At 42.0% G+C, this 144,179-nt stretch overlaps 1 protein-coding gene across 3 annotated transcripts; it reads right to left on the reverse strand.

The window, feature by feature from the left end:
* Positions 1-731: 731 nt before the first annotated feature.
* On the reverse strand, positions 732-85,784 carry VEGFC (vascular endothelial growth factor C). 3 transcript variants are annotated; one of them, XM_054202480.1, is made up of 7 exons: positions 85,763-85,784; positions 26,805-27,018; positions 24,703-24,893; positions 14,075-14,226; positions 9,073-9,182; positions 8,489-8,819; positions 732-3,950 (listed from the first exon to the last, which is right to left on the reverse strand). In XM_054202480.1, the coding sequence occupies exons 2-7, from the start codon at positions 26,956-26,958 to the stop codon at positions 3,836-3,838; spliced, it is 1,053 nt and encodes a 350-aa protein (XP_054058455.1). In that variant the 5' UTR covers positions 26,959-27,018; positions 85,763-85,784; the 3' UTR covers positions 732-3,835. The 3 variants fall into 3 exon arrangements, with proteins under 3 accessions (XP_054058455.1, XP_054058453.1, XP_054058452.1); XM_054202478.1 differs by lacking the exon at positions 85,763-85,784 and adding an exon at positions 83,444-83,545; XM_054202477.1 differs by lacking the exon at positions 85,763-85,784 and adding an exon at positions 85,392-85,628 and having other exon boundaries at positions 2,366-3,950.
* Positions 85,785-144,179: the final 58,395 nt, after the last annotated feature.

Below are 144,179 nucleotides of genomic sequence, written 5' to 3' on the forward strand. Positions count from 1 at the left end.
CAAAAGTTCTGAAAATTCTGAGTTGATCGCATTTAAACTTTTGTACTTGGGGGCAAGCTTTTGTGCCTCCAAATAGTGCAAAATTAAATAATATTTAGTGAATTAAATAGTCATTAAAGAACATAGTCTAAAATTAAATAATATTTAAAAGGGTATATTCTCTTCCTCAGGATAATCTGTTGGTGAGCTTACTGGCTGCATAAATTATTCCATTCCTAGGTTTTGGCATGAGCGCGATAGACAGCTGTAATTCCAGAAAATCAGAGAGACAGAGAGATGCCGAAATTCCAGGACATCTGGAGTAGTCAATGAGATCTGAAGACCGAAAATGAGAATGTTGAAAGCGATCCTAACACTAAGCCTTTCAAGATGACACGGTACACATGTGAGATGTCGTGCTGGTCTTTCAAATAGAACAGAGAAAATTGATTTACTCTCGTGTTCGACATGAATTAAAGAAACGCGCCAGCAGAGTAACAACACTCGTGCTGTACATAGCGTGTCCTTCCGCTACCACAGGTAGAGAGGGGGTGCTCTGCGTAATTTATAGTCTCCGTACAGGAAAATACCGAAAGAATACAGAAACTGTTGTAAATTCCTGATGAAACGCGAGTGTAAGTCTGTTTACTATTAAATGTGATTTACTGCGGTTACACTCTCTCTCCCCCCGCCCCCTGTATTTTTTGTAGAAGGTACAGGGGTTTTACACAAAGAACAATGTAAGCTTCTTATTCTGAGTTAGCGCAGAATAACTTCTATATAGAATTAGCACCTATATTTTTTAGATCTTCTTTTAAGCCGTATAGCCTCTCTTTTATGTATTTTACGAATACCAAGTTACGATTTGAAATGAAGATCAAAATTGCAAGGAGACTGCAATCAAATAACACTTCAAAACTGAAAATGGTGTAAATCTATTGGCTACTTCATGTAACGGATGCAAGGAAGACCCGCTGTGCAGATTATGTCACCATTCTATATTTCTCCACAGATAAACTCTTGCTTAAATACAGGCAATTTTGTGACAGTACTGAGATAAACAGACACAGATTTTATCGTCAGAATGGGAAATCTGTAGCCTATACTAATGACAATAATTGAGATGCTTATCGTGTTCTTTTATATAATGCATTTTTTTGAAAAAAAAAAAGCTATTTCCATGTAAAGCAGAATTGGAGAGCCTGATTTACCAGAAAACACTATCAACGGCTTGCGCGTATGATTCTCCTCGTCTGCACACCGTTGAGAACATTCGCCCAGTCTCTTTGCTCCGACAGAAACCAATTTGTGGCAACTTTTAGAAGTGAACGCTTCGCTTCCTTCAAATCTTAGCTTTACTTAGCGATATATTAATTCATGTCCCAAAGTCTCCATATGGGGAAAGTTAAGAAATGGGAAAAAAATTCATTTGAGAAAGTCAGTCTTATTGAATGCCGATGTTTGTGATAAAGGCGGAGCTTCCCTGCCCTGATGGGTTTTACAGTTTTGGAGTGTAGCAAACTCAGCAGAAATCCAAATATCTGCTTAGCCAGAATGGTTTTATTAGCTCTGCTTTCGTGAACGCCTTTCAGGTAGTTTAGAGATGTAAAGTGAGCATTGCTCAGTTTAGTAGTTTTTTTTATTTTTTATTTGCACAGGATTGTAACACGCACTTTTTTATAATCTACATAGAATGACTTGCTGGAATGCAGTTTTGCTGTGTCTTCACTTGTGCCCTCCTCCTTTTTAACCACAAGTACATATTTTATCTGTTAGATACCGGCTTACTTAGCCTCTGTTCCTGGTTTCGGATTTGTTTTGTCCTTCCCCCGCCGCCTCCTTTCTGTATTGGGCTTGGAGAGAAATTAAAAAGCTTATTTTGGGAGCTTCACCTACAGCTTGTTTTCTCAAGTCTGCATTAAAGTTTGCTCTTTAATTGATTTCTTAACCTATTTTATGCTTCCTTCAAGCAGCCGCCATACAGAAGCGGATGCCTCAATCTTTAGTAATACCGACTGTTTCGACTATTAACCTCTTGACATGAGATTGATGTTGCCAGTTTAGACGCTGTTGATTTGCATAACTACTAATCCAGCCGATGGGAATTGTGTAAAGCTGTACTTCAATGTAAAACTCTCGTCCAGATTTCTACCTGCATTCGACTGCTGAGGCAGGATAGTAATAAAGACATTCCTCAGTATTTCTATGCCTAAACTTCCCCCTGTTATCCCGTTTGGATGATGCACGGCTGGCCTCTTCGGAAGAACGCGGAGGACACTAAATGTAGACTGGGAAGTGTGAACTCTCAGACTGCCTCTCGTCCTGCCTATACTTGTTAGACTCTCTCAACCCACGATGGGCACCCAGTAATTAGAAGTAGCTTTCACTCAGTTTTAGGGACTCTGATACCTAAATACGCAAGAATCTAGAAAAAACAACCCCCCTCCCCCCCTGACTTTCTAGGAAACAATGGGAAATAATACCAGTTCATTAATATCTCTTCTAAGAACAGCTGCGTAGAACCAGCACTTGAGACTAATGACATCTAAAATTATTTCTGCGGATCTGCCCACTCCTGTTACAAAAATCTTGCTTTGCAGCTTTGCTTGTTCCACTTCTGCACCCCGTAAAGCTTCTGTAATTTAACAACTTCCTTCCAGCTTCTGAAATGTTTTAATTTTGAGTAGATGGTTCTATGCACATTGCTCTTCCCATGCAAGTTAAAAATCTTACCTCTTTTTACAGTTGGCAGATGGTTGATTTCACATTCTCTTTTATTAAAGAGAAGTCCTGACAATTTTTTATGTCAATCCGTACCAGACTGGTGGAAGTCCTTCCGTGTCCCCCTTGGAATAGAAATTGTATTTTTTTCCTTCAAAGTATTTTTTTTGCACACGCAGGCATTGTTGATCAAGTTTCCTGACTGACTATATGAAAGCGTAGAGTGCGTCAAAGCATTCGGAATTATTTAGTTGTAAATTTTACGGTATAGCCTGAAATACTACATAAAAAGCACAGTTGGCATTTCCACTTTCATACTCATAACCTCCAACAGACAGTATTTTATATTATTCTTTAGCAATCCTAGCAAGAAATAAAATAAAAGGTGAACATGTTGGAACGTGAGCGGTTGCTGCAGTCCTTTAAACGTAGTCCTTATCCTTGGGCAATGTGCAGCATCTCCAATGTTTTTATTAGTTATTAATTGTATTTGCTTTGCTAATTCCATTCTAGAGACAGAAATACCAGTGGTCAGGAAACACCAAGTATAACTCTTTCTATTTCAAATATATAACAGGGAAGAGAAAATATCTCTAGCCTTCTTTTCATCAAAGTGCTTTCTTTAACGTCTTTCCCCCCTTTTAAGACCTCCAGGAATAAAGTTGACTTGTAGTTCCTTTCTACAGGCAGATGATTAAACGTTCTCACCATTATATAATACAATTTCCATTTTATTTTAAACATACTTTGCATGATATAAAAATATTGATCACAGTGAGCTTTAACAAATTGTTACTGCTATAAACAGAAATGCTGCACAATGGTTTTAGTGGAAATAAATTATATAGTCATTATCTCTTTTTTTAAAAAAAAAAAAAAATCACGAGAAGAAGAACCTAGGCTGTTTGGTCATTGGCAGAAAATAAGTCCTTATTGAGTCCTTTACAAAACATGAACCCCAGTTGTTTTCTACATTTGCTTTCCACATCTTGAGAAAAGCACAATGCGTCTGTCTCTGAAAGCCCCACAGGGTCTCTGGTGAACATTTAATTCCAAATATTAGCAAAGTTTCTGTTGTTCTTTTGTTCTAATGGAAAAAAAATGTACACCAAAATAGCGAGTAGTGCTCTCTTCACTAATTCATAAGTGGTCTTTTCCAATATGTGGGTACACAGCGGCACACTTCTTCGCTGAAATAAAATCCAGCGTCACAGCGTTTCGTTCGGACTGTACACGGCGGTCTGTAACAACTAAAGAAACAAAAAAAAAGTGGGCGTTAATGAAACGTGGTCATTCATACAAAGCTGGAGTAGAAAGCTGTGTACATTTAGACTGCCATTTCTTGACAGGATATTTAATTCCTACAAATACATATCTTTTAACTTCTGTTTATGTTCTCGCATAAGAAGGTCTTGAATTGGACCATTCTTCACAAAAGACAATGAAAGAATAATGAATGCTATTGAAGAGAAGCATTTCTATTGCCACTGAGACTCATGAATATTTTTAACGTATTGCCTGGTTGTAGTCTCATTCTAATCCTCAGTAGTACTTTTTAAAATTTAACTTTGAAAATACAGTGATACTTTTCTCTTCTTAAAACAGCTTGTTATGACCTGCGGCGTGCTGCCAGTTGGAGGTGGCAATCCAGAATCGGGTGATGATCAAATTGACCATCTTCTTACGCAGGACTGTTTCTCACCTTATTCCCGACTGCAATAAAGCCCGGCAGAGATTTCTCTCTCTGCGTTACACCGTGACTACGATCTGGAAAACCAGAACACACTTCTTTCAAGCTGCAAACTGCTAGAGCCATTCCCTGAGGCCAGTGGGGGTGTATCGACACCTCACATTGCATCTCTCTATGCAATACATCACAGCCTGCACGTTTACGATAAATCTTAAAGGCAGAAGAACAGAAGTAGTCCCTACTTGACTAAAATAAGCGTACTACAAACAGAGCATTAAACCACAAGTCACCTCTACCTAAAACACAGCAGAATTTCTCTTCACAGATTCCTTGACTGAAAAATAGAAGTTATACAAAGATAACATCTGTGGGTGTCCCTGAACTCTTCCTTTTCCTATTTTATTTTTCTATTAAAACAAGAACTTGACCTAAAATAACCTTACAATAACAATGCTAAATACTTTCTGGTGTATAATGGAGACAAAGTACAAGTCTGGGGTGGTTTTTTTTTCAGAAGCTGGCAACGAGCCAAAAGACAAAAGTATAGGTTTTGAATTTCAACACAGTATTTAAATAACGTGCGCCTGTTTGTGAAACACTGATATTATGATCTGTTACTATAATTCATTCTTACTTCAGTTCGAAGACTCTACAGTACGCTATATTAAGGCAATGTCACTGTCCTCTTCCAGAGGCAACTCTTGTTTCGGGCTTGTGGCTACTCTTATTATTGTTGCAGCTAAGTTGATGTGTTGTCCGCTTGTTTTGGATATCAACTTACCACTTTGCAATAATTTGTTTATGATATGAGCTCTGGATTAGAGTTACATTAATTCAAGCCAACCAGTTCAACCAATGAACCTGGCTATGAGGAAAACAATAAGGAATGAGGAAGACTGCAAACATGACATTTATTAACTAGTCACATCTTGTTCAGTGTTTGCCATGTCATTAATCACAGATTATTTCACCAGTGTGGTCTCTGTAATTAAGGGAGTAACATTATTTTGTGCCACTCAATACAGATATTTGAGATGAGTGTAGCAGCTCACGGGAATCTCTCAAAGCCCTACTGATCTTTTGCCCGATGAAGTTTGGAAACGGCGGTGAAAGGCAATAAAAATCACGACGACACTTGAAAAAGAAAGCAAGCGAACTTTGCTGTCTCGCTTTTTCACCAAAGGATCTCGTACTCCGAGCAAATGGGCAGCCAGCAGTAGGTTGTTCTGCGAAAAAGGTACTCCACAGAAACGCGGTGGATGAAACACCGACCCCACTTGCCTTTTCGCCTGTGCCTGACGTGAAAGTTAGACTATTTCATGTACCGAATGACCATAAAACAGAAATAAGAGAAAGATATCTAAAAAACCAAAATTTTATTTTTGGAGCTCAACTCCTCCACACACCTATGACATATGGTACAAAATGAAAAGCAGCCAGGTAATCGTTAAATATGGGGAGTTCTTTTGTGCCTCCTCGTGAACTGCGAACTGAATTTACAGTTGAGCGTGCCATAAAGCATCCCTCCCATGTGAGTTTGCGTCTAGCTGCGGTCAAGGTCAGGCTACTGCAATTTTATCCTTATCTGGAACACTTCAACGGAGCAAGAAAGCCCCTCTCCTCCTCTAAAATGCTTTGCAGCTGAGGTGCCTGGTTATCTGGCCCGGCCAAAACTGACCAAAATACATTTGTGAGGTGATAGCACTGGATGAATAGTAGCAGAGTCATTGTAACTATATAAACGTGGTTTCCTTAGGAAACTCTGCTGAACAATAGCCCAGGTCTTTCAAAAGATTAAGGCTGAATGTTGTTTATGGAGTGCTTCCATGGGACAGATGCCTGTGTTGACGAGGCCAATCTGAGCACGCTGGAGCAAAGGTGGGTATGAAGCCAATACATATAGTACTGGGTGAGTCAGTGGCAACTTTATTTTATGTCAGCAATCGTGATTTTTGCTACCAAATGCTCAGGTTCGATATTCTGGGCAGTCTAACATCTGCACAAATGAAACTGAAGTAGGAATGCTGCTCTTAGTGGTGGTAACAGCATGATCACCTTAAAAGCCAGTACACTCTATGGTGTTTTGTTGAGGTTTTTTTTCCTCTTCTTTTTTTCCTCCTGTCCTGTTCTTTTTATTCCTGTCCTCTAGAGCTGGCTCTAACATTAGAGGCTGAGGTGTTTTTAGATAGAGTGCAAAAAAATGCAGGCCCTTGAAAACCAGAACCTACAAGGACTGTCTGTCTGCACAGGGAGGCGCCTGGGACACGGCTACGGGCTCTGCTGCTGTCGTGGTCTGAGGCGCCGTACAGCGTTACGGAGTGGTATCTCCATTCACGTGGCCTCGTAGCAGCAAGGGACCTTTCTTTCAGAAGACAGACAGGATGTTGCAGGGGTTTCCTTCCTTTCGCAGAAAGCTTGAGGACACGCCATATATGCGAGAAACCCGTGCTGAGTGCTTCCTTAAGAAGGAGGAGAGATTGCATCCTCTATCGTCCTCGACAGTGCTACTATCTACTGGGGTACTGGTCGTAGAGCCGTAGAGTAACACCATACCCAAATCTTTCTCTCTCTCCACCCAAAGACAAACGGCTTAGAAAAGAGAAACGGCTAACAGCATCCTATATCACACTGTCCTTGCAAGTGAGAAAGGGGTTCGAACTCTTTATCGTATCCAACCACAACACTCCCTCAACTCCCTCAACCACAACTCAATTTCCTCCTTCAAATACTTCAATCTTTAAATCAATCGAGGTGGCATCGGATATCTATTATGGCATTTCTTAGCTTTTTAAACACCTGACTATTCCAGTTGTGAACGTTCTTTTAAAATACACATGGTTTATACGTGTAGCACTGCTGGAAGTGCACACTCGAGTAGTGTTGAGGCTTTGTAACGTGCTAAAGCTCATGTAATCAGGCCGGGTTTTTTTCTTCTGCAAACATAAAATTGAAATAAAAACTGAATAACAAAGAAATTATTTCTTATGTTTCTAACAACTCTTCTATTCCACTCAAAGGGCCAAACAGGAAAACACATAATGTCAGTTACTATTAATCTTTTCCTCTATTTTAGAGACTTCAACACGGGTCTCATTCCTAATATTAGACATTTATTCTTTATTCAAGATGAACTAATGTATATACGTCTGGCAATATATTTATTACTAATTACATGTTATAGTAAAAAAAAATATATATGATTTACTTTTGATAAGCAAGACATTTAAATGTCCCAGTTTTCTATTTTCCATTTCCAGTGCCTGAACATTTCTGGAATTGTTATTTGCCATTAATATAATAGCAAGATTCTCCTATATTAGGAAATAAGTGATCTTTCTGCTCCAAATGGCATTGCTTCTGTTTTAGCAAATTCACTTTACAGGAAAACTTTCCTCACAAAATATACAAAGCAAAACCAATATTGTTTGTTTCTAAGAACCTGAAGTCATTCACATTTTTATATATAGACTGCTATGGGTGTAGCAGTCGTGGAAGAAAAAGCTCCCGTGATATATAAAGAAATTGCAGAGTTTTCTTCCTGACCAAATCCCATTTTAAATGATGAATGTGGGCGGTCTGTTTTATAGTTATATATGTCCACTTTTCACAGAAACCACCCAGAGCCGTAAGACTTCTTCTGCACTCACAAATCTTTAGTATCAGTTGAGTGAAATGAAGGATAGGCAAAAATTTAGGAAGAGTGAAAATGAATGATGGTACCTCCAGACCTCAGCCCTGAAATCTAATTAGGAATATTTGAGTTAGTTCAATTACAATACTCTGTTCTTGGGAAAAATAGAGTGTGATTTTAAGCAGCATAAAAAAATGGGGAGCTTGAATTTACAGCTCATTTTCATCAAAAAAAAAAAAATAATCCCATGAGGTAGTAGCAAGCAGTACAAGAAACTAAGCATGCTTTAAAATACTACTTCTGCTTCGTAGTTTCCTCTTAGAGATGATAAAAGCCATAGAAGATAAAACTGAAGAGAGTTTTACCGTTTACTTAAGGCTACAAAGCAATCCAACGAGGCAGATAATGACACAACCCAACATTTTATACCTTCAACACAATGAAAGGGCTAAAGATTGAGCTTTTACCTGCATGTCTGGTGGTGGAACCTTTTTCCTTTTAAGAAGCATTTATTGGGAGATTCTATACATTCACAGATGCACTTTGCAGGATTTAGCGGCTGATGTTTAGGACAGGTCTTTTTACATACACACTGGCATTTATCTTCATCGAATTCCTTGTTGGGCCCACAGGAAGCGGGGAGAAGTTTGTTTTTGCACATGCACTGACATGATGATCTGTCTAATTCCTTGTGAGGTCCACAGCTCGAGGGCCGCACGCCTCCTTTGCAGACACACTGGCAGGTCTCTTCATCCAGCTCTTTGTTTGGTCCACAAATATGGAATCCGTCAGACGTGTCTAGAGACACAGCAGAGAAATTGCACAATTATCAGAATTTTGCCTCTACCCATCCCATATTTTTAAGTGAAGAAACAGTATCGAATTCGTACCTTTTAAGGTGTTTTAAGAACAAACATATGTCAAAAGACAGGCAACAACCAGTAATAATATCGATAAAAGGTTCAACTATCTACTTTTCATGTTTTTAATATCTCTTCTAGCTAAATCAAAACATGGAACTACATTTAATCGTTTAAGGAAAACTGCTTACCAGAATCTCCAAGGTGAGAAGAGAAACCAAAATCATGCTGTGACAAACATCTGCAAATTTGATTATTCCAGATATGGTTTTTTGGACAGGTCTTGTTTGCCACATGACACCTGTGGAATGAATTACATTGTTGATTTACTATCATAAGAACTCAAGAAAAAAACCATCGATTTTAGGTGTTAATTGCTTTTGTTTCCCTCCATTACAAAACGCTTTCGAAAAACTTCAGCTTTTCATAATTTCATATATTCATAATCTTTTTAACTCCTATCAAATCTGTTACTAATTAAGGTTCTCCCCACTACAGGAATCTTCAACCATTTGTTGATGATACCTTCTCACATTTCAAATTTTAGCTCTAACTGCTGGAAACTGATATTTGTACTTTCCTAAGGTTCTCTGGAAACAGATCTAACCCTTGAATGTCAGCGCCACATAGAAAAAAAAAAATAATATATATATGTATAAAAAATATTTGCATGCCAAGTATTATCACATAGGTGATAATTTTCTACACAGGCAAAATGTGTAGAAAATTGATTTTTGCAGTACGAAAATGTTTTCACACATACAGACATTGAAAGAAAACTGATAATAGTTTTCAAATGAATGCTGTATACCAAACTCTGATTTCTGAAACAAAACCAGATCATCAGATTCCTTTCCCCTTTACGTGAAAATTAGGTGACATTAACTGACTCTTTCTCATCAGCCACTCAAATCGTGGACAGCTTGCTTGAATCTAAAGATTTGGACTCCCGCAGCGATGCCTCTTTACTTTAGAAATGAAAGACAATAAACAATTTAACAGTTTAATGCTCTTTACCTGCTGGAGTTTTCTAGCCAAGGTAGTGATACCAAAGAAACAAAAAAATCCTAACAGCGGTCGGTCTCTTGTTAAAGGATGCCTGAACTGAACTAGTAGGTACACCACAGACACAATAGTTGTGTATTGTTTCATCTTCCATGCATCGGTACATGTTAGGGGTTGACCTGCTGGAGAGCAGCTCTGCAGAGAGACCTGGGAGTCCTGGTGGACAACAAGTTGACCATGAGCCAGCAACGTGCCCCTGTGGCCAAGAAGGCCAATGGTCTCCTGGGGGGCATTAAAAAGAGCGTGGCCAGCAGGTCAAGGGTGGTCATCCTCCCCCCCTGCTTGACCCTGGTGAGGCCACATTCTGGGGCACTGTGTCCAGTTCTGGGCTCCCCAGTTCAAGAAAGACAAGGAACTACTGGAGAGAGTCCAGAAGAGGCTACAAAGATGATCAAGGGACTGGAGCATCTCTCTGCTGAGGAAACGCTGAGAGCCCTGGGGCTGTTTAGCCTGTAGAAGAGAAGACTGAGAGGGGATCTCATCAATGATCGTTGATATCTAAAGGGCAGGTGGCAAGAGGATGGGGCCAGACTCTTCTCAGTGTTGCCCAGAAACAGGACAAGAGGCAACAGGCACAAGCTGGAACATGGGAAATTCAAAGAACCATAGAATGGTTCTGGTTAGAAAGGACCCTAAAGATCATCTACTTCCACCCCACCTGCCCTGGGCAGGGACACTTCCCAGTAGACCAGGTTGCTCAAAGCCCCATCCAGCCTGGTCTTGAACACCTCCAGGGATGGCGCATTCCATCTCAACATGAGGAAAAACTTCTTTGCTGTGAGGGTGGCAGAGCCCTGGCACAGGCTGCCCAGAGAGGTGGTGGAGTCTCCGTCTCTGGAGACATTCCAAACCCGCCTGGACGCGTTCCTGTGCCACCTGCTCTGGGTGACCCTGCTCTGGCAGGGGGTTGGACTGGGTGATCTCCAGAGGTCCCTTCCAACCCCACCATTCTGGATTCTGTAATTCTTTGCTTACCATTTCTTTATCACCACAGGTGACAACTTCTAACAAGTCATGCATCCAGGCTGTGTCATTTATTCATTGTTCCTCTAGGATTTCTAAACCCCTCCTCTGTTAAGGCAGCGCATCCATTACACAATTTAAGCACTTTTCATTCCCCTGAGCACCATTACTCATGCACTCAAAAATGCAGGTGCTGGGACACCTCCTGCGCTCATCACTCAAACACACCACTCCCCTCCAGCACACGCAGTGACTCCCCGCTTGTGGAAACTGCTGCGGTGTAACATCACCCTCCATCGCCTCCTGTTCTCTCAAACTGGTGTCTCCTGACTTCATCCCACTAACGATCTCCCTCCTGCTCCCTCACCTGGGACACGGGTCCTTTTGCCCGATTCTGCTTGAGAAATGGTATGGATCATTTATTGTGTTCTGTTTAAAAAAACACCAACAACTCACAGCTGGAGCAGCCTGGCTCTAGCCGGGAGTGTTTAAAACTACACTACAGATGGAAGCAAGGGTGACAGTATGAAGAAATCACCAAGCGCACATGAACCCAAGAGAAGACAATGTTGATACAAAACCCAAGTCATCAAAGAACTTGAAGACAACGATACATATTTCAGCATCAGAGTTGGAGACGCCCAGCAAAAGGAACCGGAACTGCTTGTTTGTAAATTCTACTCTGGTTGACAGTACAGGCAATTCTGGGGTGGGTATGGCTGAAATTTTAAAATGACTTATTGTAACATTTTAGGAAAGTTCAGGAAGGCTAGGGAAAAAAATCAGAGGCAAAACACTTTGCAAAAAATTTCACTACCTCTTTTTAAATCATTGTCAACTCAACTAAGAAAAAAAAAAATATTATTCAGTGTCAGGACTGATAATGCACAAGACGAGGAAACGCTTAATGTATACAACAGACCTCCAAACCACATCTAAAATATGCTTATCGATCAGCTCTGTAAGCGCCTACCTACAAACCATGGGCCAAAGAGCTCATCATAGAGACTTGGATCTGAATCGCGTGTGTTGAAGGCCCTTCTGCTCCCGCCGCCCCAAACAGCTAAACTTCTAAAACACAGAGCGACAATTTTCTACCTCAGTTGCACACCTTGATGAAATTCTATATGAACAGAGAAGAGAACAACTTAAGATACCATTAATCCAGGAGGTATTCTGAAACACTGGTTAGCATGAACTGACATGCCTCAGCTCCGCAAGTACGTAGAGGTAGCTACTACTTTTTAGAAGGAAAAGAAGGAAAAAAGTGTGAGAACAGGCAAAGACCGAGACCTTAATTCTCAGGATAAAGTTTTTAAAAAAATATATTTTATATAAAAAAAATCAACTATTTGTACTTTATCTTGCATTTCTCTCTTCTTTCTAACTCATGCCTGTGCATTGTGGCATAATCCAGCCTTGAATTCTTACTAGATCCCAAGTGTCACTCCCCTAAAACCAGAGGTTATGCTCCGAGGCTTTTTCTTGCAGTAATACGTAAGAAAGTCATGGCTATATTTCCGTTAAAATGAGCATGTACATAAATCCATGCACACACGTAGATCTGCCACTGTCACAAGAAAGTACATTTCCAAGTTTGGGCTTTACAACAACAGTTTCTCTAGCATTCAAACCTCGAAATAAAAATGTGAAGGGAAAATAAGAAGCTGAAAAGAAATTGAGAACATTAGTACAAATTAAAAACAAACAAAAACCCCAGTGGGATTCTGAAAAGCACCCAGGCACCCACCAGGAACATGTAAATATCTTTATTTTCCTTTCTAGAACCTAGAAGCACTCAGCTTGGATTGTTTTGGGTTCTTTTTTTTTGCTATTTTCTTGTAAAAAAGCATAGATTTTCCACTTTAAGACAGTACCTAACAGTAGAGAAGGCCTGTATGTGCTCTGATCTTGCGCTCCTCTGTCGTACCTTTGTCGAAGCGTGATCCCTTACGGGGAGTGCTGGTCAAACGCCGGTAGCTGAAAACTCACTTCCCTCTAACTACTGTTTCCTGGCGAGAATAAACTCTTGCAACCGTCATTACAACCGCTCTTCTTCTGGAAGCACGAGAAGCTGCCAGCAGTCAGCGTAATTTGACTTTATTATTGACTGTTGGGTTTTCATTTTCTAAAACCTGCTAATCGCGCAATTGATTAAACGATTAATATATTTACTTCCTAATATTTTTCTAGTCCACTGTTTGTGATCTGCGTCTGGATGAACAAATTCAACAATTTGGATTCAAATAGAATCTAATCTGGGTTTAGCTGGAAGATGTCAGAAAACATCCAGACTTTAACTGAATGAAAACGCAGAGGAGACGACCCAGCTTCCCTCTCTGGGCATTTTGCACTATTCACTTACCTTATAAAAAGTGTCTACAGTTAATCACAGTTCAGCTTCTAGTCATTGGCGTTCCGTAAAGCTACTGTTAGTCTCTAACGTATTTTTGTCCTACTAAATATTTATACATCATGAAATCATCACTCAGTTCTCCAGAACAAAGGGAAGGAGTTCTTCAGGTGTTTTAACAACAACTGCTTTGGTGCCAGATTTCCCCTGTGACTTTTTCATTCAAAATCACCAAAGAAATGAATTTGCTAATTCTGCAGACTGACAAATAACCCTTTATTTCCCCTTCCCATTCTGTTTTATTTTCACTCCTGGCATACGAAAAGGTCCAAAAAGATTTGCAGTCAAAGACTGCCTAAAAGCAGGCCTTTTTTTCAGAGTTTCAAATAGGAAAATATAGTTTTAGAGAGAAAGGTTGTCTACTCCTTCTTTGAAAAACTAAATACTTTTGGATAGCTTTTATGATTACTTTTGTTTTGAAAATAGTTGATTATAGTGATGTTTCCTTTAAGCCTCAATTGCACTGTAGCTCTTTCCGTGAAACAAATCCCACAAACAACATTATTCTTTGTTTTTCAATGACTTAAATCCTGTTTATCCACTGGGTAAAAAGGTAACGTTACTTTAGTTAACATTTTCTCCATGTGAAACAATACTAGCTCTTTTGTAAAATGCGTTCTGCTACTGCTAATGTGTGTAAGTTCACCTATCGTAATTGTAAAAGCTTCCAGCAATATTTAAAAAAAAAAAAAAAAATATTTTGAAGATAGGCTTGCTCATAATGCGAGGGGAAAGACAAGTCTCCTACTTACTGAGTTTGTGTTGCTGGCAAGGAACGCCTGATGATGGAATGAACTTGTCTGTAGACATCCAGCTTGGACATGCAGCGGCAGGACGTGTGATTGGCAAAGCTGACGGTTACGGGCTTGGGGCCGTGAGAGAGAGGCACCGTGATCTCAAACAGCTGCGGAAGGCAAGAGAAGGGTTTTTAAACATTCGGGAACAGGACAACTAAAAATAACGTACGGGCATACCAAGAAAGCTATAAGGAGCTGGAGGTTTTCTTCTCTGCCACCCTTCAGTGCCATATTCAACCATACCGCTAAATAATCACTGTGTGCAAAACGAACACAATAGTTCTGTTATGGCAATTAACATGTTTAGCGTTAAACTCTGTTACGTGCCTGTTTGCATACTATGACATTTAAACTAACATTGTTAAAAGAGGAAAATGTACAAAGAACTCATTTGTCCAGAGGAAATGACTTTAAATTGGCAGCCTTATGAAAAAATGTAAAGCGTAACGTTTGGAAAGTGCTTCAAAAAGTTGGAAAACAGGAATAATTTAAAAAGGGGCTCAATTACAACCTAATACATCAGTTGCACAACTACAAGAGCTTGTGTAAAACAGCGATACGTTGGACTGAGATCAAAACATTTTTGGATGAACAAGTTTTGAATTGCGGCATACTGTAGTTTTGACTTTCCAGCATTTATATCGACGCAAAATATATGGTTACCCTAACAGAATGCATCCTCAACAATTCATTTTTTTTCCAAGGTATTATGAAATAATCACTATTAATAAAATAATCATGTATATGAATGAATAAAATCCTAATTTTAGTGGGAAATAGAGTTCATCTGGTGGAAGAGGACAGCTTCAGCGAGACCGTGTGGGAAAACTGAACGCGTGATAACAGGCAAAGAGGGAGAGTCATTTCAGTACTCTATTCAGGATATGTATTTTAGCAAATTAAGATTTCACTGTGAGACTCAAATCTCAGCAGTCTCCTGAAAAGTGAGGGCAAATACTTTAGGTTAAAGTCTTAAAAACTATTTTTTGGAAGTATTTTTAATTGGATAATAGTGTACTGTTGCCTTTTAGGCATTTAGTGACTTTTCCAAATATATTTAAGAATATTTCTGCGTCTTCTAGGGACTTACTACCTTTAAGAACATGGCTATCGGTTATTATTCCAGTTTCGGTTGAGGAGACTGTATAACAAGACTTTAATTCTTAGTTGAAATCTACTCGCAATGCATTTTTATAATCAACAACTTGTTAGCATGGCACATAGGCAGCATGTCCATGTAATGAAAATGCTGGTAAATTTTCATGATTCCAAATGCGAAGTACAGCTACAGGATCTCCTGAAAACCTGACCTTGCACCCAAGTTGGCAAGCGAGGCCGGGTGCCAGCGAGCCCGCAGGGGCGGCAGGGTGGGATGTATCAACCCACTGCCCGCGAGGTAACAGGGCACTTGTGCAGCCGACAATAAAGCTCGTGCTACCGACATACCCAAATTACACAACTTAAAACTAAACTGTATAACGCGCTGTCGACTGTTATACATATTACCTATTTTTAAAAACAAATTTTGACATTATTTAGTAACCAGATCTTTAAAAAAGTATAGCGTTGGAAGTGTCATCATACAAGAATGGAAATGGCAAAAGTATTATATTTGCATTTTTTTCCTATTACAGAAGATTACAATGCTATTATTCTTGCTGCAAAAAGCACCACATCCCTTATTTTAGTTTTAAATTTTAAAATTTATTTTTTTTTACCCACTAGAATCTAAAAATGCAAACTGGCATATTGCCTTTTTAGAGAGAAAATCAAAAAAGAAAACATTTTCCTGCACCTTCCAAATATTGATGAAATAAACTATCCGTCTAGGCAGCTACCACGGAAAGAGTTTCTCTCATTAGAGAGACTCCTAGCCAAAGCATATTAATGTTTGGATTCTTGCTCCAGCTGCAAAATAAATAACACTTCTTAAAATTTTGGTCTTGAGTCATTAATAAGATAAGGGCACGAGTCCACGTCTGGTTTAAAGTTTGGTATCAATAAAGTGAATGCCTAAATCTGTCTCTGCTTCTCTCAAATGCAATTATCACCAGGCACACCTCCAGGGTTTGCACTACGTTCAACACAGACTTCTGGAAACAGACTTTATAATCAACTTTTTATTATAGTTATTATCCGTCTTGGCTTCCAAACCGATGTTGGCTCCTTTACCCTTATCTATTATAAAAGTTCCTTTAAATTAATCACAAAAGGCATTCTTACCAACATGCCTCATCCAAAAAGAGCAGAAATCGTAACAAAGAGCTACAATTTTCGTAATAACATTTTATATGAAAATAGCTTTATTCATGTCTTTTGAAAATATCCACCTGTTTGAAGGTTTTGTTGTAATGCACAATCTAACTAGGAAACTGGAGAGGAGGAAGGTGGTGGTGTAGATAAGGAGGCAGAAAGGACCATGTTTGTGAAACGTAGCTCTCATTTCTGCATTCAGTACACAATTGAGAAAATATATGCTGAGTTCTTTGGGTATTTGGTCAGTATTTTTAAATACTGACCTTTAATCAGATGACAGAACTCACCTACATACGCAAGACTCGTGTCTTTTCTTAAGCAAGTTGTGCTTTCAGAAGGACAGCCCAACTGTCAAGACCTCTGAAAGTCTGGACAGCTAAGGATCTACACATGCGAAAGCCTTTACTATATTAAATATATTGTAAGAAAATGGATTCTTAAAAGATATATATGAATTGTGGGACAGAAAAAAAGAGTACGGACTTAGTTACACGTGTAAAGAGAACCTTGTTTTTCTTTTATGGCAGCATGAACTTGCTTTTCCGAAGCTGAAGTAAAAACTCACTATGGGGAGAACTGATGGAACTCAGAAACTGAGAAGTGTGATTCTTTGCATGGACCAAACTGCAGCCAACTAGAAAAAAGGGCTTGTTCTCTTCTTCCTCTGGTGCCGGCGTAGATGAGTTTGACAGGCAGCCAAGTGCAGCAGACTCTGACTGCTGGAGATGGCAGTGTAGGACTATTGCTGTGATTCCAAACCCCCTGGAAGAGGTCCCCATCAGCCCAACTGTTCCCATCAACACTTCAGTGGTGCAATGCAAAAAAAGCCGTGTTAAACAATGGTAGACCAGCTCCCTTGACCTCATCGAAGTACCTTCAGTTTGTTCAACTAAATTCTCTTAATAGCAATGTATTTTACATCGCCCACTAGTAGCTACTCTTTATACATAAAATAAAAAACCCAAAGCCAACTATTTATGTTATAGATTATATCATGTTATGTTATATTAAGTATTACATTTCTAGCCCTCACTTTTGGAAAGTGCTTGAAACAATACATGAACTTAGCATTTTGAAAAAGAATATAAACCAGAGCTATTTTCCTTAATGTAAATGATGGAAGTGAAATATTGGGGTTGGAATTATTGATTTATACTTCCTACAATTTTTATTTGTCTGCACATGCTATTAGGATACCATCTTCTGATGCACACTGAAAAAGGAGGTATTTATTCTTCTCTGATGGGAATGAAAATACATCAAGAAGAGATTTCGCAAGAAATAAATTCTTGAAAAATAGTCTGTTACAGAAAATGTATTTAATAGTCAGAATAATCCTGTTTAAATAATCTCTGGCATTTTGAAATAAGATCCGTTCTAAAGAAAATCTACATTCTGCTCTCAGCTGCGATAGCAGCATCTCTAAATCCAATGAAGTTATCAAAGTGTAAGTGAATAAACCCTCGATATACATAAGCTGGGTTTGAATTACCATCTTAATAAATCATTTCAAATTAGGTAAGATCTGACCTTCTGGAATCCTTTCTGGTTTTGTTAGCATCTCTAATTTATTTCTTGCTCATCTTCTTCATCCAGCAGAACAATAAACTCAACATCTGTTGTCACTACAGGGCTCGTTTGGCAACACGTAACGGCAAAATGTCAACATCTAGAGAGGATATTTCTATGCGAAATGAAGCTTAACATCTGTGTATGCGGCTGGGTCTTGACTCCCTTCTTTTCTGGCACCACTGCTGGTTGTGGGTACCACTGCTGGTACCCACATTACCCATACAGGTACCATCAGATGGCTTCTATTTCTGTCCGATCCCTCCTTCATTAAAGGATTGGTTTTACTGTGTTCCTAGGGGCCCAAATCTTCTCTCCCTTCCCAGCTTCAAATCATAGTAAAAATTGGACTAACTCATGCTACAGGCAATAGGGAAAAGACGTTTCCTTCAGGTCTATTCACGGGCCAAGGCCTAAAGACAGACAGTCAGGACCAAAGACTGCAAAGAACAAGCTTCAGTTCCCAGAAGAACCCGAGACCCCACAGTAGTAGGGATTCGGGCAGTTTTTTCAGTGGAGAGCTTTTATTGCTCACAGTTTTGAGGAAAATGTTAGTAATTATAGTACCTTAAACTGCAAATTAAAGTACATTGCTAGAGTTAGACTCAACTTGTCCATGCTGTCCTATACTTTGTGCTCCCAACACTGCATTGAGGTCAGGAAAACAGTGGAAAACAACAAACAAAGCAATATTGACAGCATAACAAGGGAGTATTATATATAAAAAAACAGAACAACAGAAAACACCCCACAAAATTACAGCCAAAGCTCTGTCCTAACCTCTTCTACATCATAAACACAAGTCAGCAACATACTACTAATGGTGTGTAACACATATTAACGAAAGCTCTATGCAACTGAAGAACAGCTGACAAACATACATAGTTAATGCTTTTCACATGAACTTAATGCATCCCGTTCAGCCAGTCTAAGGCTGTTTTGGCACAGAAACCCAGCTTGCAGGTCTTCCATTTCTCACCGGTTCTAATAATTCTTTTCAAAGCCCTGTGTTCAGCCCTTTTCTCCTTAGGTCTTCACCCAATATGACAATTCTCCATGCCAACCTCCCCTCATTTCAGCCAAAGCTTCCCTTTCAGCCAGCCAGCCCACGATGCTTGATTTCCCTTCCCTCTTTTTGGGCTCCTTAGCATGATTTTTGGCATTCTGGCACACGCACATCTTGTCCTAGCTACTTTTGGATCACCCAGGTTCCTTCCTTCTCAACATGATAAAGGTGGGTGGATCAACCGACAGGCTCTCCCTAGAAGATGGGATTTGGGTGCCTAGATCTGAAACTGCATCAGATTTTTGTTAAGCTCCAAATTATAAAGAATTCTAGTGACAAATATATCCAAGTCTCCCAACAATTCCATGTGCTGCCTTGATTTCTTTTTTAACACTTAAAAGTATGCAGACTGTCTGAAAGATAACAAAACACACATTCCTAACACCAACAAGTGTCACATCCTTTACCTAAAATAATGGAACGTGAATCTTTTTTCAGAGATAAAAAAAACCAGACAATTTTTGTTTTATAAACCGATAAAGCCATATACACTTCTCTCTCACCCCAGTCTAACAAAACGTGGAACCACCACTTTCGCTGAAGTTTTAAAACAAAAAGCTAAAAAGTAAAAGTAACATGTCAAGCTGAGTCGGGTATCTGGCAGCAAAAATTTTAACCCTTATTGTTAAAGAACAGCAAAGCTAGGCTGAGAAAGACAACAGAGTTTATAATGGAGTATATTGGATAATCTTAATATTCGGCTGCTTTAACTGGAGTTGCTTACCTTGAACAAGACTATGCGTGACTATAAATGCTTTTCCCCCATTTTTCTGTGTCTTGAAAAAATTCAAGAGCTTTGTATAGTAAATGACTAAAATAGAAATTTAGTGCTAAAGCCATGGCAGTCATTAATGCTATATGGATTTTTTTTCTAAAAATTTTGATTGCAGGAATTTTTTTTAAACTATTTTTTAAGAATATGTATTTTATGTAGTTCCCACTGGCCATTATCAAGAGGACATTAGATCTGTCTCTCAACCTAGACAAACCTGAAATATTCATCTTCAGTAATGAAGGAAGGTGATTTTTCTTCATACATTTGGATTACGCAATCTGTAATAAAGTGTATTTTAGGCTTAATGCTTAACCTTCGTTCCACTGCACCAGCCAAAATTAAAAGGCAGCATATCGTACAGACCTGAACGTCAGCTTCTTATGCTTGTATTTTCTGCCTCCCAGTACAGGCAGGTATATAATTAAAGAACTTTTCAGACTAATACAAAAGTAAGGGAATAATTAGATCCCTTTCACAATGATGTGTGCAACTACAAACAATCTTTTTACCCTGGATTTTCATTCTTTTACAGGCAATTTTTTTTTAAATCCTTGAAGATCAGCGCATATGCTCAGGTGAGAAGCACAGCAAGGGGACACCGGGCAAAGGTGTCTCTGAATTGCTCTACCCAACCAGCCTTGGCCCTTGGCACTCCACAACCTGCAATTACTGCGATGCCAAGGGCACCAGTCCCCCTTCTTCCCAACCTTCCAAAAGCGCTATCAGAATCCCTGTAAAAAAAATATTCCCGTATATTCCTCCTCACTGATCCTTAGGAAGGCACGTATTTTTGATTCACTGCATTGATAACTCCTTCTTTAGACTGGAAGGACTTCATGCCGTACTTTCCAGAAAAAACCTGTTGATTTCTGTACGAAGTATTTCTTTGCTTCAGTGGCTAAGTTTATTTATTCAGCACTATCATCACATGTGCCAATATCCATTGTATCAGCACAAATGCAATTATTATTATGACCACTGACATTTGAAATATAAAATAATCAAAACTCTTATTTTCCTATCAGGATGAGGGAAGCTTATCATTCTAGACACTTTTCAAACTCAGGATTGATGTATGATTTCTTTCCCAGATTACATTAACTACGTGACGTTCTTCTGATGGACTGTGGCTTATTTTAGGAAGTTTCCCTTAAATTGATTGACTCTCAGTTTCCATCACTTGTGATCTTTGCACTTCCTAAAGTGCCAGCAAGGCTGGCCAAATATAACCACTGCAACAGAGCACTATGTGTCTGGAGAGATTTTTTGAGCTAAGGATATAAGACTGTTTGATTTAAAAACTCCAAACGTTTCTATACTGGAAAGAATGAAAATAAGCTATTTGAAAAATGGTACATCATCGTTATTTGTTTTAGTATCTTTTTTGAAAAAAAGAGTATTTTAAGGCTCATTTGTGATACAACAACAGGTAACTTATCTGTTATAATACATCTCATATCGGTTTAATATGCTTGGGCTCCTTATTCTATCTTTTTATATTTTAATCCCTTTTTTCCCCAGAAATTTTAACCAAAACCACTTGGAATTTATACTGATATATCTCCCACTATTAATAGTACCTACTATATCATAGAATCATGGAATGGCTTGGGTTGGAAGGGACCTTAAAGATCATCTAGTTCCATCCCCCTATCCTATATCATTATAATCATCACTCTAACACAGAAAAATGCATGGGAAAAGGCATAAATGGTAAAGTTCGAAACGACTGAAAATTCTTGTGACATATGCATCTTCAAATTGTGTAAAGGAACACCATGTACATCTCAAATATGGGAAACAATTTCAAGCTGTTAGCGTGTTTCCTGTGAGAACAGCTCCTCTAAATCTAATTTCAAACTGCTTAGAAAGATGTTTTCCCTTGAGGGACTATTACTGTAACCATGAAACAAGAAGATTTAGGACCTTCACATCAAATGATCTGAAAGAAGCCAAAAAACTGTCCATTCTGCCAGCCAAGAGGAAGAATGGAATGAGATGGCTCTCTGACATCTGCTCACTGCGTCTTTTCAACCTACAAGCAAGTACCCACAGGTGGGGCATAAAAATGTACAGCTGAGGGACAGGCTGTTGCTCCACAAGGTAGCTCCAATCTTTGTAACTGCTGTTGAATTCCTCGTGCCATGGAAACAGAGAACAGCCGTTTGATTAACAACGAATTAGAGAAAAAAACAACACAACCGCAGCACAAAGCCAATATCCAACCAACCACCCTTCCCATAGACCTTCACCAGAGAAGCCACCACTTACAAAGCTGGGCTATTGCAGTGTCACGGACCAAGAAGAAGGAAAAGATCCACTGCATTTTATGAATTAGCCTAGGGTGTCCTCAAATGTTTGTATAGACGTTGCACCACATCTTAATTAAGAAATTGTCTCACATCCCAGTCATGATTTTATAAACACCCCTCAGGAACTACAGAAACAGTCTTTGTGGAAAAATTGGTATCAAAAGCAAAACAGAGTGTTTTTCTATTTTTCTCTTAATAAAGTTAAGTAGCTAGAAAGGAGGAGCACAGCCCGAACTAGAGAACTATTGACCTCTCTCCGGCCCACCACAGTGTTCCACAAGCCAATCTGGGAACATCTGACCTAGTCCATTCTCCTGCCATTTGCTCCCCATAAAAATAACTTCTATGATTTACTTTTTTTTTTTTTAATTAATTTTCATGAAAGCTGATATCAACTTTCATTAGATTTGCATGTCTGGAACCAATGCTAGTGCTTGCCGTCACAGTAAGACCTCCAGCTGAAAAGTTAATTTCCCATCGAGGACTTTGTCTGCAGACCGAACAGTATGAAGTTATCTCACAGAGTTTATGCACCAAAAATAAAGCTACAAAAATGGTGATTTATGAAAAAAAAATAAATAAATGCTTGGTTACTAACCATTTGTTCTCATTTCATTCAGGAAATAAAAGGAAAACAGTAGTGAAAATAGGTGTGTAGGGTACCCGAATTCCACAGAAGGGTCTTGAATCCAATACTTTTTTCTTCCTAATTCTCATATGATACAGGGTAAGCTGTGGCCATGTAACTTTAAAAAGATTTGAGATGATGACAGATGAAGAGATATAGCTATAGCTCTCTTCCTTTATAAGGTTTTTTTTAAAAAAAGCTGCATTCTGTCAAAGAACCAGATAAAACTGGAAAGCAGAAGCAAGATAGAAAACTCAGAGATTAAATTGCTTGCTTTTACAGAATAGGTAAGAAAACAAAACAATGCTATTGCCCCTTCCGTCTTTCTGATAAACCCTTGAACATTCTCCTTTCCGGAGTCTCTCAAATCTTTAACTGCTCCTGTATCGTATCGTCACCAATGACATCAGGAACTTAAAAAAGCAGTTCAGTACTCAGTCTGAACATTTTCTACTAGGCAAAAAAATAATTACTTCACTCAATAGATTCGAACAGAAAGATGAATACAAAGGGATTATTTACCCCAGACTGACATGGTGCTCAAAGACCAGGAAATCTGTGCTGAATGCAATAACTCTCTCTGTAACTAGATCATCCTTTATCCAAGTCAGATAAACTTTATAAATACATGCTGGGGAAAAAAAAAAAGAAAAGAAAGCTCATATTTCTTGGTTTATAACATGAAAATTATATTTGCATCTTTCAAGCAACTGGAATTAGGACAGTTGTTTGTGGGAATAACTATGGGCTTGAACAAGTGTTGTAGTTTTCCTTGTTTAAGCTATTTAAGTTACATTGTTCTTGATCGATTTGTATAATTTTTGTGGCTGTCTGCTGCTATCTTAAATTTAGGACTGAAAATTCTTGCTAGAACATACCATTTCAGACAGAGAGATTTGGGGAGAAATGAGGACAGAAAATGTATTAAAATAAAAGACTTGGTTTTTTTTCTGTTTTCTTTACATCTCCCTTTCCTACTCCCCTCTCAAGATGGCGCAGAGCACAAAGAAGTTTCATGGTAAAGGAACAACATGTCCATGGGCCACGATTTTATAGTTGGCCACGCAGCTGTGCGTCTTCCCTACAAACATGCACTGCATCTTCAGCTAGATGAATCTACTTGAAAAAGGAAGCAGGGTGTACACTAAAATTAGTTTCCTTCAACGTATTGGAAAGATGAGGTAAAAAGCGAAAAAGCCAACAACCACCAAAAAAACCCTACCAAACGCTGTAACAAAAGCAAAATACCCTAGCAAACATTTTGAAGTACGGCTATTTTTACACGATTTTTGAGGGAAACGTTGAAAGATAATCGCGATAAATGTTACAGCTACTTAAAACAGGATAATGCGTGTATGCTTTTCCCTTAAAGGCAGCTCACGGGCTCAATGCATCACCTCTGCACACTCCTACCGGATCACCAGCCCTGACCTTGAGGAATAAAAACTGCACATACACCTGAGGAAGATGCATGAAAACAATATGTGTATATATATACACACACACTAATATCCCCTAATACAGTAAAAGTTGAGTTCCTAAAAGGCTTTATTTGCAACGTGTATCCTGTCTGGATGTCCTAAAATTGTCTTCAGTTGAAATTACAACTAATCCCAACTAATGAAATTACAAGCTAGTTTTCCAGAGGGCTTGCCTCATACAGCAGGCAAATAATAGCAGATGCAAAAAAAAACCGGATAGAATTAAGTTTCATGGATAATCTCAAACCTGAGAATGGGACATCATAATTATTTTTTTTTTCCCCCTTAAAAAAAAAAAAGAAAAAAAAAAAGAATACGTTTTGGGGAATAGTGTTAAACATTTTCTTCCGGGCAGTAATCTCTTCATCTGTTTTTCCTGTGTATTCTGGAATTATTTTTTTCCTCCCCCCTAGTAGCAATACGGTGGTTTAAAATACGCGTGATCTTAAATGGATTTGCACGGAGCACTTGGACTGTAATAAGAGTGAGAACTTACTGTCTTGCTGATGTAATTTGTGCTGATATTCATACACTGGAGTCCTTCGCTATTGCAGCAACCTCCACATCTGTAGATGGATACACATGGGGGTTTAAAGAAGGTGTTTGTAGTTGCTCCAAACTCTTTTCCCACATCCACACACACTTCACGTGGCATGCACTGAGTTTTTCTCCATTCAGTATCAATACCTGCCAAGTTATAGGGAATTTGATTTGTTATAAAGTAACTGTTTCAAAGCAATACTCTCCTGCAGGATGTTAGTAGGATTTTTTTTTTTTTAAGTTTAGAACCAGAACATGCATTGCTAGAGTCACACCCTTTATTCAGTGAAGTACACCTCGCTCTGTGTCAACTTCTAGCTAATTTTTCTTCTTCGTAGGGATGTGACATATTGTCACGGAGCAGAAGAAAAGTCACAGCAGCACTAAGAGGGCACCTAACAAGGTTGGGCAGGCCTTACAACACAGGATCATAGAATGGTTTGGGCTGGAAGGGACCTTAAAGCTCACCCAGTGCCACCCCCTGCCCTGGGCAGGGACACCTCCCACCAGCCCAGGTTGCTCCAAGCCCCGTCCAACCTGGCCTTGAACCCCTCCAGGGATGGGGCAGCCACAGCTTCTCTGGGCACCCTGGGCCAGGGGCTCACCGCCCTCACAGCCAAGAATTTCTGCCTCACATCTCATCTCAGTCTCCCCTCTGTCAGTGTAAAACCCTTCCCCCTCATCCCATGGCTCCCCTCCCTGCTCCAGAGTCCCTCCCCAGCTTTCCTGGAGCCCCTTCAGGGACTGGAAGGGGCTGGAAGGTCTCCCCGGAGCCTTCTCTTCTCCAGGCTGAACCCCCCCAGCTCTCTCAGCCTGTCCTCCCAGCAGAGGGGCTCCAGCCCTCCCAGCATCTCCGGGGCCTCCTCTGGCCCCGCTCCAACAGCTCCGTGTCCTTCTGCTGTTGGTGCCCCAGGGCTGGAGGCAGCACTGCAGGGGGGTCTCACAGAGCGGAGCAGAGGGGCAGAATCCCCCCCTCGCCCTGCTGGCTAAAGCTGTACCATGTTCTTTCTCCTATGCCTGGGCTGAGTCTCACCTTGACTGAAGCCTAAAGAAGTGCTGCACATCTCCACAAAGTAATTTGACCTGGTCCCACACAATGCTTTGCTTGGATACTATATATTAAAAAAATTAAATTTGATGCCTACACACTTAATGTGAAATTAATTTGAATATATGTTTACTTTGTTAACCATAAGAGTATAATTTAAAGCAAAAGGTTATTATTTAGCAATTATATACACCATATGATTTAATCCGGAAAGTGATATTTTTGCCCAGATTATCCACCCAAATCTGGGCAAACGTTTCTCATCGTGGCATAGTGCCTTTCGCCAAATATAACCTTGCACTGAACAGCCGTGAAACTTGCAGCTGTACGGGCCCATGCATTCTCTTTTGGTGGCAGTTTTTGGTAGGCTATTCAACAAAAATGGAAATTTCACCTAAGGTGTACAAGATTTCTCCATAAAGATACATGATTCCCAATATCGTGTCAAAGACTACACCTCCTGCCATTAATCCTGTGTTGCTCTGTCAATATTCACCTGTTCGAAAGCTGGTTTTGGCTGGTTTGAGCATAACATCATGACAACTGCCTTCTTGTAACAGGGAAAAGCTACAAGTGGATTGATTACTTGGCGTTCGAAAGCAATAACGTGTAAGAGAAGAAAGCTTTACCAGCCGTGATGTAATTGCAGAAAATGAGCAGAAACAGTTGAATGAATCCAACCGTTAGTGCCCTCTTCGCTTTCTGCAAAATCGTTACAGCCTCTACAAGGCAGGATTCCTTATACCTGCAGACAAACACACAACTTCCTATATTTACCCAGCTGAGAAAGCAGTTTGCACCTTTCTTACAACGGAGGTACCAAAAATACGCCCGTGGAGCAATTTATTTCATTATGGAAGGTTGACTGTCAATGGTTTTGTATTACAGACGTGACCTCAAATCAAACTGCTGAGGTTGGTTTCCTGCCGATGCTTAGCTTTGAAAATATTGAGAAGCCTTCGGATTTTAATTTATCGTGTGTTAGAAGGTGTTTCGTGTCCTGTACTTACTTTTCAGGATCTCTGCATTATAGTGTGCTGCGGCAAATTTCAGGGAATCATCTGATCTCGTGTCAAAGGTGGAGTGTTCCCTGTTGTGTTGCCAACCTCCTTTCCTCAATTGACATTTGAACATTTTCCAGTATTCTGGGTAAAGTACTGTCATGAGTTCATCCACACTGGACACAGACCGCAACTGCTCTTCCAGGTCTTTGCTTGCATGAGCCTGTCAAAGTAACATGCAAGATTAATTACTTTCTCTATTACACAAGGTTTGCTGGAAACCAGCCTGAAAAACAACTCAAACATTGTAAAATAAAGCTGTGCTCAAAGGGGCCCTCGTCACAAAAAACGCTTTTGTCAGTCAATGCCAACACTACCATCTTGACAACTGCTGAAATGTTTTGCTTCTGCCACTATTTCTTTATCATACTTGTTCAAAACATCGGTGTGAGAAAGGAGTTATAGAATTAAGCCTATACAAGTACCATTTGCAGATTGAAAGAAAAAACAAAAACGCATTCTTATGCTGGAAATAAAAGTTTTCACGATAAAATTTTGAAAGCTTAAACCCCAAAATACTTAAATGATATTCATATTATTTTATATCACATACTTTTAAACTAACACCAAATTTTTGCCCATTTTCCCTTAGTCCAAGAAAACCAAAACACCCAGAAACACAAAAACCGTGCAATTAGAAAAAACAAGAAAATAATTTGTGTTATTTTGTACCTTTTAAGGCAATATCTTAATAAGCAAATTCTATTATAAAACACTAATCCTTAAATCAGTAGGAGTCGAGGACTTTGGTACCTTTAAGAATCTGAACTGCCCACTCTCTCTCCCTGCTAAGCGTTTCAAGAGAAACTCTTCGGGACTCTAAGCACCACACTCTTTAACTTCTTGTTTCAAGAGTCGCCTCAAAGCCTGGACTTGCACTTTCTTATTTGCTGGCTTTTACACAAACTCACTGCAATTCCATTTCCCTGAAAAAGACTCAGATTTACCCTCTAATTTCTCACTTATCTGGAGGATTCCTCTATCCTCTTAGATGAAACAACAGATTGCATCAAAGAAACGCTGTTACTCCCTGCCCACCCTCTCTCGTCCATCAGTCGCTGACTTCCCAAAGGGCAGGTCAGTGAGGAGAAGGAAAAGTAGTGAAGAACCTCTCGCCACCTTCTCAGCCTAGGTGGCCCTTAGATGGCAGTATGAGACATGAAATATAGAGGTACACTTCGTAAAAAAGAGCCTAGCGACTGGCTGCAGGCTCCACCAGAGAACTGCTGCCCTGGGCCAAGAAACACCAGGCTGTAACAGCGTGAAACTCTGCCTAGAGCCAGAAATATGAAACTATAGCAATTGACATTTAAGGTTTCGTATCAAACTCCACTATTAAAAAAAAAAGGAATCCTTTCAATTAAGTTAATTTGAACACTACGCAAGTAAAACGGCTGGTTCTGAACTATCTGACCTGAACCAAGACGGCTCCTTGTCTCACAAACAACTCGCAGGGCATAAAACGGCACAAGCTCTTGCATCCTCACCAGGTACCAAACCCAGGAGAAACACCGTGGTAAGACAGAGTCACAGACCTCATTTCTGCAACTACAGAACCCAAAGCTAATACAGATTTCAATGTCATTCTATACGGCCAAGTGCTATGGAGTAAAAAAAAAAAAAAAAATGTTTTCACTAAAGCCTCACTAACTAACTGCAGTGTCACGATGGACTGCTTTGTTCTGGGAGATTTCAACTACCAAGCTATCAGTCTCAGAAACATGCTCATTCGGGACTTCAACTCTTTCTTTGCCTCCGTAGGATGGGCCTACTCTGCCCCAAGCCACCCAGCAAGCAGTATCTCGGGACCTTGCCTTCAAATTTGTTGGCAATGCAGAGCACCTGGCTCCCCACCAGCCCCACTCGCCTCGCAGGACGCCACACAGGTTCTCAATCAGCAGGTCACGGACAAAAATCCAAGAGGAACAAACAACTCATTGCCCACCACATGACGAGAATATGCTTAGTACAGGAGGGCACGGCATGGAGGCGGCGCGTAGATCCTGTCCCAAGGCTGGATGGCAGTCCATTACGTAAAAGGCACAGGAATGGAAGCTCCGTTTAGTCACCCATTAGCCAATTCTGGAAGGTCCCAGCAGATCATGGGGGTGACAAGAGAAGAGAATCCAACCAAAGGTTCACCAACCTTTGATGAACCCCTTAAAAGCCTGTGCAGCCCACTGTGGACAAGATGTTAGGTGTTGCTATTTCAGATATTCAAGGCACAGGCCTAGATCATCAGAAAAATAAGTACCGAAACTCAAAATTACATCGTTTGTAAGAAGCCAGGGTATGGAGAGGGAAAGAGGATATATTTGTTAGAAATAATGTGTGTTGATGAAATCCTCTTTGATCAGGAAATCAAGTCGCGTCTTTCCAGCTGGACAGAAAATTTGGTATAAGTATATAAATATTTATGAATATAAGTAAAAACATGAATAAATGAGTAGCTTTCATAAAGTATTGTATCAAATTTAATAAAGTATTGTTTTCAGATGCATTTCTTTCTGGATATTCCATGGGCCAGCATGCCCTGTGAAGGATAGAGAATGCGCCTACAACATGAAGTGCTCACTTAATACGAACAAAAGTAAAACAATTTCTGGAGCAGATATATAAAATTACTTTTTTAAAAGAAATGAATCACCGTTATTGTATCCGAATTATTTTCTGCTTTGTTTAATAAAGCCATTTGCTTGTAAAGATTGCTTCAATTCAAACTTACAAATACACCGTGGAAAACCAACTCGATCGCTAGAGAGCTTTTGTTCCCTCCCCTCTTCTCATTTAGCAAGAAAAGGAGGAAGAATTCCATACATGTATGCCAAATACAGTACCTGCAGTGCCCAGAGTTAGGGAAGAAAAAATAAAATAGAAAATAGATGTTGATTTTTCAATATGTTTCCAATATTACCTTGATACAGAAATCAATGATTCTTCCTGGTACATCCACGGTAAGGCTATGAGAGGCGGGTATTTTTGAACTCCAGCAAATTACTCTCATCTGCGTCAGTGTTTAAAGGAACACAGGTGTGAGGAGCTCGTGGAGGGATTTAATTTCGTACAACGGTCAAACTTTACTGTTGACATGAACATCAAACTAAATCTTAGCTTCTGGTTGATTAGAAAAGTGCGTCCAGCAGACAGTAAAAGCATCAGATCATTAAGGACTGTTAAAAAGAGTTTCTAAATTTTTAAGTGAGGAAAGGAACTGCTTCTGTTAATACGATAGCTGTCTGGCAACATTTTTTGGTTTGTACAAATTTTAGTTAATTTCACAAAAACATACTGGCTTGGTCCCTATCTTCAAATATTCCAAATTCTTTGTTTTTTCTTAATTGTGCATTGGCTTTTAGTGTAGGACACTGAAAAAAAAAATATAATTAAAACCTCAAAATGGTTTTGCAATGGAAATCCAGATTCGGCACTTATTTAGAATTTATGACAAGACACAAAGTGATATCAACAGAAATGTACTACAAATCAGAGGAGCTCTGATTTTTCATGAATCTAATGCAAGCCCAGATTAGAGAAGTTTGGAAAGAAATAGTGTTTGTAGATGCAATTACTGTCACCAAGCTAGTTATTCCCAAATGTAATCTTAAATTTGGAAAAAAAAAAAGAAAAAAAAAGAAAAGAATAGAACATAATTGATCTATTGTCTGAAAGTAATATGGCATTAAAAATCTTTTGATATGAGAAATTCTGCAACTTTTAGGACTAAAGTAAGCTTTTTGATAATTGTAAACAGTTCATTGATTTTTGTATGAATGGGTCGCAGCGCGCTCCACATGGAACCCTGGGCCGACTGCTTAATGCTTTACTGGAAACGCATTCCGGGATCTGTGTTCTACACGGAGAAGGAAGCAGGGAATCAGCGCCATCGCTGCCTGAAGAGGAAGGAGGTTTCTCTCTCTCATGTTTTCTATTTTCTTTGCTTTTTTAAGCCAGTTAAGGGCTTGGGTTTTGTGCTCTTTTATTTATTTATTTATTTTTAAACACCACCACTCACTTCATAAGGATTTATTGCCGTCCTTTCTTTGGCCATTCTACTGTTTTTGACAATTTTACGTATTATCAATGCTGTCCTGTATGATCACTGAAGAATGCTAGAAACTATGCTTTGGAGAAAGACGTTGACTAAACCTTTGACTAGCCCATCTCTACAAGAGGACAGATGACACTGAACAAAATAAAAACTTAAAATACAGGAACGAATGGAGAATACAGTCAAGACAAGCTGGCTTCAGTTCGCTGCTTCTGCCTTATTTCCTGAGGAACAGGAGAGATGGCAAATACACATATAAATAAAGTAGTAAAGCTTGATGACAAGTTCTCTCTCCCTGTTATTTATTTAACTTAGGAACCTTTTATTCTGTCAAAGTGTGTTTTTCACAATGTGGGTTCCCACTACATGCTATGTCCAGTTTTATAGCTTGCAAGAGGAGAGGCAGGACACCAAATACCATTAACAAAATGAAATCTATAATAGATTTTCCATGCATTACACTATTTGTCTTCCACGTGTCCCCAGTGCCTGCCTCTATTATTAATAACAAAGGTCAGAGCACTTAATATTTGGCAGCATGCTTGACACATAATTGATGGCGCAATGCGCTATAACGGTACTTTACGCATCTGCTCCAATTATAGTTGTCAGCTCGTTTCGTTTTCAAGGATCTTGTTGACAATTCCTAATAGGAAAATGCTGTCTATAAATTCTTCCATTCTGCCGTGTTTGTATACTGTGTTTATTGACAGACTGAAATGTATTAAAAATCAAGTAGTTAAATTCTAATGTGGAAACAAACTGTGTGCGAGCAAATGGAAATATTGCAAAAGAAAATGATGTATAAACACTTCACTTGCATAATATTTTATTGCAATTTTCATGTATTCCAGCACTAGTTTTTTTTGAAAGCCGATGCCAGTAAAAAAAGAAATTATCCTGATTAAATATCTTAGCCGTAGTTAATAAATTCAACTTTTTCATCTACCTAAACAATCTTGCCAGAATAGCGCTCGTTTTTATCTCATATGCACTAGTTTGTCACTAGTAAAACTGAATGACTCTCCGCAGTTATAAACTTTTAAGTTACTATTAAATATTGCAACAAAACAGTGCCTTACACAAGTGAAATGGTAACAGCGGGCATAGTTTTTCATTTCACGTTACTTTAAATAAGTAGTAAGACCACTGCAGTTAATTTGTACTGAATCAAAACATCATGAGAACAGCCGAGATTAGAATCAGTCTCTGTTCCAAAGAGCTTACAAAGGACGTCAGGCAAATAAAACAAGAATGAAAGTATAAAATAAATAAAACGGTCTGAACTACATTATGCTTTAAGCGATCTCGAATCATTCTGGCGTTTTAAATACCAGGCAAAGAAAACAAATAAATGGTGGGTGGGGGGAAGAATGTACAAAGTGGACCTGGAAGGGGAAAAAAAACCTGAGTTTGAGGAGCGATTTGAAAGAGAATTTGTTAAAAAGGAAGAAAATTACATTGGCTCTGAGGATAAGCTTAAGACCACGGAAGTTTTACTTCTGCATTTTGCAACGTATTTTTTTCTTTTGTCTGGAACGCTTTTAGTGAGGAAGATGCATAAACTGCTAGAAAACCATCCTAGGCTTACAGTATTTAATATTGCTCTCCTGCGTATGCCTACGAGTATTTAGGCTGAGGTAGGGAGTGTAAAATTTCCATTTTAAAAGGAAATCCAATTTTTATGCAAATCAGCATTTTTCAGGTAATAGCTTATTTAGCTATTCTTAGAAAATGCTGAAAAACATATCTAAGATTATAAATTTGCACAAAGGCACTTATCTTTGGTCCTTCAGTCAAACATTTAGCAGCTGCCGAGGGTCTGAAACACACTTCTTGGCTGGTGCTTATTCCTCAAGTACCTGCATTCCTGAATGGTTCTCAACGTTCCCTAATAAAATGCCAGCACTTTCATACACTCAGTGGGAATTACTTATGAAAATACCCTTTTTTGACCAGAGTCTGATTTCCCCGAGAGGCAGGGAGAGAGAGAGAGAGAGAAAAATCATTCCTCCGTTTCTAGAGCAACTCCCTGCTCTGTTGCCTGGCTTCTTTAGAAGCGTGTTGTCAGTGCCCAGTTCTCCCAGGTATCTATGAGCCTGGGCAATTAAGACATTGATGTAGGTGACATGGTACCTGACACGATCAGAGATGGTGCTGTAAGAGAAATCCATATCACCTAGACACGCATACGTAGAATCACAGAATGGTTTGGGTTGGAAGGGACCTTGAAGACCATCTAGTTTCCACCCCCTGCCCTGGGCAGGGACACCTCCCACCAGCCCAGGCTGCTCAAAGCCCCATCCAGCCTGGCCTTGAACCCCTCCAGGGATGGGGCAGCCACAACTTCTTTGGGCAACCTGTTTCAGTGCCTCACATGTGCGCACAGAATTGTGAAAAGGTGTCAATAAACACCGTTGCTGACTATGACGGAAAGCGGGGCTGAGAAAGAGCTCGGTCGCACCTTAGCCAGACCCTGAATATCTATGACCCTTTCTGAAGCAACTTCACAGCCAGATTACAGTAACAGAAAAGGTTTTGTTCTCATGCGCTTGAGCCCATTCTTTGAAGTTTGCATTGCTCCACAGCAGTAGTCTTCAACTTATGGCCACGAAACCCTGCAGACTCTCTCTAAGAATACAGCACGTCATAATTGCAAAATAAATGATGGAAGTCGAGCCCTTTATCAATAGCCTGGATTCACTATTCAGGAGCTCGCACTAGATGAGCCTACCAAAGGTCAAAGGCTGCACAGCAGTCATGGAAATTTGTGGGATAACCATTTGCTGTTTAATTGCAGCTGCATCTGGATTCTTTAGTTGATTCAAAGACTCATGCTGAAGCTTCCAGCTAGCGCTACAAATGGATTGGGAATCAATAAGGATTTGGATTATCGCTGCCGAAAGGTTTACATCTGATTAAATCTTGGAGACACCAGGCAGTGCAATCTGTACCAGCTGAGATTTGTGCATTAGTTCCTTCATCATCCTGACATACAGTGACCAGTGGTGACAAAGGCGGGGATCCCTGAGACAGGGTGCACGACCAGAAGAAAGAGGGAACCATTTGGAAGTAAAAACCATTTGTAAAGCAAAAATAAAGGGCAACACTGTGAAAGCGAAAGCACGCAGTTCTGAAATTTCTTGGATATATTTCTTAAACAATTAGAAATTGAACTCCAACGAAAATTCTGGTTATAAGATCTTACTCTCTAAGAAAAAGATAAAATGCCAGTTAAGCATTTTTTTTTAAACGGTCTGAATGGTGCTGTTTTTTTAAAATACCCTGCAACATTTGATTTCCTTCCACCAGTTAGACGTATCTCATTAAAATCAGTACCCAAGAATAAACTACCAGGCCTTTAGAAGAAGATTGTTTATTTTCAGTCTTTGCTGAGCTTTCATTGGTGTTATCATTACTTTTGTTAGCAACTGCCATTAGCTTTGTCAGTACAAGGAAACAAATATGGAGGCGGTTTTTGGAGAAAACTCTTAATAACATGGTGACACTGCAATTATCTGTCGTGGCTTCAGCAGATATAACGTAACGCGGGCAGTGAGAATTCAAAAAGCTTCTCAGTATCGAGTAGAGATTTACCAAATGGAAAGGTAAGGGACAACCCCTGTATTTTAATCCGAATGCCAGCCTGTTCTGAGATCCTGCTGGAGCGATGACATCCTAGACGCTAATCACTCTGTGAGAATTAAGAGTTTTGGCCACGTATCAAGCGATGGGCTTCAAAAAGGCAGTAGGTACAGTTTTAATGTAATGCTTTCTATTCTAGGGGTCAACAGTACACACAAAAAGGTTTCATTAAGAGCTGCGATAAGAAATTGCTCTTAAGAACATTTCTGAGTTACGCAGCACACGTAGGCTGCAGTAGATGGGGTGTTCTCCCTGTGATAAGAGTATTTAGTTTTCAGTTCAAGTCTCATGTTTATTCTTGAATTTTTAACAATGTGGCTGTTTATAGGACAGAAGGATTACAAGAACATGTCACCTCTTATCATTGTTGTATAATTTCCCTGGCTGCTAAGTAACTTTCCCTTTCACCAAATTTTTAAATCGCTATTTGAAGCCCTGAGCAAATGTCATTGATCCGTGGTCTAAATATTTAGCACCAGGTCACAGAAATTTCTTGCGTTAATTACACTTTTACAACAGTTCTTAAAATAAATAATTTCACAGGCCATGAAACGAGATCAATTAGATTTCAAAGAAAAAGTTGAACTTTATTCCTAAACAAATGTCTGAATCTAACGGGACATGATTTCTCTATTGTTAAACAAGCCTTGCACAGTTTACAGATCTGTACAGAAATATTAATTAGAAGACCACCTACCTTGTCACATTGCCTGTTTCAACAAATATTCCAGTTATAAACAAAATACACTACTTAAAACTCAACCAACAGCTAAGAATAATGAAGAAGTTATAACAGAGCAATTCCAGTTGCAAAATCTTTAAATTATTACAAAGAAGTTTTGTATAAATGAAAAAGGAAACATGAAGGCTCTTAGGAACCTGTGCATTTCATTAAATTTTAGAGTTTCTAAATGCATGCCATTACAGTTACATTGTTATCTGATTATTTTATTTAGCATCACGTTTCTTAAGTTCATTTTGCACAAATCATTAAAAAGAAGTCTATTTGGCGACTCAAAGTAACACGCCAGACTAACACATCGCACAGCCTTTGGTAACTAAGGTATTAAATGGTGAGATCTCATTAATAAACCAAAGACCAGAAGAAGCTTTTATTTTTGTTGTCAAAGTATTACCCAACTATTTTATGTGAAGGTTCTTTGCTAACGCAGGTGAAAGACGGAGATCACCTGAATGTCGTTAGCCTGAGGGAAGCACCCAATGCAAAGGACCTGCCACCCACCGCCCACTTGGGCGCACCCTGATAATCTGGGCTTGAAATTTGTTCCGTCCTAAACTCTACAGGAACAAACCCACCTGTTTAGACGTTGAGCCTGTAATATTTTTGTCCTTGCCCTTTGATGCTGCAGGAAAAAATAGCCTGACAACAGAGAAAAGCACTATCCAGTCTTAATCCCAAAATTCCAAATGGATTAGAAGAGTACAAAGAGAGGAAGATTTATTTTCAAGCCTTTAAGTACAACGTTACATTGAAAGCATTTTAAAACCAAAAGACAATAAAAAACCCCTTCACCCCCGCGCAAGGCCATAGTGTTCCACTAAGAGCAAATTATTTGCAGCCAGGAGAAAACACTTACCACACCACTGTTTGAGAACGGTGTGGCATGCAAACTACGGTATAAAATCAGGAGCTCTGTGGAGCTGTCACATCCCTGCTGAACCACGGGGAGGAACAAATAAAAAACAACAGGGGTTTTTGACGACGAAAAGAGAAGTACCACTGTGTATCACTGACGGAGAAAGTTGATTATTGTACCGTGTAAAAACCTGGGAGGTATTAAGAGATTTGTCAGCACAAGGGATGGGGAAAGGCAAAAGAATCCTTGAGAACGGCAAATCCAAGAGCTAGATTGAGACTTGGCCACAACTCCCTTTCATGCAACCAAATGAGGAGAAATGCATGTTGCCCGTTATTTTTGGCTTAAATTATTCTGAATAGCGTATTGTACTGAAACGTTACTTTAAAAGGGTCAGGGAACATCAGCAGCATGAAAGTAGATCCTAATTTATACCGACAGGACCCAGAGTAATCCAATGCTGAACACTACGTTGTCAGAAGACTTTTTGAAGAAGGCTTGACTGCAGAATGAAGGTTTTTCTGCAAGAGCAGATTGACAAAGCATGCCCTGAGCTATCGAATTCCTCTGGATCGCAGGAATATGTATAATCTCTGACAGAAGGTAGAATATTGCATCTCGAAACCCACGATAGTGCCATTAGTTGAAACTTGTCCTATACCACCTTGCTGAGTGGCCCACATTCTTACCCAGGCCCAGGAACTAATGAAAAAGAAAACGGATTTATAGGGATTATATCTATTAAAAGGGAGCATACAGAGAGCAGAAAAAAAAAAAGGAACAGAGGTTCTAGTTATTGAAAGTCTGTGGAACGATGTAAGGAAGATGTTTAAAATTAAGATAAGCACATGCATAAATCTTACTGTTATATTGAAATATTTTCTCATGTTAAGCTTTTTATCTGCTCTTGGAAGTAAACAATTATTTTATGAAAATAAATGGGTTTGTATCGCTGCGTTTTGTATTCAACTGGTCAGAAAGTCTTGAGCAGAAGAACCTTAGGGGAACAAATCCAGGTATCAGGTTTGTGAGGGGAAAACGGGGGTGAGGGAGGACAGAGATAAAGGAGTAAAAGTTGGTTCGTACAGGATAGGGCAACCTGACACCCGGGCTCAGAGCACCCTCGGGTTTTATTCTTCAGAAGCAAAGGTACGCATCTCGAGATGCTACATCCTAATACGAAAGGAAGACACAATTAAGTCAAAGTAAAGGGCTCTAGATTTTCTGAATAAAACAGATCCTATCATATTAGTCACCTCCCTCAAAAACAAGAGCTTCCAGGGCTTTTTGAGATTTTAGCAGACGAAAGTGTCAAAGCAGGAGAAATTACGCAGAAGAGAAATCTCAAATTCTCAACAACTACCAGCAGCCCTTAAGGAAACACTTTTTCAAGCGTACGAAAGCACTTCCCAAAGTCAATCTGCAGAGATTAATTATAACGATTTGCATATAAAACCATGATGGATTCACGTGCACACAAAATCAATGCAGTAGAAGGATTCCTTTGACTTTTTTCCCCCCGGCCGCTTATTGCGCGTACCCTGAAGGACACCCACATCTTTGCGGGACCGTAGTCCTGGAAATTGGAATTTTGGGCATACGCTGGTTAATACCAAGAGCCCATTGTCGTCACGGAGGTTACCATTTACAGGACCAGACCATGAAACAATTTCTGTCTGTTCCTGCGCACGTTTCCAGCATTTCTTTTACTGAGAACTGCAATTTCCTCAACGCTTTGAGACAGCAGCTCTTTTCAAACAAAGCAGATTCAGACACAGGGAACACATGTCCCATTAGAGCAACTGGCAGCGAGAATGACATTTCTGGTCTGCTGAATTAAATTTTGTTTCAAAAGAAAGTGTTTTGTTTATTTTCTATTTTGTTTGAACTAGGATGGCAAACGAGAGAAAAAAATGTAAATGAATGAACTTTAAGAACATTTTGTTTCATACTGAAATAGTTTTAAAACAATTTGGAGAGCAATTATTAATGTAGCTTTATAAACATGTATGGCAGATGCTGTTATATATTTTTATTAATTTAGCCGGAGGCTCTTTCTGACATCCCACACAATAATCTCCCTCCCATTTCTGAAAAGTCACATAACTGTCACCCTGTATGATTAGGGACAAAACTCAAACAGTATCTATTAAATTCCTGTTTTCCCTGAGAAGGAAAGGAACAAAGAATGCAGAATTTTGCTGTTCCAAATGACTCAGATCTTAAAAGCGTAGCTTTAATAGGTCTCTCTGCAATTATTCACGTTTGCCATTTGGATCAATTCGAACTTTAACTACGGCATAATTGTATTTTTTTCCTCAGATGTCATTAAAACTGACTGTGCCTTTAAACCCCTGTGCCCAGATGCTAGGGGGACAGCTAATCACAGGCACAAAGGCCCAGTCAAGGTCAGGCTGCGAGTTTGTCTCTAATTGCCCAGTTATACATTCCTTGTGCCCCCAAATCTTCGACTGACTTCAATGGGATTTTTGTTTCGTGAGGATTACAGGATTTGGCCTCCTAGCTTAAGTACTGCATCTATACATCACTGGGCGCCGCATGTTTCAGTCCCTCCGCTCGTAGTATCTGTAGTTTTACTAGCCCTAAATATCACGGCGAGCTTTTCCACCCTCCCAAAGCCCTAAAACTCACTTTCCTTTTGTTACACTTGACTTTCTTTTGCTCTTCTATGGTCAACATTATTGGGCTTGGAAAATTAGTTACCTGGCAGCCAATGTTTGTCCCACCGCTGCTATATTTTTCATTTCAAACATGCTAATTTGCTTTCAAAACCTATTGACCTCACTACCGTATTAGTCATTCTGCTAAAACACAAAGACAGTCTTTTTCCTACCCCGAAGTCTTTTTCTTAAATTCTTGGTTACATTTCAGCTCCTTATTAAAGCTGTCTGGTGATTTTTAGATGATCTGACCGATGCCCATAATAGCTTTTGTTGACTTCTCTGAACATTTTTGCCTGTCACAGCATGTTTCTATGATTAATTCTCAATTCCAATTTTTTTTTTTTTTTTTAAGATGTTTACATCAGGTCGCCTGCAGTCCTTCCTTAGTTTACGCCACAACATATGTCCACAAAGCATTTTTTCATCATTATGCAAACACTACAATCTAGACGAAGTGCATGCTATCATTTTTTATCAGACCAGCTGCGCGACTCAAAGGCACGGGGTGTTTTTGTGCCGTCAGTTCGGGCCTGTCGGGCTCTTCCCCATCCAAACCGAATGCGTGAGGAAACCCAGACGCAGCTGACGAGACGGTTCACTCGAGGGCCTGCTTCTCACAGCGCAAACACAAACTGCCCCGAGCTCAGCCCCAGTGTGTCCCAGCTGGGTGGCACCGACGAAGACCTCCTGCCACCTCCCTGAGCACCCAACGCTGCCCCGCGCTCCGCAAACGCCTTTCCAGGGGGCTGAAACACACCCTTTGACTATTTAAAATACAAAATATACTCAATAAAACAACACAAAAAAACACGCCTCTGACCTGAAGGACCCTCCAAAACAACAAAAAATGTAACGATGCCTCCGAGATGTCATATGGGGCCCATATGAACTGCTATGGCAAGTGCAGTGGTCAGCCTTCTCCAGGCAGCATCCAGTGCTGCTCAGTATCTCCATCAATGACACGGACAGTGGGACTGAGGGCACCCTCAGCAGGTCTGTGGATGACACCAAGCTGAGTGGTTTGATTGACGTGCCTGAGGGACGGGATGCCATCCAGAGGGATCCGGACAGGCTGGGGAAGTAGGCCCATGTGAACCTCATGAGGTTCAACAAGGCCAAGGTCCTGCACGTGGGTCAGGGTAACTCTCGGTATCAGCACAAGCTGGGGATGGAGGGATGGAGAGCAGCTCTGCTGAGAAGGACTTGGGGGTACTGGGGGGTGAAAAGCTGGCCACGAGCTGGCAATGTGCGCTGGCAGCCCAGAAACCCCCCACAGCCTGGGCTGCATCCCCAGCAGCGTGGGCAGCAGGGCGAGGGGGGGATTCTGCCCCTCTGCTCCGCTCTGTGAGACCCCCCTGCAGTGCTGCCTCCAGCCCTGGGGCACCAACAGCAGAAGGACACGGAGCTGTTGGAGCGGGGCCAGAGGAGGCCCCGGAGATGCGGGGAGGGCTGGAGCCCCTCTGCTGGGAGGACAGGCTGAGAGAGCTGGGGGGGTTCAGCCTGGAGAAGAGAAGGCTCCGGGGAGACCTTCCAGCCCCTTCCAGTCCCTAAAGGGGCTCCAGGAAAGCTGGGGAGGGACTCTGGATCAGGGAGGGGAGCCATGGGATGAGGGGGAAGGGTTTTAAACTGAAAGAGGGGAGATTTAGACTATACATTCGCAAGAAATTCCTTACTGTGAGGGTGGTGAGACACTGGCGCCCAGGTTGCCCAGAGAGGTGGTAGATGCGCCATCCCTGGAAACATACCAGGCCAGGTGGGACGGGGCTTTGCGCAACCTGATCTAGTTGAAGATGTCCCTGCTCATTGTAGGGGGGTTGGACTAGATGGCCTTTAAATGTCCCTTCCAACCCAAACTATTCTGCAATTCTATGATTCTATGACAAGGGTCCACGCAAACTGCAGCAGCCAGGGGGCTAGAATTTGCTGTCTACTACAGTCCACAAAGATGGCCTAGATAGAGTCTTTGCTTCCTTAAGAAATACCATGTACATGTGATAAGGATGGCACAACCATTTTCAAAATCTTAATTAACTCCTAATGCCTCCCAAAGTAATTCCCGGCACATGGACTCCTTGGAAAGTGAAAACAGGTCAATGACATTAGAAGACAACGCGTATACTTCACGACATGGTAACTCCCCATGCAGGTCGTATCACTGGGAAGCCAAACGTGTTCTGGGTGCTACAGTTTAGTCTAATAACTTTATCGATCCTTATTAATTTTCTGTTGTGTTTCTCAAGGTATTTACCAGATAAATTTTGCAGAAATGGGCTTTTGCTCAGTACTCCCTCCCGGGCAAGGGCTTTGCGAGAATACAACTACCTCAAGCTCCCTGACCAGCCACATTCTAAACTTTCTGCTGGATTAAACAGAAAAGTGCTAATGCTGAAAGACTTTACACATCACGGACTCAGCCTCTGCTACTGTGAGCATTTCAAGCAAAATACCAAAAATAATCCAACCAGAGATGTCCAGGTAGAAAGCCCAGCACTTACTGGTCTTTCCACAGGGAAACGTTACTTGTCTGTCTCACACCCTCTGAACTCCCTCTCACTTCCCATCCTATCGCAGCTCCATACTGTTTATACTAATGTTCTCAGTGGTATCTTCTCCATCCACTGTTGTAGCAGAACACTTTGATATAAATGTATAAAAATAAAAATAAAATCTGTGTGTGAGAAATACATGGGCTCCATAATGAATTATAAAGAAGGAGCTTAACTACTTGTTCTATCAATTAGAAAGATGTGCTGGTGAGCACTGAACATTTTGATTGTTACGTTAAACATCCAGACTGTAAAACAAATTTTTTCTAATTCTCTAAATGCTTTAAAAAAATTATGCCAGACAACTTCTCCTACAGACTTTGTTTCTAGCCAGGCCAGTGTTCTTCAGCTTCTGCTGGTTTGGGCAACATCGAATGTTTCTGTTGGCCTCAGTTTTCATTTCTGGTTTGTGAGCAACACATGAATTGTCCACCACAGACTGAGAAGGTGTGACTTAACAGAGCGATTTTTGTCTTACGAGAGGCCAATACTCTAACATCCTTTTGCTAGCAAAGCCTTTTTTCTGTACAACTGTGAATTACAGCATTTTTAAAAGGGTAGGGAAAAAAATATCATATTCCCTTATCCATGTTTTGTTTTTACAGTTAAACATATAACTATAGCTATTTTCCATTCTCTGGTGCCCATGCATTTCAGTATAATTTTAATGTCATTCGAACAAGATTCTTTGAGCAGCAGATGAAAGATGAAGAATTGGTTACACGCGAATCAGAAGCATTAACCAAAGTGACACACTGGGGAAAGTATATTCATTTAGTTAAAAAGCCAGCAATTAGTTGCAACACCAGAAGATGTCTAATCACTGCTCAGGCTTTGTAGTTTCTCTATCACTACGCGAGCGATCGGAATACTCTTTAACGGGGTCCACTTTCAAGGTTACATTTATGTTCCAACACAGTGTGAAAGTGTCATTGCCGATCGACGCGCGCACCGGCATTTCTCGTGCTTGAAAAGCACATGCCAGTCAGCAGATTTTATCAGCTATTTACTTTAAACGCAAAAGAGCACTTAACTCCTCCTGATAAATAACTTCTGATCCTCTTTTAGTATCATGGTATTCGGTCCCATCAATAAGGGAGGCGGGATAGCAAGAACTGGCAGCGTGATCCAGTTCAAAGGCTAGACTGCTGAAATTTAAATGGAAGAAGTATCATTTTGCTATTCTGCCTGCAAGCAACGTGGAGCACACACATGGAGGGTGTGACTTAGACCCAGACAATCCAGTTTTTGGAAGGTAAGGAGCCCTTAACCTGAACTTAAATCTGTAGCTTTTCTGTGAATTGAAATTCTTGTGTGGCTTATTTTGAGCTTCTTTCAGTAAAGCCTGCGCTAAGCCTGTAGTAGTTTGTAGCCTGCAGACAGAACAGAAAATACTTTCCCTCTAAAGTGTCCAGATATATCTTTTCCATTCTCAGCCTTTTTCAGATTTTTAACAAATACCTGTCATTTAAGGATGGATCCCTGTTCTCTGCGACCACACGTGATTGGCTTCCTGAGCTTAATTCCAACATTCCCTCAGAGCATTCCTTACATGAGACACCTAAAACTCCTCTCAACAGTCTTTAAGACCAAACGACACGTGCGTTAAAACCTGTCTCTCAGCAGTGAGTGTCTACGCAGCGACCCAGACTCCGGGGCTGTCAAACTCAGCACCTTCCTCAGGGCTAAACACTCTTGGAGGGAGTTTTGGGGAGCACACGGACATTCCTGGTACAAACAGCAACATTTAATTTCATTTGCCCCATCCCTGGAGGGGTTCAAGGCCAGGTTGGACGGGGCTTGGAGCAACCTGGGCTGGTGGGAGGTGTCCCTGCCCAGGGCAGGGGGTGGCACTGGGTGGCCTTTAAGGTCCCTTCCAACCCAAACCATTCTATGATACTCTCCATTTACAAAATGAGTATTCAAATAGTAACCACAGGGAATACGTGGGAAAGGGAGCAATACTCTAAGTCTTCAGTTCCTACAGCTTTGCCCAGCAGCAATACAAAAGACCACGCTCCCTAAAGCCCCATCTCGATGCTTTAAGACAGCTGTGCCAGGCAAACATCCCTGGCAGGCACAATTCTACCTACTTATTAATATGCCCAAACTTGAAGCAACAGAATTTCTCAGAAAAAAGAACCAAAAACAAATAAAAAGCACCCCGTAACCGAATATACCAATATTCCTGATAAAACGTTTTATATCTGCTAATAAAAATAAGGTAGAAGTTACCGTTGCTATCAAATCTTGATAACGGTGTTAAGAACAGATTGAGAAAGCTAATATCTGGAAAATTTCATCCCACGAAGGAGTTACTTTATCTTGAAAGACAGGTGATCTTTACCATAGACACAATTTACACAGACAAATTATTATTTGTCAACAAATGAAAAAAATAGCACTGATTTACATTTCATTTCTAAAGAAATGATGAAAACTGGAGAAGCCTCCCATTCTGTCTCTCGCATTGGTTTTGAGTGTGTGTTACGGGACTCCTTCCAAGAAATCTCCCCTCCTCCTCCTCCCCATCCTCCTCCTCCCCCCCATCTTTCCCCTGGATCCTCAATTTTAACATCTATTTTTTTGGGATTTCACCTGTGATCTCATCCCCTTGAGTATCATCAGGGAAACCAGACCTCCTGTAACAATGCTGAAAGGATTCACGGCACTAGAAGAGTAGTCTTCTTACCAAGCCTAAATACAAAAACTGGAAACTGAAGACCAATAACTCAATTTTCCAGCAACATTCAAGGTTTGACATTTTTGACATTTTGACATCTGCACACTCCCAGCTGGGATGTGGGGAATTAATTTGATGGTTTCTGAAAGTGGGAATGCATGTGTTGCTCTACACGTGCTTCCCCGCCTCCCTTACCAATGATAGTTTGTGTAAACCGCTAACTTTAACAAAACATTTAAGTTGTAAAAGCATGGTGTATTTGTGTGCTATAAACATACAGCATATTCCACTAAACTATTATTGGAATTTGGCGCAAAGGTCTGAACAGAAGCAGGTTTGGGGGTTGGGTTCTTTCCTTTTGCTCTTGTTTTGTTTGTTTGCCGAATGCTGGCCGGCACTGGTTACTTTCTATTCCTCCTAGAATGACAGAGTTATTCGCGTTGGGAAGGTCCTCCAACAGCCATCTAGTCCAACCTCCTGATCAAACCTCCAAAGGCAAAAAATCTACAGCCTCTCTGTGAAACTTGTTCCGATGCTTAATTATGCCCATAGAAAACCTTTTTTTCCCCCCCTAATCTCCTTTTGGAGTCTCTGCTGTTTCACCTTACGGCCACTGTCTCTTGTTCTAACCCTGTGCACCTCAGTATAGAGCCTGGCTCCACCTTAGTAACCTCAAGTTTTGGAAGACAACTACTGGGTCCGGTCTTCTCAGACTCTTCTCATAGGGCACATGTTCCACCCCATCTCGGTGGCCCACTGCTAGACTCGGTCACGTTTATCGACACCTTTCTTGTATTTTTTACTTTTTTCTCCCCAAACCCAGACACAATATTTCACAGGTGATTTAACAAGCATCAGATAGAGGAGGACAACCACTTTGCTCAATTTACTGGCTGTGCTCCTCTCGCTAGAGCCTGGGATGCTGTCAGCCTGCATTGCTGGTGGGGCACAACACTGGCTCGCATTCAGGTTACCATCTACCGTCTACCAGGACCCTCAAGTCCTTTTCTGCAGAGCAGCTCCCCAACCAGCCAGCCCCAGACTCTACCACTGCAAGGAGCTCTTCCATCCCAGGTTAAAGACTTTGCATTTGTCTTTATTGAATTTCATCAGATTCCTGCCAGTCCATTTTCCAGTGCAGCTAGAGCTCTCTGAATGGCAGCCCTGCTCTGATGTCTATCAATCAGCTACGCTGCCTCCACACCTCCAGTTTGGTGTCATCCAGAAACCTTATGAGGGTGTGCTCTATCTCACCACAATGCACCTCTCCTCCTTCTGCCACTGACAAGGAGATAAAACAGGACAGATCCCAGGAGAGGCCCCTGAGAAAAGGTACTTGTAACTGGCCTCCAAACAGGGGATGAACCATTAACTACACTCTGGAACCCAAGCTTCCACCCAACCACACCATAACATCCAAATTTGAATACAAGAATACTGTGGGAGACAGCATCAAAAGCCTTGCCGAAGTCAAGGTAGGTGAAATCCACTTCTCTGCCCTCACCCACGGATTTAGTAATTTCTTCGTAGATGGTGATCAGATTAGTCAAGCATGGATTACCCTTGGCATAACCATGCTGCCTCCAAAAGGATCTCATTTACCAGTTCCCTGAATAAACCAAAATTTGCTCTTTTGAAGGACAGGGTGTATACTCTGTTACCTGCCTTCCTCACTCCCCTCGAGGTGCTGAGCTCCAGTAATTCATGGCTGCTACAAGCCAAGGTTGCGATTGATTATTACATCTTTGACCAGTTCTTTATTTGTGAGGACAGTGTCACCCAGGTATATTATAACCATTCTATATTGCATCTACATTAGAGTCCCTTGATGGTCTCCAGAAACCTTCTGAGTTGCTTATATATGTTGTCCTTCCAGCAGATGTCGGGAAGGCTAAAGCCTCCCCCAAGAACAAGGGTCTTTGAGTTGCTTAAATAACTCTGTCCTCATACTGACCAAATAATCTGTAACATACGCTCACCACAGTGTCACCCAAACCAGCCCCTCCTCTGATCCTAATCCACATGCAACCCGTCCGCTCCACTCCAACTGGTTCTTCATGGAAAGGGAAACCCCCATCCCTGCATTCCGTGCCCGTCTCCCTACATCCATCCATCGCAGTTGTTCCAACGATGCCGTAGTGATGTGCCTGCATGCAGCGCTCTGCCTCCTCCTGACTGATTCCTCCACTGTGTGCATCTCCGTGCCGGCATTTCTTCCCTGACAGTCTATAAACCAGAAGATTTATGTTTTGCTTTGGAGTTCTGCCTCAGATGTGACCATCTGCTGATATTACTTTTCTGTCTGTCATCCAAATTTTGGATTCTTTTCCCCCAACAAATTTTTTCCTTCTCTCTAAAATCTGTTTCTATCTCTCTCCCTTCCAGTAAGAAAACTAAAAAAAAATTAAAAGTGTGTACAGACAATCTGACAAAGTAGCAGTTTGCCTGTGAGCTGTCACACTTTCAAATTAGCATTGCTACTTTTGGGAAAGCCATACTGTGGTAAATTAAAACGATGAAAAAGCTGTAGAAGCGTATGCATTAGCATGTTCAACCAGTATCGCATATGCAGGCAACGGAAGGAAAGGCTATTAGCCAAACAAGGCTAAAATCTCTTCCAACACAGCGATTTTGAAGACTGGAACTGCAAACTGAAAAGCGTATCTGGGACTGGGTGAACAGCCATCTGGGTGCAGCTGTCCTGCACTGGTACTTCAACCACCTCATCTGAAAGTTAGCCGAGGGCTGCCGGCAGAGTGCAGTGCTGAGATTGCCCAACGTCGTTGTTTTGCCTGGGATACCCTCTGGAGCGGGACACGGGCACCCTCGATGGGGGTGCTGGTGACTCTCTTGAGTGACAGGAGGTCTTGCAGAGGGATCTAGATAGATTGGAGTGTTGGCCAATGATTAATGGGATGAAGTTTAACAAGTCCAAAAGTCAGATTCTGCACCTGGGAGAGAGTAACGCCAGGCACAAGTATAAACTGGGAGAGGAGTGGCTGGAGAAAGTCCTGCAGAAAGGGACCTGGGGGTGCTGGTCGGCAGCAGCTCAACAGGAGCCAGCAGTGTGCCCTGGCAGCCAAGAGGGCAACCCCCTGCCTGGGGGGCATCAACACAGCATGACCAACTGGTCAAGAGAGGGGATTGTCCCATTCTATTCAGCGTTGGTGTCACCTCACCTTGGGTAATGTGTGCAGTTCTGGGCACTGCAATTCAAGAAGGATGTGAAAGTCCTTGAAGGCATCCAGAGGAGCACAATCAAGCTGATGACAGGGCTGGAAGGAACATCCTGTGAGGAGTGGCTGAGGACTTTGGGTTTGTTCAGTTTGGAGAAAAGGCGGCTGAGGGGCGATCTCATGGCTCTCTCCAGCTTCCTGACGAGGACGTGGAGAGGGAGGTGCCGAGCTCTTCTCCCTGGCATCCAGGGACAGGAAGCATGGGAATGGTTCAAAGCTGCATCAGGGGAGGTTTAGACTGGACATCAGGAAGCATTTCTTTACCGAGAGGGTGGTCAAACACTGGAACAGGCTTCCTAGAGAGGTGGCCAATGCCCCGAGCCTGTCAGTGTTTAAGAGGCATTTGGGCAATGCCCTTAATAATTCGCTTGAACTTTTGGTCAGCCCTGAAGTGGTCAGACAGTTGGACTAGATGGTTGCTGTAGGTCCCTTCCAACCGAGATAAATAGTCTATTCTGTTCTAGTATCTGGAAATGCCCAATGTTAACCCTTCGAAGCTGAACTGCACGCGGAAAGGCAAGTCCGAAGCCACTCTCCAAGGAAGAGGTTCTGGGGAAAGGGAAAAGCAGAAAGGGTGGCTGCTTTAACTCTGACAAAAAGGCACAGAATGGCTTGCAATGCTTATGCTGCCATGGTTCAAGGCTCAGATATATTGGATACAAAGCAACAGAGCCCAAAACATTTCCCAAATCAGAAAAATCACCAGGGCCTCGGTTCTGCCGAGGATATTGCCCAGCAAGACATGGAAACACTGAGCAGCAGTAAGGATCACCACCATCTTGAACTGGAATTCCACTTCCTTGGCCAAGGCTGCAGGAAAGCTTTAAAGAATGATGAGAAGAGACTCTCATTGCGGGCTATTATTTATAAGAAACGTATGCTGTTTCTCTTCCAGCAAGTCAACTGACTGATGGTAACGTAATATCTCCTTAGTGAGCGGAGGTCACTAAAAAGCCGAGATGTCATTGACCCTTATAGTTAGCTCGGAGAATCTGAGAGGAGAAACAGACACACATGTCCGATGTGCTGGAAAAAACAGTATTCATGTTGACTACTGAATTGACAAACATATCTAGCAACTCCCATTGGTGGGTTATCGCTATAATATTGTAAAAATTGCAGATCACTCATGGTTCCTCGTAAACAAAATACTCGCAATCCAAATTTCCAGTTGTGAAGGCACTTTCATCCAGACTTAATACTGAGCACATTTTTTTTTCCAATTAAACCAAGGAGATAATCCCCAAGGTTGAAGTAAAGCGATATACACGTGTGTAGGGCCGGAGTACAGATTAGCCATTATTTTAAATTTGTTTTTGAAACGAAGCTGTTATGAAACACAACCAAACATTGCCTGGTGACTGTTCCTATACGTACAGACTCCTAAGCAAGACCGTATAACTGTTGAGTATAATTTCCTATATATTGCTTGGTTAGAGAAAGTTTTTAGAAGCTAGATCGTAGCACGGAAAAAGGCACAGAAGAACCAAAGCTGCAGGAGCAATAGAGCTATGTTCCCCTACGAATGCTTTTTTTTTCAAAATTCAGACCAAAGCAGGTTGTGTAACATTATAACAGCTCTAGACTAAAATCATAATTATTTCTACAGATAAGTTCTGCTCGGTTTTAAACTCTGGAAAGAAAAGGCAGCCCAACCCCTAGAAGCAAATCGAAAAACCCAGTCAAAATACACTTGAAGGAGCGATTCTGTCTTTACAGCCGTTGTGACCACAGCTACTCTGATTTTAGTAGAGTTCAGACTATTTACAGCAGCTGAAGATCTGGTCTTCCAATTTAAATTCTGTCTTGACTTTGAGTAATTCTGTTGAGGTCACCAGAACAGGGTCACTCAGGACATAAATTTGCCCCAAGGGCTTTTGTTGCCTAAGCTATATTTATATTACATTAATGTATAAACAGAAAATGCCTAACAAGTTCCAGTAAAGCAATTCATGTAATTAGTTTGTAACTTGTGCTTAGGTCTCTCAAGGGTTACTGAGGGTCAAATTAGAGAAACGTATTTCTGAAAAGCACAAGTCCTGAAATAATAAAGCTTCAGCTTACGTTTCAAACTGGTAGAACCTCTGCCTTGTGACTTCTAATAATCTTTTTCAAAAGCAAATGGATTAAAAGGATAGGACAAAGCACACCTGAAACCACGGAATATCATATTAAAAGGCAAATGGTAGCTTTGCGGGTTTCCACAAATAAAAATGCTTTAGGCAATTTCTTTTTACACCTCAGAACGGGAGAAAGCCACAAATAACACCACCACAAAAGGAAGACTTTTTTCATATATTCTAAAATAGAAAAAAAAACCAATTCAAACTCAAATAAAAAGTAGGTATTGTCTATTTTGTACTACCTGTAACCTGTCCTAGTTTGGAGTTGAAAACTCAGTAAAACTTGCATTATATAAAGTACACACAAGTGAGCAGGATTGGGGCCTAGAAATAAAACGCCAGGAGAACAGACTAAGCTGTTTTAAGGGAGCTGATGCCACTTGTCACGCACACGAACGGCGCAGCCCTGTCTTCTTTCACAAGCAGCAGCGTGGTTCCCTTTTAAAAAGACAAAAACTATGGAACTTGAAGGTCGAGAAACAGCGCCAAGGCGTGCATTATCTGTGAGAATGCCAGCGAGGAGAATTCTTTTTTTTATTAACCAAACCTGCCTGAGAACCCTAAAGAGCCACTAAAATATAATTGAAATAAATTATCAAAGGTCACCATGCACCAGTTGTTCATTTGGATAAGTATAAAGGCAGATAGCAGCCGTTGATAACTCTCATTTATTGGATTTATTAACAAGCTGCAGGAATGTGCTCGTTGCGTTACATGACTATGCATACTGAACAAGTGTTTTATTTCAACTTTACTTTCTTCCCTTTTTACACAGTCCGCAAGCATTTACACGATGCAAACACGTCACGATTTTTTTTTTAGATCCTGTTACATCACACACGACATTTATCAACACGCCTAATAGAAAACCGAAAAGAAACGGCAACGAAATGCAATCTCCCGGAGGCCTAAGGAGGACAGATAAATCATGATTTGAAGACAACTACTTGTAGCACGTAGTTCACTGGATTTATATGTTAGTACAACAAACTTCTGGATTTTTTCATGCTAAATATGTAAATCCCGTCTTTAGCAGTTGCTGACAAAGCAGGAACGTTGGAAGCGGAGATCAAACGGAACAAAACAGCCAAATCTGTTTGAGTCCAGTCAACAATACAAAACCGCGATGCTGCCATAGACGGCCAGAATATCAAGTGATGTGGGCAGCCACAAGCACATCAACTTTAACGGAGACAGACATACGTACATATTTCTGGAATGTGGGCAGAAAGGGAAAAAATGCTTTTGACAGCTCAAGAGGGATTAGCAAACCCTGGTCACACACAGGTATTCGTGATGCTGCCTTCGGCCTGCATTATACTCTTAGATCACAGCGTTTCTGATTTGTGCAGATAAATTTCTAGTTTGTAACTGTAAAGAAAAAGTCCTTTGCATTCAAAAAGGAATTCAAGCAAGTCAGATAGTTCACACTGAAATAAAAGGAAATATTATTGTTTCTGATTTATGGGGGAGGAACAGCTGGCACTTATTATGTCTATGTACTCCATCTATCACCAGCAACACATAAACTCTGACAAACCTACCTTATGTCCCCCTGAATAGAAAGCTGTTTTTCCTTTCCTAGACCAGATTGTTAGCTTATATAAAGTGGTGCAGCTCTAAATCCAGCCCTCTGTCGTCTAATCAGTTCAAATGATTTACCAGGCACAAATTTATCTAGTTTAGCTTTTACAGATTTTTAGATTTTTTTTACTTTTTTTTACCCCAAGTGATCGAGTTCTGCTCAGAACACTCTTAGACGATAAACAGCACTGGTACAACCTCAGCAGGTTTTGGTCAAAATTGTAAGTACAGTAGATCTACTACAGCACGTGCTGTTTACAAAGAGACAATCGACTGCAACTGGACAGTGACAAGAATGAAAAGAAGAAGGGTGGTGGTAAGGACGTTAATTAACCACAGAAAGATGAGGAGGACACGGCCTCTCACAATCCGACCACCCAATGTACGGGACGTCAGCGCTGGGGAACAAACTGTGCTTTAACTTTCCAATCTGCTGAAGAAAAAACGAAGCAGAACAGATTGTCCAGCAAGCTTCTGTCATGGGCTTATCACAATTTTTGGAACAGAGGATAGAGAAAACCACTAGAGAGCAAACATTTCTGAATTCAACTCAAACAGCACGGGAGGACGTAGTCCAGAATGCGAAGAAGAAAATAAAGAGTTTTTGATTGAGAGTCCATTAACCTTCAAAAGAAAGCTGATCTTCTAACTAGTGGAGAGGAGCAGCTTATTGACAGGTTACGCTGAGAAGACAGAATTATAGTTTTTAGCCTGTCTTTTCTTTTTTAAAAAAGGTTGATTGCAGTCAGGCAGCTGACATGATTCACACAGCGACAAAGAGCTTCAACTAAACCAGGGAAAGCATTCTCCTGCCTGTTCATCTGGATGCTTTAAAAATCAAATGACTTCGTCTAGTTTTCCCTAAAATACTTGTCAGTTTTGAGAGAAGGAACACCAGAGCTGCCAGTTGTGATCTTTGAGACGGATAACCAAGCTGGAGGATGGGTGGTTGCAGGAGACTGGAAAAGAAAACCAGAGCTCCTGTCCCAGGCTCAACTCCAATGGCACAGACACGATAAGCAAACAAGCTGTTTGCAAGTTCTCAGGGAGTGGGAAAAGAAGAAGAATCCTCTCCCCCCTACCCCTCAAGAGATCGTAAACATCTACAGCCGTGTATAATGCACAAATCATGTCAAATGAGCATCATTATCTTCTTCTGTTACGATAGGGAAATGGTTCATTCTGGTAAGGACACAGCAATGGCGATCAGATCATAGAGCCATAGAATGGTTTAGGTTTGAAGAGACCTTCAAGATCACCTAGTTCCATAAGCAGGGACACCTCCCACCAGCCCAGGTTGCTCCAAGCCCCGTCCAACCTGGCCTTGAACCCCTCCAGGGATGGGGCAGCCACAGCTTCTCTGGGCAGCCAGGGCCAGGGGCTCACCCCCCTCACCCTCTGGACGGTAATAAGCAGCATTCCAACATTTTGACGTGGGGAAGAGCCACACTTTCTCCCTGCGAGCCCACTGCCCAGCCTCACTGCCCCCAGCACCCTCCTCCCAACCCTGTAGTGTCCCTGCACGCCAAGGCAGCCACTGGCCAGACCCAGAGATCCAGCAGCGCCTCTGCTGCTCGGTGGATCATACGTACTGTTAAACTCACTGGTTCTGCAGCATAATAAAAATTTGCAGCCCAAACCTGCTAGAGCTGCACATCAAACTTTTGTACAACAACTTCTTTTTGGGGTTATTTTTTTTCCATGACCCTACCCCATGCGCAATTTTGTGAGGTCCTCTGGCCAAAGGGACCCACTAAAAGATACCGATAAGGAAACTTGGCCCTTTCTCCAAAGTGTTGCACTGCTTAAAGGCTACAAGAAACAGAAACAGTTGTCATGGAGCTGCACTTCCTCTTACAATTATTCTTGAGAAAAAATATCTGTGTCCTTTCTTCTGCCAGCTCACATGCCTGACCCTTGTTTTCTTGGAAAGCTTGTGACCTCAGCGTGAATTACAAGCCTCATCTTGTCTACTCTGTAATTTATTTTGACTTTAGTAAGACTTTTTCCTTGATATTCTAAGATGCAGGAAATATGGTCTAGAGGAAGTTACTGCAAAGAGGGAAGCAAAACTGTTGGAAAACTGTACCCTATGGTGTTTATCAACTGTCAACGGGAACGCAGCTGTACTCTTGGGGCTGGGCTGTTCAACATATCCATTATGGATTTGGGTGGTGGAAGAGGGAGATGCTTAAAAAATATGCAGCTGAGTACTTGGCCATAGGCTGGAGAAACTTTGAAGAACAGGATCAGAATTCAAAAGGAACTTGGCCAATAAGAGAAATACTCAAAGACAGAGAAAGATGATGAGATTTTGTTTGGACACTTCCACTCCTCAAGATCTTTTGGTTCTTTCAAGCAGGAATACTCAACTGGACAAGCACAAATTGAAGCAGTTCCAGCTTTCTAGCAGTTCTCCAGAAAAGCCATCTATGAGTCACAAGCTGAAGACAAGTTAACATCTACGAGGAACAAAGTGAAGGGACCATTGTTTAGTCTAAAGAAGAGGAGCTTGAAGGGTTGTAAAGGGCTAAATACAAAGGAGGAGGAAATAAGCCATCCTCCATAACCATATTATCCAGGACAAATAGTAACAGACTTACTTAAATTTACAGCATGTAATATTTACATTGGATGTTAGGACAGAGTTGCGTTGCGTAATCTCCTTTTCTAGAGATCCATACAGGAAGGTACACAAGCAACTTTCCCCATTTGTCTCATAACAGTCTTCCCTTGACTGTCCCATGCAAAGACCTATCGTGGCTTTTTTGTTTGCTTTTAATCTAGACAGTGTCTTGCTTTTCTGCCGGTCTTGTGGTAAAATTGTACCATGACAAATGAACCCACAGAAAGCGATCAAGACAAATTTCTCTGATGGAAATAGATGAGCATACCTTATTAAAAAGTGTTACGAATATCTCGATGTACGTGCAACAAAATAAGGATATGTTCATTCAAAATTTCTTTTATTGTCAGGCTTCAACTAGATTCAGTGAAGCAAATACCGCTTAGCCACAAAATGACCCTCCGTTCTAGCTTGCATCACGCCAACAGTCAGCAGAAGCCAGCTCTTTGTGTGAGAAACACTTGTCCAGTTGCTTGATTTATTGACCCACTACAAGAATCTTTAAGTCCTTTAGAAGGAGAAGAAAACGTAGTCTCAAAGCGATACGCTCCCAATACACGCACCTCAACACCAACATTTCTATCCAAGTCCCATACGCATAACACTGGGGATCATTCTTAAAGCTTTGCATTTAGAGGGATGATGGCTTTCTGAACAGCTAAAAAGGAATTATGGCATAATAAAAAAAATTATTTTGCTATTTTGTTTAATAAAATATTTTATGACAATGAGGTAGCCTTATTCTGAAGTAATGAAAAACCTGGAATTTCATTAGTTTGGTGAAATACAAAGTAAATTGTAATACAAAGTAATGTAAAATAATATCTTGCTTTCACATAAAGTAAGGTAGCTTAGGACACACAAAAGTAGAAATTGTACCTCCTTCTCTTTAAAAAAAAAAACCCCAAAAGCCAGTATGTCACTAAACAATGCAGAAGTCCACAAACCGTAACTTGGACAAGTAAAGCTTCTAATTAAAAAGAGACCAGCTTTCAATGAAAAAGAGATTGCTATACAAACGCAGAATCTCGGTCCAAGCCCCACTGAAATCAATAACGAAATAGCCACCAGTTTTGGTGGACGAGGCAAGGGGTGCCTGGAACTAGAGAAGTAGATGTGAGACGGGGAAAGCACGAGTACTGCCTTTGTGACCTACCATCCTCCAAAACAATTCAGCCGGTTGGTTGTACAGAAAGGGATCTGAAGTGGAAGACGTAAGAAGAGGAAATAACAGGCGGGGTATTAACCAAACTCATGCAGTCTTGCTGCCGTTTGCAATAACTCATACGGCCCAGTCCACACTCAGTCATCTCCTCAAGGGAGTTTACAGGAGCACTTAAAGGAGCCTTTGCTATAGACCTTCTTTGTTTAAATAAGCCCACCATGTAGTGATAATTGGTATTTACATTTAGCGTATGTGCGTGGCTGCAATTTATCTCTTCTACATATCACCACAGCAAGGAAAAAAACCGTAAGCAAACACAAATTAACCACCGCGAGTAAGAGTGACGAGAATTCTTAAAAACGAACGGTTAGTGATTTGAAAACAGGCAGACTGCTCATTTCAGATTGCTAATAATCAGGAAAACATCAGTGGGGATTCTAAAGCTTTCTTTCACTTCCCAAATAATGCTTTAAAGCAATTTAATATTTAACTACATTAGTGGTTTAAACCATAATATCACAAACAGTCCAGCAGTATTCCAAAAGTTGAAAAGTGAATCAGACAAAAAAACTACATCTTGCATTTAAATAAGATGCTTTTTTAAAACTATGATTTTCTAATAATCAGAAGTGTTCTAAACTTCTAAAAATGATACAGGTATTCATTAAGCCCATCAAAACATGCTCAGTATCACAATATGGTTTTAATCTGAAGGAGAATTACTGAAATCAGGCTATTTGACTTGCATGACAATTTGAAGTTAGAGTAAGCATCTTTCATAATAATTATGTCATAAAAAACAACAATACTTGGCTTTTCAGAAAGACTTCTCCCCTATACTAGAGCCAGTAGCACTGCAGCTCTGGCTGAGGTTACATTAATATACCTGAGCTCAAATGTTTTGCTTTTCTGAACTACTTAATTTTAGGGGGAATAAAAAAAAAAGAAAATTCCTATTGGTCCCACTTTTAACACAATTCAAGTTCAATTTAAAGCATTTGCTAAAAATAAAAAAAAAAAAAAATCAAAACTCTTAAGCACATAATTTGAAATGCTCTCTGAAACAGCTGCATGTTGCATCTTAACTCTAGCTAATTTCTAAATAAATTAAAAGACAAAGCTCCAAGGACTAACCTCAAAAAGTATCCCCTCCTTATGGCTTCGGTTGAAAAAATAAGTAAGTAAATTTTATTGGCCATATCAATGGCCGTACCTTGTTCTTGCTGATGAAGCACGGGTTTGGGTACAGAAGGTAGGGGTGACGTAGCCAGGGATCGGTTAAATGGAGAGAGGAGCAACACTGCTTCCCCGGCTCGCTCTCTCTGTTTGGACTCAAAGCCCTTTGGGGCTCCTGCTCTTGCTACTCCAAGCTGTAGAGCAACAGATGAACCACATTAAAAGGCCTAAATAAAACCTAACAATGTTAACACAGCTGCAATAACGCAGCAATTACTGCTCAGACAGCACTAATGCACACAACAAAACTACACACGTATCGCGCTTTTGAGAGAGTCACTAACCTGTGTGGCTTTTCAACCGTGCCAGACACGATGCGGTGAGAAGAAAAATACACAAACAGAAACCTTCAACAGTAAAAAGCTTTAAGATCTGCCAGGACACCGTGTTTACACATTCAAACTATTTTCCTTTCAAGGTGCACACTCCAATAGCCGAGCAACGGGTATTTTCCTTTCTGTTCATTGGCCTCATGAAAACCTAACCCAGGAAGTTTTGACCGAGCAGAAAAGAAAGCTTTCTTAGTAAGAAAACAAATTTGAGTCAAACAAAACCTGCGATCGGTATCACCTGCTTGTGGACATTTGGTTGGCATACAGACTACTTTTTAAACTCTTTCCTGATATTATTGTTTTGATTTTGGAATAGCTGGGAAGTCGTTACGTAACTCACAACACAGTATTACTGAGATTACGGCGGCGATCAGCTCTGGGAAGACTTAAACTTTTAAAGACAAATTTTTTTAAAGTAACGTAGAGATATCAGAATTTTTTAAGAGCATAAAATGAGGTTGGATCAGTCAGCTATCTGCAAAAAAAAAAAATAATAAATCTATGTCCAAAAAGAATAGTGATCAAAATTACAAAAACAAAGATATGGACAAAAAATCTGATAAAATATATTAATTAAAAGTGGTTTCACAAAACACTAAAGCTAAACAAAAGACGGCATTAGATACTGTATGATAAGTCCATGCAGCTCTGTTGTGTCCCAATGTACTCAGCTCTCAGGATGGCATCTAGATTTTTCTGTTTGGACTCCTGTTTGGAGGCGCAATAGAACAGACCACCAAGACTGCAAATCCAAACAACCCATTTTCAGTGAGAGGTGGGAAACACCTTGTCTGCCTGCATTCCTGAAGTAGCGAGGGAAACAAACACACAAAAGTAAGAGGTTTTGGGAGGGAATGAAATCTGGAACAACAGAGAAGAGTAAAGGAACTTGGTTTCATATCAAAATAGTATTTTGGACCATACAACTCCAGCTGAGGAAGAAGGAACTTCCACCTCAGCAGCGATTTAGAAGCAGGGAAATCTTGGTTGTCCTCCAAAGCTCTCTAACTGCTAGCCATGAAGGACTGAAGCAGACAAGAGCAAGGAGAGGCTCTGTAATAGTGTCTACAACTCCTAATCTTTTTTTGGAACCCAAAGATCTTAGAAACCTTCAAAAAACCCCAAGCTGCTCACTGACTCAACTGTCTCTGACAGTTGAAGTGAAGAAACGGTACAGTTGGAGGTTGCGAGAGCAGATGTTCAAGCTACCGGATGCGGGGGGTGTCTGAAAGTCCTGCCCTCGGAGGTGAGAGGTCCACCAAGGCAAGATGGAGTGTTCCAGCCGGTCTTGATTAAGAGAAGCCTACGCAGATTCCTCCCAGTGAGATCCAAGCACAGCAGACCCACGAGTAGTGGATTCCTAAACAAACAAACAAAAAACCTCCAAACCCCCACAAACCCAAACAAACAAAAAATGGATCCAAGTCATGAACCAAAAAGGCCAATATTTTTAAAGCTGCCTTCAATAGAAACAATATAGGAAATAAACTTGACCTTTATTAACACAAGAGGGAAGATTTTGTAACAAGTTAAAAAAAAAATACACAGGCATTCCAATCAACTTCAGGCACCAAGTGATCTCAGGTTTCCCAATTTCTTAGTCAGGGGAGGGACGAGAGAACTTCCAGGGGCTAATTTAGAATTTGCAGGGGCTAAATTATCCTCTGAAGCTGTTCCCTCTCCCTGATCCCTCTCAGGACAGTTCTGGGTGTTTCTAATACAGCACTCAGCTCGATGCCTGTAGATGCTGGATCGTGTTCAAAATGCAACTCAGTCAACAAGCACACTCAAGTCCTCAGATGCTGATAACGTTCCTTTGCTCAGAAATCCTGCAAATCCCTCCTTTTCCAAAGATTCCTGCATGTCTTTAGACTGTGGGGGAAAAGTTGCCATCGCTCACTCGAAGCTATGCTATACTGCCTTTTAAAATTAGCAGATATTAAAAAGAAATCTAATAGCTTATTATGTTTTCACATATCTCTATATAATTGTCTAATAATATTACTGTACTTCAGTTTTTAATTCACTCTTTAAAAGGAATGGTGAAAGAATTTCTTAGCAGGATTTTTTAATTTTTATATGATCTTGAAGTACACACTTTAGTCCCGCTAAAGTAACTATTTATACACATGCTAGGACTAATCCAAAGCCTACTAAGACCACAGTTAGGTCTTTCACTAACTTCAGAAACTCCAAATCAGATCTTCAACCTCATAACTACCAACAGAGAGCTCGTGATCTTCACGTACAGGGTCATCAGCTGAAGGAAATTCAACTCCAGAAGCGTAGCTAGCAAACTCAAAGTTGGGATACGTACCTTGAAATTACACCTGCTGGCAGAAAAGGGTTGAAATTACCTGCTTGCAGTTTACGTATCCAACACTACATGGCCAGAGATCAGAAGTGTATGCATTTATGCATTTTTTTTTGGAACTAGAATTCCAAGCGTGTCCCACAGCTGTTATTCAAAGCCTGAATATTCAAAGTAGGCTTTCAAACCAGCAGCGAGACACCTGAATTAAGAAAGCCTGGCATCGTCTTCACTGTACCTACATTGCACGACACACTCAATCATGGCATTTGTTTCCAATTCAAACAAAAAATGCAAAGGTAGTTTGTGACGATGCATGAGTTAACGGCAAATTAGCTCCATAGTGCACTAACACTGAAGTGGCTGTTGCAACACCGAACTAGGCACGGATAAAACCCTTCCAAGAAACTTCATCCAGGCTCCCACGGCTCCACCCTGCCCCAGCGACGTGCCAAGAAATGCCCCGATCTGAAACAGGGGTTCAAGCACAGATGCCTTCTGACAAACTGAAGACTGGAACTGCTTTCTAACCCTCCCTTCCCACCGCAATCCTTTACCAAAGAGCTCGTTGTCGAAAATTACAGAAGCAAAATAAAAATGGTTTTGGTGGGTCTTCACTTTCTGTAGTAATTAACATGGCTTTACATACACACATAGAGAAACTCACACACTGAACAACGCAGAATCAATTTTGGGGTTTGTGGGTTATTTTTCCCCTAAACAAGAAGAGAACAAGAGCAACCCTCGCTGCCATGCCCATGACTTCTCCTCCAGGAGGAGCTTCTTACCTACTTCAAGTCCCTGGCTGGTGCCCACTGCTTCCCAACGAGGGAATTACTCTGACCTGGTCTGCCCTCAGGACACGACACTTCAGCTGCATTCACAGGCTGGGAAGGGGACTCAGTGGCTGAAAGGAGCATTTTCTTGAGCCAAAGTGTTTTACATGAAGTGCTCCAGCGTTTTCAAGTAGAGCCTCTTAGTGAGGGAATGAAAGGAGGAGGACAAATGCCCACGGCAGAACTTCCATGCCACGGCTATTGTGGCCTGAAATTTCCAAGCAGCTCTGATTTACTCGGCAGGCTGCTCCGCAGCACTCACTGTACAGCGGCTCACATGGATCCTCACCCTGCTCCCACCTGCACGCGCTTTGTGCCTCGCAGAAGACAAAAAATTAAAATCTCCTTTAATAGGCTTTTTTGCTGATGTACATAGGAAACACCTGACGTATGCCGAAAATGTACTTACGGGAGGTTTAGACGGGATATTAGGAAAAATTTCTTCACCGAAAGGGTTGTCAAGCATTGGAAGAGGCTGCCCAGGGCAGTGGTGGAGTCACCATCCCTGGAGGATTTAAAACCTGGGTAGATGTGGTGCTGAGGGACATGGGGTAGTGGTGGAATTGGCAGTGCCAGGTTAACAGTTGGACTTGATGTTCTCAAAGGTCTCTTCCAACCTACAAGATTCTATGATTCTAACTTTTATAACATGCCACACAAAACAGCACTAGGTCTGGCTACATGTACCTGGCTGACAACACAAGCTGGGGTTCCACCTTCTGTCTAACCATGCTCAGCACCCAACTACGATGTTTCACTGTACCTAACTGTGCTTTGCTTACCAGTTTGAAAGAGTAGCGTGTGCTGGCACCCCTGCACCCATACAGTTCTTTGGGACCCCCAAAGGATGGTGCCCAAGGGAAATCTCCCCAGGAAGCCCATTACACTGGCACCCTCTGAAGGCATCTCACACAGCCTGACGAGCTTGAGTTCTGTGCAAGGTCCAAAAGGTGCTTCCGGCTAAAAAATACACTTAGTGGAGGGGGTCAGTAACCACTTTTTATGTATGGTTTAGTGACCGGAACGCTTGCCTAAGACATTTAGATCCATTATTCCAGTACAGTGTCATGGTTTAATCCCAGTTGGCAGCTAGGACCACGCAGCCACTCGCTCACTCTCCCTCAGTGGGATGGGGGAGAGAAGAATAAAAGTGAGAAAACTCATGGGTTGAGAAAAGAAAGAGTTTAATAAGCAAAGCAAAAGCCACCCACGCAAGCAAAGCAGAACAAAGAATCCATTCACCACTTCCCATGGGCAGGCAGGTGTTCAGCCATCCCCAGGAAAGCCGGGCTCCATCACGTGTAACGGTGACTTGTGAAACACCATCACTCCCAACGTCTCCCCTTTCTCCTTCTTCCCCCAGCTTTATACTCTGAGCATGATGTCACATCGCATGGAATGTCCCTTTGGCCAGCTGGGGTCAGCTGTCCCGGCTGTGTCTCCTCTCACCTTCTTGTGCCCCACCAGTCCATCACTGGTGGGGTGGGGTGAGGAGCAGAAAAGGCCACAACTGCCTAAGAGCAACCCAAAACACCAGAGTGCTATCACATCATTCCCATCCCAAACCCAAACCACAGCACTATTTTAGCTACTAGTAAGAAAGCCAGCTCCATCCCAGGTGAAACCAGGACACGCAGTTTCTACCAGAAGTTCAAACCCACCCAGCGAGTCTCACCGGGTGCTCGGTTGAGCACACTGCCTTGCCTGGCATGAGGCTGCTGCCCGGGCTCTCAGTGCCCAGAGGTTTGGGATGGATATCCCGAGTGCCATCGTGCCAGCTCACAGGATCCAGCCCTTGGCAGCTTCTTGCTCTTTTTTCCCCCCACTTTGTTGCTGCTGAAATATCAGACCCTTGATCTTTTACCCAAAAGTATAACCAAGAGTAAAGGCTTGGGATTTGTACTGGGGTTGTTGGCTACACACTTTGGTTCCTCCTACATGTGGGTCTGCACGTAAGGCTGCAGGTTGGGACAAAAATATGGATCAAGTTCTGTTTTCACATTAGTGCAAACCCAGAGTAACTACTGACTCACGACATTTTTTTGGGATACACAACTGAATAAGTAAAAGAACATAAGCCAAAATAACTCTTGGATTTATAGGTTTAACTTCTTTAGTTTATGATTTTTAAACTCTTTAAAAATGCGGAACAGTCACATAGTTTTGATATGCAAAGTGTATTCCAGGTTGTTTAACATGCTTAGTTTAGGAAAAGTGGTGCCTTTATATTTAATTATAAATTAAATTTATCTTTATTGCCTAAATACACAGCTTGAAAGATTAATTTTTTTGTTAGTAATATTGCCAAATCTTATTTTCATCTTCAAACAGAGCTTTCACTGTTTTACTTAAAACTCCTGGAGGCAATCGCAATTCAAACTTTTACATATGCTTCTGTACAAAACACTGCAATGACAAAAACCTCTGAAAAATGTAATACTTCTTCCAAAGCCAGAAAGGTCATTTGGAGCAAGGTGTCCAAAATTACTGAGTGGATTTGGCTCATTAGAACAATTCCTTCTGCACGTAGCTACAACTTCCTCCCTCCTGTCCTCTTTTTCCAGATACTTCTAGGTACAAATAAGGGCAAGCTGGGGCTGCAGGAGCTATTCACACAGCTTGCTCCCTGTCTTAACCATAGAATCATAAAATCATAGCACACCAGGTTGGAAGGGACCTCAAGGATTGTCTGGTCCAACCTTTCTTGGCAAAAGCACGGTCTAGACAAGATGGCCCAGCACCCTGCCCAGCTGAATCTTAAAAATACCCGATGTTGGGGAATCCACCACTCCCCTGGGGAGATTATTCCACGGGCTGACTGTTCTCATTGTGAAACATTGTCCTCTTATGTCCAGTCGGAATCTCCCCAGGAGTAACTTGTACCCATCACCCCTCGTCTTTTCCATGTGACTCCTTGTAAAAAGGCAGTCTCCACCTTCTTTGTAGCCACCCTTTAAATGCTGGAACATGGCAATAAGGTCTCCCCTAAGCTTTCTTCTTTTCTCAAGGCTGATAAAACCCAGTTCTCTCAGCCTTTCGTCATATGGCAGGCTTCCCAGTCCTTGGATCATCTCGGTGGCCCTTCTCTGGACCCTCTCCAGCCTCTCCACATCTTTCTTGTATAGCGAGGACCAGAACTGAGCACAGCATTCCAGGTGTGGCCCGACCAGCGCTGAGCAGTGGGATAATGACTTCTTTATCTCTGCTGGTGATGCCCTTGTTGATGCAACCCAGCACCCCGTTGGCTTTCTTTGCCCCACCAGCACACTGTTCACTCGCATTGAGCTTGTTGTCCATAATGCTAATGGAAAGATCACAGCTCTTCTCTGTTCACTTAACTAGAAATGGGCATGCCATGATACCTGCTCTGGTTTACTGGTGGAAGATGGATGAACGTCCACCCACATAAAAGCAGCATGTGTGCTTGGAAGAGGACGAGTGAGGATGTGAAGGACATGTAAGTGGCAGCACACAATCTCCGACCATGTGATGAGATATCTAGCCATCACAATGAAGGGAGACACCTATATGTTACTCACTGATGAGCGTGTCTTGGGACGAAGTCATGTTTGGGTACATTACTTGAATAAAATAGACTCCTATTATCAGCTGATTTGACGGGAAATAACTACATTTTGTTCTTGTAGGATTATACCATGTTAATTATCAGTGTTCTCTCACACCACGCACTAATCACATCACCCCATCTCAAAATGAAGAGAGGGTCCGACAAGCAGACAGTCAAAGACAAGAAGAACAACCCACAATGCCAAACTGTTTCTGTATGAGAGCTGTAAAATAACTGTAAAATCATGAATGGCAAAACCCAAATTATCATACACTGTTTCTCACAAAACCAACACTGCTTGAAATCTAAGGAAACAAAAACAATGTCTCTGACTTCGGTTATTAGTTTCTGCTACGCCTTTTGCCATGTTACATTTTCTCTTTTCCAACGATTTCCACATGCTTTTCCCAGTCATCTTTTGATCTGCAACTCTTTAAGGCTCTCACTAGAAGTTATTTTCACAGAATTTTCCTCTCTCGAGTTTCATTGTTGTGCTTCTCTTTCCCCCAAGCCAGTTTTTCAGTGCAGGTCCATCTGTAGACATCAGAACTGGAGACAGAAGCCCAGTTTTGGGAGACAGCCCAGTTTTTGGGAGACAGCTCAGTAGCTGTCCCACTGTCCTACCAGTGCCACACGCAGAAGAGGGGAGGAGGGTACGTCTCTGCTGCAAACTCACTGATGGTCCCTTCTACACGTGTGAGGTTCTTATGATCCTTTCCCAATGACAACACTCGAGCCAAGGATTACATAGAAATATATTTACTATGGCTCTTAAATGTTTATTCGAGTACTATTTCCTGTAATATAATCTTCCATTTATATAACAGGTATACTCAACTAGAAGGCAAAACCCACATAAACTAAATCACAGTTTTGTTTCAAGTTTAAAGTTTCTGTATAAGTTTACAGTGTCTTTACTCATGATTTTTCACATTTAGGATTGCCAACATTTTACTCCAGCACGGTGAAAGAGACCAAACCAGTTGTCAGAGATCCTTCTAAATTGATATTCCTGTTCGTTTACCTTGGTCTTACACTAAAAACCGAACGGGAACCCTTTGTATGTGATGTAGCAGATAAGAGTGACATAGGAAGCACTTCTGCAGCAGTAAAATATATCTGTTTATTGCTCTCCCTATCTTTATAGGTTGTCATTTTATAGGCCATATAAAACGCCATTGCAATTTATTACTAAGGCCGTTCAAACTAGCGTGGTACGACAGTTAAACGATTCCTTAAGTTAAAGTTGCCAGGCTTTCAAGAAGACATTTTCACGAATGCTTTGTTTCTGGTAACGCTCACGGCCAATCATAAATATGAGCCCTGAGTATCACGCTGAAATATGAGGTCAGGACTATCACGCTGAAAAATCAGGGCACTCCACTGGATTTGAAGTAAGCATTTCCACCTTCCCTTCTAACAAAGCTGAACAGCCTTTTGCCATAAAAACATGAATGGGGAACACAGGGAGCTGTATTCAGCGTTCCTCATTCGTCATATCTTCTGTGAAACTACCACTTGGAGCACTGGGGCAGAGAACACACTGCAAGTACAAATCACCTGGGGTTTTTGTAATCGTAGTCTACTAAATGCATCTTTTTTTCTGTTTAAAGCAGGGAGATGAAGTTACAGTTTGGGGCAAATGAGAAAAGAATAAGGTAACTGTGAAACGCCTCTGACTCGGATGAAACAATTAGGTGTGAGAGAGGTGGCTCAGGTCCCACTTCACTCAGAAAGAAACACTTGGAATCATAGAATGGTTTGGGTTGGAAATGACCTTTAAAGGCAATCTAGTCCAACCCCCCTACAATGAGCAGGGACACCTCCCACCAGCCCAGGTTGCTCCAAGCCCCGTCCAACCTGGCCTTGAACCCCTCCAGGGATGGGGCAGCCACAGCTTCTCTGGGCACCCTGGGCCAGGGGCTCACCACCCTCACAGCCAAGAATTTCTTCCTAATGTATAGTCTAAATCTCCCCTCTGTCAGTGTAAAACCCTTCCCCCTCGTCCCATGGCTCCCCTCCCTGCTCCAGAGTCCCTCCCCAGCTTTCCTGGAGCCCCTTTAGGGACTGGCAGGGGCTGGAAGGTCTCCCCGGAGCCTTCTCTTCTCCAGGCTGAACCCCCCCAGCTCTCTCAGCCTGTCCTCACAGCAGAGGGGCTCCAGCCCTCCCAGCATCTCCGGGGCCTCCTCTGGCCCCTCTCCAACAGCTCTGTGTCCTTCTGCTGTTGGTGCCCCAGGGCTGGAGGCAGCACTGCAGGGGGGTCTCACAGAGCGGAGCAGAGGGGCAGAATCCCCCCCTCGCCCTGCTGCCCACGCTGCTGGGGATGAGCCCAGGCTGTGGGGGGTTTCTGGGCTGCCAGCGCACGTTGCCGGCTCATGTCCAGCTTTTCCCCCCCCAGTACCCCCAAGCCTTTCTCAGCAGGGCTGCTCTCCATCCCTCCATCCCCTTCATTTTATTAAAGGAGGATGAAGATGAGGGCAAGCAAGTAGGAGCAGGAGTGTAAGAGACCCCACATGTGGCATCTGAGTTAGCAGAGCACAGGCGTCTGATTCATTGGCATCGCCACAAAGGTCTGAGGGGATGTAAAGGTACATTTGTGAACAGTCACATTTTGTTATGGAACACATCATAATCTTGCATGTACTTCAGTCTGTGCACATCAGGAAATAAAGACCTGGAAAACTACTTAAAAGTATCAGATCAATAAAAGGAAGGTTATGAAGTTGATCGCCTTGTCTCACGGATGTCTTTATCAACTTTTATACTATGAAGTGATATACGATGCAATACAAGATTTAATGTTAAGAGAGGAGCCAAATTTAGCTCAACTCAGCCAACTATTCACCCTCTTCAGGTAGAGTAGACACTGTGATTTGAAAGTATGGCGAGTCAGGCAGCTAACAACTAGAAAAGCTTTTCTAAGCAAAGACACAATTTTAGCTAGAAAATACATTTGTTCTAAATAAAAAGAGTTCTCCTCATGGTAACGCACATTTGCTGCACTCTACTGTACTAGATTTCAGTAGCATACTTACAAATGAGTATACAGACTTAAAACCTTGACTTCTATAAAATATTAATAAACATAGGAAGTGAATATCTTGGAGTCTTAACGTACTCCTAGATGTTATATTCTCATTAAGACCGTAACAAATGTAACGACCAGCTCCTGAAAAAACAGCTTCTCAGTCTGCAGCTAGAGTCTCTCCTCCACATTTATCAGAGCTGATAAGAAAGTTTTAGACATCGTTTGAAAACAAGAAGTTAACAAAAAAAAAATTAATAATAGGCATATGTTTCCGATGTTAAAGCTCTATTTCCGTTTTTAATCTGTTTTCCCTGCGATTCTGAATTTTCTAAATCGTAACCGACCTATTGGAACCAAACCATAAAATTTTAAGAGATTATTTCATGGAAAAAATGTCAGTAATTTTACTTCAGCTATAGCAGAACCGTTTGCTGAGTTTTAACTACACATTGAATATCTTGGAAATAATAATAATGTATATTTAAAAGGATCTATGTGTATACATACACACATTTTGGGTGTGTTTCCATAGGTATAAGGGTGGAAACAGCACCATTATATTCTATAGTTAGACCTAAATTAAGCAACAGCGTCCGGATACAGAACAATACATTAAAATAAAAGTATATGACCTCAGGAAATTCCATACTAAAATTATCTCTCCTTTAATCCCACTGTATTAGCACGGAGCGGGAATAAAGACAACAGTTGTTGTTGGGTATCAGATGCATTGATGTAATACACAGTTGATTTAAAAAAAAATATACTTTAGACTCTTTCAGCATAGAATACATTATTTAGTGTTCCTGTTAACTTTATGTTCTGGCTCCATGTAGCTGTAGGAATAATTGGACAGCAGTTCCCACCTCTTCCCCGTTGCTGCGCCTTTTCTTTATCCCTTTCACCTTCTCCAGCCACTTGCTGTTTATAACTCAGCACCAGCCGACGGGATTTACACAGTAAGCAAAGCTTCAATACTTCAGTAACCTTTCCAAACTTCGTCAGAGGACAAAAGCTTCATATACTTAAGAAAAATCCCTCGGCAATTTTGGCAAAGAAGATATGCAAAATTCTGGAAGCGATTGTAAAGAGTTGCCACAGTTACACAAGATCAATGCGCACGCACACATTTATTTCATTTATTGCCCACTTAAAAGCGGTAATTTCTGAAAAAAACCTGAAAACTCTGAAGAAACCTTGAAACCGTGGCTGATGAGGTCACGTCATGCGTTCCTTATAGGTGCCTTTCTCTGTCTTTTAGGTACAAGAGTCCAGACAGCGTGACTCAGTCGCTTAACCTTTAAGCAGATAACGTGAGATAAGGCCGACCAATAGTCACCGATGTTTTCCAAGGAATTACTGCCTCCTTCAAGGTGTTTTCTGCTCTACGGCTATTTTTCCACAGGACATCGCAAAGAAAATAGCCCCTCGCAGCTGAGCGACTGGCACCACTGTGATCTGAAGTTGTTCATCAACAAACGTCCTAGACTGCCACCGAGAAACCGCCCACCTCTACTCCTTCTGCTCCCAGCTGCTCATTCCTGCCCTCCCACCGCTCCTCGTCTCCGCTGCAGACACAAGGACACGTGAAGCTAAGAGGCAAACCAGACGGAAAACGTGGTCCGACCGAGCCCTCCCCAACCCTCCCACCTTTCCCACACGAGTTGTCCTTCAGGGCGCGTTCCCAACTCGGTTCCCCGTGCAGATCCCCCCAGCCCTCCTCCCGGCACCCGGGAAGGGACAGAGCAGGGGACAAACAAGCCGGTGGGTGACAGGAAGGCTGTTTGGGCACCAAACTACGCAGGTTTAAGCGGTTAACTTCAGCTGGAACGGCGCCAGCTTTTCCCACTTGTAAGACCTTGTTTCCCGCTGTTTATTCAAAGGTTCTGACAGACTTTAACCCGAAGCTTGATTTTTCCACTGTCCCAACGCCTGTTTCTTGTTCACATTAAAATAGTGCAACCTCCTCCAAGAAGATTTGTAGCATCTTAAACCGACAGGGAAGTATGATCTGGAGTGATGAGAGGAGAAGGGAAAAACCAGAAGGTGCCTCAGGAGCGTACTTTATCATCTTCAGCAAAATTTGCCCAACAAATGAGCATTACAGCTTACGAATTTCCACTGAAGACTCTGGCAGGTTGCTCTGCTAAAATGCAAAAAAGGTTTAAGGAAGGATCAGTGCACGTTCCCTGGAGCTGCTGAAGAAGACCTGCTGTGCAGGTAGAGCTCTGCTCCGCGGCAGGTCATGAAGGGACAGCAGTGGGGGTTCTCTCTCGTGATGCCAGAGCAGGTAGCTACAAAGGAGAAACTCCTGTAAAGGAACAGAAAAAAGCTCACTCTGCCCTGAGAAGAAAATGGAAAAGAAAGTTGCGATCTGAAGCTAGTGAGGAAGATGAGGAAGAGAGGACACTGCAGAGGGACCTGGGATGGCACTGAATTTGTTGTGCAGAGACAAAGAGCCAAAGGAAGAGCTGTGACTGCCTGGTGCGGCTTCATGTCCAGTAGGATGATGGGTACAGAAAAGGGAAGGGAGAGATGAAATCATTTCAGAGTTTGATGGAGAGGAGAAGCATGTAGTAGAGAAGGCAGCAAGGAACTGGAGATAGATTTAAAACACAGGAGGCCTATCAGAAAGATGGGGACAGGCTTTTTAGCAGGGCCTGTTGCAATAGGACAAGGGGTAATGGTTTTAAACTAAGAGATGGAAGATTGAGACTAGATAGAAGGAAGAAATTTTTTATGCTGAGGGTGGTGAGACACTGGCCCAGGTTGCCCAAGAGAGATGGTAGATGCCCCATCCCTGGAGACATTCAAGGCCAGGCTGGATGAGGCTCTGAGCAACCTGATCTAGTTGAAGATGTCCCTGCTGACTGCAGGGGGGTTGGACGAGGTGGCCTTTAAAGGTCCCTTCCCACCCAACACATTCTATGGTTCTATGAGCCGCCCGAGAACACAGGTGGAAGACAGAAGCCCAAAGGTACAGCCTGTTGCCCCCTCGGCAGTTTCAGTATTTACACAGCGCTGCCTTGAATGGGCAAAAAACACCCAAAGGTCTTAAGACATGGACTTCCACCTCTTCAGCTGGATTGGTTTCCTTACGAATTCCCAGCCCTTGAATTCAGTTCAGCACAGCCAACCGCATTCAGTCAGGCGGAGGAAGAGGTTAAATGCGGAGGATGGAGATGGCTGGGACGTGGGGGACACTGAGGAGCAGGTGAGGGCGAAGGCAGCGCTTCCACCCCTTGTGAGACTGGTCACCCGGGCCCGCTGAAGGCTGTCCTCTGGACTCGGATGATACAACTGTGGGCATTTTTGTTGATATTTTCAATGTCCCTGAACATCAGGCAACTCCAAAAAGCAACACAACATCACCAAAAAACTCAGTTTTTACCTGTAGCATGGTGCAACTTCTGAATGCTTGATTTTATTGAAGTAGCAAACTGTAGTGTACACACTCATACACTAAGCACGTTTACGGCTGCAATGCCTGTCAATACTGCTAGATTTATCCTGGCTCTAGGCTAGTGTATTATTTCTGTAGAATGACAGCAAAATATTGATTTTAAATCTTCACATCGTAGCAAAAGAAAGGTTTCCAGACACTGAACTCGTGTTACTGACGGTTCAAGCACAAAGTAGAAGGCAAACAATATTTGTCTGTGTGTCCTTCTATTCGTTTCGTAGGGATCACAATGACGTTAATTACAGTATTTCTATAGAAATCATTTTGGACAACTGCCTCCATTCAGTGTTGTGACAAGTAATAACCCACCAAGGGATGGGCTTACAAACTGCCAGCCTAAATTTAGCTGCTCCAAGAACTGCATGGATTCTGTTGCAATAATTAACCCGTTGACAAATACGTCGTTAACCAGATCACCCTCTCGCTACACAGAGCGCACCCACGGTACTATCCAATCACAAAGAAAGTTGAGTTGGAGCTTCACAGTTGATCCTGGGCCACCTTCTGCAGGAAGCACAGCCAACTAGTTAAATTAGCAATGTGGTCCAGTATTACCCGCCCTTCACTTTAATATTACTGAATTTTACACGTACGTAAGGAGAAAAAAAAAGTACAAAAAAGCAAAATTAGTTTGCTTAATAAGAGCTACATAAACACCCTCATTACTTGCAAAGGTTAAACGAAAAAGACACTTTTATTGGAATAAACTGTTCACATTGGCAGTGAGAGATCACAAGGATGTATTTGTGAGGAGGTAACATACCCACAGAAGAATCACTGCAACCAGGTACGTGACTACTCCTAATTCATTTTGCTACATAATAAAGCAAGATTAGTCATTAGAAGTGATTTACCTAAAATGTTTCACTTAACATTTAAAAGTACGCACAAGTCAACCGCTGCACAGTCACTACAACCCAGCATAAATCCGTGCTGCTACCAAAAGGAGTACCCTCGTTTTACCTACTCCATACCAACTTTTCCAACACCAGTAGAGGAGTAAGAACTAGGGGAACTGGGACAGGCTTCTGGCTGGAGCATCCCTTCTGTCGAATTTATGTTGAGCCTTATTTCCCATAGCCCAGACGCAGTGCGTAACTTGGTACTCACGCACTGCCACCTTCAACTACGATGGCTGGGCCCGGAGAGGCACGACCAATCACACCTTTAGATTGGCGTTGCTTCCAGCAGCACGATTATGCTAGAAAATTAATTTAATGCAGTCAACACTGTAAAAACACTGCAATTTCAGCAACAAAAGAAAATTACAGGAAAGAAAAACAAAACAACACAACGAAGAAATCATTTATCCCTCCCAGATACAACTCTGGCAGAATTCGGAATGAAATAAAGTGCCCTCAAAGAGGGTGGTAGAAATTTCTCACGCTGTTGTGATCATCTCTGAGTAGAGCCAGAGAGGTTGGGGGGTTTTCTTGTTCGTTTGTATTCTTTCCATTTCCTAGAAGACCTGGAAGCCAATATTGCCCCCCGGCTGAAGCACTTCCATTTCAGAGTTATCAGGACGCTGGTTGCAAAATCATTCTGATTTTATGAAAGGACATGGGAAAATAATTGTCAAGCAGCGGAGAAGAGTAGTTCTGCCTGAAATTCAGCCACTTCAATGATTACCAAAATGAACTTTTATTAATTCCATTTTTCTTTCAGCTATCAGTGCAAGTGTTATAAGATAAGCAATTAATTCCACATTTTAGTAAGACTTTGCTTTTACTTAAAATTCCTCAACACTGCACTAACTCATAAAGTGAAAGGGAAGTTCCCATTCTAATGAAACCAGTTAGCTAATGAACGCACTCTGCTCTGGCTGAGAGTAAGCTTTCTTTTTAATAGCTTCCTCGGGCAGTTGAAAAGTTAAAAAAATATACAGTGATGATAAAAATGTAAGTCTGTACAAGAGTGCACGTCAAACAATCTGGAAGTTCAGGGCTGTATGACAATGGCTATAACAGGGATTTTGAGGAATTCATTGTGCATGTTATTTATGGAAGGAAAGAGAATAAAATCAAAGCTAAACACTGTTTTCACAGTTGTAATAAAGAACGTGCAGAATAAAAGCCCAATTCAACAGGTCGGCACAAACATGGAACAAATATTTACAAGAAAAAAACAGATGATTATCCAGAAGAACTTCAATTTTATTCAATATCTCACCCCTTAGATAGTATCTCTAAGATAATAAAGATTTAAATACATATGCCTCGGTGGAACCCTTAGCAAGATGCACAGATTCCTCAGACAGAGCAGCACATGGCACTTCTCTAGTGAGGCAGAGCAAAGATGTCCCAAGACCACGAAGAAGAAGGAACAATGAACGAAAGGAAAAAAAGAAAATCCAAACCCTTGATGACTTAATTTTCTTCTGGAGAAGACAGAAGTTTCTCAGGGGGTGAGGCTGATCCTTATCTGAAGAGTTTCCCTTAATTCCCTTATCTTCCCCCTCCTCCTGGAAGAGGAGGAATGGGAACTGAGGGAAATTTGTGACCCAACTCTTTAGGACCCAACTCCACCGCCTTCCTCTAAATATTCCTGCAACTCTTCGCATACTTTTTCTATGGAGTAGTGCATCAAGAGCAAGACAGGATCTCCTGGTTTATCCCTTTACTCCGCGCTGCCCTTGTGTTCGCCAAGTGGCATTTGGAAGATGGAATTTCCTACAGACAAATCCACGGTAAGGGTTCTAGGCACCAGAAGCATCTCAAAAGAGCTACAGATTTTGATGCTGAACTATACGGGAAATACAGCCTAAAGCTGGCAAAACCACAGGCAGACAGCAGGCGAATTCACCACGCATGTAATAAAGGTCTAAAGATGGAAATAAAATCAGTCTCTTAACGAAAGGTGGGGGGGAATCTGACATTGGACCCAGTCCCTGTGACAGATCAAACTAGAAAAAAGGCATCTATATTTGATTGAAGTATAGCGTGAAAGAATTAAATTACACATTTATGTTTCTTTTTTAGTTTGGTCTTTGAAAATTTCAGGACATATATCCCAGATCCCAAAATAAACAGCAAATTTTATTTTCTAAGCGCTGAAAATAACCTCTTTTTGCCTGTGTAACACCTAAGGTTCAAAGAATAGAGAAGTAGAGAATATTAACCATGGAATAAGTCTTTAAAGATATTGCAGGTCGCCAAAAATCGAAGAAGCTCCACTGCACCCAAGTTGGCACGGTCAGGATCTACCGACTGCTCATGGCGTCTTCAGTATGAAACCAGAGAAATCCATGGACGAGACGTCCACGAACAGAGAGTGAAGGGAAGAGGCGGGGGCATGTCTTCTCTACCCTCAGTCCAACCACGGTGGCTGCCAGGAGGGTACGAGGGGAGGGAACTGCAGGAACCGGCTAAGCCCCAACGTCCTCCTCAAAGAGCACAGCGTGCGCTGCTGAGGCTGACGGAGGCCAAACGCTTGTCTGGGCAGACCGTCGGTCTGCGCCGGTGGGGTGTTTCTTATATTCTTATGCTTTAGGCTGCGCCTGACGTGTATCTAAAAACTTGTCAGCGTGGGTAGGCTCCTGCTGAATTTGCTTAGTCACAGGCACCTCATTAGCACACATAACCAGCCTCTCACAAACCTTGCCTGACAGTAACATCTTACTGTTAACAGGCATAAACAACCTTTGCTGGCATATTCCACAGGTTGCTTTGAGAGCACATCTCATTTCCTTAAGGAAAAAAAAAAAAAAAAATCATTAAGGACATTAAATATGCAGCGCGTGGTTTATAACTCAGAAGATAGCTAGTCCCATTAACTCTCTCCCTGTGCACGTGCGGCAGGCAGAAAGGGACATTCATAGGCTAAGGAACACACAGGTTAAATGATCATACATCACCTTGAAGCAGGCCCCCAGGAAGAACTTCTGTGTGAATTTTGAGGAAAATCTGTGAGGATTTTGAGGAAGCGGTAAGAACTATGAAATGCCTTCCCCTGTCCAGTTCTTCAATATAAGTTCTTTAAAAGAGGCGTTTTAATCATACTCGCGCCTGACATGTTACAAAATATTCTCCAACCAAGACAGGCTTTTAAAATAAATATATAAGTGGAATCATTAGGAAAGAGAACAAAACTTCATTGTGTCCCTACACACATCCGGGGTGTCCCACATCCTGGATCCTGCCTGCGCTCCTGGCTCTCCCATCTCCTTGTTCTGCAGCCTTGAAGAGAATTAAGAAAGGTATGAAGTCGGATGATCAAAGGTAAGGAACAGCTTCATTACAAAAAACAGGTTACACAAGTGGAGGATCTTTCGCCTGAAAAAGAACAATGGAGAGGAGTCGTCGATAAAGCCACAGGCGGCACGGACAGAATTGTTCCCTGCCTCACCCAGGACGAGGGCTGGGGAAGTTGCGTACGCAACTAAAAGGTGGCAGGCTCAAGACAAACAAAAGGAATGGTTCCTTCAGTTCTGGGGCTTGTTTGGTTTGGGTGGTTTTTTTAAATTTACTATTATATATATTAAACTCAATCTACTCAAAGCCAAACTTCTTGATACAGAAAGGTGTTGATGTCAAAAGCTTCCGTGGGTGCAATAAGCACCTGGATAACACATAGGAGAAAAGCCAACTGAATTAAATTAAATAAAAGAAAACAAAATAACTCCCCCGCACACCTCTCATCATTTAAGGCAAGGAAGTCCACAAGCTGTCCTGCTGCCACCAGTCTGTAAGCGCATAGCGACACTCTCCAGTTCTGGCGCTCAGAAGGAGGTTGTCAAGGAGGTCCTGTAACTCGGCAGGGCCGTGGGTGGCCAGGGCATAAATAAAAAGGGAAGAAGTCTAGCCAAAAAAACTCTCTAAGAGGTACTGGAAGCGCCAGAAGAGCGGCTGTAGCCAGGTGGACGTTGCCAGATGCACGTTGCCATGGTTGCCCTCTCATTATGAAAAACACGATGAGCCCGCGGACCCTGTGAACATCCAATGCCTGCTGTTGGGTTTTCCAGCTGAAGGCCCCAGCTGGCCAAGGAACAAGCAGCAGGTACACACCCGCACACCAGAGTTTCAGGGCTTCTCCTGAACATGGTTTGTGAGACGCAAGGGTGAAGAAACAGAGCAAGCAAGGTACAAATCTCCCAAGTCATTTCCATGGGGTGGTCTGGGGACAAATCAGCTGGATGTCACACAAGCGGCTCCCCACAGGGGAGTCAAGCAGGCCAGCTCACAGGACAAGTGATAAAAAAGAAACTTTTGGGGACCAATGACGCAGTGGGCACTTCACTCACGGGCAGCCTTCACCTGGAAGGAACTGGGGAGAAGAGGGTGTGGGAGAGAAGGTGTGACAGATTGCCGCTCAACATGTGCTGTGCATGAGGTTCCCAACACCACCACCACTCTCCAAGTCATCCTCGGCCACACCAGTGGGGCACACTGTGCAGGAGGGGCTGTCCTACAAGGTTGCCCATGTTGGATGCTGTTGAAAATGGCATATAGGGCTAACCAGGGATTTTGTCTGACCAGGTACAGCCATTCTTCTACTCTTACGTGACTTCAAAACACTCAAAATAAATACCATAAACCAACTAAACATGGAGTAAAGCAGCAATGTGCAGGCTCAAGGGCAAAATACAGATCGTCCGTCTGTCATGAGAGATGAAGATTTGAAAGTTTCATTAGTTTTCTGAAACCGTTAGGTAAGATATTCAAAGAGTTTCATTACTACAAAGAGCCTTTTTATGCTATTAATCCAGATTAGTAATGACTGCTCAGTTTAGAGTCTGCCTAATTCTTTAGTTCTACCTGATGCAATGGAACAGCCTAATTCTTCCTTCCTTTGAAGCATGATCCTGCCATCTGAAAATCCTTCACCGCTCCTTCCCCTACTTCCTGCTCCAAGATGACGGTTCAATGTGCCTTTACTGCCTTATCAGCCCACCCACAGATATTTTGGAAAGGAAAGTACTTGGAACTCCTCTACATCTCTTTACTCCTTTCATTTGTTTTTAGAGATGTGATCTCCTGCTGGCCCAGCCTGGAGAAAAAAAAAAACAGCAGGGTTCTCCTTAACCTTAAAGATCCTCATCATTTTCACAGTTGATGATCAGAGAGAAACAGGCAGGTCTTCTGGGGTAAAAACACAAAAGCGTTTTTTCATGCCTCACTTTCCACACCTTTCAGTTGTACAGGCTGCGTTTACTCTGACTTAAGTGCCATGGTCTTGGAGGGAACCGTAACTGCAGAGACAGCCCTGTATCACCCGATCTACCACTCTAAGGCATCCTGACCTCAGCCTGAGTCCAGACGGTTCATCAAACCCACCTCCCTCAGCACAGAAACAGTGAATCCCCTCCTCAACGGGTTCCAAACCATCTCGTGTCCCCACCACCACTAATGTGGCATTGTGGCAGAGGGGCTGGGACTAGACGACCTCTAAAGTCCTTTCCAACCCAAACCATTCTATGGTTCTCTGATTTTATGTCTTGGGGTGCACCTGGGAGCACCAGGCAGAAGGAACAAACCCTAACTAGATACCACTAAGACTCCTGCAAGTGAGCAAGGAGACCCTTGGACAATTTGATTTTGAGACTAACCTCTTGGCTTCTGCTGCCTGGCAGTTTTGATGAAACCTCCATTAAAGACCATGAAACTTTAGAAAGGAGACAGGCCAACACCCGCCATAGTCGGTCACATCAGTGGAATATTTAGTGGCTGGTAACGTTCTCCTGACGGCTGCGCCCTGTGGCCTGCACAACAGGGTTCCTGGTATTTTCAAATGAACCAACATTTTGTCCTTCTCTAGCCTCCCAGAAAAGCCCAACTGTAAAGACGAAATAATTGCCCGTTGCTATTTTCCTTCCTGGAAAAAACACTTCTCCATGTTTACTGAATCTACTGTGATTCAACAGTACAAACCCTGCTGATTATTCACAAGATTGTCCCATTTCCTCCAAATCACAGAATACTTCAATATTAATGATATAAAGGAAATACAATTTAAAAAAATCTTTATGGCGAAGAGATATTGAAGTCTTAACATGAGTGCCTTGACACGAATAAAAGGAAACGCAGTAAATGGTCATGTTTGTACCAGCAGCACTTTGTTACGCAAGATCTCCTGGGAAGTGGGTGGGGTGAAGAGGAAGTTGTAGGCTCTGCTTTAATTGGGAAACATCTGTCCCTGGGCAAGGGACAAACGTCAATCAGGCGCTACCTCGCAAGTTGAGTTCTTGGTTTCCTTAGGCAGCCAACTACACTGCTAATCGAGCCATAGCTATAACAATGACCTACATCCGATGATGTAGTCTACACACAGCCTCCATCAAGAGTCTTAGTAGGAGAGCATTTACAGGCAACCTGTTTCTGCCAAGCGTATCTGCGGCCGCTTACAAATACATATAATTGGAATGACTGAAGTCACATAATTTTCCTTTTCTGCATCATTTCTAAGAAGAAATAGCAGGAGTGGTAATAACAAGTAATAACGAGTGTGCAAACAAGCAGAGATTTTCTCCTCAGCGGTGCACCGAATAATGAACGATCCTTTCAGAGGCACAAAATACAAGCGCTCTCTTTGACTTCCAGTGGAACGTGCTTTCATGGTATCTCCTAGTCTCCGGTTCACAGCAGCCACAAAGCATAGGTTGCAATACTTAGCAGTTGTTAGTCAAGAAGAATGACAGGTCAAGACTGCGGTGAATTCTCAGAACTCCAAATGCAACGTTTGCAAAGAAAAAAGGTTTGTGGATTGTTGGTTTTTTTTAAAACCATCTCAAAATGACATTCAAGACTTGTGACAAATAATGCTCTCACTTTTTTTCTCTTAAGGAGCAAACAAAACCAAAGCTGTTCAAGCAAGTTTTTCCTCACAGTTTTCTTCACTTCTCCAGCTTTCCTCATGTTTTAAACGCTTCAGAATTTTTTTCTTAATCCACGTTAAGTTTCTTTAACGTGCACATAGCACAAAGTGAGACCACCTACGCGGACAGTTGCTGGAGCTCAACTTTGTTTGAGTACTTTCAAGTGCAGCTAAGTGTGAATCCCAGCCCACAGATCCCAGTCTTGGTGCTTAGGAGCTCCATGACCAGGAGAGCAAGTTCCCAGCAGTGTCCCTTTGGGCTTGCCCTGGGTCACAGGGGACCCAGGGGAGGGACCTTGTACACGCCGCCCTCACACTGCTCCCTCAGCGAGAATCCCATAGCACTGGGATTCCCGTCAGCAGTGCAGGAGCACGGATCCCACCATCTTGGGACAGTACACCTCAAACAACAACCACCAGCTTTTCTTCACAGAATCACAGAATGGCAGGGGCTGGAAGGGGCCAAAGCAGGGTCACCCAGAGCAGGTGGCACAGGAACGCGTCCAGGCGGGGTTGGAATGTCTCCAGAGACGGAGACTCCACCACCTCTCTGGGCAGCCTGTGCCAGGGCTCAGCCACCCTCAGAGCAAAGAAGTTTTTCCTCATGTTGAGATGGAATTTCCTTGTCCTGTCACCGGGTACCACTGAGAAGAGTCTGGCTCCATCCTCTTGACACCCACCCTTTAGATATTGCTGAGCACTGATGAGATCCCCTCTCAGCCTGCTCTTCCCCAGCGGAACAGCCCCAGGGCTCTCAGCCTTTCCTCGGCACAGAGATGCTCCAGTCCCTTCATCATCTTTCTAGCCCTCCGTTGGACTCTCTCCAGCAGTTCCCTGTCCTTCTTGAACTGGGGAGCCCAGAACTGGACACAGCGCTCCAGATGTGGCCTCACCAGGGCAGAGCAGAGGGGGAGGATGACGTCCCTCCACCTGCTGGCCACGCTCTTTTTAATACCCCCCAGGAAACCGTTGGCCTTCTTGGCCACAAGGGCACATTGCTGCCTCATGGGCAATTGGCCTGGTCTTCTCATGATTTTGTATAAGGATCCCATACTTGCAGGGCATTAGCCACGTATTTGGAAAAGGGTAAACAGCTCGTACTTGAATCACGTTTTCACTTACGTTTCAAATTACGTTTCACTGTCTACACAAACACGAGTGAGCAGACCGCAGCTAAGGTGGGCAGCTTCACTTGGCCAGTTTTTCTCTCGGCTCTAAATATTGTGACTGATGCAGCAAGTACATTCTGGACAGCTGGAGCAGCCCACCACAAACACCTTTGGTCTGCTGGATTCTGCCGTCAAAGGAAGTCGAAGCAGTCGACTCCAGCAGTCCAGCTGGAGCAGTTTTGCCTCTTCTGAATGATCTTTAGGAGGATACCTACAGACAACCTTTACACGTCCTGGAAATTCTCACGCACGCGTGTGGGGAGTTGGGAGGTTGCTACAGATCTCCTTTGGGAAAAAAATGAGGAAATAGCCAAATACTACGGCTGTTCTCAGAAGAAATCGCTTCTGCTGAATTCCTCTCTTCTGCCAATAGAGCACAATTCGTGGGTAACAAAAGTCAAAGAATTAAACCATTTTATGGTGTAAAGGATTTTGCTCTAGATGACACCCGATTCCTTAAAATTCTTATTTCACAATGCTGCCACAAGCGGGTAGGAGCAGCACGGGGGATTCCGCACCTGGGATACCAGAGAGAAACACACGTGTCCCCTGCTGCCCAGCAGCCCTCTGGTGCCTTCCAAGAATTGTCCCCTTCTTTGCCAGTATTTCGTCTTTTCCAGGATAAAAATTCCTGCTCTCTTCAGTGAGGAGCAGGATGCAAAACACCTCCAAGGGGTTTCAAGCTGCATCCTCCTCAAGGTCAGGCTGTTTGAAAATTGTCACCGAGTAGATGAAGCCGTTACGTGAACAGTACGGAGCACTGCAGGGTTCAGGGTGGGATCAGGGCGAGATCAGTGTCAGATAAATAATGTCATTAACTTCCCCAAGCAATGAGTTTTCACTGAAGTTAACCACAATCGGGATCCCAAAAATTCCCTGCAGATGTATTGCATCTCGGATGACAACATTTTCACCCTAAACAGAATTCACCCGTACTCAGCAAAGACTACAGTACAGCCAAAATATACCAACGGCTACTATTTTTTTTCCCCCCTTCAGTTATCAGAAGGTGTTTGTCCTGTGCTTTCTCCACCTCCCCCAAAGAACATCACTCCTCTTGCTTACTTTGCTAAAGAGGAGCATCTTACCAAAACATTCACTGGCAGTTGCAGTCTCTAAATATCCGCAAGGGGTTATAGCCATCTTAGACACGTCAGGAAATGTCAAAAGAAAAAAACCAAATTTCTGAAGAACTGGAGGGATTGATTTACAATGATTACAATGGAAGAGCAGAAGAGTAAATGACTTACAGTGTAGCTATTTCCTAACTAAAATCCAAAATGCAACAAAGAGGGGGGAAAAAAAATCCAGTAACACATAAATATTAAGTCATCAGAAAAAACTTCTGGTGACAGATAAACACAAACAAAGGAAAACAAGTTGACAAACTCATATACAATAGGAATTCAAACAAACAATCCCTCACGGTCCCCCCAAGCCATCCATGTTTTAAATTAAAATTCTGGTGCAATTTATGCAGCCATTAGTGCCTTTGGAGAAGATACACATACACGTGGAGGGGAACCTGGCGTTACGTGCCACTCTGGTTAGGAGCAAGGTGTAATTGGCGGGGCAGGGGGGGGCGGAAAAAAAGGTCTTGAATGTTTATAATAGCTAATGAAGACAGTCATACCTATCCTACTCCCTAGACAAAATTCAACGCCTTGCCAAACATAAAACCCTTGAGAAACAACTTAGACTTTGAAAGAGCTCCCGTCTTTCAAGTACCAATCTTGCTTGGAATTTCTTATAATTCATTCTACAAACAGCTCCAGCACATTTTTTACATTTAACAAGGATATTAAACTTGACAGGATACCGGGCGGACTTTGGTTGGATCCCCTTTGTGCCAAGCATTTTGTCTTCATGAATCACTGACCGCACTCAAGAAAGCAGCAGCTGAACACGGGGTTCCCGGACAGTCGTCCCACCCTGGACGCAGGGTGTCAATGGGAGAGGGTTGTTACCACCACTCTCACCTACAACAGCCTGAAGAGTAAGTCCCGCTTTGTTTTTTTACTAGAATAAGCAGACGCACGCCCTTGAAGAACCTGCGAGAGTGGAAACACACGCTGAACCCAAGTCAGCGTAAAAATAATATATTTTTGGGTTTGAGGTTTCTGTAAGCCTCCGCACGCCGCCATGGGTTAAAGTGATCCCCAAAGCTTCTGGAGACCCTTCAGAAGTGTGGTTATTTGCCAGGAGCAATCCCCTGAAATCCCTCACACAAGTGCGCTTACACAAGACACCCAGGAATGCACATACCTACGCCACCAGCCACGAGCTCTCGGGGCTCGGTATTGCACTCCACTGGCGCGAAAGGTTTAATAATTGTGTTCACGGAAGCGTTGCTCAGTCTTCCTAAGTGGCCCTGGTCCATCCCCTTGTCTCTGATACAAACCGTGCTTCTAAAAAAAGAGAGGATCTTTGTGTCTGGGGGGGGGGGGAAGGGAGAGCAGCGACACGCACGTGAAAAGGAAAGTTGCAGCAGACGAAACAGCCAGAGCAGAGAAAAATAACATCCTCCCTGCCCTCCCTGCCCGCTCAGCGTAGCGCCGGTGGAGTACGGGGAGCGAGGTTTTTGTGCTGGTTTTCGGAGGGGAAAACCCGGGCCCATCTGTCAGCGGGGCAGGGAGCGTCCCGCCGCGCGCGCCGTGAACCCCGAGCTGGCCAGAAAACGCCGGGGTTTGAGGTTACGCCACCGAGATACAGCCGCAGGAGGAAACCCTGGAAATTAACACGCTGCTTTTCCTCCCCCCTCCCACAGCAACAGAGTTTGAACTCCATTAGCCATCAACTAGCAGCATTTTATGATTAAGTCAGTTTTAAAATAATAATAATAATTAATAATAATAATAATAATAATGTGTTTCTCAGCTGAGGTAGCATCCAAGATAAATGGAGCTCAAGCAAGCGCACCTATTTTCATCGCAAAAAGCAAATTACAGAATTAGAGCTGTCCTGTACTTAACTGCTGTCTGCCTAAAGAGGCCCCGACGTCGCTGCCAGGGGTGCTCTTTAGAAGAGGCAAATACCTTTGCATTTCTTATTGCCATTCCAGTACACAACTAGGAATCACAGAATGGTTTGGGTTGGAAGCCTTGCAGAAAGACAGCTTTAAACCTCCTAAACCCACGTGGGACAAGTGACCAGTGTTGCTTTTGTAGAGTCACAGAATCACAGAATCCAAAAATGGTGGGGGTTGGACGGGCCCTCTGGAGATCACCCAGTCCCACCCCCTGCCAGAGCAGGGTCACCCAGAGCAGGTGGCACAGGAACGCGTCCAGGCGGGTTTGGAATGTCTCCAGAGACGGAGACTCCACCACCTCTCTGGGCAGCCTGTGCCAGGGCTCTGCCACCCTCACAGCAAAGAAGTTCCTCCTCATGTTGAGAGGAACTTCCTCTGGTCAAGTTTGTGCCCATTACCTCTTGTCCTGTCGCTGGGCACCACTGAGAAGAGCCTGGCCCCATCCTCCTGACACTCACCCTTTAAGGATTTAAAAGCCACACAACAGAAGGAAGGTGCAGCCACGGCAAACCCTCCCAGCGGAGCGGCTGCTTCTCGCTCAGCGTTACCACAAGAACCTGCTCCTGCCATTGCCACCCTAGCGCTATCCATCCAGTCCGGGCGCATGCTGCTGTCACACCTTTATTTTAACAACCTAAGAAGTTTAATCTGTGCCTAGAATGCCCCTCCAGTTCAGAACTTTCAACAAAGAAACAATAAAGAATTATTTTATTTATTTATTCTACTTTGACCTCTTGGGTAGAGAGCATACACTCATTGCGTGGTCCCAATTCAAAACTACGTGAAGAACAAAAGACTAAACGCATTATAAGAGTTATTAAAATATCCATGGATGGTACGAGGAGCTGAAGTTCGGAGTCACGGGTGCTGCCCAACTGCTCGCCCTCTCCTTGCTGAGCTGCTCCGAGCATCCCCGCTCCCACCCAAGCGGCGGGAGCTCCGGGGGCAGCATGGCCGATTCCCTGCACCCACCTTCGGCAGGGAGAGAACCGAAATTCCTGGTTGCCTTCCCCAGACGGGGAGGGGGAGCCCGGCGCGGCTGCCGGGGGGGGGTCACCTCATCGGGGGAACCCCCTGTGCTGCAGGAAACCCCAAAGCAGTGACGTAGGGCAGGAATCATTCCCTCCCCGCCGAGCAGCCGCTTCAGCTGTATTAATCTGGGCCCTGTAAGCTCGTTAAATAATGAACTTTACCCCTAGGCTGGAAAAAAAAAAAAAAAAAGGTGGGGGGAGGCAGTTGCACAAGCTTATCGGTGCCTGCTTGCTGCGGGACGTGCCCTTGCAGGAGCGGTGCGTGAAGAACTACTGCTATTTATATCTGCAGCGCTTCCAGGTGGCCGCGGATCTCCTGGGCAAGGTTACCCACCTGCGCTACATCACAACACCCGCACTTTCTGCCCCGCTCCTCCCCAGCTTCACCCGCGCTTTTAAAAACGTTTCTTAAAATAGGAGTAAAGAGAAATAAAAACGTTGCCCAACGAGCGGACCCCAAAGGCCCTACGACCTGCACTTTGGCATCAGTCCGATATGCAGCGGGGGGATGGCATGTAAAAAACGGAGGAAGCCTAACGTCTATGAACACACGCTCAAGCGATCACGCGTTTGTCAGTGAAGTTAAGAAAGTTCAAGCAGATGACTTTTTTTTTACTGACAGTATAATCATATTTTCCTTGAAACAATTACTTATGGTTTACTTATTTAATCCTTTCATAATTGCTTCAGACGTTCGTCTCCGCATTCTCTCATCCACAGAATACTCGCTCACTCCAACAGTTCCAGCAAAAGCAAGAAACTCACAACTAAAGGCTTCCAACATGACTAAGTCCGCTTGGATCCCGAGTCATCCTCTCTCTCCCCCTCCCACTACTCACCAGTAGGACATTATTCTGTTAACGTAATCGCTTAACACCCGCTGTGCCGCTCACTCCCCGCTCTCTTGACCCCTCTTCCTTTGGTTTGCTAACAGTTCCCCTTTTTCCAGGGAGCCCTTGCACTTCCACGCGGCGCAGGGGCAGCTCCCCGAGACTCGGAGGTTCCCTCGAGGAGCACAGTGACCGTCCCCAACATGTGCACGGGGACACACGGCGTCACTCCGGACAACATCCTCGCTATCAGCTCTTCTGCCTCGGCAGCTGGAGCGTACAAAGTGCGCTCCATTCGGATTCTTTCCACCTCTCCAGCATTCTGAGGCTCAAACCCCAGTTTCGCCCAGCAAATAACTGACTTACAGTCATGGGCTGGAAAAGAGTTGCGGAATTTTATCCTGCACTAAGTTTTGCTTTTTTTTTTTTTTTTTTTTTTTTTTTTATAAATAGTCTCAGTGATAAGAGTGACCCGCTGAACTGATTTCGCTTCCCTATTTTTAAATACTTACTTTTGAAAAATATTTGGTAAAACATTTAAACAGTGTGATCGCCAACAGCATACCAGCATTCAGAACATTGCAACGTAAGCATTCGTCTGCAATCCCAATATTTGAAAAGAGACTACGGTATACTCGGTATTTGAAGACAGACTCCAGTATAAGTCAGTCACCTTTTCCACGCAGAGTATTATTTGAAAAGCACGAGTTCTGTGAACAACAGATGCTGGACGAGAGTTTGAATACCTGAAATAAGTCTGGCTAGCATACACTACCAAAACTCGACTTCCAACGCAGTTACAGTAAAATCTCCCAAATTTCTAGTCAGCAAACCAAACAGCGTAGGAAAAGATACAATAATCAGAATAACGCCTTAACGTTTAACCCAGCCACTTCCCTCCCCGCCCCTTACTGAAATGAACAATCAATGAGCTGGGTCACGATTGCGTTCAGTAAGTATGTCAGAAATCCTCAGAACAAGGAGAGGAGGGGAAAGAGCTGTCAGAAACTCATCAAGGGTCTTCCTAATAACGCCACACGCTTGTACAGCCAGACACTCCGCATCCTTTCTGGGCACCAGCATAGCGGGAACCGCAACACCACGAGTACCAAAGGTACTTGAATTCTACGGTACGAAAGTTCCCATGCAACCAAAAATTAACTCTAAATTGTGAGTATTTGTGACCGGATTCGGAGAATTTAAGCCCAGCCTTCACCCTGCGGCAGGGCAGAAGGAGAGTTTCCAGCCCCCAGCGACGCCGCACGGCTCCCGCCACCCGGGACATGCCAGCACCCGGCCAGTCCCGGGGTGTGCTGTCACCGCGTCCCCCCGCTCCGCCCCTGCCCGGAGCCCTGCCCGCCGCCGCTCCCGGAGGGGGGCTGCCGGAGCTCCCCCCACCCCGCCTCCAGCGGCGGCTGCGGCCGCGACCGAAGGGTCGCTGCCCTCTCCCGGCTCCGCCGCAACCGGCGGGGCCGCGACCGGGACCGGGATGGGGACCGGGAGCGGGATGTGGACCCGAACTGGGAGCGGGGCCACGGACCCGGAGCAGGGACCGGGGCCAGAGACCCGGACCGGGAGCCGGGACCGGGATGGGAACCCGAACCGGGAGCGGCGCCACTGACCTGGACGAGGATGGAGACCCGGATCCGGACCGGGAGCGGGATGGGGACACAGACCCGGAGCCGGGAGCCGGACCGGGGACGGGAGCGGGATGGGGACCTGGGCCAGAGACCCGGACCGGGGTCGGGAGTGGGCTAGGGACCGGGGCTAGAGACCCGGACGGGGAGCCGGGACCGGGAGCCAGGACGGGCACAGGGATGGGGACCGGGGCCACGGACCCGAACCGGGAGCCGGGACGGGCACCGGGATGGGGACCGGCAGCGCTCCCCGCCGGGCAGCCCCCGCAGGGCGGCAGGAGCGGAGCGAGGGGCATCGGCGGCGGGGAGCTGGCTCTTACCTTCGCCTCCCCCGCGTCGGGCTCCTCCTCGTAGTAGCCCTGGCCGGACTGATCGGCGGCGGCGGCCGGGGGCTGCCGGGGTCCCAGCAGCACGGCGCCGGCAGCCAGGCAGCAACCCAGGGAGAGCAGCTCCAGCAAGTGCATCCTGCAAAGATGGCAGGGCGGAGCGGGGCGGCGGGAGGAATGCAGGCGAAATCACCAGGCTCCTTCTCGTCCTCTCTCTCTCTCTCTCTCCCCCCTTCCCTCCTTCTCCCCCCCCCCCCCCCCCCCGCAATATCCAAGGCAGTAAAATCCGCGGGATGGAGAAGATGCGGCGGCGGCGGCGGCTCCCAGGCGCCTACAGGGGAGTTCCCAACTTTGCGAATTCTCACCCAAAGTTACCCGGAGTTTGCCAGGTAAAAAAACCCACCAGGAAACCGGACATCCGAGGCTGCGCTCACCCGGGAGCAGGGGAGGTGGGAAGCGCAGGGAGGAGGAGGAGGAGGAGGAGGAGGAGGAGGAGGAGGAAGAGGAGGGAGGGGAGGGAGAAGGAGAAGGAGGGAGAGAGGGCGAGCGAGCGGCCGCTGCCAGCCGGGGAGCTCCCTTCGCCCTCCCGGGGGGGCCGGGCCGAGGGGCTCGGCTCCGCGCCTCCCTCCGCGGAGCTCTGCCCGCCCGCGGAGCTCCCGCCCGCTCCCCGCGGAGCTCCCGCCGCCTCCGGCGCCTGTCAGCGGGTGCGCGGCGGCGGCGGGGGCCGCGCATGGCGAAAGCGCCCTCTGCCTGCGCGGACGGAGGGGCGGCCTTCCTCCTCCTCTCCTCCTCCTCCTTGTTCTTGTTCTCCTCCTCCTCCTCCTCCTCCTCCTCCTCCCGGCGGCGCCCCGGGGAGCGGATGGCCCCGCACCCCGAAATAAAGCGGCAGAGGCACGGCGTTCCAGTTACACTGCGATTAAAAGTTACCAAATCAACCAAAAGGAAACAAAACAAACAAACAAATAAAAAAAACCCAAACGGTAAACCCAAACCAGATCGCACGCGGCTAACCAAGCGACAACGCTACCGCCTGCTCCAATCCCAGCTGGGCAAAAAGTTATATCCTCTGTACTATTATTTCTGCTTGATGCGAACGGCGCTACTGACCGCTGTTTAGACAGTTAGAAAGCTTTTCAAGTTGTTTTGCATCACTTTTCTACCTCTTTCGGTAACAAGATTGCATGGGAATGAAGCGTGGGGGCAGATCCCCGACTGCCTCGGCTGGATGCTGACAGTCTGCTCCCTGCCCAGGGCAGGGGCTTGGAACTGGATGGCCTTTAAGGTCCGTTCCCACCCAAACCATCCTATGATTCTATGTTACGCCGCTTTTATTCTTCAGGAATCTCACCCAGGGAACAACATTTAGGGCATAAATAATTCGGGGTAAAGGTGCCCCCAGCAGGCCTTTAGATACCTCCTCTTCCTTTTGATTTATTTCTTATCAAGATGGTATTTCAGCTTGCTGCTACACAAATAAATTATTTTGATCCTAGGAAGTAATCCCTTCCTTTGCAACCAGAATGAGAGCTAAAGTTTAAATAGAGCTACAGTTTAAAAGTTTTTACAGTTATTAGAAAGTTATTAAAGCACTAAAATTTTTTTTAACATCTCCACAACACAGTAAACCAATGAAGCAAAGACAGGGGCAGAAGTTAAGCAGAACAGCTATGAAGATATAAAATAATGTACATAAATTAAGAAGCCTATTGTTCTTCAGTGGACCCTTACAGCGCTGGGGATCAAAGCATAGGATTAAAGCCTAAAGGGAGCATAGTCCAAGATGCAAAACCCATCTAAACAGAAACAGAGCATTACTGGTTTGAGTTTAAACATGTTACAGTCTCTCAGAAACATCACAGACTGGTGTAGTAAACAAGTTCATTTGCAGCAGGTTAATAAAACCCGCCTGACAGATCATGCACAGATAATATTATTTCAGTAACCGAGTGCCACGCAAGGAGCGCCTCCCCGTAACTAAATCACGGAACGGGATGGAACATACCGCTCCTGCTGTGCCGTCATAATATCAGCTGGCTTCATTATTTGTTTCCCCAGTTCCCCAGAACTCTCATTCTGTCCTTTCCCCACCTCCCCCCCCCACCCCCGCCTCAAGCCCCAATTCATAGAACATCCATCACGGGATCAAAGGCTTTTATGCAAGAGAGCATTTCCAGCAACTGCTCTGTATAGCAAGTTTGAAGTGTCATAACTGAAAGTAATCACAGTCACAGGGCCTCAGGTCACAATCTAATCACAAGGGGTTTAAAATAGAGCAGTTGAAATCTATGATATTTTATATCTTCTGTTTACAAACAAATAAATATTCCATTGAGTCTGGGTCACTTTAAGATTTTCCTCAATTCAGGCTGTATTTCTTCCCATCCCATAAAAGATTGCTAATTTAAAGGTTTGCTGAGTTAAAAATCTTTTCTCCTTTGCCCACCGCCTAATGATCAATATGCTTCCTCCTGCCTTCAGATTAAGCAGAAATCGGCCTACAAGACAATTAGTTTAAAGTTCTAAGTACACTGGCCGTGAACTGAGCTTATCACACAAACGACTAAAGAGCCATCCCCAGTAGCGTAGAAGTACAGGACTAGGTCTCGCCCCGTTGTGTTCCAGTGCCAACGATAGCTGCTGCTGACAAACGAAGGAAAGTTTTGATGTCAGCTGTAAGATTCCTTCAAACAAATTCTCTTGATGTTGTTTTAAAATTGCATTAAAAAAAAAAAAAATCCAGACGCCATTGTGTTGTTCAAGATGGTGTAACGTACGTCTGTCGAGCACGTTCCTCTCCCGTGTCTGGCCAAACCTGCTGCGTGCATCCCCAGTACATTCCGCTTCTGCGACGGGGATGTGTTTCAATACCTGGTTCCCACCTCCATTCGCCAGCAGCAGGGAAAGTCAGAGGAACCACTGTCAGAAACGTGAGCTGAGGCTGGGGAATAGAAAAGTCCCAATAGGAGCCACAGAAATCAGCAGCGCACTACTGTGATTTCATAGAATCATAGAAATTTCATAGAATCATTTGGTCTATTTGCCTATTGTAGAGTTCAATGTTAACGTTAAATGTTTTCTTTCCACAGAACGTCATTTCCATTCTCCTTCTATTTAAATTCTTGTCTTTGATTCAGACCAATCCCCTTTGCCTTCTCCTCTTAAATAGACCTACAGAGGCCTGCCCAAGAGTTAAAATGACGGGTAGCGTGGTTTGCTTTTGTTTCAACACCCGTAGTGAGTTTCAGCGGAATTTATATTTAATGTATATCTCAAAGATAGGAAACATTGTTCCCCGAGTGCAGCAACTCAAAAGACAGTGGAAGTGCCATTCTGGAGTCGTTCCAAAAGACGGCAGTGCTGTAGTAAGCTTCAGTCCTTAGTTCCTCTACAGGACAGGACAGGACCCCCCCCGTGTTTCCCCTAGTGCTTAAAAGCATGGGGAAAAAAAACAACTGGGTATTGATCAGTGTCTTAAATATCTAAATCCTATGTAAATACTGTAAATGAGCCTGATATGTGTAGGGCAAAAAAGAAAGAAGGGAAGAAAAGGCATTTCGGGATCGGTGCCAAACTGCTCGAACAGCTGCTCGCTAATGCGTTTTCTGCCAGTTGGATCTTTCATTCCCAAGTTTTATTACACATTTCGTATCATATTGCTTATCCGCTTTGAGTAACCAGCGCTACGGAAGAGAAGACTCAGCTACTGACAAGGGATGGAGCGGTGGATTTCAGCCTGTAGTCCACTTCTCTCCTCAAACCCTCTTCTACATATAAAACAGATGTAATTTAATGGAAACATTTAGGAGTACTGCAGTTTTACCGCTTGTGTGCATGATGGCCTTCCTCATTCCTCACAAGGAGAGTTAAAAACATGTCTTTTTTTGCACAGGCCCTCATTTAGTATTTTCTTACGTGATCCGAGAAAAGGGTCTAAGCGTGGCGGCTTGAAGATCATCGAAAGCAACTGAAATCTTTTCCTTGACTTTGATGAGGCGTCCTCACTGTAAAATTTAACCTGTGGGAAACTGCTCTGCACCAAACCTCCAGCGAGGGATCATGAAACGCAACTTTTTCCATTCATTTTTCTCTTAAAATATTGCCAGGATGGGTAACTTCAGTTCAGAGAGAAAAGACATCAACGCTGCAAAATCATTTTCCACGACGCCTGAGGCAGCAACCTGCACTTTTTTATTACCTAGAAATTTCTCTCTCATTTGGTAAGAAAGTTGGTCCCTCTTGAAAATTAATTAACAAGACAAGAATCCTTAGTCTTCGGCCCTTTGACACTGCTTGATATTCAGGGATTACAGGATTATTGGGATTTCTTTGTTCTCAGGGATCCTCTTTCTAAACTGTCGCGATCACGACTATTGGCATCTAACGTTGGAGTTTCTCGGTGCTACAGACTGGGCGAGTGCAACAGCATCCACCCCCTGCAAGCCTTGCTGTAATAAGGGGTTAGGAGGGTGCAAAAATGGACAGCACAAGGCGGCATCTCCAAAAAAGGGTTGGAATTCCCCAAAGCAAATTACATCTCTCTAAAGCTGCCCTAGATTGAGAAGGGAGAAAGCCCTAGCACACATTTAATTCAGCTGTCTTTCTCTTTACCGTAGTTCTTCTTCCCTCTTGATGCAAGGATCCCTCTTGATCCCCCTCGCGATGCAAGGTCTCACGCGTGAGCAGGTGCGCGGAGAACAGTCGTTTAACGTCCTGTAAACACATTCATCTCTCCGTGCAGTGATGATGGTCTTTGTTATCACCTCTGACTATAAACAACAAAATGACTGATCGTAGATTTATGCTGCCTCTTAACCGAAAGCTGTGCACAATCGAGACTGTGTACAGCCGAAGCCCTGTCACTACATAAACAAATTCAACAAAACAGATTAGGATTTAACAGCATGGGACCACTACACAAGCAAACTCTTATCAGGTTACGTACCTTCAGAATCTCTTTTCCCCCAGTTAGACTTAGAAAATTTTGGAATGTATCAGAGCAAAATATTCCTAAACCAATTCAAAAGACATTTCTATATAATTGCTAAAACAATGCCAGAAATAATTCTTTCTGGAGAGATGCGGTTTCCAGTAACTTTGTTCCTGCACCTCTTCTCCACTCATATATATTCTGCTGCATTCCCCCCCCTTTTCTTCAGTGCTTCAAACCTTCTATTTAGTATTTTGGCTGCTAGGGAAATTAAGAATATGCTAAACCCTTCAAATGCAAATTGCTAAAGAATCAAAACTTCCACAAATTGCCAAACAGTATTGAGACAAATGCATTTCCAATCCTAGAATAGTGTAATGTAATATTGCTGATTATGCTCCTCATTTTTCTTTATTATTTAACAGGTTTTCTTTACCAAAGTAAATGCTACTCCTGCTCTCTTTATATGTTTGAACGCTTACCCTTCCTTACTTAGTCATCTTGTTTTAAGCCAAATAAGATCAGTTTTCCCAACATTTCTGTAGAAATTTTTATTTTCTAATGTTCTGCTTATCCATATAACCGTCACTTGAATAATCTTTAGTCAGTCCAGGGGTTCTTTGAAAGATGATGCCCACCACTGGGAAGGGTACTGCAAACCTACCTGGGTCGAGCAGAACAGAAAACCCCAACCCGTTCCCCTGCAGGTACATTCCCAGATGGCATTTGCCTATTAGGCAGTTGTGTTCAGCTTGTAATCCGCTGTAACTCTTGGATATTTTGTGAGAATTATCTATCCAGCCAGATGTTCCCTTTCCTGCAGTCCTAGATCTGACTTTTCCAACCTAAGCGAAGTGCTGACGTTTCCCAACAGCATGGTATCCGCTATCTCCTATGTTTTACCAGTCATCTCTTGACTTTATCAAAATTATTTCCAATTTTAAGCCTGTCAGTGCTGTCCTTGCTAGCTAGATCTCATCTATAAATGTACCAAAGGGAAGGTGTATTCCACCCACGCTGCCCTTGATTCCTTGTGGTCAGCAGAAGCATCGTTAGAGACCTATCGCAAGGCTTGGCTGAAGGTCGAAACTCCCCTCCCGAGGTTCAGGATGGCAGGGTTTGCTTCAGCCCATCTGATGGATTCAGAAACCAAAAATGCCAAAATGGGCGGACATTCCAGAGAGGTGGTGGAGTCTCCGTCTCTGGAGACATTCCAAACCCACCTGGACGCGTTCCTGTGCCACCTGCTCTGGGTGACCCTGCTCTGGCAGGGGTGGGACTAGATGATCTCCAGAGGTCCCTGCCAACCCCACCATTCTGTGATTCTGTGATTCAGATCTGAGATTCTTGCTTAGGCCCATCTTCATTTTTTGCATAGTTCAAAATAGTTGGAGATCAGTTTTAAAATGATGGAAGAAAAGTTTGTGGTTTGGGTTGGGGTTGGCTTTTGGGTTGGGTTTCTTGTTTTGTTGTTTTTTTTTATTTCCTTGATACACAAGGTAGTAAACTTCTGGAATTTGTTACGAGAAGTTGGAGGCAGACAACTGTGAGGATTAAAAGTGGACCTGAGAAATTAATGGCGATCAGGGCCATAAATTGATACCCAAAAAGGAGGGGGGGGGGAAGGTGGGAGTAGAGGAGTACAACGATGCATACTTAACTCAATGAGTGCAGACGCTGGAAAAGCGTGGAGGAAATGGACTGCAGCAGCAGCCAGTCTTGTGTGCTCTCCCTAAATAGCATCTTCAATTGCAACTCTCGGAGACACAAAACTAGATAGACAGTCTAGACGGATGGTTTGTCTGAGCCAATAGGACGTTTCTTATATTTTGAGGGAAACTGAATCAATTTCTCATTGATTCAGGTCCAAACCACAAAGTAAATTTGTTCTTGTCTTTTAGTCTCATGTTCAGACCACGTACGCTTAGTCATAACAAAAATACGTATTTTTACACATCACTATTGCACCAGAAGTCAGTCCAACAGATAGGGCTGGAAGGAAGCGCACAGCAAATCCAATCTGTAAAATATTCTTTATAATCTACAATGAAATGAAAAAAGAGTGCCATTGCCATCACCACTGAAACTAGATTTCATCACTCTGTCTTAAACAGAAAAAACCTAAACCCGAACCCATGTATCTGCTTTTTGGATACATATCACAGTAAAACAGTAAAGAAGCAGATTTTTTATTTTATATATTCATTTGTTTTTTAAAACAAATAAGACAAAGCAAAACAAGACGCCTACATAGCAGTTTTCGGTCAGGAAGTTACCGTTACTAATAGTTTGAATTGGCACCATGCTTAACTTGGTTACTAAGAAGGTTTTGTTCTCTGCTAAACAATTACTTACTAAAAAACATGACATGTTCCCTTCAAAAAGTTATATGTTTTGTGCTGAATCAAGAGTGTTATTGTTGCTATCAGACCTAAGGATACATCCTGGGCACAAAACCAGAAGGATGCAGAGCCACCATCTGTAAGAATTCAAAATTCAATCCCTAACCTTTTCATTTCTCAAAAGCCGCTAAAAAAAAAAAAAAAAAAAAAAAAAAAGAAAAGGCAATGGCAAAGAATTAAGGAACAAAGGTGCATTGATATGCAGATTGCATCAGAGGCCACAAGCAATTCCTTCCTTCACCGTCGGGCCAGGAAACTTCATTTTCTGAAGCACTCAACACTGGGTGGCACAGATCCTACTTCCCTGTGGTATAGTGACAGCCGTGCTAATTTCCCCCCTTATCATTAATGAATTTATGTAATAAGAGGCATTCTGAGACCAGTTCTTGACTGTTTCTTCCTTTCAGCCCAACCGGTTAACCTCTCCTTTGGCCAGTCTCTTGACTTGCGACACTTCGGGCCAGGCGGCTGACACACGCGACGCGGGACCAGAGCATCGCTGGGCAAAGCAGCCTCCATTGACCACATCATCGTCCTTCTGCTTGCTTATCTCTTTGTAACTTGAATTTAAGCAGCTATTACCGATCCAAAAAGCGGGCAGCATGCTGGGCCTAATCTATTTTTCAAATGCCGATCCCATCAGAAACCTACGGCTGTACTCCACAGGGACACTTCATCTAATCTGTCCCAGCGTAAAACTCTTCAGTGCAAAGGGCAGAGCAACAGACCACTTTCAGCAGCAGGTTCCAGCTGTGGAACTCAACCTAATCTTCTCTATTGATAATGAATATAAGCCTGAGTGTATTCAAAACTAAAACCAACCCCAGCTTCTTAGTCAGACTCCCTGCGGCAACGGCAACTTCCCAGGGTAACCGGCTGATCTGGATAGAGGAGGAGGAGGTAGAGAGACGAGCATACACAATTAAAAAAAGCTAAAATCTGCAGATATAGCATTAAAAAAAAAAGATAGGTTCCAAAATGTGGATTATTACATTCAGATAATTTTCAGAGATGCACAGAAGTCACCTTTGCTTACCCTTTTCAGCTTTAAAAATTTGAGTGGTGAAAAAGCCAGCTTTGTCATCGCCTTTTTTTGGAGCCAGATTTTGGGTTTCCTCCCTAGTAGCCCCAGCAGGTTAGTCACAATTGTGTGCTAGTCCCTTTCACAGAATCACAGAATGGCAGGAGTTGGCGGATCATCAGAATCTGGAGATCACCCGGTCCCACCCCCTGCCAGAGCAGGGTCACCCAGAGCAGGTGGCACAGGAACGCGTCCAGGCGGGTTTGGAATGTCTCCAGAGACAGAGACTCCACCACCTCTCTGGGCAGCCTGTGCCAGGGCTCTGCCACCCTCACAGCAAAGAAGTTCCTCCTTGTGTTGAGACACACGTTCTGCTCTTGGATTACTCCTAGTAAGTCTCCGGTCTCTTATAATGAAAATGGGTGTTTACTGGTGGATCCTTGGATTTCTGGTATTCCAGCTGGTAAAACTGCATAAAAAATAATATAGTCCCAAAGGGATATTTGTTTCCACACAGTTCTGAAAGGAGTGTTATGTTCACCCAATAGGCTGACGTTTATAGTCCACAGTTTTGCACTGAAGTCACCAAAGCGGCCAGAGGGAATTAGGAGCAATTATTAATTGTAATTAGATCATTTTACATTTTAATAGGCTTCTTTCAAATCACATCTGATTTTTATAAGTGAATTTTCCTTTTCTTGCTCTTATCCAAATATGTCGATGATCTATCCAAAAAGGATAAGATTCTTTTTCACTCAAATGGGAAAGTAATATGTTCATGTAGTGATATTTATAGCAAGGCTGTTAACATTCATAGGAGGTCTTGAAAAAATCCTTTGAGTTTTAAAACTATGGAGGAAAGTGTATTCCCTCTTTCCCAACCAGAACTTCAAAGTCGAGACATTACAGTACAGTAGTTTCAAGGGTTTTTCTGCATATTTATTGTGTGACCTATTGTTTAGTTAAACTGTGCGGCAGATGCCTTGTTAAATAATAACGCTGAGGGCCCGTAGGAGTAAAACAACATTTTGAGTTCAATCTACTCTCAGTCAAGGTCAAAAAGAGCTGGGACCAGTTTTCAAAAGCTTACCCTAAATATACAGTATCAAAGTTCATAATTAAGAAGGCTCATTTCATCAGTCAGCCTCATGTTTGCACAGCAGTGGGAGTAATTATAACACGACTCATTCTTTCAGGTTGGCTTGAACACTTGACCTTATAAGCAACCTCCTTTTCTTTCCCCCCTCCTAAGATGCAAAGCCAAACCATTTGATTTTAACAAAACAGAGCTGTCAGTTTGACATTTCAAAGCACATTTAACTGCTTTCTTTCATTAAAAAGATAGTTTATCTTAAAAATAGAAATTTACAAGCTATTTCTACTAATTTTTACCATGCAAAGATTAAAAAAAAAAAAAAAAGAAAAAGTTTCTGCTTGCTTGACCTTTTCTTCAGTTCATCAGTTGAACTGTATTTGTTCCAGTCTCCACAATACACAGAAATCCCCAAATTCATGCAACTGCCAGGATGCCTCAAGGGCACCGTTGCCTTGATATTCCTCTTACATCATGCCAACATTCACTGACTCACACGGGGCCACAGAATGTGAAATCCAAAAGGAGAATTACAATTGTTTTCGACAGTAGTCATGTGCGGGCAGATATTCAGCAAAACTAACCGCACCCAGAAAAAGTAAAACAGACGGAAGAGGATCTCACCTCCCTTTTGTCATCCCAGAATTAAACCTCTAGTCTGGTTGTCCATTACAGTCAATGAAGAGTGGTAGGTCCCTCCCAGAGCAGAACTCGTTCTCCGTTTCTTTGGCATTTACTTCGGGACATGCACTAAACTATGATTTCTCTCTGTTGGTAATAGGGGAAGATTGTATGCTAACTTTGAGATCTCTAAAGTTACAGAAGAGAAGTCTCATGCTGAGAATCTACATGGGAAAACCCATCCCTGGGGAGCCTCAACGCCATAAGGGGATGTCCAAGAATTATAGGAGGAAAGAGGCCCAGGAATTTAAGTGAGGCAAGTAATTAAATCCATGAAATTAGTCTCCAACTTGGTGATTTGACTATCAAAATAGAGCAAAGGCAATAGCAGCATAATTGGTAAAACAAGAGGAGTGTTTGGTTGTCGTCTGACTTCATGCTTTCGCTTTAGATTTATGCCTTGCTCGTTCTTCTTAGCTCTTTTTTGAGGAAAAAAATTGAAAGGTATGACAGATCTCAATTTTTAGACGTCAGCAGCAGTTTTCTTTTTACTTGATTCTCTTTACTGAAGAATCATCAAATTAATTAATGAAAAAAGAAATCACATTGCAATTGGCTGAAGTCAGTCTAAGAAGTTATAAAGTGAAGCTAACGTCATGTTACACGATGGTTAGTGAATTTCCAGAACAACTACCAGTGGATCTTACCTCAATTACAGTTTTTCAATTGTTTTTAAGCATTTATAATACTTACAAACTATATTTGAAACAGCTTCTGGTAACAGAGCCTTTTTTGCTAATTCTGAGAAACTCAGAAATTAATTCTGAGCACTTTTTGTAATCAGTCACTATAAAGACTGAGAATAAAGTAGTATTTACAGCAGTAAAAAAACAATTAAAACTCATAACTTTTCGTTATAGAGAGGTTTTCCTCTCCATAGGACACAGTCAAAAACTAACTTATCTAGATAAAACTTACATCAAGAGAGCAAAATTACATTGACTGTCAAATATACTATCTAGTGTAAAGTCCTTCTCCATCTCCATCATCTGTAATACACTGCGATTCCTTGAGTTGCTATAAAGATTTATGGAGCCAGTCTAACGCCATGGTCTCTTTCCTAGTAGTACAAGAGCCACTCTACTAGCAACCAGAATACGCTCAGTAATCAGAAATTAAAATTATTACTGCCCTTGTTCTGAATGATCCATAGTAAGAGCTCTTACATTCAGGGACAATATCCATGCAAGGGTCCAAGTCATGCACAGAGGGATACTCAAAAGTTTATTTTTTCCCTATCTGTGTCTGCAGTAATCTTCTTTTTCTCCAAATTTCCCATTTTCTGATGTTACCCTACTTTAGCAAGTTTCACAGACTAGTATGCAGTCAAAGGTAACCTCTCAAAGCCCAGCTCCGCGGGAAGAGAAGAAAGAGAAGAGAGGCAGGATTTTTTCTCAGATCTGGCCATTAGGTAAGTGCGGTTTGTTCTTTGCTTCACTACTGGGGGCGTTCCGTACAACTGTACATGAAGGAGAAAGAAGAGCCAAGTCCTAGCGCTATTGAGATTATTTTATAAAGCCGGGATATTAGGGATACTTTCTGTATACCAGGATGGGTGGGTGGGGAAGGAACCCAAAGCGTAGCATACGCTGATATAGCAAATGAATATCTAAAGTAAATACTTGTCAAAATCACAGACTGGTTTGGGTGGGAAGGGACCTTAAAGCCCACGCAGTGCCACCCCCTGCCCTGGGCAGGGACACCTCCCACCAGCCCAGGTTGCTCCAAGCCCCATCCAACCTGGCCTTGAACCCCTCCAGGGATGGGGCAGCCACAGATGATCCACAAAGGCTTGATTCACAAATTCTCCTTGATCCACAAATCAAGCAGAACAGAAAGAGCATATTGCTAGATGATCTGAAATTCTGACTGAATTCTGGGATAGAGTCTTATTTTTATGTAAGATGCCATAAAGAGTGCAAAGTGCTCTACAAAGCGAGAAAGTCGGCTACTGATTAAATGAAGGCAATCGCATTTTAGACACAAGCAGGGTCGGAAAAGCTTAAAAAGTTGGGGTGGAGCAAGAAACATGTAAAGAATAGATTCCAGGTCAGAAAAGAAAGAAACCCTCCATTTCATTTGATCAGTATGAAACCTTTTTAAAGAAATACTAACGAGAGTAATTACTTTATTACTACTAGAGTAAGAATTCCATCTTAAAAAAGTCTAATTTTCAAATTCTGAGATTCCTTTCTCAGGGAAGCTGGATACAGTTCCTTGCAGGGAAGTTGATGCTGTAGACTTCTACGAGTGGAGATACACCTAGAAGAGTCTTCAAAACCTCATGATGGGCCCTTGTGAGGTTGTTTTGGGGGCTTTTGTGTGTGTTTGACAGCAGTTGGATTTTTTTTTTCCCCTCCAAAGACTACATATCAAAAGGTTGTCATTTTACACCCTTACCCCCAAAACCCCAGACAACACCTCCCCCCACTTTTTTTATGCCAATCTTGTATACTCTGAAAACTGAAAAAAGAATTAAAAATAAACGGCTTTTTCGACTTAAAGAACCTCTCTTATGAAAGACTACTTTGTGAGAGAAACTTGCTAACAATTTTGGTGATGTTTGAGTGTGCTATACATCAGTCCAGCTGACTCGTGACTCCTTTCATTTTTCAGGAATAATGTATTCAAAATATTCTGGCTAGCAAAAAACCCACCCGTTCGATAAAAGGCACAGTTTTATCAAGGAAGAAGCAGCCAGATTTATACGTACATTGTTTTGCCATAAGAGAGAGCACGCCATTTTTCTTTCCTTTTCCTTGCACCACAACTACAAGCCTTTATAATGTGTATTATTGATAATTATAACTTTATGAGGATTTTCATCTAACATGGTAAAGCGCCTTGCTGGACTCTGTATGATAATAAGGATTTTTTTTTTTTAAATTTTTTTTTTTTTTGGAGGGAATTGGGAGAGTTTTCTATAGAACATAATATACACAAAACATATCCTAAGCCTGCCAGTTAAAGAAATGAGCAGAAGAGAGTTTTGCAAGTCTGATTTTATTGTAGGTATAAATGCATTTAACAAAACCTCACCCAAAGCTTCTTAGATGATATCATGGATGAACGACATAGCTAACGTTAAGTATTAAAATCCAAAATCACTTTATTTTTCCCCTTTCAGACAAGATTTAGAATATGGTTCTGCTCCCAACAAAAAGGACAAAAGGAAAAAAAAAGCATCTGAGAAAAAACACCACCACAACCACTCAACGCCAACCACAACCACCCAACTGGGAGCTGCTAACCCATAGTTCTGCTTGAGGAGGAGAGAAACAACAAGCATTTTACTCACAATTATAAAGTCTTCTAAGCTGGAAATAGAGGTCCTTGAGACAAAGAGCATTCCTGTATGTCTCCCTCATCGCAAAGGAACCCCCCTTTGTTTCAAAACCACAGCTCTGGTCATCACTGAGCCTGGTCCCCTCGTACACGGCCAGATCAGCTTTTTGAAGACTATTGTGGAACGGTGTTTTCAGTTAAGTCTCAGAATTTCACAAACTAGTGGAGAAGCACGCGGAGTTTCCTTACTTACGTAGCCCTGTGGTAGTCCTTACGCTCTGCACGTATTATGGGATGGGTTTTCAGCAAACCAGATGTGAAAATCCCCCACAAGTTGACCTCTTCCTTCTGTTGGAACCAAGTTTATGGTCATAATTTGAACAGCTCTGCTTTTCCTTTGCGCATCTCACAAGATTGAAATAAACGGAAACAGGACAACTGTGTTCCGCGTATTACTTCATTTATAGCTAAATATCAATTATTTCATAGAAACAGGCTGATTTTCAGAAGTATCAGGTTTTATGGGAGCTGCTAATTTTAGTTTCTCTGAATGCCACACTCGGTTTCCCTACCATTTGAGATTCAGCTTAGAAAATTCTGCCCAGTACCTCTGTACGCACTCTCATTGCAAACATTAAAAACCTGTGGGTGAGAAGATTCCATACGCATCCACCCCAACTGTCTCGTGTGATAAAAGCAAACCGCTCACCTGAATTAATTCAGAGTTGAAAGAGCGTGCCAGCTGAGGTACGGCTTCCACTCCACAGGCACTGTACTTTTAATCTCTATTTAAAACGCCCGTTGTCTCTTACAGAATTACGAACAGATAATAATCCCACTGAGGTTTTTTTCTCCTGAATTTAGCTGGTCTGCCACACAATGAAGTTCACAGCTGTGGTAGTACTGTTTGTTTTAAAATGATACCATGTACGTGGCCTTCGTCATTACATAATTAAGTAAATTGTTAATCTTTTTGCATTAGCTACAGAGGCTTATGCTTGATTGTTATTAAAACGAGAAAGAAATAGTTGCTATTTACCTCTTGTTGTTGTTGTTATTTGTTTTTTAACCTGTCGCTATTTACCTCTTGTTGTTATTTGTTTTTTAACCTGTCGCTATTTACCCTTTTTTTGTTGTTATTTGTTTGTTAACCATTTGCTATTTACTTTTTTTGGTTGTTATTTACCTTTTTTGCCACGTACTTGAGGTAGCAACCCTAGGAAGTCGCACGGACTATAATTCCATTAGGACACTCATTATGTATTCTCACTTCAAAGACGAAAAAAATTGCGTGAAGTAACATATCCTATTAATCACAGTGATTTGAATCCATCTAATCTTCCTCTATAATTTTGGCTGGAAAGCTATTATAATGTCAAATACTATTAGTGAAGCCTTAGCTCCTCAATATACGCAGCACCAGTTTGTGCCTGAGAATCGACTGAAGGGAGCTCTGGGACAATGGAAGGGCAGCGGGGCCGGTGGCCTCTGCTCTCCAATTCAGGGACACGAAGAAAAAAGTGAATTCACTCGGAGCTGCCAACTCCGAAACATCTCAGTTCAACGTGATTTCACCAAAGATCAAATGGAAAAGGCTAATCTTGTTTTCTAGACACTTAAATCCCATTTTCCCAGGCAGATTTACCCCCTGTTTTGTCCAAATGTGTCTTAAACAGAATATCTTATTCTGAAGTGTCTTTTTTTTTTTTTTTTTCCCTCTAATACAACAGGGACAATAGCACTGAATACATCAGTGTCACAGTTATTGTTTCCAAAGATTAGGCAGAAGGCCACAAGACATCTATGGAAAGGAGAAGGCATGTCACTCATGCTCTTACAGTACATTTACACTTTATGAAAATATTTACTTATATTTGTATATCAGTAGTTTTCAGCTTGTATCCTCCCATGCTTGTAATCATCCTGCATTGGGAGAAAGCAACACAAACCCTTATTAGACCATCTGGGGCCTCTAACGTCGGGTTTTTTTTCTTTTGTTTAAATAAAAGATTGCCAGGAGTGCAGTTTTACTAATATTTGGTCAGTGTTTTGTACATGAAAGACACCCTGCTGCTCAGTCACATGCACACTACCAGAACGGTTAAAAGAAAATGAATAAAACATGCAGCCATATGTTTTGGCAACTGGGAGTTACCCAAATGTTGCTCAAGATGAATCACCTACGGAAAAAAATGTAGTTATAATTCCACAAATATGGGATTTAAATTGGTATTTTCCCCCTTTGTCATCTGATGTTTCACTCTGAAAGCATTGCTTTGTTCGACTCTAAAGATTTGCTTTCTCCATTTCCAGGATGAGGTTGGACTCGATGATCTGAAAGGTCCCTTCCATCCTAGGCAATTCTAGGATTCTGTGATTTTTCCTATTTCCCTTCAGCAAGGTTTTGGGTTCAATTCAAAGCCCAAAGCATTAAAAAATCTATGTTCTACGCACTGGCAGAAAAGTTTACCGAGTTTTTGTCTGTGAATCTGACTACTCAAGTCACAGTGTTATAAGAAGTTCCATTTTGGATGTAATTCAGAGCCTTGTGTTCATTATTTGCATAGGAAAGAAAAAAAAGAAAAAAGCTGATATTCCAATACTAGTAAAATCCCAAGTTTGCTAAAAATCAATAACAAAATTTTCCTCTATCCTCAGCGAGAAAGCTTCATCCCCAGCGTTTTGCTTTTCAGGCAGAACAGTACACGAAGAAGAAATCTATAGACATCTTGGCTTTTAAATGCCTCGGTCCAGGCACAGCTGAGAGCGGCAGAGCCCCAGCCGTGTGCGCTGCAAAACCACGCGCTGGTTCCCCGTCAAGTTCAGTCCTGTACTGGAGGGCAAGGGAAGCGCTCCGTTTCCAACTTGGCATACTCACCACATGTCTTTCTATTTCTTCATTCTATAGGAATGAAAATGTAATTTAAGGACAAGATGAGGCTTACAGTAAGTTGATTCTGTCATGACAAAAAATGCTTTCTTTTCCGTTTAAAAATTACTATGTATTTTGAATAGAAGGAAACAAGCCAAGAATCCAGGCAGGTAATACAAACAGCTCCCACAAAAATACTCCTTTTTGACCTGTGGTATCTTACAGGTGTGTGCACTCAGAAAGGGAGGACAAGGCTGAACTAGTTATTTTCCCTCTCTTCAAACAGGAATTTATTTTTATTTAGTTAGTTAGTTATTTTCCCCCTCTAATCACAACTGATGGAGCATCTACACCTATATGCCTCTGTAAATATTTATACATAGTTCTGAAAACAAAACAAAAAACCACCCAAACCCCAAAAAAGCTAAAATATTCCTCCTCTCCCCAATAGAGCATGTAGCTTAATGTTTTGTTTTGTCTTAGAATCATAGAATCATTTAGGTTGGAAAAGACCCTTGGGATCATCGAGTCCAACCATCAACTCCACTCTACAAAGTTCTCCCTTACACCATATCCCTTAACACCACATCTAAACGAGTCTTAAACACATCCAGGGATGGGGACTCCACCACCTCCCTGGGCAGCCTATTCCAGTGTCTCACCACTCTTTCTGGGAGGAATTTTTTCCTAATGTCCAGCCTAAACCTCCCCTGCTGCAGCTGGAACCCATTCCCTCTTGTTCTATCGCTAATTACCTGTGAGAAGAGACCAGCACCGACCTCTCTACAATGGCCTTTCAAGTAGTTGTAGAGAGTGATGAGGTCCCCCCTCGGCCTCCTCTTCCTCAAACTAAACAGTCCCAGCTCCTTCAGTCGCTCCTCATCAGATTTATTCTCCAGGCCCTTCACCAGCTTCGTTGCCCTCTGCACTCGCTCCAGCACCTCGATATCAATGTCTTCCAACATTGAAGAGGAATAGTCATAAAAGAATATTATACAATAGGGGAAATTGGCTATAAACCCAAGATTTTTCTCTCCAGATACCTAGCATTTACTAGACTGAGAGTATATTTTTTCTTTCTTGCCTACAGGAAAGCTGGGGAGGGACTCTGGATCAGGGAGGGGAGCCATGGGACGAGGGGGAAGGGTTTTACACTGGAAGAGGGGAGATTGAGATGAGATATTGTGAAGAAATTCTTGGCTGTGAGGGTGGTGAGCCCCTGGCCCAGGGTGCCCAGAGAAGCTGTGGCTGCCCCATCCCTGGAGGGGTTCAAGGCCAGGTTGGACGGGGCTTGGAGCAACCTGGGCTGGTGGGAGGTGTCCCTGCCCAGGGCAGGGGGTGGAACCAGATTATCTTTAAGGTCCCTTCCAACTCTAACCATTCTATGATTCTATGAAATCTAATAATTTCTCTTTGAACCTAATATCATCACAAATACGTAAAGAAAATTTATCAGGGTTTGCAAAGCCATGAAACTTCATCAGAAGCGGAGAATTCCTACCAGCCTCTGTAAAAGCTCAAACAATGCAGCTGGAGATGAGTACCAGGAACCTGCAGCGAGGCACCGCAGAACATGAACCAAACCCCAAAATGACGTATTTCTAAATTTCTTCTCCTCGATGTCACATAAAATGTCATCTTTATCCAAAATGTCAGTTCTTATCTAATTGAGCCCTATCTTCCAGGCTCATGCAAAACCACCACTCATTTCTATCAGTAGGTAATTACTGTTACATGACAAACACGTACAAATTGAGAAAGATGAGAGTCTTATTTTCGGGGGTAACAGACAGTGCACCACCTCCACCCACAAACTTAAGGTCCAGGAGTTTTTCAGATTGTACATTTACTTGTAAAATTGTACATTAAGTAATTTTAATGACACTGTTTCGACCGGGCAGAGAAAAGATGTGAAGCGTATAATTTAGTGTTGTCAAGAAAATGTAATCCCGGCTGAGAATTGCTCTGTGCTGATTCTGAAATTCAGTTCTCTGAAATGAATTTGGATTCAGGACAAAAACTTTCTGGCTGTGAAAAATACGGAAAACGCAAGGAGGAAACAAACAAACAAAAGCGTTATGGAAAATAAATAAGAGAACTAATAACCTACCAAAAAATGAATAATAAAAAGTGATCTCAGTTAAGACAAAAGCAAAAAAACCCAAAACCTCAGCAGCTGAGAGATGAAAAGATCTTTATTTTCCCCATTAAAAAAAAAAAAAAAAAAGAAATAAAGTAGCTATTTAATCTCTCTTATTGCCACAGTATTTTAACTGAAATCGCTAAGGAATGAGAACTGAGTAAGCAGAGAGGAGACAAGAATAATAATAGTAATAACTCAGGCAGCATGTATCAAGTTAGATAAGTTATTTTGCCCATATGTAACAGACACTACTAGAATTGTCTTTTTTTATTTCCTATTTTTAAAAAGCTAATATGAAATATATTGTTGTCCAAACTGGGTAACTATGGAAACCATGTAAAATGTCAATGAAGGAAACCAGTAAGGACCTGAAAGAATCCGAGCAGGTATTTTTTAAAAGATGCAAGTCTGTTTGTTGCAATATATTCGTCATTGAAAAACGAGCTGATCAAATCAGCGTGTAATTGCCTTCGTAGATGGTATCGGCTGTATAGGTTAAGTGAGAAATGTTTAAGAGTTCTTGTATCGTTCATAGCCCTAAATGAACAGTCACTGCCTACCATCCCAACCTAACAGCCACCAGAATACACAATAGCCTGCATCATTCCCAAAGAAAAAGAGAATTTTTTTGCAATAATAACCTATTTGAACCAGAAGTGATTGAGAAGCAACAAACACCAAAACCCATAAAGCCTATTTCAGGCAGCTGTATCTCCAAAGTAATGTGTTTTGGTTTTTCTTTTTCCCCCCAGAGAGGCAAGACCTTTTTTCCAGAGGTAAATTCTGACATAACGTACAAAACGTTTTCCTACTCTCCGTTTTCCTCTTAGGGACCCTCAAATATTTCTGAAATAGATGCAGCTTGTGTGTTGAATGAAAATACCGGGGAAAGAGAGTCTGCCTCGCCTGCAATCTTGTCCCTTACGGTGACCAACAGCCGGTGCCTGGGGGAGATAAAGGCAAGCACATCACCGAGCTGCCCCGGAATATTCTCTAGCCCTCAGCAAGATGCAGCTCAAAAGCTTCTTGAGCGGAAACGTTATCTTTTTTATATGACAGTTCTTAAGTTATTTTTCTTCCAGGAATCTGAACCGTCACCTTTTGAGGTCATGTAAATTTTCACTATCCGTAACACCATGTGGCAGCTTAATATTATGGTGGGTGAAGAACCGCTTTCCTTGGTTTGCTCCGAATACCACTGGTTTTATTTTATGCCTCTCATGGAGGAACTGAAATAAATCCCTATCTACCGCCTCCTCTACACTTCTGATTTTGTAAACCTCCTTCCATATATCCCTTAGTTTTCTTTTTTTTTTCCCCCCTGAAGGTTCCTAGTCAGTGTGCTTTTTCTTCATGCATGAGATAATTTTGTACATTTGATTGTCTCTGTCATCCTTCTCTAAACCATTTTTTCATCCATAACTGAAATAAGGAAAAAAGGATTGAATACAGTTCTTGTATGTTTGTTGTAGATTAAAATTATCAGTGTTTTCTATTTAATTCCTCTATTACATTCCTAATAATCCTTAACATTGATTTCTTTCTTTATCGCTAATCATTAAGTCAAGGAATATTTCTTATATGGTTACAAAAATTTTCTCCTGAAGAGAAATCTAAACAAACAAAACAAAATCTAAGACAAACAACAAAATACTTTCCTACTGCAATCATACAGCTTTTCAGGCTAAGCCTATGGCTCGCTGTAAAGTTACAGATGATAGAATTTAGAATTTAAAAGTAAAGATCAGGCGATGCTTTAAGAAAAGTGCCTAATTGGCTAATCTCCCAAACCCTGCCCTTGCTAAGAGGTAGTTTGAGTGTGTTCAGGGTGGCATTCTAGCGCTGCAATGGCTCCTTCTTCCTAAAGTCTTATCTGACCCACACAGACCATCCAGAAACTTCTTATGAGCACAAGCTTCTCGAGAAATAAAGACACACGAATACTTTAGACCTCCGCTCTGTGGTTAAGAAAAGACTCCAAACTCCATTATAGCACCCGAGGGGGTCTATTAATACTATCGCTAGAATAAGATCGGATGCTGCCGTTCCCTTCCCTTTTTTCCTGTTACCCCACTGGCCTGACATCATTTTGCTCAGTAATGGCCAGTAACTAACATTAAAACCCTGTAAGAACCAGGGCAAGAAAACTATGCTTGCGGTAGCGCATTCGCCTTTCGTACGGGCTGAAGGAAAGGCATCGCTCAGCGTATCAGGGACGGTTTCGCCTGACGAGCAACCGACAGTGACATCCGTCAAAGTGATTCAACCGACGGTCACTTCTCGAAAATTACACTCATAGGCAAAGACGTGTACACAGGAGATAAAATATTCAGTTGGGTTTGTGGTTAAGATGTCGTTTGCTGCTGCCAGCTCTCAAAAGATTTACGGCGTTCGGTTTGTGTTCTCTGTTATACCCTAAAATATCATTTCAAGTATTCTTGACTTTGAATTTAGGGTTAGTTAAAGAGCAGAAAATCTTTACTGCCCAAGTCATGCAGTCTTGTTGCGAGCCCAGCGCTGCCTTTACTTCAGGCATTTGGCTTCAGAAAGCTTAAATCAAATGAAAAAACAACGGAAGTTAAGAAATGAGAATGCTTAATCTGGCAGAAATATAATAAGACCAACAAACTAAAGCCAGTACTAATGAAAATAAGACTTTGACTCATAATTAGCAAGTGTGGCACTCACTGAAGCAAACCTTGCTACGAGTCTTCTAGTCAGATCTGGATACTCTTTCTGAAGACACGTTCTAGGTTACAAAACTCAAGGTAACGAAGTCTTGCACTGTGTTATGCTGGTCTGATCACATTTACATCTGGGAAACCAGAATTTTATATATATCTATTTTTTCATTCCTTGCCCCCTCCCACCCCCAGTAAAACTAGAAAAACAACATATTTACTCATTAGTACTATGTGCCTTTTTTTTAATCGGATGACCTTGCTCTTATAGCCGACAAAATACGAAATGTGTGGCCAGGATCTGAAAGGTGCATTATCCCTCTCCAGAAGCACAGGTATGAACGTGCCATATTTACTAATGCTTTTTGACATCAAAATACTCCTCAAGAGCGGCTATAAAACAGGAAACATTTGTGACTGTTTAAACCCACAGCACTCAAACTTGTAAGTAATATGGACTCAGAAATTCCAGTATGCTTCTAATTGCATCCATCGTACAAGGTCTGTGCACTTCAGATAAGAGCTCCAGCTACATCAATTACCAAGCGGCCAGTTGCGGCTTCCTGTGCTTGCCACTTTTCCGCCCAGCACGGAACGTACGCGCAGACACAGCTTAAATGACAGAAATGGATCCGTATGCGCTGCTGAATTAGTAAGCTGATTCACCCGAGTCGTAACCAACAAGCAGGCAATGAATCTCATTTCTGCAGCTCTTTACTTCTTGGTTGGTATTTGAAGTCCCTGTGGGGCCCTACCTAACAGGAAGAGTTCTGAAGTAAATACTAAAACTGTAAACTTTCTAGAAGTGGAATATAATGAAAAAGAATCATGGAGTGGTTTGGGGTTGGAAGGGACCTTAAAGACCATCCAGTGCCACCCCCTGCCCTGGGCAGGGACACCTCCCACCAGCCCAGGTTGCTCCAAGCCCTGTCCAACCTGGCCTTGAACCCCTCCAGAAGAGTCAGGAGATTCTGTTACCTTTTCAGAATCATACGGTAGAAGATACCACTACATTTGAACATATGTTAAACTAAAAATTATGCAAAATTGACCAGTATGTAACATGTCTTGTGATGGCAATAATGTCTGCGGTCATTTCTGAAATTCATGAAGTATTTTCCACTCATTTACTATATTAAGTCCATTTAAGAATAATTAGCAGCCGTTACAGTTTTCAGAAGGAAAATGCTTGAGTAATATGGTCTTCCAAAAATTCATTTCACCACCCTTGGCGGAGATTGCTGTATATCGCGTTGCGTTCCGCCTGCGCCCTGTAAGCTGCGGTGTTCCAAAGGGACACAGGTGTCATGAGGGCATGGCTGCTGACGAGTCCTTCCTACTTAAACAGGTATTGCGCGAGGGTCTGGTGTGGGATTTTTTTGTTTATTTGACAATAAAGCCTAAAGTACTGGCTCAGTGTCTAGAATGTGGCGTTTTGCCTTCGTGCTGCGTAGCTCCTGAACCAGACTGGCAAGGGAGATGGTTTTGTACCCTAAATCCAGCCCTTGGAGGACTGAAGGAAGGATCCTTCCATGTCAAGGAGCTAAGCAGCTACATTTTATGTATAGCTTGCTGGAGAGGGTAGACGGGTGCCCATGGCAGGAGACACTGGAAAGGAAGGGTGATTCCTTCCAGTTAATTTTCTCTGTACACTAAGATGACAGGTGCGGAGAGGAGGAGGAGGAGGAGGAGGAGGAGGAGGAGGAGGAGGAGGAGGAGGAGGGGGAAGGAAAAGCTTTTAGCCATTCCGCAAGCATCATGCTTTCTCTTCTTCTGGGGAATTAAAAAAAATTAAACAGATTTGGATACTAATGATTTTTCTCTCCCATGTCTGAAGGAAATAAGGAAGAACCCGTGCACAGAAACCAGAGGCGGAGGCTGGCGGTACATGCTCAAAGAGGGAGCGGGGGCTGTGCAGAGGAAAAGGAGGTGTGCCCTCCCGCTAAAAGTAAGAAAACATTATCAACTTATGTTCAGGATGTCATCTACCTAGAGATTTATCTCTGCTGGAGCAGGATAGGAAATCATGGTACAGCTTTGTAAGGGATGAAGTACAGGGCTACCAAAACAAAAAAAAGACTTTAGCAATCCTAAGTGAGCAAAGCAACTGTCATGGTTGACTCTATAGTAAAAAGAATGCTTTTATTCAATAACCACCAGAACAGCTGAAGAGCGTATGGTCTGTTTCAAACAAAATAGAAGAGAGGGCTACAAGAGTGGGTAAGACTCTGAAGCTGCCTGCCAGTAATACATGCTGGAACATACCACGCACCTTCCAGCAGGACTTCACAGACTGAGACACTTCAGATACAGAATCACAGAATGGTGGGGGTTGGCAGGGACCTCTGGAGATCACCCAGTCCCACCCCCGGCCAGAGCAGGGTCACCTAGAGCAGGTGGCACAGGAACGCGTCCAGGCGGGTTTGGAATGTCTCCAGAGACGGAGACTCCCCCACCTCTCTGGGCAGCCTGTGCCAGGGCTCTGCCACCCTCACAGCAAAGAAGTTCCTCCTCATGTTGAGATGGAACTTCCTCTGGTCAAGTTTGTGCCCGTTACCTCTTGTCCTGTCCCCGGGCACCACTGAGAAGAGCCTGGCCCCATCCTCCTGACACTCACCCTTTCAGTATTTATAAGTGTTGATAAGATCCCCCCTCAGCCGTCTTCTTTCCAGACTGAAGAGACCCAAATCCCTCAGCCTTTCTTCATAACAGAGATGGTCCAGTCCCTTCATCATCTTGGTAGCCCTTTGCTGTCCCCTCTCCAGTAGTTCACTGTCCTCCTTGAACTGGGGAGCCCAGAAGTGGACACATACCTTAAAGTATTCATAAGAGAGAAGTCCTAAAACTCACCTTGGAAATCCCCTCTTTCTGCAAAGGCAGAAAATAATTAATTTGTTTCTCCTAACTGAGCATCTGACCATATTTTCCAAATTCTAATGGAAATGAACGTGTAAATTGAAAGACTCCATCGTGCTGAGAAGAGGGATCATTTGTCACTTGGAGACAAGGTAGAACAGCCAGAAAGAAGTCAGTCATACTGCCAGCGCAAGGGAGTGGGGACTCCCCCACTCTCTTCTGGTGCTGTTTCCTAATCCTAAGAGTCTGGGATAACAGAACTGAAAATGGGAAGGCACATTTTCAAATCACTATTGTGAGATGATTTACTGTATATAAATCATTAGTAAATATATAAAAACAAAAGACAGTACAGCATTAGACAGCTAGGGAAAGCAACAACGTCCAGTACTGTCAGCTCCTGAGGTAGTGAACTGCAGTTTACTGGATGTCGCCACTAAAAGACAAAGAAAAGATGTTGCTGGGGTCTGTTGCGTACTGCCTAACCCAAAGATTAGAATGATTTATTGCTGAAGCGTCTATGATATATAGGATAAAGGAGTTATCAGGGTGTTCAATTTAGGTTATATATGCTGGAATCCTGTATAGTAAATCATCAGAATTTCTACAAGCCCTAGATAATTTTCTAATACAAACAGAATCAGGTCCAACACACAGTCTTTCCAGGAGACTGCAGATTACACACTGAGCCAGGAACGGGTTACCTAGGGACCAGCCAGTGCGGCCTGTTCATATTATGGATGAACAGAGGACACGTCCAAGCAACACCCACTCACTCATTCTCATATATCACACACACGGTACATCAAAAGGGCTAAATGTTCAACGATCTCGGTATAACGAGCCAAAGTTAGCAGTAGGCGAGTAGTGCTGCTCCCAAGAGACACCAGTGTTTATTTGCTACGCGGGCCTGGGAACTCAGGTCATGTTCCTGATCTGGAAATGACAAACAGCATTACAATTACAGGTATCTTCCAAAGTGAAAAGCAGCCCACGTGTTCAACAGACTCCTCAACTTTCCTTACAACGAAATGGTAATTTAAAGTCAGCACTGACCTGTAAGTGCCCATCCCTTCAAGGGAAATTAATAGTTGGATCTAATCTATGGACTCAGAGCCATGTATAAAAGAGATAAAACATTGTCAGCTATAACAATTAAAGTTCAGCTGCGACAATCAGTAAATGCAGGCATGACGTGCCTGTCTCAGAGTTACAATTAACCTGATTATCTTAAGTCACTTACTTTTCACCTTTCATTTTCCATGTAATACTAGTATCAACTGCTAAAGCATGTCCTGCTATGCAAATAAGATGTAGTTAGAAAAGCACATTACGTTCCAACTTACAGCATTTTTTCTGTATCAACGGCAACTTAATGACATCACTGAAATAAAATAGCAATGTGAATAATTTGCAAACTGCGTACAGAACAAGTCACCTCTGTGACTTGTAATCCTGGTCCTTCTTTCCATTGGGTTTCTCACTTGGCATCCTACCTCGAGCCAGCTGGGGTAGAACAAAAGCTTCAAGGGGATAGAAACCTTTTAAAACACCACAAAAAGGTACATTCAGTCCCACTGTTTGGAATTCTTGTTTAACCAGATGAATGTCTGTTACGTTGTAGGGTTTTACATAAGAAGAAAAGATATTTAACCTAATGAAATTCATGAAAATATTTTTCTGAAGATTACTTGAGATAACTGGAGCAAAAGTAAGAACTGCACCATTAATAAATAATTTACAAGAAGGTATAGCCATGAATTAAACATATTTGCTTAAATAGACCACTCCTAATTAATAGACTACTCCTAATTATTTACAGTCACATTCAAGGGTGATGCTTTTTCTTCATCTATAGTCACGAAGGATGAGGAAAAGGCTGAGGTGCTCAACGCCTACTTTGCCTCAGTCTTTAGCAGTGGAACGAGCTGTTCCCTGGGCACCCAGCCTCGTGAACTAGGAGACAGGGAGGGGAAGCTGAACGAGGTCATCACAATTAAAGAGGAAGTGATCAGTGACCTGCTACGCTGCTTGGATGCGCACAAGTCTATGGGACCAGATGGGTTACATCCAAGAGTGATGAAAGAGTTGACAGACGTGCTCGCCAAGCCACTTTCCATTACCTACCTGAAGTCATGGCTAACTGGGGAGGTCCCAATGGACTGGAGGGTGGCAAACGTAGAGCCCATCTACAAAAAAGGCAGAAAGGAGGATCCGGGAAACTATAGGCCTGTCAGTCTGACCTCGGTAGCAGGGAAGGTCATGGAGCAGATCATCTTGAGTGCCATTACAAGTCATATAACGGACAAGCAGGGGATCAGGCCTAGTCAGCATGGGCTTATGAAAGGCAGGTCCTGCCTGACAAACCTGATCTCCTTCTATGACAAGAAGACCAGATTATTGGATGAGGGAAAGGCTGTGGACATTGTCTACCTAGACTTTCGAAAAGCATTTGACACTGTCCCCCATAGAATTCTCATGGAAAAACTGACAGCTCATGGCCTGGATGAGCATACGATCTGCTGGATCAAGCACTGGCTGGACAGGCAGTCCCAAAGAGTGGTGGTCAATGGAGTTAAATCCAGCTGGCGGCCGGTCACAAGTGGTGTCCCTCAGGGCTCAGTGTTGGGACCATTTCTGTTTAACATCTTTATTGATGACCTTGATAAGGACATAGAGTGTATCATCAGCAAGTTTGCAGATGACACGAAGCTAAGCAGGAGTGTTGATCTGCATGAGGATAGGGAGGCTCTACAGAGAGACTTGGATAGATTGGACTGATGGGCCAACGCTAATGGAATGAGCTTCAACAAGGCCAAGTGCCGGGTCCTGCACTTGGGCCACAACAACCCCATGCATCACTGCAGGCTTGGGGCAGTGTGGCTGGAGAGCTGCCTGGCAGAAAAGGACCTGGGGGTTCTAATTGACAAGCGGCTGCACATGAGCCAGCAGCGTGCCCAGGTGGCCAAGAGGGCCAATGGCATCCTGGCTTGTATTAGAAATAGTGTGACCAGCAGAAGGAGGGAGGTGATTGTCCCCCTGTACTCAGCACTGGTGAGGCCACACCTGGAGTATTGTGTCCAGTTCTGGGCACCTCAATACGAGAGAGATCTCGAGGTGCTGGAGCGAGTGCAGAGGAGGGCAACGAAGCTGCTGAAGGGCCTGGAGAATAAATCTGATGAGGAGCGATGGAAGGAGCTGGGACTGTTTAGTTTGAGGAAGAGGAGGCTGAGGGGAGACCTCATCACTCTCTACAACTACTTGAAAGGCCATTGTAGAGAGGTTGGTGCTGGTCTCTTCTCACAGGTCATTAGCGATAGAACAAGAGGGAATGGGTTCAACCTGCAGCAGGGTAGGTTTAGGCTGGACATTAGGAAAAAATTCCTCCCAGAAAGAGTGGTGAGACACTGGAATAGGCTGCCCAGGGAGGTGGTGGAGTCCCCATCCCTGGATGTGTTTAAGACTCGTTTAGATGTGGTGTTGGGGGATATGGTGTAAGGGAGAACTTTGTAGAGTGGAGTTGATGGTTGGACTCGATGATCCCAAGGGTCTTTTCCAGCCTAAATGATTCTGTGATTCCTATGCCTATCCCAGCACTTGAGAAGAAAATATAACAACTTGAGTAATCAAAACATGCTTTTCTTTAGTTCCTCACTCCATAAGAAAATGTTGCGAAAAAGGGAAGCATGTGAAAAGTTTGAGGAGGAAGTAGCTCAGAGATTGCGCCCACATAAAAATTTAAGTCAAACTGAATAATTTCATTGGCTTATATGCTAAATCAGCTAAATAACCGTGTAACTGGAGCAATATGGACACTCCGTTTCTGCAGAATATCCATTAAACACCAAGTCTGGGTGACTTATTGTAGAATTGATCCAAGGTCCCAGGTGCGAGCTCTTCTCTGAACCACACTTCACCATGACTTGCCCAATGTAGGTCGTGCCGTTTCAGCGGTGAGAGAGACCAACATCGCCATGTAAAAGAAGCTCAAGGAGGGCTTTTCTGCTCAGAATCAAAAATCAGTTTGAATTGTAAACAGCTGATGGATGAAGATCCTTGCTCTCCCCGTTAACCCACCATTTGCCACTTCCACAACATAACCTGGTTTTTGCCCTGAAGACCCTATTTTGCTACCAGCATCCGTTCACCAGCAGCAAAGAGAAACAAACCTGCAAACCGGAGACCTAAGGAGATGTGATCGACCGCCCTCCGAACTATTTTGCCTAACATGGATTTAGGCTATACATTTCTAACGGGGCTTTTAGAAGCACAGCAGCACTCCACCAAAAAAAGGAAGTTATGAGAACTAACATGGAGCCCCAAGGCAAGGGAGAGGTTCTTCTCACCATAGAAATCTCATTGCCAAGAACCTTGAGACACCATCACACAGCGGTTACCAGGCTTTAAATAAAGAGAGTTAAAAAGTCGCTCAGATCACACTCAAGACTGGGAAGGAGACTGCTCTAAAATCCCTGTTTGTGTTCAAATTTTTAGCATATTTTTGGATTAATGCCCCTTGCTGCCTGAGCCAGCAGCTGCAGTGATAAATTCCAGATCATTTGGCAAAATCCTTTCTTGTGCCTGAGAGATACCTGAAGTTAACCAAACGAAGTTATTTTCTCAGGTAACACGTGTAAATTATTTATATATTATAGTAAACTAAGGTTTTATGGAACACAAAAAGTCCAGTGAGGATAATTACCATACCCAGAGTTGCCCAAGTCATTAAAAGCATGAAGATAACTGTGATTTCAAAGATGGCATTTTAGGCTGCTGCTTACACAGTAACCTAAAGCAACACATTATTAGGCAAGTGTATCATTCACTCCCCAGGCCTTGATTGTGACAGGGGATGTATTTTTTATTCACATTCCGGGAGGCCAAGCGGTGCCTGCAAGGTACTATATTTTTAAAGGAATTTTTAAAACAATTACCGCTGAGAGAAGGGTCACATAAAGCTGCGGGGGCACAGCACAGGCACATTCAAAAGGTTTTGAAGTGGCCAAACTTTACGTACGCAAAAAGGCTAAACATTTCTTGTTTCTGGGTCACAGGCGACGGAGACCTTTGACCTCCCAGCTATAGATCTCTTACGCAGGCAAATTACTTACACTGCAATACTTCATAAACAACAGCAGCCCTAAGTGTCCCACCAGGCAGTACAAATAGCGGGGGTTACACTTGCCGTAGGTTTGATTGGGATGGAAATGAGCCTCCCTGGGAAGTCCGCTTAAGCCTTTTAAACCAGGCCCGAGCACTGGCATGATGCTTTAGTTTCAGAATAAGTAGAAAATGATGCTGCTTCGTTGTTTTAGGAACTTAGCTGGTACCAGTCACCAGAAACATTCAACTGAGATTTATTTTTTTTTTTTAAATTAGAAATATTACATAGTCAAAGGAAAGGAAAACACATCGGTTCTCCCTCTCTAATTTGGTAGAGTGAGTCTTGCTTTGGCTGAATGCAGTATTTTACTGCTTTCCCCTTATATGGTCATAAATAAATACTTAAAAACTGATGTAGAAACAGACGAGAAATACAAATTAGAACAGCAGCTTGTCTAGTTATGTCCAGTTCATATTGCCACAGAGTTCTGAAGCATCTGAAGCATAGTTTTAGGTGTTCAGTAGCCAAAAATAAGATAACTTACATTTCAAGGGGCAACTAGAAGTCCACGCTTTCACCAGAAGAAAGAAGTAGTCGCTCTAATTGTTTCACTTTTCTGCAGTTAATCACATGCATATATAACCCTGTCACATTTTGATAAAAGTCAGAAACAGGATGGTTCCTGGTGGAACGATTCCCTCTCACGCTTTAAATTGCATTATCTCTCATTTATTTCTCCTTCAGTTCAGCATCTTTAGGAACCACCCTAAATCACCAATAATCAATAGATATATCAATGTTCTAGTACTCTATAACGTTCAGGGGAATAATCAGAAAGAAGTCACAGGACAACTCAGCAGCACTTCACCCAACTTCGAAAGAGAACGCTAGGGTAAAAAAAAATAAATCTTCCTTTCCTTCTGCTATTTTAATGCTTAGCCTGTGTTTTAGGCTGTTACAGCACTAACAGTACACAAACGTTAAAGCACGCTCCAGCCATATTAAGCACATCAGTACACGTAGAGCCATTTACCCCAGATGCAAAACCCACAAGGTTCGTCCTTGCCCGCAGGGCAGTCATAAGTCACCAAATTCAGCCTATAGTTTGCGCAGTTTTTCTAGAGCTGAAAGAGCTCCTGAAACAGTGACCAAAGGTTTATTGGGCTAAAAACAGGGACCAGAATTAAAAAAAAAAAAAAACAACAACAAACTCATTAACTTATTTGGGACATGGGAGACCAACACCACTTAATTTTTTCAAAGTTTAGGCAACAGTAACCACACCTCCTCCTTGGGTAGGTAATATAAAGTTAGACACTTACTATTTGACTCAATTTTACTCAAAGTTTAGCACTGATATTTTGAAAAGACTGTCCTAAATATCTTAATATCATAATACCATTAACAAGATGTTAGGTAACATATGCATTAAAGACTGAGTTTTTCCTCTCCTCACTTTGGGAATAAAAGCTTTTTCTCTCTTTCTATGTCAGATGCTGAGAGTTGCCCATTTTAAAAGGAATAAAAGAAGACCTTATGCAACAGACAGAGGCAATTGAATTCTAGCAATAGAGTGGAAAATCTCATTTATGTCAGTCTTTCTAAATTTAAGTTATCACAGAAAATCATTGGGTAATTTTTACAGTTATCTGTAATGTAGCATTTGTGTCTTGTGTACCTGGCACTCTTCGGTTCCTGTTCTACTACCCCAGTTCAGCTATTAGAATGTTCTATAATTTTGTTATTTAACTTCCCTTAAAGGAAATCCACAGAGATGACCAACTTGTGACTTAATATTCATTCCATATACCTAAATAAAAGAGGAGGGGCTTATGCAAGTTTTTGATGACATCTATAACGCTCACTGAAAATAGTACAGCATTTAGCCTCAGGCTTTTAGGTAACAAAATTTCCCCTCTTTACTTCATATAAAAGATCTTCATCTTTAAGATCATATCACAACTACCTTTAAGACTTGAGCAGTACATATAAGCATAGCCTTGTCTGTAGGTATGGAAATTAATAGGTTTTTGACTGGTATCGTGGTTATTATTTCAAAAAATGAGTACTTTTGAAACAGTATAAGATACTGATTTGAAAAAAAACACACAGGAGGAGTCTACACAGGAGCAGTCTACTAACGTTGTCCATCACTGAGCCAGACAACATACTAGTCTTGAGCAACATCCTGAGCTCCATAAAGTTCTTAACTTTTTTGAACACTAATTTAACTTTGTGACGTTCAAAACAATGAGTTCTCACGCTATTAGATTTCTTAGTGCTAAGCGATATCTGGTTTCTGAGTGTGTCTTTTCATTGTACGCACATTACATTACGGTCAACAGCATTAAGCTAGAAAGGAAATTTAAATGGATGTAAGAAAATTAGACACTGCAATAAGAAGTCTACCAGTCCCAAAGAGTATTTCTTTAGATAGATGTAGGTTCTGTAAAAAACCTTGTAAAAAAAAAATAATCAGCATATTTCATTTTTAATCTTTAGAGTCTAAATAGGCGTAAGATCCTATTTTATGAGAAGGAAATGTCACTTTAAAAATTGTGTTAATACAATATCTCCAAAACGGACTATTCCAATGTAAATATGATATTTCTGAGCCAGAAATATCTTGAAGAGTATGTACCACCTAAACACAAGCTCTCTTTCATTTTTTTGTTTCACTAACCTCTAAAGGAAAAAATTCAATAAATTGGAAGTGTTTAACAAACAGGAGACATAACAGGAGGAAGACGTGGTAGCCTTTGAAGACTGCTGCAAAGATGAGTCTAAAAAAGAACAGACTATTTTCTTTGCTCTCGGGAATAAGAGAAGTAGTAATGGTCCTGCATGGTGAAAAGGAAGATTCAGGCTACAAATTTTCCAAGAACAACTCAGCACCATAACGGATTGCTTGGAAAAGCCATGAATTCTTCCACTCTGGGGTTTTTAAAGAACGCTGCTAGACAAATTTCAGTATAGAATGCTACAGGTGTAGTTGATCCTGTCTGAGTGCTAAGGACAGTATTAATCAACCTCAACCCTTCTTGTAGCTCTGTTGCCCAAAATAACTGTAACCAGGAGATTTCTTCCCTAAATAAAAAGAATAAGGTTTAACCAATAATAAACGAAGACTTAAAGGCTAGGTCTTCAAATTAATTACTTTTTAAAATTCAATGCCAACTTAAAGCCCACAAGTACTGTAAAAAAGCAATTTAACAGAATCTTTCAAAGTGATCAGAAAAAAGTTAATCAAGAAATGTATTAAAATCACAAATGATCTAAATTTCCACAGCTTTTGACTATATGCCAGATTTCTTAAAACTCATCATAACTCTTGTTTCTTGCTGCTTCCTTTATAGACTGACAAATCCCACTCCGAGACCAGTGTTCTACACAATATTCTGGAAGAGTCCCATCAAGTTCTAGTGAGAATATTACATTTTTTCTTGTTGCGGGGTCTATTCTGCAGTATGACGCATTGCATACGAGTACCTTGTAGCAATGCTAAACCGGTAACTTTAATTATGCCTAAATTAGTTTAATCCACTCATAAAATGCTTAAACATTTTAAGCGATCCCAAGCTCTTTTAAGATATGCCAGTTCTAAACTGTATTTCCTGACCCATTTATTTCAGTTGACTATTTACTAGCCACATTATATTTTACATCTGTTATCCAAGTCATCTGAATTTCTCTTTCTGTGCTTTGCCTCTTTATTAAATACCGAAGGGAGACGTGTGCTCATCTAAGAGGCTTTAGTCTTAAGCCTCCCTCCCCGATGAAGGGACTGGCGTTTCCTCGCCGACCGCCTTGCAATCGCAGACCACATGAAAAACTGGGTTTAAACAAAGTGAACGATTCTTGCGCATTGATGTCCTGCTGCAATGATCATAAAAAATTAGCATAGCAACTTACGGCACACACGGCACTTCTGTATGAGAACAGGGTAGCCGTCGTAGCCTTCTGAGTGCTAGGTAATTTATTTTGACATGGTAAAAAAGCATTGTGCTGCGTTTACTTATTATTACAATGCTGAATATTATCCACAGAACCCTAAAGACTGGCAAATTGTACACTTTTTCTCCAAGTAAAAACATGGATAGATCTACATTCCATACAATTTCACGGTGTTATTACCTTAGTATTGACCAAAAATTCAACAGAACTTGGTATTTTAATACACGACTTAAACACAGGTACGCTTTACACGATGTACTGGTACACGACAATATAGTAAGGATGGTGCACGTGAACACCAGTGGAGTATCAGATAAATGGAACCTGAATCTTGGGTCTTTTGCTTCTAGATTAATATCCTCAGAAGTATTTTAAATAAATCAAATGAGCCCCTGCAAGGACAACACACAAGGGAACAATTAAACAGGCAAGAATATTATCTTCAGAGGCATTCTTTTATCTGATTGGCGATTACTGTAGTCCAAAATGAACTGTAGCAGGTATGTCTCTTTCACTAAGAGGTACTCAGATGAGCAATTAAGGATTTCTCATTTTCCTTCCCAGCTCTCAAATTTCCCACGCGTTCACCTAACCGCATTGCGCTAGATAGAATATTTGCAGAAGTCTTAGTACAAGAGTTACTATTAACTCTTCTTAAAGAAATATTTGGCTTTTTTTAGCATGAGAGTTGTTTAATGAGATAATAACATCTTAAGATTCAGAAACAACGTATCTCTATCATTTTTAACACCAATTCCCTACCTCCTTACTGCAAAAGCAAGTACATTTGGACCAACTGCTTTGGTGACTTTTTTTCTGGTTAGTGTTTTTGGCCAAAGTTTTGGCTGCACACAAGCGTCCCAGACTGTTAGACTGTATAGGATCTAAGAAAAATAGCACCAAGATGGACAAAATAAGAGGTTACATTTTGCTTTTTTTTTGTGATCTCTTCCACTGAACTTTACTCATGAAAAATCTGGTCGCACAGAAGAAAATTCAATATAAATTCACACATCAAAATAACAGAAAATAGCATATGTTTAACAGCATAGCACTGTTTGTTAATTAGATGCAAACCTGACAGATCTGGGGACGGGGGTGGGGAGGGAAATCAAAATACCACTTTCTGTTTATCCTTTCCCTATGTCTAAACTGTATTTGCTTGCCTTGAAGGAGAAAAAAGTCAAATTACAGATTACAAACTAGTACATTTTACACTTCAAAAATTATCTTTTCATAGTATGCTTTGTGTTAATTTGTCCAAACCCACTGAGCAGGGAACAATACAGAAATTACTTAGACATTCACGTCCCAAATTTATAATGAGAGTGGAAAACACGATAATGACCTAAAAATACAATCTCAAAGAAGAAAAACACCTTTCTAATGACCATATTTCCACTCTGAGAAGAAAAAAAGGACACTTTTCACAGGAAGATCTCATTTCATTTAATTCTTTCTCTTCGCTTACTCCATTAGTTTTCCTCCAGTTACTGACTGTCGGCTGAGGTATAGTTTCTTTCATTTGCCCACCCATCTTCTGTCACTTAAAAAAACCCAAACCCACTAACTAAAACTAATTGGGGCACTCAAATTGCATTAGAAAACATCTGCTACACCTATTCAAAATTCTTTTCAAGGAAAGTGTATCAAAGCGCTACGATTGCCTGCATTTTGACCCAGGCACCAAATCCCGAAGGATTAACATGACTTTTCACAGTTCCAGAAATTACCTTGGATCTCATTCCATCTACCTCCTAAGTCTAGAAATATACTCACCGATTAAAAAGCTATGAGAAAGAAGAGGAAAATTGCTTTGAAAGTCTCTAGATGTTGTAAAATCCTATTTCTGTAAGAACAATCACCATTAGTAAATTATGTAGCGTTGGACATCAGAAAACAGGATGACTCATTCACCGAGTGAAGTGGTTTCGGTAACAGCTGTCTAGCTAAAATATTATTATACAGAGCAAGGTAATAAGCTTGATGGATTTCAGTGGTTTAGGAAGAGAAAACATAAGCCAAACCATAAAATGGTGCATTTGTCTTAACATCAACAGAGCTATACTGATTTCGCCTACAAATTATCAGTATATAATTAACAATACGTTCACTCACGTTGATCTAGTTTCACATTACAGAAACATTACTCCTTCAGAAATAATTTTATTTCTTTTTCACAACAGCATATTTCTTGCTCGTGATCTTGATATTACTTTTTCCTCCATTTCTCTATTTCATGCAGCTCCCCTACTCCCCCACCTAAATTTTCTAAGAAGTAAACAAAGCTCTTTAATGACTAGTTATTTTCTCATCTAAGTACCATCCATCACAAGACTTACTCCTACTGAAATAAGAACTTTTCCAATTAGTATAACAAAATCAGGTCCTAAATGCACATGCATGTTCCTCAACAGCCTATGGACTAAATCCTTTTAAGCTCTTCTAAACTCCATTCCCACTCATTAGAGCAGACATTTTGTCATCAGGAGAAATATTAACATTAGTTTATCACATTAAATGATATTACCTTCACGATTAAAACTCAGCTGGTTTAGAACAGTCGAAAACAGATTGAGTACGATTTGATTTTCATCCAGTGACTAGTTCAAGTTCCTTTTGAAAAAAAAAATAAAAAATTCTCCAAACTACTTTTTTATTTTTTTCCCCCAAACTTGAATCCATATTTTCTGGCAGCATTTTAAGTGAAAAATGATACAGATATAAGCCATTTCTGGCACCATAATTTCTCCTACAGAGAGTGTTGACTCTCTGTTCACATTAACTTTTATCTCACTCTTTTTCTAGAGCACTGAAACATTAAACCATTAAAATAAAAAAAAAAATTAAAAGAATAATCTGTAAACCCAATTCCTCTGCAACTACTAGAAAGAAAAAAGAGCACCAATACCGAAGCACGTATAAAGTGAAACAGCGATTAAACTGCTATGTCAGAAGTAAAACAGCAGCCTTTATACAAAGAAGAAAGCAAACCTTTAATCTAGCCCTAGAGAGATATCATTCAATCCTCGCACAGATACAGACAGTAAGAAACACAAAGAATCCACACTATGCCCACCCAAACCTCTGTAGAAGGGATCATGGTATTAGTCAAGCTACTAACCAGTGGACACGAAGGCCAATGGGAAGACCCAAGACCCAAGGAGCAGGTACAAGTAAGTGCCGACACCTGACTCTGCCTCTCCTTGCTGCTCAGGATAAACTGGGACTGACTGGAACAGGAGATCAGGTCGAGGACAGCTGCTTCCTACTGGAGTAGAATAAAGCTAATGACTCTGAGCTGAACTAGGAGGTTGGCTAATATTGGTGGACAAAGCTACTATTTTCTTTTCATTAATCTAGAGAAGCATAAGGACTTTTTATGCTGTTTGATCATGCCAGGGAATTTCCTGTGCAAAAATAGGGAGGGAAAAGAGGATTAACTTATTACTCTTTAATTATTGCTTTGACTTGTTCTATACCTTTTTTATTAATTTTTTCATAATAGCAATGCTGACCAGTTTACTTTGTTTATTTCAAGCATATGAAGGATGTTACAGCTCTAATATGGACCCAGTAGACAACTGCGGAAAGAAAATTACATAAAATATTTACATATGTATGAGGGTGGACATTTTTATTGGAGCCACCTCATAAAATGGTATGGCACTGGAAGAGATGAGCCCCCTTTGTTTACTGAGGCCACACAGAATCTAGACTCTGCTGAGACTAAATACCTTGTATGGATGGTTATGTGGTTTCTCAGTTCTCAAATTGTAGAAACCACAGAATGGTGGGGGTTGGAAGGGACCTCTGGAGATCACCCAGTCCCACCCCCGGCCAGAGCAGGGTCACCCACAGCAGGTGGCACAGGAACGCGTCCAGACGGGTTTCGAACGTCTCCAGAGACGGAGACTCCACCACCTCTCTGGGCAGCCTGTGCCAGGGCTCTGCCACCCTCACAGCAAAGAAGTTCCTCCTCATGTTTAGGTGGAACTTCCTATGGTCAAGTTTGTGCCCGTTACCCCTTGTCCTGTCACTGGGCACCGCTGAGAAGAGCCTGGCCCCATCCTCCTGACACCCACCCTTTAAGGATTTATAAGCGTTGATAAGATCCCCCCTCAGCCGTCTTTTTTCCAGACTGAAGAGACCCAAATCCCACCCTTTGCAAGGCAGATACCAAATACTTACTATGTTCTTTACAAACTCCACGTCCCCTGAAACTGAGCAAAGTATGCTCTTCTCTCTGTGCTCGGGTGAGCTATTTCTTAATTGCCAATTTCATTTTTAGTAGCAGTTTCAAAGCATTGCACTTAGTTGGAAAAAAAAATAAATCCAGTTTGCATAATGCGGTAGAAGTGCTTCTCACGCTGTGTTAGACCCTCTCTTAAATGTGTTTCGTTTCATGAGGATGGCAGCCATATCCCCCACAAGCCACAAGCATTATTGCACTGGGTTTTGCTCCAAAAGACTCTGCTTGCCCTGGTCGTTATGGCCCCCAGTCATTTTAATTAGCTTCTCACTGTTGAGTAGCTCAAGAGTTTCTGCACAGCCTTCCCTCCTGCAAAGTTAACAGGAGACTTAAGACACATAACGATTAATAGCTTGGTCAATACCACATACGACTTATTTTACAGTGGTCTTCCGCAAATCAGCTATATATTTTTATGTGACACATCTGTTAGACAACTGTAGTCTTTGCTGTCCCCCCTTGGAGGTGAGCTTTGCCTGCACGTGACAAAAATCTAGCTGTAGGTTGGCCCACCTTGACTGACTGAGGGATCATCCAAAAGAGTTTCTGAAGCAATGCCTATAGGACGATTGGTTTTCATTCAGCGAAAGAGATTTGCCGAGGGAAATCGGCGTTGTTCCAACATGCCAACCACAATAAATGGCTTTTCTTATTAGCAACATGTTAGAGAGTGTGTATCATTTTCTTGGCGGAATAAGGGTGCAAACCGAGACTTGACTGATCTGTTGCTCAGTTGAGACAGAGTACCTCTTTGACATTCAAATTAAAAACAAAATCAAACAGCGTATAGTCAGTGACAGCCCAGGAGAATGACTGGGAGCATGAAGAAACCTTTGTATTGGAAATTACCAACATGGAACACGACTGTCTACTAGAAAGATGATAGAAGGGGGTATAGTATTTATATGAAAGATCAATATCTCCCATTCTCCATCTGAAATACAATTTTCTCATGCTATGAAGCTGTAAAATACCTAAATATTCAACAACAAGATGGCCAAAGTCCTCATTTCTCAGTCATGTCTTAGAAAGACAGGGAAATAATAAATACAAAGGCAATGTAAAACATTGTGCGAGAGATGTGAATTTAATCAGATTAAAAGAATTCACTTCTAACTAGCTTTTGAGCAATGAAAAGTACATTTGGTAATGCTGACGAGAAAGTGGTTTTTATTATGTATTAGCACCACTTTTTTATTAAGAGTACTTGCCCTTGTTAAAATAGAGTGAAAATTTCCCCCCGAGTCCCCCGTGCCTATTTTAGTGTGCCTTGGGCACTTTTTGAACTTTCCTAGCGCATTCAAAAGCTTTAGGGTTATTATGCACACCATTAGTGAAGCACATTTATGACAATATTATTTAGAACTATGAACTCCGTGGCTAAATATATAATTCTGCCAAGAATACTGGCAATATTAATCATCGTTCCTTCTGTTTTCCCTACGAAAAGAGGAAAAAAACCAAAACATGCTGAGGACTCACAAGAACCATCTGGGCAAGTTCCCATCCTTTTCTCTTCTCTGGAGGAAATTTTCTCGTATTGTGAAGATGGATGTTGACTAGAAGACCTGTAGAGCCTTATAGATCATAAAATCAGTCTTAACCATGAGCCTATGCTGTCAAAGAATACAATTTTTTTATTACGAGTCAATCTTTGCCTAGAAAATTTAATTCAGGTGTTGAGGTGGATATTTGTTGTGAATAATAATTCATTCGCCTTTGAAATACAGTTCGATTTATCCCAAACCATTTAATTTTTAATTGGAATAGCTGAATACCTTACACCTTAAAGAAACACGTTGGCATGGGATGATATTCCTTGGGCTGTCAGATACCTGAGGGACAAGAGAATCCATCAGGGCATGAAGAGCCTGTAGCAATGCTCTGCCTCTCAAAAGTCAAAGGCCAAAAACTGCTTTGGGAATTTTTCTCAATCTCTTCCTCTGACATTCTTCCAACTTGAGAAAACAACTAAGAAAGTTGTAATCAAATGTCCCACACTAACATCTGCAGAGTAGATTTTAGAGCTGCAAATTGGTGCTTTAACTCAGGAACTTCCCACGCCCATTTTGCCTCCAGCATCTCGTTCTCTCCCTGGCTCTGATCGCTCCAGTCAGGCTGATGCACCTGTCTGGAGAGCCTTGCCGTAGGCTGGATCGCTGGAAAAGTTCTCACAGACAACAAAAAAAGGCTATTAAAAAGGAGGTTATCTAGAGAAATTCGAGAATTTTCTGTATGTCTATTTTGAGTGATTCTGCGCTAACTTTGAAAAAAAAAAAGAAAAAAGAAAGGACAAAAAAAGAAAATAGGAAAAACACTTTAAGAAGGCAAATAATTTTCCTATAATGAACAGATACTTCTATTTCTTATCTACCTTGACCTTAGCAAGGCTTTTGACACTGTCTCCCATAACATCCTCATTAGGAAGCTGAGGAAGTATGGGCTAGACGAGGTGACGGTGAGGTGGATCGAGAGCTGGCTGAGTGACAGAACCCAGAGGGTTGTGATCAGCGGCACAGAGTCCAGTTGGAGGCCTGTAACGAGTGGTGTCCCTCAGGGGTCAATACTTGGTCCAATTTTGTTCAATATATTCATTAATGACCTTGATGAGGGGACAGAGTGTATCCTCAGCAAGTTTGCTGATGATACCAAGCTGGGAGGAGTGGCCGACACTCCGGAGGGCCGTGCTGCCATCCAGCGTGACCTGGACAGGCTGGAGAGCTGGGCAGAGAAGAACCAAATGAGGTTCAACAAAAGCAAGTGTAGGGTCCTGCACCTGGGAAGGAAGAATGCCAAACACCAGTATAGGTTAGGGGCGGACATGCTGGGAAGCAGCTCTGAGGAGAAGGACCTGGGGGTCCTGGTAGACAGCAAATTATCCATGAGCCAGCAGTGTGCCCTTGTCGCCAAGAAGGTCAATGGCATCCTGGGCTGCATAGGGAAGACTGTGACCAGTAGGTCGAGGGAGGTCATTCTCCCCCTCTACTCTGCACTGGTGAGGCCACAACTGGAGTACTGTGTCCAGTTTTGGGCTCCCCAGTTCAAGAGGGACAGGGAACTACTGGAGCGAGTCCAGCGTAGGGCAACCAAGATGATTGTGGGACTGGAGCACCTCCCTTATGAGGAAAGGCTGAAAGAGCTGGGACTCTTTAGCCTGGAGAGGAGAAGGTTGAGGGGGGACCTGATTAATGTTTACAAGTATCTAAAGGGTGGGTTTAAGGAGGACGGAGCCAGGCTCTTTTCAATGGATCCCAGCGACAGGACAAGGGGCAATGGGCACAAGCTAGAACATAGGAAGTTCCGTTCAAATACAGGGAAAAACTTCTTTACAGTGAGGGTGACAGAGCACTGGAACAGGCTGCCCAGGGAGGTTGTGGAGTCCCCTTCTCTGGAGATTTTCAAGACCCGCCTGGATGCAGCCCTGAGGGATGTGCTTTAGGCAATCCTGCTCTAGCAGGGGAGTTGGACTAGATGATCTCTAGAGGTCCCTTCCAACTCTGAAGATTCCGTGATTCCGTGATTCCGTGATTCTTACAAAAGGGCGGCCTGGAGAGCTGGAGTGGTGATGGCCCTACATTTTTCTTCTCCAAGCTTCTGACAGGGCATGAAAGAGAAACTCTTCAGCATTTGAGGTCACATAGTACACACGCGTCTGTGTAAACCATGCATTACTTCTTAGGCAGGAACCAGGTAGAAGCATGACTCAAGATTTGCTGCTGCATGATTTACAGAACTAGAAAAATCAATGTCAGAGGAAACAATAGGAGCCAAAGATACTGAGTTACAGTCGTCTTCGGTCTCGTTCCCTGGCTGCCTTTCCAGGGACAAAGATCCTCACACAGAGGGCTGCAACATATGAGAGAAAACTCAGATTTACGACTTTTCTTCTTTGACTGTCTCACAGTCCTCAATACCGTTGCGGATTTATTTTAGGTCTTCCGTGGTACGGTGACGTTTCTTCACGATGGCTTGATTCACTGCGGAGCTCGACTCTGATTCTTTTGGGACTGCCTGGCTCGGAAGGTCACGGGTGTTTTGTGCTTGGCTAAATCTGAAATTGCGAATGTCAGTGAGGATGAAGGGAATAGCTGCAGCTGGTATGGCTGCCTTGTACATGTTTTCAGACAGGATCCCTCTATACATTCCATAAATGCTTTCAAAATCGGTTCCCATTAAACAAACCAGCATGTGCTTAGGGATTTCAGTAGCCGGCTAAAAGTAATTTTCTTCCAATCAAGGCAGTTTTAAAAGGGTATGTGTTTCCTCTATTATAAACATGCTGTTATGCCGCGGAAGACAAAGCCCTAGTTTTCCTCTCCCCACCGCTCCCTCCCCTTCTCGAGTATACCCCCTGCTCTGGAATGCAAGACTTTTTATTCACGTCTTCTTTCATTCCGAAGTTTTCAGAGTCACGCCGTATTGGTGGGAACAGTGAAATCGGGCGGCGCATCATAACTTTCACTTAACAACCACAGCTCAAAGGAGACAAAGGTACAAAGTGCAGGACTCTGGTTCTTGGAACCAGGGAGTCTTCAAAAATAAAGCTTTTTCTCCCCTCTGGCTACATTAAGCTCATATTAAGCTACATTAAGCTCAAAGTAAAAGTAAAAAAAAAAAAGTATTGGGTAATATCTAGAATAATTAATAGCATAATGAATAGAATAAAAGCATTTCTTACTTTATACTATCTAAACAGTTAAATTTTGTTTTGATGCAAATAAAATTATTGTAATGTAATAAATTTTACCTTTTCTTCAACAAAAATTTGCATGGATACACTGCTTTCTAAATGCACCTAAGTAAAAAAAAAAAAAAAAGAAAAGAAAACCTGCAGGGAAAAAAAAAAAAAAAAAGAACTAGGAAAACCTAGGAAGACTGAATTTTTCTTTTTTTTTCATGACTTTTTTCTCATGCTTTTTATTCTTCACAGGCTTGCGATCTGGATGAGAACCACGGCACTCCCTGAACACGTACCGAATTTGGGCCGCAGTGTATGCCACGATACGTCCCAGCAGGAAGATGTAAACGCTGCCGTAGAGAGTAGGAAGGGGAGTGCTCAGCAGAGGATATGAAGTAAGAGTTTAGTTCTGTTCCAGATCACAGTCACTTCTATACTCCTCTTTTCACATTTAGTAGCACTGACGATACCCCTCACTAATATTAGCGTGGTGCGCTGCCGGCAGCTGGAGGCCAACGCGGCATTTGAGAGTTCAAGGACAAACTACAGAGTACAGCGCATTTATGGACGAAGCTTTATTGCCCGTTAAACGGCTGTCACGCAGCATCAGAAGAGTGAAGATTTTTCACGTACGTGTGCATTGCTTGAGGTTACATTTCAGTAACTCCTTTTTTTTTTTCAGATAGAATGTACATATTTTACTGGAAAAACCCATAGCTCATTCGGATTGGATGTACAGCGTGGGAAAGATTTTCATACCTATTCCAGATTTATCATCTTATTGCATGCGAGACAAAATTTTTTTATTTTTATTTATGCCTTTGAGGCTGATAATTTTGAATTTAACGCTTTATTATTATTATTATTTTGTTTAGAACAAAAAGTTACCCCAGCAAGTATCAGTGGCAAAACCTCAGTAACAAAACATGTATTGACAACAACGACGTCTAAAATTCAGACCTCTACAGGCATATTTTAGGAAAAATATTTCCTTTTGTGTTCCAGAATGCCTCCCTGAATTGTTGACACCAGTGTAGTTATGAAATAATACCACTTACCCGCTCTTTCTACCGTGCAGTTTCAATTGGTGAAGGATTCTTTACATCCTGTTCTAAACCACTTTGCTGCTATTAAGAGCCACCGGGGCCCTCTGGGGATAAAAGTAGGTATTCAAGTGCAAGGTCATTAGGAAAACCTGGAATTTCTGAGTTAGTTGTTATGCCTCCTGTTAGGAGAGGTATCTTTAAAATCCTGTTTCAAGAGCCAAGATGTCTGACATGCTGCGGCCCAACCCCAAAATTGGCTGTGTTACTACTGAGCAAAGAGTACAATGGAATCTGGGTTCCAGACATAAAAGCAATATGATAAGAGTACAAGGAACATGGAATTTTTTAATTTACATTCATGTACTACAGGTTCATTAATTTACCTGGGAATTCAATTTACAGGTCATGATTCCCTTCTTACCAAATGTGGTTGGATACACACGTGGCAATTAGCTCCATTCTGAATGAGAGGGGCAGAAAAAGTCTGATTCCATTGAGGAGTTGGTAGCAGATGGTAACACCTCATCCGGCTGCCAAAAGCAACTGAGACTAGAAGACAATATTCATGAGCCCTCCTTAGTTATCAGGCTGTCCTAATCCTCACCCAGTGAGGTACCAGCTTAAGGGATACCCTCATCTTCCTCTTCGTAACCATCTTCCTCCTCCCAAACCCTCTGAGTGAACACTTAAAGGAGCTGTTGTATTTTTTCCCTTCTGTAACCAAGACAAAGGTCTTTACCTAACCCTTCTCTGAAGAACACAGCAATACAAGTGGCTAAGATAAACATTCTCCTTGCCAGTAGATACAAAATGGTGAAAGAAAAAAAACCCAAAACTATAGAAAATTATTCCAAAGTACTAGTAGCTTTTTTTAGATCTTATGAATTGCTACAGCACCACTCTGAATAAACTGAATACTCTTTGACTTTTGAAATCCAGAGTCAGATCTTATTTTTACATATTCTTGATTCCTTTCTTAATCAACGACCTCCTTGCCAGAAAGAGTGCTGTTTCTACAAGGGAAAGGTTTATAAAACTAAGTAATCTATCAGTTGAGTGAAAATACAGAATCCAACACATCCAAACCCTGAGTTTTTGTATATCAAGATCTGAATTGTGCACAAAGTGCCTAATTTTGTTATTAGCCTCTGCCAGTAAATAGCCCGTTATTCGCAGTTACATAAACATCTCACAACTGGTCAGCTGAAAGCCATATTATACTGTTAACATAAGGAAAAAAAACCCTAGAAATAGTCTAAAATCTGTTACATTTTGTAATAAGATAGTAAGATATGAGTGTATTATCAGGAATAAATAGATACATAAAAGAACCTATTACTTAAGCTTAGTGATTCTCTCTTTGCGTGACATATCACTTGGACCTTCGCTATTGATTCAAACTGAACTGACTCCGTTGGGTTGTATCATTCAGATGTGTTTGATCTAATCACCCTCCACTGGTAGGGAATGAGAGGAGTCATGATGGACAGGGAGCATTTGTTTTGGTTTTAGTTCTGATAACCAAAATTGGATCCAACTGGCAGAACGTTCTTTCTGGCATTTTGCGTGAAATCTGGTCTGTCTTTTGCATGGCTGTGAGAGGGAGGTTATAATGATTGGCTTGACAACACAAAAAGCAGACGTAGTGTCTGTCTTGACGATCTTATTATAGTTAGCTCAAAAATACTGATGAATAAAGCAGTTCTCCTTTGCCAAAGAAACTTTTTACTGAAAACGACCACCTACAAAACCCCCAGTTGGAGGCAATCAAGTAATAATAAACTTATATGAAGGGTAATTCTATTAATAGTAAGGGTTAAACCTATATGGAGGATAATGCTATTGCTGTTAATTGTTAGTATTTATAAGACTCAGAGGAGAAAAAGAAAATTTGAGAATTCATACGAAATGGTAAGGATGCGGAAGATATTCCAAATATAGGAACAGCTTTCACTAGAGCCCTGAGCAAAAAGTGGAGTGTGTGAAAAAACGGATGGAAGAAGGAAAATGGGTTGATGGAATGAGGGTAACAAGGAAGCACTACTGTGAACAAGAAAAGAGTTACATACGGTTGAAACTCCAACAGACCCTTAGAGATAAGGACTAAGTGCTCAAAGAAGAAAATAAGTCAATGCTGGAAGTTAACCAAGGTGTGAGTGCTCAATATGGATATTAACTCAAGCTGGTGCTGCCAGGGAACTGGAGATGAAGAAGGTAGAAATGGGATAGACTAGGTGACTAGTGACAGCCACAGTCAATACACCTATAAAATACAACATGGCTTAGCACCTATTCCTACATTATTATTTCGGGATGCTCCTGACAGCTGTCCCCATTAAAGGATCCACAGCTAACTTGTTCTTTGAAAGTCCCTGCTGCATGCCAGCATGATCTGGTTTACCACCACATCAGCGGTGGTGCCTCCGTACGAAGCTCTGGCCAAGCTGACCTCAAGGATGTTTGCTATACAGAGCAGTTCCACTGTCCATTTTTAGCCCCCAGGTTGATATTTGACCCCAGCATTGTCCTCTTTCAGAGGACTCGCCTGCCTTGGCCTGTCAGTATTTGCACCAACGTTGTGCCTAGAGACATACTAACGAGCTATTACTACCACCCTAAATTAGACACTGATGAAGAACACATGTTCACTTTGGCGAAAGTTTATCTTTTTTGATGCTCTTGAAAGACACAATCAGTTTTTCGGGTGTAAAACTACCAGTCTCATGGACTGTACTATGAAGATACACTCATTTCCTTTCTTCATCAAGACGGTTTTATATTGTAATGGCATGATGTGCAGCCGTTGTTTAGAATCTAAATATTCCACAATTCAAGCGGAAGAAAACTGAACGAATGCAATTATGACAAAGCTAACTTCCCGCGAACTCCCTCTTGGTTATCGTGAATATAGATGTATCTTTGAGAGGCCCTTCAGCTGTGTCCAGCTGTTTTGTCAGGACGTGTCATTAGCAAGCTCATTACATCAATGAAAAAACGTAGCTGTTTTCTTTCATTTTTTTTAAAGAGTTCTGTATGCAAAAATAGCTAAAAAAAATGATTAAGTGTTAAAGAACTTTTTTTTTCACGTGGTACAAAATGTAAACATAAAAGAGAGCTATGCTACTTAAAAGGAATATAAAACTATTTTAAAGAAAAATTGGTGTGTTTTTAGAGTCCTGCAAAAAACCAAGTTTCCTTGTTCCGATTTCTCCCCTGCATTCACACGGCCCTAACAGGCATATCCCTGAAAGGATTGTTGGCTAGATAAAAGAGTTTTACAGCTCTGGGCAGAATAACCTTCCTATTGCTCTTAACTATCCCCTTGATACTTTCATAAAAATGTTAGACCAAACAGAATCTCTCCAGGAAATTCCTCAACTCTAACCTTTCAGGGTCAGGGAATGCAGCAGACAGTTTGTTGTCTTGAACGGTGACCTCAGTGCAGTCCTACTCCAAACAAACTTTCCGATGCTATCTCTGCGTTATCTCGGGGGAATTCAGCGCTGGCCCTCAGAGATCAACAGTAGCACTTTTTGTACCACTTTCTTCACTTTCTACAAAGAATGAGGAAATGACTCTCCAATCCATTAAGTTTCAAGTATGTTGCAGTTAGTGATTCTCTTCGAATCACCCCACTTATGCAAAAGGTCTATATTGGAAATGAGTTTTGAGAAGGTAAAACGTGCAATGCTTCAGTCTTTAGGATGTGAATAATTCTGAAGCCAGAGCAGTTTTTGTGCATATTTAGGATATTATAGGAGTGAAAGAGATTTTCTGGGTAACCAAGAACATTTCTGGTGTAATACAGAACATGTTGTATAATTTTTTTCATATGTGTCGGAAAGTCCTTCTTGAAAGTAGTTTTAAGAGAGTCCCCTTCTTACTTCATATAAGCCATTTTCAGACAGAATTTACCTCAGTATTCTTAGATGAAGTACAAATTAGAAAGCCTTGCACAAATCACTGGCTTTGTTCTTTTATGGAAATAAACTTCTATGGAAAAATGCCTAGTATGACTTTTTTTGAGATTTCAAATTCTGCCCACCAAAACTTACATATTACTTATTATTCCATCAACATACAAATTATGTAAAAGAAAGTTTTGCCCATATATTTATCATTCTAAATAATAATAATAAAAAAAGAATATTGAAAATCTCTATAGAGAGAGAGGAAATTATTCAGTGGGTTTGCCAAATACAATAACGCCATCACACTAATAACTATTGTTTGGATGAAATCATATGCTAGAATAATCATGAAGTTCCACAATAATAATGTATTCCGTTTGGTATCACTGAGTTTTCAGCCAACAAAAAAGGAGAGACTTCTCTCTCAGAATTGACTTCTCTCAATTCTTGGGGCTTCCCAGGACAGGACACATTCCAAACTTTGATCAATCTCTTCCAGAAAAATTACTCAGTGACATTTCTTGCTATTTTACCCATTCTTTTCTCCCAGAAGGCCAAAACTTAAAGATCTCTGTGCTGCTCCAGCTGTAAAAGCACATCTGTCGGTTTAAGTTAGATAGACAGCTTCCTATAGTCAAGGGGCAGACTAATGCCATTAACCTTCAAGCTTTACAAGAACTTTTTGGTGTTCGGTTTTCAAATGCAATACATCGCAACCGCATGTGAAGATGATAAATGCCATGAAGAGTCAACAAAGTACATAGCGTTATGTGGGAGGGACTTTAGATGAATTTATTATTTTTTTTTTTTAGGTTTTCATAGTAGTTAATACTTTTAAAACTATGCAGTCAGCAAGTAGTAGATTTTTAAGGAGAAATATGTTCTTTGTGGTTTATTGTAATCTTATAAACCATAGGCTGGATGGAAGCAGTGTTCAGAGGGAGAAGAGAAACCTCTCCTGAATCTCTAAACCTTGTCGTGTTTGTTTGTAGTAGGAGAAAACGTATGTCTCTGTGGCATTCTTACCTTGATAGCCAGATAGAAGGGGGTGGGAATCAAATAGGCCATTTTCCCCCTCCCCATTATAAACTCTGGGCCTGAAACATCCTGAACATGATGGGAACAGCCTGAATTACCTGGGCAGCAAGGAAATGTGCAACGTGGTAACTGCTGCCCAGTACGAGATAAGACTATTATGCTTTCCCGTGCCTTCAATAGTTTTATAAAGTTGCAGATCCTTTGTATCTGTCATTTGCAGACCTGCGTATCCTCATTAACAGATCATGTCTTAAACAACCACCACATCACACAAGATGCTTATCACTGTCAGATATAGCAGAGCTCTCACGACAAAGGTGGTTTGCTTCTTTTTTATAAAACAAAAGATACATGTGCAAACTAATGCTGAGTGGAGATAGAAATGTACAAATAAACTGCTTGAAAGAAATAAAATACTTGCTTTGGAGCAAAGAGGGAAGTGTATAACCATAAGCATAGGCAAATTTAGTAAAGCTGGAATTCGTATATGCTGTTATCATGTGAAAAAGTACAGAGAAGTAAAACGGAGAAGTTCAATAAATTAAGTGTTGCAGCCACCCACCCCCTCTCTAAAACCATAAGAACACATGGAAGTTTCAAAATAAATTAATTGACGACATACATTTTTCTTTATTGCTTTTCAATTTGTACTTAAGTTGGACGCAATAAATAATGCAAACCCTGAGCTCAGTTCTAAAAGGAGCTGACGAATCCTTCTGCGAAGGATAAGGCCACAACCCCCGTTCCCACTGACTCCTGTGGTATCTAAGGACGTTCAATGATTTGCCTGAGACCTAGATGAGGGAAGTGTGGCAGACAGCTTAATGCAGCACGTCAGAAAAATGGTCCTCAGGAAGAAACACCCAGATGTGTCAAAGACTATAGTAACATAACTCTTCGATTTTATGAAGCAGACATACAGTTCAGTCCTGTGGAGGGTCCCTCATTACTCCAAACTGCCTTTTCAAATCGGGTCTCAGATGGAAGAACTCAAATTCAATGAACAGTTGACGAAGTTTTTTGGTACGTAGATTTAAGACTATTCCCGTGCTGCTAATGAAGTATTACTGATTGCACTGGTTACCTGTTAGATTAGTCCCCTGTTGCCAACAGCAAATCTATGCTCTACTGGAGATTATCAGTTACCAGCACAAGGTAAGCCGGCATTTGTTGAACAATATTAGTAGTGAAAAGAGAGGAAAAGCACAGCAGTATAAATACCGCTTCACAGTAAAGACAGCAGGAATCAAAATACTGTGATTAAAAAAAACTTTTGCAAGCCTTTAAGAAATATATAATAAAAAATACCAAATGTTTCCAAGTCAGAAAGATTTTAATAGTCAACAGCTGATGAAGTTCTTATCTTTTTATCTTAAGTTTGCTGCCGGAACAATTTTCTTTCTCTCCGCCCTTAAGGTTCCCATTGAAGAGCGCACCATACGTTTTGTAGAATGAACTTAAGAGATCCCTAACGATTTGATAAAGCACGGTCATTAGAGCCTAAAGAGACAGCTTGGATCAAGCAAGAATCACGAATTCTCACTTCTTTTCAAGATGCAATATAAATCCAGTTTCGACCTGTACTTTCTGCCCATATTCTATACGGATACATGTGACTGCAAAACTTAAATCCGTGATAAAACTCTGTTATCTCGTACTGTGTACTGCTGCAGCATCTCCGCTCCCATTATCCGTAGCAGAATTTCTTGTCAAAAATGGTCAGTTTAATGGAAATGGGGAAAGAAAACTCTTCCACAGACAACAAAACTAGGGCTCAAGTTTTAGCAGAAAGGCTTTTGTTACCTTGCTGCCTTTAGCTGGAGACCTTTACCACTAGCCTACAGGCCCTGCTCGTGTTTGTGACATTCTCTCTGACCTTCCTAACTTTTTTCCCCCCAGAACAGAATAGTTCAAATAAATAGGCGGGATGGAAACTGTACTTATCTTTTCATGACCTGTATGTCGGTCATTAGGACAGAGATTAAAAGGCTGAAAGGACTTAGTTTCAGTTTTCTCAGTCAAAATATTGTACTGAAGCTGGGTCTTTCTTATCTTGGGAGATAGAAGGTGAGCAGTAAGGTACTGTATAAAAGCAAAAGTGAGAGGGCATCACTATCACCTCTTCTAGACAGGTTTTGAACGAAAGGATACAGGCAGCCGTCTGAAGAGTAGGATTTGGGCTGTGAAGTTTGAATGGGAGGAGGCCCCTCTGCCACACTGAGAAAAACACCTAAATGTAGGCTAAGGATTGGAATTCAGCCACGTTCCTGTTTTGAGCGCGGCGTTTGGGGCAGCGGGAAGGGCGTCTCTGCTCCGAGCGGCGTCGGTCATTTACTATGCGCCGTATTGGAGTCGGGGGGCAACGAAGTGAGTGAGGCACAGAGCTGCTCAGCACTGCAGCATCAGGCTTCTTTGGGTTTTTGTTTTTGTTTTTGTTTTTTTAAATCTAGCCTTAAATTCCATTCTAAATATTACACAGGAAAACTAGTAGAACCAGCGACTGAATGTGTCTCTGCCAAGTCACCGTTCCCTGCCGTAACCACAAGACCAACGTTCCTAATGAGGAGCTACAACTGACGTGAGTCACTGTGGTTGTGGTTCTGCAAAGTAGCATTTCACCTTCTAATTTAATAATTGTCACATTATAGTTATGCTAATTCATGCTTTTGAATAAAGTTATGTATTTGGCTTATGATTTTCCCCTCGTATTGTTTGTTTCAGGGAGACCGCTAGAAAAGATCTATTTCAAAAGAAAAATATTTCGTATAAATTGTGCATATTACATCTAGAAATAAATAAAGCAGTTTCTCACACTTCTTATGTCAACACTGAAACTTCATTATTATGACATTTCAAAAATAGTACCAATATTACCCAAAGCATATACACGCGAGTAGCCTTTTACTGAAACAATATTCTTTAAATCTTTATAAAATCGATATTGAACGCTCTTGGCATGCATAAATTTTGGCTAGATGAAACGACTTCCAAAGGCTGCATCTCACAAGTCAGACGAGGAGTCATCAGTGACCCGACATTAATACATGTTTTGTTGTTCATTTACCGATGCTGACAGCTATGCTCTATAGCTTGTAATTTTTCTTCCCACCTTAAAGATGGCAGGTTTTCCAAATACAAAATGCTTAAGAGTAGACAGTGGTATTTGAAGTAATAAAAGGGTAAAAGGCATTATCTTAAACCCAAGTGCGGTAACTGTTGGGAAATGGGCTGTCTGTTTCAGTACAGACAGATGACCACGGGGCACTTCTAGCACGATAGAAACACAGCCGGGTTTAGTCCATACTGAAAATATATTCCGAGTTAATTGAGCTTGCCTATAAGCAAACATCTCTAATTCCCTGGTTAACCGAAGCAGGAATTTTTATGTGTCTCTTACATATTATCAGTAATCTTTAACGGAATGTCTTTACAGCTACGTAATCTGCAAGAAGGGCCGGAGAAGCCTGTCCTTTTGCCCTCTTATTTATACCTGATTGCTTTAGAATCATTACCGACTAATGATACTAAAAACTGTGGTAGGTCAAACTGATACAAGGGTATTCTGGGACCTCTTTAGAAACAATTTAGAGATTACCTTCAAATCCCTCATAATTTCTTCTAGTACAGGCCACACTGAATACCAGAAGACTTGAAACATGGCAAATGTGTTTAGCGGAATTTAGAAATCCACCCAAGCATCTGCTACTGAAACGACGTTTCGGGCTACAAATACACGCCTGTTTTTCCAGGAGGAAATCCCAAAGAGTCCTTAAAGAGAACTAGTTTCGATATAGTTAGAAACCACCCCCAGTAAAAATCTATTATTTTCGTTTCAGAAGCATTTTGCAATCCCAATGTGAACAGGGCTCGGAGGTACTATGCAATCTGTAGAAATAAAGTGTACTTTCTGTACTTAGGATAATTTTACTATCCTGAGCAAAAGAACAGACATTTCAGTAGCGACCTACTACACACAACAGAAACCAAAAGGCTTCCATACCATACAAATGGGTTTCCTGGAGTTGTTCTCTACATTCAGTACCCTTTCCTTTTGTTTACTCTTCTTCAATGGCCATATAATTTGACTGTGAAAGAGGTTATTTTTACACTAAACTATATGGTCTTATTTAGATAGTGTTATGCTTCTATATTATACTCAAAATGAAAACAAAGCAGGCTCCTGCTAATTGAATCCTAAAATGTCCCAGAATACCACAAAGGCCAGCACCGCACAAAAATGATCAACAAAGTTTAAAGCCCACACATTCCAAGGGCTCTCAGATGCTTTTTTTTTTTCCCCTCTAGCAGGGGCACAAGCGAGCCGTACACCTTATGGTTATCTGTATATTCAGTACACGCAGTGGTTATTCTGAACTGCACTAACAGAAAACTAAGTAACCAGTAGCGTGCTCCAAGTTGAATTCAGGCTTTGCCAAAAATAATGTACATACTTCAGCATATTTTTGGCTGCACACCAAACATGAAACAATTTGTACTGGACTATTATTTCTTGAATTAATGGTGTTATCCAGCTACAGATCTATTTTCTTTAAACGTAAGTTTGTGTATTTTCTTTTCATGCAATAAGATGAAATGTCACATAGTATAAAAATACCAGAATATGAGATAGCATCACTTGGTATTATGTAATGTTTTAAACTTAACAGTTTCTTTCATAAAGAATAGGAAAAGTTTTATTTGCTGTAGGAGCTTAACTCTGTAAAGCTGGAGTCTGTCCACCACAGCACTCAATGGAAGCCTTTTGTATTCAAGATGATTCACATGCATTGATATATTGATAATAGGGAAAACCACTGTGTCATTGTCATATTATGTAAACCATTGACACTACATATATATGTATAAAATGAATTATAAATTGCGTGAGGTATGTGGTATATATGATATATAGGTTGGACGGGGCTCTGAGCAACCTGATCTAGTTGAAGATGTCCCTGCCCATCGCAGGGGGTTTGCAGATGGCCTTTAAAGGTCCCTTCCAACCCAAACTGCTCTAAGAGTCTATGATTCTACATGAGATATAGTATACAGAATATACTCATTGACTATTGGAAACTATATAGTTTACAATATACGGTATATAGAATATAGTATATATAAATATTATATAGGTTGATCCAAATGCGTTGAAGTGAACAGTTCCTAAATGAAGCTTAAATAAGCTTTAGTCAAGGTCTTAGATAAACAAGGGAGGAAGGGTGCTTAGAGATTCCCAGCATCAACAGATGAAAGAAAAGGGGGATTACATCATCAGAAGAGTTCCTTGATATTGGTATGGGCTCCAACCATTTAATATCAGAATAAATCCCAGCCATAACTGCCATTTTCTGATCTCCATATCTCTTATATTAGTCAAAATCCAAGTAGAAGCATTTAACACAGGCTGTAGCCCACATACGGTGACCAAGCACAGAGGGCAAAAATTGTATTAACCACTAGCCAACAGGGAAGGCACGAAACCAAAGACAAATACCTTTACACTCAACAAAAATTAAAAGAAAACCCCAGAAACTGGACAAGAAAAGTAGCTTTCCTCCTTTCCTGAATACATAATGAGTTCTATCAAACAGAACGAGAAACATAATCACCTGAAACATCTTCATCCTGCCTTGCCCGTTGCTGAGTGACGGGGCTGCTCTGCTGGCGTGTGAGTTCTCTCAGGTTGAAGACATGGTAAACACATCTTGCAGTCACAGGTCCACCTGGCAGACTGAGTTAATCACAATAAACCTCACTGTTGCGTACGTTCAAAATATCATTAAGAGTCTTCAGAGATGATGCAGCACCTAATAGAAGTAGCGCGATTTAGATGTGACTGGACAAATACTTATAGTATCTACAAATTTAATCTTAAAAACAAATAGGGGGCATTTCTGCCCCTACGCTCCAGCCTTTATTTCATTCTTAACTGTTGCTGTCCAAAATTCTTACTATCGGGGAGTGTAATGATAGTATGAGGGGGAATGGTTTTACACTGAAAAAGGGGAGATTGAGATGAGATCTGAGGCAGAAATTCTTTGCTGTGAGGGCGGTGAGCCCCTGGCCCAGGTTGCCCAGAGAAGCTGTGGCTGCCCCATCCCTGGAGGGGTTCAAGGCCAGGTTGGACGGGGCTTGGAGCAACCTGGGCTGGTGGGAGGTGTCCCTGCCCAGGGCAGGGGGTGGCACTGGGTGGCCTTTAAGGTCCCTTCCAACCAAAACCATTCTATGATTCTAAAAAAAACCCCAAGTGATTGTCCCCTCTTCACCTGTCACGACTCCTGCCAGCTGCGTTCTGGAATTTATGATCTAGCAGGCACCTTTGCCTTGGTCCTGGCTCCTGAGTACTGCTCTAGCATTGGGAATAGAAACCTGCAATACCACCACCCCTGCCTTTGCTCCACTGGGAAGCATCTTGCATTCATGTTTCAGTTTTGGTTTGGTTCCCCGTGTTCCATCGTTCCATCCCTTTCCCCACTGCATTCTCGGCTATTGCTGTGAAAGGAGTAACATCTACTAATGCCCACGCAGTCCTACATTATTTCTTTCTTCTGGTGCTTGAGGAAAACTAGCCAAGCTATACAGACTGGTGAAAAGTTGCATGGGCTGGTGATTTACACATTCGTTTACGATTTAGAAGGCAACGTTCTATTCCTAGTTGTGTCTTTTGTTGTTGGGTGGCCCCAGGAAAGTTATTATTGCCATGGTCTTCTGCTCTGCAACCTGTAAAACTGGCACCTACCAGTGAGGTAGTTTGTGTTGTGTGGGCGGACAGTTACAGAGAAGAGCTTGAAATTAATAATGTAGTAAAGAAAACCTTAAAAAATGGACTTTGACGTAATTACAAGACACTACTATCAGGGTGCAGACTAATGACTGGCAACCATCAGACTCCAGAAGAAAGTGCTCAGTTCATGCTAGGGATATCGCAGCCGTGGGATATTTTTTTTGGAAGCATTATTTCTGTTTTTATTGAAGCTTTACCTGCAGAGATCATCAGAAAAGTGGGAATAGGAGATCCCACTGACTCGGTATGACCTCTGCTGGCCAGAGTCCTACGTTAGCAGACAGCAAATGTGCAACTCAAACGTAACCTTCTGAAGGCCTGTTCAACTGCTCAGGTATTCAATTAATATCCCATATATTTGTAATAAATTTCAGAGCTCAGCTGAAAATTTCTGTCACTTGTTGTTTTAGAGTATGAGATAATGCATAGTAAAATAGAAAGCAAAATATAACCTGAAAAAGTTAATTTTTTAAAATAGAAGTACAAGTAAATGTAATAGGGTATTTTTACGCTACACTCAAACCCAGCAATTTGGTAAATCATCATAAGGGCTGTAGCAAGTTATCATCACTCTCAACAAAGGATTAAATAGAACTACTATATTGCTCATTGTCAGTAAATAAAAATATCTCTTTCTCTTAGATAATGGACCCTTTCTGCTATACTGAAGTATATATCCTATGCTTTTGGTGTAGGCATTTAGTGTACAATAAATGATTGCACGTTCCTTTATTTCTTCATATCTGTGTAGTTTTAATATCTTCTTAAACTTTTCGGAGCTGTGAATAAAGTCACTGATCTGTCAAGTCACTTCATAGGGAAATGAAACGCATTGTTAAAATTTGTTAGTAAATTTCTAGCCAAAATAATGGTAGTTGTGCCTCCTTCATTGTCACTCAGCATTTAATATTCCAGTTGGGAGGTACTGATCAGGTCCTGGCAAAGCCAGAGGAATATTTCAACTACATATAACAAAGACAATTGCTTTGATATCCACAATTGCTAACCAAACAGCCCAAATGCATCAAAGCTGATGGATTTTCAATCCTCTGACTCCTTCCTGCATTTAAGACTAATTGGTGAAAGAAGAATAAGCAAAACAGTATAAGAATGACGGAGTGAGGTCAGTAGCTTCCATCTCACTATGAGGAGTCTTATTAATCACTGAAGGATAAAATATCATTTATGGGCTAGTTTCACGGAAAAGTTAGAGGGAGATCACAAATGACGTTGCTGTGTATTTAAACTTTTTTTTTGGTTGAATTTTACTCCAACATTTCAGTTTCAGGGCCTGACCCTGAGGGGGGCTAACATGTCTGAATGCATAAGCTGCTGAGAGTGAAGATAGCTACACAGCGAGAAATTTGGGGGTTTGGCACCCTGAGAGATGTCCAAAATTTAATTGAGCAAGCAGTTGCTTAAGAGGTGGGAAAAGAGGTCAGTAAACTTGCAGCTGTATTTACTGATTTGGCGAACAGGCGACTGCGAAGGCATTTGGGGAACGTGTTTTGACTGCGGTGCGAAGCGTCCCATGTGTACCCTCACTGAGTTTTAAGCATTAGCCACAACCGCTGCTTTTAATGAGAAAAGCTCAGGCACACCTATCTGCGGGATTCTGGATTCTCATTTAAACGGGCACCTAAATTATTGACGGGACAAGAGGGAGACGTCTTCTACTTGCATATCAGAAGCAATAGAATTGTGCTGGGAATAGCTCGGCCCCTGATTTAGCCTGGGTTTTCAGGTAAAGTACGGCACTGAAATGAATATCCTCCTTCAGGTATGAGTCTGCATCTGGGACAGATCCTCTTGGGCTCAAAGCTGGGCCTCAACCAGTATCGTAGTGGTCTGTGGTGCTCCTGCTCTATCTTATGTAGTCCCCCCCATTCAGCACATGCGCTATAATGAGTCCTGTTGTGGTATCTGGTTGAGGGAGGTGATTCTACCCCTCTACTCTGCTCTCATGAGAGCCCACCTGGAGTACCGTGTCCAGCTTTGGAGTCCTCAGCACAGGAAGAACATGGTCCTCTTAGAGTGGGTCCAGAGGAGGGCCACAGAGATGATCAGAGGGCTGGAGCCCCTCTGCTGTAAGGACAGGCTGAGAGAGCTGGGGGTGTTCAGCCTGGAGAAGAGAAGGCTCCAGGGAGACCTTCCAGCCCCTTCCAGTCCCTGAAGGGGGCCTATAGGAGAGATGGGGAGGGACTCTTTAAGAGGGAGTGGAGCGATAGGACAAAGGGTAACAATTTTTAAATTGAAAGAGAGGAGATTGAGATGAGATCTGAGGAAGAAATTCTTTGCTGTGAGGGTGGTGAGCCCCTGGCCCAGGTTGCCCAGAGAAGCTGTGGCTGCCCCATCCCTGGAGGGGTTCAAGGCCAGGTTGGACGGGGCTTGGAGCAACCTGGGCTGGTGGGAGGTGTCCCTGCCCAGGGCAGGGGGGTTGGAACGAGATGATCTTTAAGGTCCCTTCCAACTCGAACCATTCTGTGATTCTATGATCTACAGGGCCATGGGAAGTTATCACTCTGACATACCCTGGCACACTTCAACCAGTTTCCTCCAGGTAACAGAACACAAACCACAAGCTCTCGAGCTTTAGGACACGCAAGGAAACAGCAAATTAAGACTCTTGAAGAGTGTAGTCTGGCTGCTAGTGTAAAATAAAGCCTATGCTGCTCTCTTTTTGCTATTATTGATATTCACAATAGCTAGACTAAGATGATGAGTATCTTCCCAACTTCACTGAACTGTCTACCTATAGTTTTTCCCTTAATTCTGCACTGATAAGGAAGGTTAGATGTATAGCTCAGGTTCCGTTAACAGCTGGGTATTTTGACAGTAAGAGACCCAACGCTTAAACTTTTGTGGATCTAGTCCCAGCTCCACAACTGTGTGGCTGATGCACTGTGTACCACTGAATATTCCCAGCCATGACTAAGTCCAAACAATCAGTGTATAGTAGTAAGATCCACTTTGGTAATTTCAAGACAAAACCCAGTCACTTACTAGTGAGTGGTTAGAGTCACAGTTACCTGTTCTAAGTACTTCTTGGTAACAGTTCGTTATGATTTATCAACTTGGAAAAAAAATTAAAAATTTATAAATATAGTGAGAAATTAAAATTTTGATAAATTACAACAAATGGATTTTATCAGTAAAAGAATTCACCAATTACTACAGAGAACGGAAAACACAAGCCCACAGCTGCCCGATGCTTGTGCAGCAGCTAACAGGGTTAAATTTTTGTAGTGGAATTTTAAAGAATGCGAGGGATAATCTTTCCCTTTAAAGTAATCTTGGAACACAGAGACATTAATCTCATGGTATCCAACAGCTTGGTCCTTGGTAGTAATTAATAAGACTTCTTTTCAGTTGCTGCTAAAATTAGCTTAGTCATGGTTTCCAACTGATATGTCTCAACCACATGCCTGCATAATTAAGTTGGCTGATGTAACATAAATTACAGCAGTCATAAAAAGAATTACTGTTTTGTACTGTGATATCAAATATAATACCTTTTTACTGTTTGACAAAAAACTTAATCAATGCAACCGTTTTCCCAAGAGGAGGTGATGTGCTGGTACTCAGAAATCTCAGAAATGGCACAGACGACTGCATTCCACACCCACAGGAGAGCAGTCTGTGATGTACGCTATGATGTCATAATGCTAGTTAAGCGAACAAGAGCTGTTGGGTTCAACTGCTCAGAAAATCTTGCCCTTTGTCTCACCACTGTTTATGACAGAGGTATTTTTTTCAGGCATAATGAAATAGTCGAAATCGTCACATATGATGAACACCCTAAATCAGCAAAACGTTAGAGCAATTGCCCGTGTTGAGCAGACTGCACCATAAATTAATGAAATGAGAGGATTTTGTATGTTCAAAAGAACTGAACAAATTTTGTATGTTCAAAAGAATAGCAAACAGAAAACAAAACATTTAACCGAGTGTAGATACTTAAGAGTTCATACAACGGTTTAGAATGAGGAATTCAAACATTCTGTGTTGGTCCAAGACTTAGGATGATCTTATGATTTTTACAGTTGTTTAGTAT

This window comes from Rissa tridactyla, chromosome 5 (genome assembly GCF_028500815.1).
Source record: "Rissa tridactyla isolate bRisTri1 chromosome 5, bRisTri1.patW.cur.20221130, whole genome shotgun sequence".
Classification (NCBI taxonomy): Eukaryota; Metazoa; Chordata; class Aves; order Charadriiformes; family Laridae; genus Rissa; species Rissa tridactyla.

Excerpts from the sequence above, each read along its gene's own strand:
- VEGFC (XM_054202477.1), bottom strand. The coding sequence starts at position 85,535 with ATGCACTTGCTGGAGCTGCTCTCCCTGGGTTGCTGCCTGGCTGCCGGC. Across the intron at positions 27,019-85,391 it reads CCGACGCGGGGGAGGCGAAG|GCTCATGCAAGCAAAGACCT; the intron begins GTAAGAGCCAGC and ends TTACTTTGACAG. Across the intron at positions 8,820-9,072 it reads TTCTCACCTTGGAGATTCTG|ACACGTCTGACGGATTCCAT; the intron begins GTAAGCAGTTTT and ends CTGTGTCTCTAG.